Source organism: Pimephales promelas, chromosome 7, assembly GCF_988280905.1.
Source record: "Pimephales promelas chromosome 7, fPimPro1.hap1.1, whole genome shotgun sequence".
NCBI classification, from domain to species: Eukaryota; Metazoa; Chordata; class Actinopteri; order Cypriniformes; family Leuciscidae; genus Pimephales; species Pimephales promelas.
In genome coordinates this window covers 25,615,975-25,735,755 of record NC_142775.1, presented here as the reverse complement: position 1 = coordinate 25,735,755, position 119,781 = coordinate 25,615,975, and the positions used below count along the sequence as shown (strand labels likewise).

Genomic DNA, 119,781 nt, shown 5'->3' with positions numbered 1-119,781 from the left:
GACTGTAAAATTTTATGAAAGTATGTGGGGTAGCCCAGCCGGCTGCCTCGCAGATCTCCTGAAGAGGTACTCCCGAAAGAAGGGCCCTAGAGGAAGCCATGCCTCTAGTTGACTGTGCCCACAAGGTAAAAGGTGAAGGCAAACCGCGCACCTTGTAAGCCTCAGTAATAGCCTGGACGATCCAGTTGCTAATAGTTTGTTTGGTTGCCGGGAGCCCCCTCTTAGGTGACCCAGAACATACTAGTCCAATTGTTCCAACCTTCTCCAAGAAGAGGACCCCTCAAGGTACAAGCTCAAGCTCTGACTGGGCAGAGCAAGTGAAGCCTCTCCACTTCCGCCGACACATGAGGTGGAGGATGGAATGCCTGAGGGACTATAGAATGAGCCGTATTCGATGGAACTTTAGGCACGTAGCCCGGACTCGGGTGTAAAAAGGCCTTCACTCTGCCAGGGGCAAACTCCAAGCAAGCTGGCATTACTGCCAGGGCTTGGAAATCTCCCACCCTCTTAAGTGAGGTAATTGCTAAGCGAAAAGCCATTTTCAGTGTTAAGTCCTTAGGCGAAGCCGACTCTAAAGGTTCGAAGGGGGCACTCTACTTTTGGATAACCCCTCCAGAACTATTGCCAGGTCCTAGGCAGGAACCCTGGACCTGGCTGCCGGCCTCATCCTCCAAGTACCAAGGATAAACCGAATGACCAACTGGTGCCTCCCCAGAGGCCCATCACTTAACGGTGCGTGGAAAACCGCAATGGCAGCCACGTACACCCTAAGCGTGGACGGGGAGAGACCCTTAGAGAAACGATCTTGGAGAAATCCCAGAACTGAAGCCACCGGGCAGTTTACTGGATTTAACCCAAGTTCTCTACACCAAGTGACAAACACATTAGCTCTTGGAGCCCAAGAGCTAAGTATGGTTTTCTCAACAGGATGTCTGCCCCCTGATTCTGAACCCCCGGAATATACATTGCTCTGATAGAGAGTATTTTCCCTTGGGACCAAAGGATAATCTGATGCGTCAGTCTGCACAGAGGGCGCGATCTGATTCCCCCTTGTCGGTTCAGATAGGCTACCACTGACCGTACTAGGACGTGGTGACCTTTGATGTCTGGGAGGAAGCTCCTTAAAGCCCTGAACACAACCATCATCTCTAGGCAGTTTATATGCCAAGAAAGATGATGGTCCTGCCATAGACCCCTGGCAAACGGTCGTCCATGACCGCGCCCCAGCCAGTGAGGGAGGCGTCTGTCGAAACGGTTTCCCGGCGACATGACACTCCCAACACTGGCCCAAGGTTTCTTCCATATTCTCAGAGAACAAAGGCATCTGCGCGTTACTCTGATCATACGAAGCGGATTCCCTCGGGAGAAAACCCCTTGGTCTTTAACCACCACTGAAGGGGCCTCATGTGTAGCAGGCCCCAAAGGAATGATGTTGGATGTCACTGCCATGAGGCCCAGCATTCTTTGAAATTGCTTCACAGTGATGGCCTGGCCTAGCTTTACCCTGGATACCATCGTCAAAATTGACTCGATACGTGCGGGAGACATGCGTGCCTACATCGTAATCGAGTTCCATATGACTCCCAAAAATGTCGTACACTGGGATGGTTCTAGCACACTCCTCTTTGCATTGAGTCTCAACCCCAATTTCAGAATGTGGCCAAGGACGACATTTCGATGCCGAACTGCCATTTCCCGAGACTGAGCCAGAATGAGCCAGTCGTCGAGATAAATCAATATATGGATGTCTTGAAGTCTCAGTGGAGCAAGGGCTACATCCATAAATTTGGTGAATGTGCAGGGAGAGCGTGCTAGGCCGAACGGAAGAACCCGATATTGGTAAGCTTCGAAAGCGAACCTCAGGTATCTCCTGTGACATGGAAGGATGGAGTGAAAATAGGCGTCTTTTAGATCTATCGTGACAAATCAGTCCTCTGATCTGACTCACGATTACTGGAGTTAACCGTTCGAACCTGCACCTCCCTATTCAGAGATCGGTACAAAACCCCGAGATCTAGAATTGGCCTTAACCCCCAATCCTTCTTTGGAACTATAAAGTACCGGGTGTAAAACGCGGACCCCCTGTCTGAAGGAAGAACACGTTCTATGGCTTCCTTTAGCAGCAGAGTTTGAACTTCTTGTTCCATCACCTGAGCCTGCTCTGGGACCACTGTAGTCTGTACCACCCCAGAGAACTTGGGGGGCGGTGTGCAAACTGCAGTCTGTACCCTGATTCTATTATATGTAGGACCCATGCAGATATGTTGGGAAGATGATACCATGCCTCTACAAAATATACTAGGGGTACCAGCCTCTGGAGAGTGGCCTCTGGTTTTTTTTTTTTTTTTTCTGTTTTGTCTTTCGAGAGCATCTTTCTCGACTTCCTGAAGCGGAATACCGGCAGGCTGTAGTCGATATGGATGTTTTGACCATAAACGATGCTTCGTTATAATATTTTCGCTGGAAACCGATGTGGCCCGAAGCGTCGCTGACGGCGGGCAACATACATCGTTTCCTGTTTAAAAATATTCAGGCCCCATATAGATATATTGGAAGGTGTAGCCATTCTGCAAAATCTACTAAGGGAACCAGCCCCTTGAGACCGACCTCGGGTGTCTTTCGAGTCCCTGAAGCGGATGACCGGCAGGAAAAAGTCGAGAAAAATTTTGTGACCACAGTCGGGGTGAACGACACAGTGTGCGTTCGCTGGAAATCGATGTAGCCCGAAACGTTCAAAACGGCGGGACAACATATATATTTTATATATATATCTTATATATATTTATTTATTTACTATATATATATATATATATATATATATATATATATATATATATTATTTATTTATTCCTAAACCTGTCGACGATTGAAGTTACAGCGCCGGAGAACAGGCCAGTTTCCCTTATTGGAAAGGAGACTCGTAATTTTCACGAGAGAAAATTTGCCTCGACAAACGAGAGATCCGAGTCAAAGTTTCCGTATTGCAATGCAGACCTTAAATCTATGCGCTGCAGTCACAGAATCTTTATTGCAGAGTAGACTCGTAATCTACACGCTGCCTCGGCAAACGCAAGAATTTAGGACACTGGGTTTGGAAACACGGGACGAATGCGGTTCATCCCCCGATCTCATGATCTTTTAGTGGAGATCGGGGAAAAACGGCAAACTCCGGCGCTGAGGCTGTGACCCGTGCCGCAAGAAACGCAATTTATTTAAACTTGCGTTCCCTCCTCATTTTGTGGCCAGCTGAAGTTTAGTCTGGCCACGGCACGAGTCACAACCTCACCAGTTCCTCATATGCTTGGCCGTGAACTGGCGCGCCTAACTCACGGTCATCCGTATCGATACTGAGCACGTCTACTTCCTTGGAAGCAGAGAGCCTGAGTATCGGGACCTGATCGTGGTCAGAAGAAGCCGCGGCGCGGACTTCTGCGCCACTCACAGGGGCTACGGGATCATCAGACGATGAATGAGAAAGTGCCTCAGCAGTCTCATTCTCGTCTGCAAGATCCCGCTGTGAACCCCACGATCTCAATCGCCGCGCCGCCTCAACGGACACGGGACCAGAAACGCAGGGAACGCAAGCCTGACCGTGCTCATCAGAGCACGCCAGCCGGGAGCGCAGCACTCTAATAGGAAGTGCTTACAGTCTGCACAAGTCATGCTGCGCTCCCAAACAATTTACACACAAAGCATCATGTGCGTCCCCACCTGTGACATAACGAGGGCAGAGATGCACACATGTTTTTAAATTGTTCGCTGGCCATTTCCAGTTCAAACTGAGTGACAAACAACACCAAATAAGACAGACAGTTTCAACATAAAGCGCTTGCTGAAGAGCGAAAGCTAGTGTGTGTTGTGACAATGTCACTTTTATACTTCCGGGTATGCCGTCACATGTTACGTCACGACGCAACACCAATCAGGATTGGATTAGTTTCATTCATACTTCAGAGGCGCACGCTTAGGGAGCGTCCCCCCCAAAGTGTCGATTCTCGACGCAGTGTAGAGTTCCCTCGAAAGGGAACTGTTATCCACTCACAGCAGTGGCCATTTTTTTCCAAGTCTTCAATGCGAGACGCCCATTAAAAACCGAGCGTTTTTCAGCTAAGCTCAAAAATAGGGTAGAAAATAGCCTATTACTTTCATTTTGATGTTTTTGAATGCAAAATCCAAGCGAACGTCATAAGTTGACCTCTGACAACAATATAATAAAATGTAAAAAGCCCGTTCATGACCCCTTTAATTAAGGCTTTGACTGGCATTTGTTTTAAAAATGTAATTTCTCAAAGATAATTACATTTATATTTGTAAACTCAGGAGGCATTGTTTGGTGTTGATAAACAACATTCTTAGAGTAAGGATTCTCCGGAGAGGATGCGTGATGTCGGCATGATAGATTTCAGTGGATGGTAACCACACCATTCTTTCTGTCTCCTTCACTGTGGCGCAGAAGTACGTCATTTCAGTACAAGAGATCCATGGGGCAGAGTTGGATCCAGATCTAAGGGGTGGAGATGGTCAGACAAGAAGTGAGCATTATAGAGGAGATTGCAGAGATAATTTCTTTGAATGGCCCATTGTTTTTCCAGCACTGTGATAGTCCACCGATTTGAGCGAAATATGCTGCATAGTGCTCTGGCATACTGCTGCAATGCAACACAATAAGAATTCGACCGGTTCAAGATGGCGGCCATATTTCTCAATGCCCAACGGCCAAAAGGGCATCTAGTCTCTTTATGATATCTATGGTGTTGTGCCTGAACGTGGCCATTGAACAGTTCATGAACTTGTTCATATTTTGGGCGAACGTGAACCGAACATACTCTATTACTGCCTGCCTGATGAACGTTAAGTGAACTCGTTCATTCTGGTGTCTGTGAATGCACACTCTCTCTGGCGTTGTCCAAATATGTTATCCAAAAACGGCTGGACACAATTAAAGTTTTAAAACCTATTATAGAATAAACCTATTTATAAATCCTTTAAAAAGAGGCGATCTGAAATGTGTTGTTTTTGAAATCAAGTGACCAAAGTGCTCGTTGCCGCTGCGATCAGTGGCGCGGTAGGACCGCAAAGCTAATCCAGAAGTGCCTTTCACCCTGTTACGACTTAATGAACCACTGGAACAATTTTGGAAAGATTATTTTAAAGGTAAAAAAAAATCCCACTTTGTGTTGCTTTAAAGCCTGTATTGTCATTGTTTTTTTTTTTTTTTTTTTTTTTTTACAGCTAAGGGCTATAGCCTACGCTAATTGCCTGCACAGAATGATGGCATTATAATATAACAATGTAATATGTAAAGATAAAGTTTTCAGTGGCTTCATAAATTAATTAAAAACATTTAAAAAAAGCAAAGCACACCTTATGCACATTTTCTAGAACTGAACTTTGCTGTATTTTGTGTAATTAATTAAGAGAAAGTACACCGCCATCTGATTCCGACGAAAGTGACTTGAACGCACCTGCCGTCGTAAACACGACTTCCCACTTCATATGTACGAACTTCCCAGGAGGAGAGACTTGAACGCACAATTAGCTCATGGCATGCACACACGATGCTTATGATGCTGCACGTGCATGATGCCTGCTGTCACGGTAGGTAGGACGCCAGGTTTTGAGAAACAGAGTCACGACTCCAGACTGTCGAGGAGATGAGGACACGAATGAATTCATCTGTGGGTAGGTTCTTTCCTTTTGGTGGTTACCCTGGATTGTTGCTAATAAAACGGCAAATAGCGATTTAATCCTTGACACTGAATAAAACTACGGACATTGCGTCATTATTCATATGATTTCACCTTCTTAAGTTATTGCTTTTTTGCGTATTGTGTGGCATTGATTATTGCTAATATTTTAATAGTGGGCCATTTAAAAAAAAAAAAAAAAAACAAGCAGGATTTAAGATATAATGGGTAAATGTAGATGTATTTGTAAATAACAATAAGCGTTACATAGCCTATCAGTGGACATCACAACCTAATCAGCAGCCTTATTCTTTATGCACTAAAAAAAAATGTACCTTGTCATATATAGGCTATTAATAATTGCCTGCAGTTTGTATGGATACTTCCAAAAACAAGCACACCTGTTTTTTTTTTTAATGGGTTTAGATGTGGTGCTTTTGCCAGCACTGTCTCAGAAATGAGGTGTTTACAGTGCTGGGCAAAGGGGGATCCTGGGAGGTTGCTATTTTTAGCTCTTATTTCATCATTCCTCTGCACAGTGCAGTAAGATGCACACTGAATCTCAATGATTGAGGAGTGGAACAACAGCCCCCGCCCTCTTCTTTAGGTCCACATCTTTTAAATCAAAACACATTTTAAAAGGGCAAACGGATGTGGTGCCGTTTCGTTTTTCCATCTTGCTCTTATATTGTTGCTTTGCTCTGCAGATTTTAAGGCTGATACGTTGTGCGGTATTGTGTTCCTTAAACATGGAGCATTAGGACATTCTTCATGGGCATTCAGTGTTTGACAGAATGATGTCTCTTGATACTAAACACAATATATACAGGCACAGATCCATTCACAGTGTTTCTTCCAAGGTTGTCATAACAGCATGAGCCAGATTGGTATCTAACGCCATACGCCTGACCTTAAATATGACTTATGCCTTTAAAGTTTCCATCCATCCCATGTATAATCCATCAGACTTTTTAAATCACAACGGAAGATCCTTGATCTGTGTTGAATGAATGCACTCTTGCACGTCGTGGATGTGGTGTAGATTTGAAGATCTTAATTCAAAAGGAATACATACTGTTGCACAGAAAGTGTCTTCATTTTCCATTTCGATTATTTTGATTGTTATTTACACCCAAAATTTAAATTCATTATATACTCACCCTCATGTCATTGCACCCATCCCATCGTAAATATTATAATTAATATATATACATACATACATACATATATATATATATATATATATATATATATATATATATATATATATGATATAAATAATATGCAGTATATATAATAATATAAAGCTAGTAAAAAAAATAATATATTAGTTTTACAGTCTCTTTATGAACTTTTTGAAACATCTACGTTTCAGTTGAGTAGCTGACCATGGAGGGATAGAAAGCTCTTAGATTTCATCAAAAACATTTTCATTTGTGTTCCAAAAATGAACGAAAGTGTTTGGAGTGACATGAGGGTGAGTAATTAATGACAGAATTTTCAGAGATGGATGAATTTTGGATGAACTATCTATTTAAATTAAATATGAGGAATATATGAATATCAGCTTCCTCACTCAGAAAAAACATGTAGGTGTTGATTTTTTTTTCTTGTTTTTTGAACGTACCCTATAAATTGTTTTGCATTGTAGTGGAACATTTTCATATATTTTTAAAGATGTCTTTGGCAGTTCTGGCCATTGCATGATAAGAAGCATAACATTTCTTTTTTTTATAAGATTTAGTAAGCAATTCAGTATATGAGAATGAAAGGGAAATAACTTTATAATGTTTGACACTAATATCAACAAATTCAATTCCATCTGCTTGCACCCCTAAGTAAAGTGAAAGATGATTACTTTAAATTGCTGAACTGTTTTATTATTATAACGGATCATTTAAATGTTACAAAACACCTTGGTTGAAGCCTTTACATTTCAAACTATGTGCATACAATTTATAGCATAGGCGCCTATACATTATTAAGTTATTTAAAATGCTGCTGGGTACTATGCAGTCCATTTTTACAGTGATGTGCTAAAGGCAGAATGGAGTGGTTTGGGTACTTTTGGTATAAAGTATGAAATGTGTCAAAAGCACCAGTTAAGTCTTTTTTTATGTAACACAGTGAGCTACCGTACATATTTGATGATTTGATGTCAGGTAGACATGGGTCTAATTGTGTGGGCTGTCAACAGGCACCAAACCCATATGTGTTTGTGTTGTAGTAGGTCACACAACACTGTTGTAGAAGTGTCTTTGTGCAAGGAAAAACAACACAGAAGCAATGACCTTTTCTGTCTAGTGATAATGAGAGAGGAAACCTACCAATATAAAATACTGAACATTGTCAGCATTGGGCCATGACAGTTGAGAGAAAGCAATTGAGAGAAATAGAGAAATGTCATGGGGAGGTGCTAAATGTGTTAAAAGCATTTTTGGTTGTGTAAAATGACCTCAAGAAAATTATTCACTGAAGGAGAAATGAATTGCCAATTATGTGAAATAGTTACAATTTACATGCATTTTTATATAGAACATGCCTACATCAACTGTAAAATTTAGCAATATAAAAAAATGATTTATTTATTTGATGGAGCTAGCTGTTCATCAGTTAAATTGCAAATACAAGGACACTGCAATCACATCACTGCAAGTTTTATTGTGATACTTTTATGTCTTTCCTCTTTTCCATTGATGTTAAATAAAAGGCTGCAAAATGCAAACCCCTTGCCATCTGTCTGGAGATGAGGGCAGCAATTTATTTTGATATAGTTTCTCAGCCAACCAGGATAGGTGACACAAATGGAGCATCTTAATTAAAAACTGCTGAGACATTGGGGGAGGATGCCAGCATGGCAAGGTTTCCCCACACAAACACACTGCTTATGCTTCATCACTGCAAAGCAAATAAGGCCAACAGAATAACTCAGACAATGAGGGGATACAGAAACCAATCATAAGCAAGGTATATAGTAATTCAGATTAATTTTCTGGGCGCTTTCTGCCAACAAATGCCATAGAAATGCAAAATTTATTTTTTATCCAAATAGAATAGTTTATTTTTTACTCAAAAATGTGAGGGTTAGAGTTTCTGCATTGAGAAAATTCCCCCACAACACTAGACTAAGCAATAAACCTGCATTTACATTGTTATTATGTTTTTATTGATTCACTCACCAATGGAAAAAAAAAATACAAATGGTGAGTTGTAACTTCAGTCAAAATTTTTTCTATTTAACAACTGTACGTTTGAAACAAATACTGAAATGCAATGATACCCATCAATATTACATTATCATAATGGTGAAAACCAAAGTGCACATTGAGGTTGTGGTCATAAAGTGGTTTGGTCATGTGGAAAACAATACTAACAATACAACACTTTTCGAAGAATAATGCTGTAGACCAAAATACATGTCAGCTGACCGAGGGGACAATGTTATGCTTTTGTCCATTGAGATGTTTACTATCATTCTAGGTCTCTGTATTCTCTTGGAGGTTCCCATCGCTATGGTGACAGCAAGCTGCTGATGTCACTGCCAAGACATGTCATTGGGGTTATTGGCCTTCGTTCTGTCTCTTTTCCCTCTCCTTTCATTTACATTAAAACCTGAGCATTAGATCGGTAACAATTTTTAAATGAATTTGCTGCTTGGTAAAACATGTAAATATGAAACCATGAAAATATCTTGGATCTTTTGGATGGAGGTTGCCTTTTATTCTTCCTCTGACTGCTAATTATGTTTTCTGTAATGAGCCCTAGAGGCATGCTAATCACATTATCACCGTATTTACAGGGAGGAGAGGTGTCCAAGGTGTAGTTTTACACAGGGGCAGCTGGAATATATCTACAGAGAGGGGAAAGTGAAGGAAATGTTTTTAGGAAATGTTCTGATGATATATGCAGTTCATGCTTATTAGCTTACATGAACATTCATTTTTTTTTTATTATTACACATTTCTTTGGTCTTTTCCAGCCTTGGCTTCATATTAAGCCAGATGGTGTAGTAATAAATATCACTACTCAGCACAAGAGAAAATGTGGCTTGAGCTACATTGACCAATATGGTAGCTTAGCACACTCAGCTATGATCTTTTACTGTACAGATTGTTTCAGTGATCTTAATGTTGCATGTTAGGAATCAAGTTAAATAATTACTTTGTTACTTTTTTTACTCACCTGCTGTACTGGTCATCTTACTGAATGCAAGTTTCTCAAGCATGTGAGTGATGATGCCATCATTGGAAATATATTATATCTAAATTACCAACCTATTTAAGTAAGCCTTTGATACCCTGGTGTTGACGTTATGTTTCTCTGTGGTAGCAATAGAGAGATTTACAATACTGTCAAAGTAGCACAACTAAGAAAACATTGTAAGAAATGCTTAATCCAACCTTGGCTGGTTGGTTTTCTGGTCTTAGCTGGTCAGTTACTAGAGCGGTTTTGGCAACCTTTCAGCTGACCAGGATGGGAGAACCACCAGCTAAATCTGGCTGTGAGATGATTTCAAACCAGCTAAGTATAGCAAATGATCTAAAATGATATAAAATGAACATGTAAGAACATGTTGTTTTGGACACTGGACTCTAAAAAAAATTGCCTGATGATCACAGCCAACTGAACTTAATAATTCATTTACCTACTTTAAGACAATTGAAAGAAAAATATGATATTTCCATGGAAGCAGAAAGAGAAGATTATTAAACAATGATGCAGTTCATTAAAAATGCATGATACAAAAAGGACATAAAATGCAGGTCCACTCAACACAGCTTGTTTTTGTGAGAGAACAATTCAAAAGTTTCTCAATGGCAAAACATCAAAAAGCAGTATGGTTTGCCTCTCTCTTGTCCACATTTAGAATGTGACACAGTAATGTATCGCTACACCACAGGGGAAGTACCACCTCCGCTGCCCCTCCACAGGCACAAGGCAACCTGCTCTTTGAAAAGCTATTCCCAAATTGCATTCCTTGACTTGCAACTTCACTTAATTATTTTCACCCTCAGTAATAGCATATCTGTCATTGGTGGGTGTAATGATTAGGTGTCAGTGGTTTTTGTCCCACTGAAAACCCTGTTTTTTACACCCACCCTCACAAGCAGGCTGAGTCAGATCGCTCTTTGCCGCCTGCTGCCTCGAACCCCTTCATCTCTCCGTCTTCCCATCCATTGCTCGTTTACCCCAGATTATTCTCATGGCTGATGCTTAAAGGGGTGGTTGATTGCGATTTCACTTTTTTCATTTTAAATAGTGTGTAATGTTGCTGTTGGTGCATGAACAGTATCTGCAAAGTTGCAGCGCTGAAAGTTCAATCTAAGCAGAGATAAAAAGAGATCGTCTTTTAAAAATCACAAATTATATTGCCTACAAAAATGACTCGATTGGGACTACAACAGATTTTATACGTAACTAACCCATACATTTGCATCAACCCTCCCTCTGGAATATGTGAAAATATGCAAAATTAATTAAATTATATTTCTTAATAATGCTGCAATGATGATAACTTAATGTTTTTTTTTTGTTTTTTTTATCCAAAGGTTTTATTGCTCGATTATATAAAGCATTTATGTGTTTGATTGCAGTGGGAGCGGTTTGTGCCCATGTTGTCTTGTATCATAACATGTATATACATTAGGGCTGCCTGGCTTGGAATGTAGCTTCTAATTAATTTAAGACAATTGAGATTACTTTGTAATGTTTTATGTATTTTCTTTATATGTTTTTCAAAATTAAGTTGAGGATCTAAAACTAATCCTAAATATTTAAATTCTGTAACTGGATGAATTTCTTTATTTTGTAACTTAATATTAAATCTTCCTTTTATATCTATTTTTTTAATGGAAAAGCACATGGAAACTGTATACTTTATGACGTTTTTTTCGATATGATCAAGAGCGTAAACCAGTGCCAACGTTGTTTGTGTATATAGCCAGTCAGTTCGAAGCTATTTTGTGTAAGACAAACATGTATAAAGTTAAAAAAATACCATTCAGAAACGCTTTGTAAGAGCTGTGTGTGGTGAGATTCTGCTTGACTCTCTTCATCGCCGCTTTCTGGGTCTGATTCTGGCTCATACTGATACTGCAGTATCGACACCATTATTTATATTTGACAGGAACATATACAACTTTGCCCGTAAAGGTAACGGGCGTGAATTTTCCGGATAATGTGCACACAGTTTAGCCAATCACAACACACTGGCCCAAACTAACCAATCTGAGCCCATTGCCTGTTTCTGAGGGAGTGGTTTTATAGACTCAGGAAGTCAACCGGTCGTTCAAATGACAGAGGAGAAAGCAGCTTACAATAAAGGTGAAATTTTGTGAAAAATAAGACTTTTTTAAGAAGAAAAACAATGAGTACATGTTATATTCCACCCCATAAAGACAATCATGCAAAGAAAAAAAGCAGTAAACCACCCCGTAACATGATTTCCCCACTGTAGATTTTTTTTTTTCAGCTGTATGATCTCAATTAACACAAGTTCCATCAGACCTCTCATAAGTGTTAAAGAAAAAACATCCACATGGCACTCTTCTCAAAGTAAAATCAATTACTTGACGGGTCCATGTGATTGTGAGCAAACAGAGAAGCTGTGGCTTGAGGCAAGCAGTAAAATGACGCATCTGTTGAAAAGTAATAATGTGCTGGAGCTCATCGAGCCCTGTTTGTTTTATTGTGAAAGCAAACAGTGCTTATCACTGAAGGATGAACTCTCCAGTGTATTTATAGCAACCTAATAGATCCCTAGTGTGTAATCTTTTTAGGGTAAAATATTGATTTTTGAATCGGAATCAGGACCTTCATTCTGTGTTAGACTGCATAAATTGGGATTAAAACAATTGTCACGAAGGGTCAGAGACGTGCAGATCCATGTGCAGTATATATTTATTAAGAATAGTCAGACAGGCAGAAGTCAACGATCAGCATTCAATATAGAGCAGGCAATCCAGAGCATAAACAATACCAGGCAGAGGTCAGGACAGGCGGCAACAATCGTAATCCAGAAGAGACAGGCAAGGGTCGGGGCAGGCAGCAAACAGAGAATCAGAGTCCTAAAACAGTCACAGGTCAATACACGGGCAATCCAGAATATCAGTGTAGAAACGCTCAGAAATGTTGCCAGGGCAAAACAAGACTTCGCACTGATAGAGAGTCTGAGGGCTGTTTATATGGAGCGTTGAAATGAGGAACACCTGTGCCGGTAATCAGTACGGGGCTTATGGGAAATGGAGTTTGTGTGAAACCTAGTCTTATCTGGAGTGCCCTCTGGTGGATAAATAGGCCACTCCAGCTGGTAACCGTTACATAGCCCCCCCTTTAAGGAGCGGATTCCAGACGCTCCTTACAATGTCCAGGAGAGATGTGGAGGACCAGGCCCGTGGAGCGGAAGAGGACCTGGAGACTGTGGCGGAGCTGGCTGTGGAGGCGACCAGGTCGGAGCTGTGGGACCCTCGGGCGTCCACGGCGGTGAAGGTCCCTCAGGCGGCCACGGCGGTAAAGACCCCTCAGGCGGCCACGGCGGTGAAGACCCCTCAGGCGGCCACGGCGGTGAAGACCCCTCAGGCGGCCACGGCGGTGAAGACCCCTCAGGCGGCCACGGCGGTGAAGACCCCTCAGGCGGCCACGGCGGTGAAGACCCCTCAGGCGGCCACGGCGGTGAAGACCCCTCAGGCGGCCACGGCGGTGAAGACCCCTCAGGCGGCCACGGCGGTGAAGACCCCTCAGGCGACCACGGCGGTGAAGACCCCTCAGGCGACCACGGCGGTGAAGACCCCTCAGGCGGCCACGGCGGTGAAGACCCCTCAGGCGGCCACGGCGGTGAAGACCCCTCAGGCGACCACGGCGGTGAAGACCCCTCAGGCGACCACGGCGGTGAAGACCCCTCAGGCGACCACGGCGGTGAAGACCCCTCAGGCAGCCACGGCGGTGAAGACGCCTCAGGCGGCCACGGCGGTGAAGACCCCTCAGGCGACCACGGCGGTGAAGACCCCTCAGGCGACCATGGCGGTGAAGACCCCTCAGGCAGCCACGGCGGTGAAGACGCCTCAGGCGGCCACGGCGGTGAAGACCCCTCAGGCGGCCACGGCGGTGAAGACCCCTCGGCTACCCACGGCGGTGAGAACCCCTCGGGCGGCCACGGCGGAGCAGGACGAAATGAAGGCCATGTCTGTATCGCCTCCATGGCCCTCACAAGGTACCTACTGCCCCCCCCCAAAAAATACTTGGAGAAGTCCACAGGGAATTGAAGGGCACAGCTTGAACAGAGCTTGAAAGGCACAGGCAGAGCGAGGCGCAGAGGCGGGGCCGGCAGGGCGAGGCGCAGAGGCGGGGCCGGCAGGGCGAGGCGCAGAGGCGGGGCCGGCAGGGCGAGGCGCAGAGGCGGGGCCGGCAGGGCGAGGCGCAGAGGCGGGGCCGGCAGGGCGAGGCGCAGAGGCGGGACCGGCAGGGCGAGGCGCAGAGGCGGGGCCGGCAGGGCGAGGCGCAGAGGCGGGGCCGGCAGGGCGAGGAGTCCTGGTAAGCTCACCGAAGCCTGGCGAACTGAACGAGCCCTCCTTCTCCTCCTGCGGCGGCGTTTCACTTGAACTGAAGATTCAATCACCTGAACTGAAGACTCATGATGACTCACTTGAACTGGAGATTCATCACTCGCGAGGCTTGAGTGAAGTGCAGGCTCGGCAGGGCTGACAGTCTCGGACTGGACGGTCTCTGGCTGGACGGTCACTGGCTGGACGGTCACTGGCTGGACGGTCTCTGGCTGGACGGTCTCTGGCTGGACGGTCTCTGGCTGGACGGTCTCTGGGAACGCCCCCTCTGCCTTCTCCTCAAAGCCCACAGTAAATGATGATCCGCTCAACAGAAGAGCCAGGTCAATGTATTGCTCTAAAGTCCCGTGAGGATCATGCAAGGGCATGAACGAACTGAGCGGTTCAGATAGTCCTCCACGAAAAAAGATCATTAAGCATACCTCATCTAGGCAGGTCAGGTGAGCCAGCTCTAAAAAGTCAGCAACATAATTCTCAATGGAATGATCTCCTTGACGGAGACGCATAAGCTTGACTGCTGGATTCATGACGATGATGGCTGCTGGATCTTGTGTCGGCGAAGTCTTCTGTCACGAAGGGTCAGAGACGTGCAGATCCATGTGCAGTATATATTTATTAAGAATAGTCAGACAGGCAGAAGTCAACGATCAGCATTCAATATAGAGCAGGCAATCCAGAGCATAAACAATACCAGGCAGAGGTCAGGACAGGCGGCAACAATCGTAATCCAGAAGAGACAGGCAAGGGTCGGGGCAGGCAGCAAACAGAGAATCAGAGTCCTAAAACAGTCACAGGTCAATACACGGGCAATCCAGAATATCAGTGTAGAAACGCTCAGAAATGTTGCCAGGGCAAAACAAGACTTCGCACTGATAGAGAGTCTGAGGGCTGTTTATATGGAGCGTTGAAATGAGGAACACCTGTGCCGGTAATCAGTACGGGGCTTATGGGAAATGGAGTTTGTGTGAAACCTAGTCTTATCTGGAGTGCCCTCTGGTGGATAAATAGGCCACTCCAGCTGGTAACCGTTACAACAATAAGCAGTTTATAATGTACTATTCTGTTTTATTAAAATCCTATAGTCTCGCAGTTTTTAGGTAATTAAAGGGTTAGTTCACCCAAAAATGAACAAATAAACACATAGAGGTTTGGAACAACATGAGGGTGAGTAAATACAGACAGAATTTTCATTTTTGGATGAACTACCCTTTAAAGTTTGATTGCATATGTGTCAAATGTTGCATTCAGCAACATTAAGCATATGAGCCCCAGCTGCATTCATTTCTCATGTCTTTAAATTTTCAAATGCAATATCTGCTTTTTAAATCAAAATTTAATTATTTAAACCTAATGCTGAATTATTAAAAGCTGACACGTAAGCAAGACAGCTCGCTACGGTTACATTATGGTCGAAATTAAAATTTAAAGATAGAATACATTTTTTTGGTCATTTCTTCCCCATTATTTATTTATTTTGGCTTTAAGAAAATGTGAATCATCTTCATCTATCAACTTAGTGTTTTGTTTTTACTAATTTTGTCTGATCTTAAGCATAATTTCAACATTTGCCTCTATAAATATTTGTGTGATTTACTGTCATGTCAATGGCATTCAGTTCCTGGGTTAAAAGGAAACTGAGAGTTATTCCCTTACTTCTTGAAGGTAGGAAACTCCATGTGCATTTGCATGCTAGAGGTGGTAGCAAATGTACTGTGTGCATAGTAACGCTAATGTTAACCATTCATCAAGAGGCTTCCAAAGACATTGATTCTTAAGTCAGGGCAGATGTGCGTGATAGATTCCCTGTCAGTGCTGTGCTGGTGTTATTCCGGGCACCTGTTTATAATGAAGTACTCGGTCGGAATCCATATAATGTCACAACTGAAAACTGGATGGCCGTGCTTCTACTCACTCGTGTAAAGTTAGTGCCGTTGCTTACATCAAAGGAAATGCTGAAGTGAGAGCAGGAGGTCCCTGCAGAGGAAACCAGAGCTCTATTTCTTTGCAAATGTGTGCATGACTGTGGTAAAAAAAAAATGAGCAGAGGATTTAAACCTGTCTTTGTCAGTGTTACAAGTGCAGGAAGTTTCTGTCCTCACACTGTGGTTTGTGCAAAGAGTTATTGTTTTAAGCATTTAGTGAATTGTTTTTAAAATAGAACTAAATTCTGATTGGTTAAGCCACATATGTGGTTGACTATAGTGACTATAAACACACCTGTGCCTGCACAGTTTATATTCTTTGCTGCTTAGCAACCACACAATTAACTGTAACTTATAATAATAATAATAATATACTAGCCTAATAATATTATTATTAAAATTGAGTTTTTTCTATTGAATACCATTCACCCTTTACACAATAAAATCGCTATAATACATTCCAATGGCATACTGCCTTTGAATTTTCTTGAATTTAGATGGTTCCCTATACAAAATACAGTGACAATGTTTCAGGTATGACAGAAAATAATATTGGGTGCCTGTAAATTTTAGAGCTTATAAATGCATACTTTAATACCAATCTATAAGAATGACGAAAATCTGCTTTGCTACCATGCACAATGATACTATAATAATAAAGGTGGTGCACAATAGAAAGCCAGTCAGTTCTTTTAGTGATGTCCTGTGTGAGAAAAGGATAAGACACAGTAAATTGTTCACCTTGTGTGCGTATGTGTGACCTCAATGCATGTGTGGGTGGGTGTCAGTAGCATGCAGTATCAGGCTGCATGTGTGAAAATATATTGCACTTCTTCGTTTTTCCCAGAAATGAGCAAATCTCTCTAAGTAACCATGGGGTCCTCTTACCAGTGAATGTGTTTGATCATACATGTATGTGCCTTAGACTGCTTTATCACTTTTAAGCTATTACTGTTTTATCTGGACGTAAGTGCCTGTTGCTAATTCAAAAACAATTTATGATAATCTGTTTTTGCAACTTATTTCGAAAACATATTTTTTTGATCTTGGTTGGTGTGAGCCAAAAATAACAATTATAACGTTCTTGAATAAGTCTAATGTTTTTATGAAATGTAAGCTTGTCAGGTTTTTTGAAGTTGTTTTGTGCTGTGCTTCTTCATCACATCTTCTCCATCTCCTCTTCCTGTCCTGGTGTCTCTGGGGATGAGCCTGCCAGCCCAGTGATGTAGCTTTGGATCTCATTAAGGGGTAGAGATTTAATGGAGCCACATGGTTGTCTGTCACAGACTAGGATGTGCATTAATGCAGAACTGTTTGTCCACTGCACCCGTTGGTGGTGGTCATATATCTGGTGCTTTTCCCCACTCCCTTCATTTCCAACTCAAAGAGAGAAAAAAATGACAAGACAAGACAGCATTTTGGACATTCCTAATCTGTCTTTTTATTTCCCACATTGCGGAAATTTGGAATTACTATGTGCTGGAAAGGCCAGGGCCAAAAAAAAAAAAAAATAAATAAATAAATAAATAAATCGGGTTTTGTGATAAAGTACATTTTTTTAAAAAGCTTTTTGTAATTATTTAAAATGCATCTAATCCCTCTGATCAATGTTCTAGAAGCAATTTGAATCATCACCACAACTGAAGCAGCAAACTTTGCAAAACACAAGATTTAAGTCACTGCCAATACTTTTGGCCATGCATTGCTCTACTGCAGGCTGTCTGGTTCATGCATCGTTGCAAAGTAAATTAGGAAAAAATAAAGGCCCCTGGTGCTCTCACTCATGATGATAATGAGGTGAATGGTCCCAGTGGGCTTTGAGGTTAGGCACAAAGGACAGTGTTTCCGCTCACTGGGGAGATGGGACAGCTAAAGGGTTGAAAATAGCATGTGAATCCCATCCTCCAGGCTCTTTCTTGTTCTTTCGGACACTGTGTGAGGGTCTCTGTCCCTTTACCCTGCTGAGTTCCATATATAGAGACGTCCATATATAAAGTCTCTACAGCAGGGTCAAGCTGTCAGTTTCAACTCAGTGCTGGATACAAAAGTAAATGCCATTTTTTTGTCACAGCAAATATATATTAATATTATAGATATAACCTAATATAGATGGGTTGAGAATATTTAGAGCAAATGAGGTCTTTTTCATGTATAATCAAATGCATGTTGGTTCATAAAAGTTTTTGCTAATATCTTAAAACAAAGAATACAATAAGATAGGGACAGGAAGTGAAAGCATACGCTCTGCTGGCACAAGGCAACGCCTCCATTTCTAACAGAAAAAAGGAAAGTCCCATCAGAAAGAGAGACAGCACAAGAGAAAGACAGAGAGAAAGAACAGACATGTTACGCAGACCTCTAGAACTATATACATTTTCCTCTCACTGTTTCATTTCTCTTGCCTTTTCAAACATATTGTGTGTAGTCTGTTTCACCATGTAAATTCACCACACTTTGTGGGTTTTTATCTATGGTACTTCTGTGCTTTTGCACATTAGTAAGAAATACTGTTTGTAGATTGTAGATAATACTGTATGCATATTTCTTCTTCAACACTTTGAAAACAGACGTCTCCTCACGTTGACACTCCTACATATTTCCTGAACACTTATTTCTATATGCACAAGACGGCCAGCTTACCATTCTAAAATTATCCTGTTAAGGACAGCCGTATCTTTTAGATTTTTTTTTTTTTTTTTTTGTCTATGGAAAGAGTGTGATTTTTTTCTCCTTGTTCCTTCAACTGTAGTTGAGTATCTCAACAGGCTGGAGGCTTCGGGGTCAGCTGATTGAAAGCACTTACCTAAAAAGGGTTTTTTTTAGAGTAAATTCATGGGAAAATGCATGTCATACCTAGGTGAAAGTCAGGCCAGACAAAAACAGTCTGCTTCTGATCACAGGAGCAGGGGAGGAGCACTCCCGGGCTATATCTGTCCCTTTCTCTGCTTCTCAAATTAGGTGATGGAGCGATGGTGCTGCAGCTTAATTCCCTATTCGGTTGATAAGCACTGGCCTCATCCCATCGTCCTTTGAAGGACCATTATATCATCCTAATCATGTAACATTAAAGAAGATTCATTGAATTAACTAACTATTACTCCTACTTCTAAGAATGTGCATGTATATTTTTAGATGTGTTTTATATAAAATAAATATTTTCTGTCTGCTCGGATTTATGTGTGCTAAAAGCTTTGTTACTCTCTTACAGTTATTTATTCTTAACTTATTAGTTATTTATAATAGTTTTTTTATGGTTTTGTATAATTTGTTTTATGTTCTTAAAGCTCCCTTGAAATAATGTTCAACAAGCACTTTTGTCTTTTTCTGTTGACATATATTTACTTTTGAAACAGGAAGTTGTTGTCGACGGGATTTATCTGTAGTTATTATGTCAACAAACGGTTGACCCCTCTTTGGTTATTTTAGCACCATAAACCATGATTTGCTCTTCGCTAGTAGATTTGCAGATTGCATTAGTGGATTGGACATTGTACATGACCTCAAAGCCAACAGACATGACCACAAAACCTTCATGGGTTCTTTAATGATTTCTTTTTCAAATAGTCTGCAGTCATCCTCGATTTAAGTACGCATCATGAGTTGTTGAGTGCTGATCTCATTCTGTTTATGAATAATGGTTCTGAAATGTAGAAGGAACAGTATTGTGACCACCAGACTCATGACACCCACTTATAAGTCACAGTGGTAAATTTGAGTGATCTCAATTATTATAAACTTTAAGCTTGTGGCAGATATCAGCATGATGATGTTTTGTGTTTGTATTTGGCTATACAGAATGAGCAGAGTTGTATAGCATGTTATTTATTATAAAATAGAAAAGAGCAAAACTGGAGTCTGCCCAGTCATGTTTGGAAATAGAACTGTTCTTATTGGCTCCCCAGAGTCCAGTGGTACCCACCTTTTCAATAAAAGAGCAATTTCTTTCATCTCTGAGTCACGAGGGTACAGATGGCAGCGATCAGTTCGCCCGGCGCCTACCCAAATTCAGTTCTGTCTTGCGGGCAGGGATCAATCTCCTACTGGTCGAAAGACGTGATCGAGCTAGTCCCACCAGCCAGTATGGGGACAGGGTTCTACAGCCCCTACTTCATTATACCCAAGAAAGGTGGTGGGTTAGGACTGATCTTGGACCTGCGAACCTTGAATCGGGCCCTGCACAAGTTCCCATTCAAGATGATAACGCCAGATGTTTTATTCCCTGGCCGAGGGGATAGAGCTATAATCAGGCCTTAAAATTTAGAGCCAAGAACCTGACAAGTACATTTTGATTCACAGCTTTTAAAAAAAAAAAAAAAAAAAAACAGTTTACAGACCGACATTATTCAAATGTGCGCACACACAGCTCTTTTGCCTTTTGTCAAGAATGAGTCATTTAAATACATTTTTAACATAATTTATTCATGACTAACATAGGCTATAGACCACTTGGAAGTTGGAACAAAGAAATAAAATAAGTCCTCTGTAAAATCGTAACATCTCAGCACTCTAAATAGGCCTAGACATAGACATACACTCACCTAAAGAATTATTAAGAACATCATACTAATACTGTTTTTGACCGCCTTTTGCCTTCAGAACTGCCTTAATTCTACATGGCATTGATTCAACAAGGTGCTGAAAGCATTTTTTTTTTAAATTTGGCCCATTTTGATAGCATCTCGCAGTTGATGGAGATTTGTGGGATGCACATCCATGGCACGAAGCTCCCGTTCCACCACATCCATATGCTCTATTAGGTCGAGATCTGGTGACTGTGGGGGCAATTTTAGTACAGTGAACTCATCTACATCTGCTCCTCTACATCGAGAGGGGTCAGCTGAGGTGTCTCCGGCATCTGTTCCAGATGCCTCTTGGACACCTTCCCGGGAAGGTGTTCCGGGCACGTCCTACTGGAAGGAAACCCCAGGGAAGACCTAGGACACGGTGAAGGTACTATGTCTCCCGGCTGGCCTGGGAATGCCTCGGTGTCCACACGGAAGAGCTGGAGAAAGTGTCTAGTGACAGAGAAGTCTAGGCATCTCTGCCTAGACTGCTGCCCCCTCGACCCAGGCCCTGGATAAGTGGAAGAAGATTGATGGATAGGCTAAAGTTAACCCTCTGGTCTTCGACAAATGCGCCGGTGCGATTTGCTGTATTTTTCCATCCCTGCCTTTCTCTGTTCGTCCGCTTCATTGTGGGTGCACAGAACGCAAGCCTTAGGACCTCAGACCAGCTCTTATCTGTAACGAAATCAGCAGAGAGGGGAGGCTGTTTCCAAGTGAGGTTGGCCCACTGAAATTGTGGCTGCCTTCATCTTGGTGAAATTCCTGAGATGCACATGTCCACTTAGGTGGTGAGCTCCTCTCAAATGAGTGTGTGCTCTCGCCTAGGCATTGACAAAGAGTGGTTCGCTGACAGATATTCGTGAGTTGGGGACTGGGTGACACCTTAGTCGAACCGCTGCTTCCTGTGGGCTCCCTTCACATGAAGCCAGTTTCACTGTAAGCCCAGGTCATTGAGTCAGCTTGCTGTGCCATTCCCCTCCTATGGACTGGTTATATGCACAATTTTTGTTCCAGTTGAGTTCCCCTTTTTTGCCGAACCCTGTTGAGTTCCTCCATACCCTTCGGCAGGAACGTCTGAAGGCAGGCCTATCACTTGTATGCACTAATGGAACCTGTCTTAGGCTGGGTCCATATGCTGTGATCCCTAATGGCGATCCCATATGTGTATTCTTCCAAGGTACTGCTCCCTGCAGCGAACCCATGTCTTCCCTTGGCAGAGACATCACTGTCCGATTGATTGCTCCCCCTGTATTAGGCTGGAGCCACCCCAGTGAGATTCCATATGTCGTACTGTCCGGTCATCCACCCAGTTCATATATGTATTCTTCAGGTCGCATCCCTTCCGGCAGGATGTGGCTTCCGCAGCATCCCTTCCTTCCTTGTAGAGGGAACGCTTTCCCAGTGGTCCTGTAAGAACAGCGGGGACTTTCCTGGCCTAAGCTCTGTCCTTTCCCGCCTTAAATCCTGCCAATAAATAAATAAATAAATAAAAAAATGTGGGGGGATCTCAAGGCTTTTGTCTAGGCACTGGAAGGTGTCAGCTTCCTAAGGTGGAAGATAGTGGCTTGTTCAGTGGTTATCCCCATTCAGTGGACATCGACTGTGTCTGACGTTCTCGACTGAAAGGGAACGTCCTGGTTGCGTATACCTCGCTGGACACAGCTCTTTGTCTGTTACAGAGGCCAGAAGAAGAGAAAGGTTGTCTCCATGCAGAGGTTAGCCCACTGGATAGTGGATGCTAGTTTCCTAGGCATATTGCCCGTTCGGCTTGCGAGCACACTCAACTAGAAGTGTTGCTTCCTCCTGGGTGCTGACTCAAGGGTCTTTGCTGACAGATAAATGTAGAGCTGCCGGATTGGCAACACCTAACACATTTGGTAGATTCTATAATCTCAGTGTCCCCCAGTGGCCTGTAGCACGAAGGACCATTAGATGTTCAAGTCGCAATGCACAGCAGCTAGTGCAATTCGTGAGCTTAGAATTATAAGGTTCTATCTCCACTTTTGGTCGAAATTGAGTTTTTGACATAATCTGATCCATTGGGTGTTTATTAATGCCTGTGTGGTGTTATTTTTGTAAAAAAAAAAAAAAAGATTAATAGATAAAGCTATAATAGAAGATTATACTACATAACAGTTTTGCCAGCTGGGATGTAAAAACTTTGATGCTCAATATCTCAGAACTACCCTAAACGGAGATAGAACCTTATAATTCTAAGCTCACGAATTATCGTATGCCAATGTGCATTGGCTCGTTTAGTTGCACTCAAAGTAGATAGGCTCTCAAGTGAGATCCCCATTCATCAGAATTGCTTCTGATGTACATCTCCATTCCCTCCTTGGGGAACGAGAGTTACCCATACGTAACATAGATGATTTCTTTTATGTCCAAAAAGGCTTTATAGCAGAAATAATTTTAGGTTCTGTGGTGACACTTTACAGTAAGGGGCACTAACTGTGGTGGTTAGCGTTGTTCGCAAGGGGGAGGGCTGGTCCTATGAGAAGCACTTTGATATTGCACTGTTGATGAGAGAGTGTGTACAGAGTGAGAGTGAGAGAGCGAGAGAGAGACAGAACGACAGCAGAGCGCTCTGTAAACAGGCTGTCAGAGAAAGAAGTGCAGGGACATTTTCATCTGCTACAGCCAAAGGAGTGCATTGCATGCAACACTGAAGGATAATCACAAGAGGCAGAGAGAGAGAGAGAGAGAGAGAGAGAGAGAGAGGGAGAGAGAGAGAGAGAGAGAATGTTTAATTAATTCATAGAGGAGGGGAGGGACGTTTCTGCCGCTGACTGAGCTCAAAAAAGCATTTTGTTTTGAGCAGTCTGTGCTCTGAGCACCATCACATGAACAAGCAGAGGTATAGGGTAAGATTTGTCTTTCTTTCTCTCACGCACATCTGTTCTCTGCGCTCTCATGTGTTTTCTCTGTGCACGTACCGATAAATGCCGTCTGCCTAGGCAGTGACCCTTTTTTTCCTCCATGGTTTTTTTTTCTATGGTTCCGTCAGTCAGCAACGGAAGCCTGCAGATCAGAAACTGTCACACCAAAACATGCACATTTATCAAGGCTTCTTAACTTGTGAGTCTAAATTAATTGCTGTGCTTTCTGTGGATTTAGGTTTTTTTTTCTCAGTTGCACCATCTTCATCGTCTTGCAGGGGGGGATTTTAGGTGTTTCCTGTGCTTTGTTGAGTTCACGTGTAGGATGTTGCCTGCTTAGTGCTTTTGTTATTGTCTACATTGTCATAGTTTGTCTGCCATGTCAGAGCTGAGTGCTGATAGTGTTTATATTTCACATTCAGCTGAGAGATCAATAGAGTTGGATGATGGATAGATGGCTTGTGGATGGATTCTTTTGATATGGGGGGAAATTCAGCTCGACTATTTGACCGGGTTTGTTTGGCATCTTTCGTAATGCCCTGGGGTGGACCACAATCTCTGTTGTGAGGGAATGCAATCAATTTTGATGTGTGCGATGATTCATTCTCTTCACAAACCTGTGCTATCATGTGGTCGGGAGATGCTGGTAAATATCCAATCAGCTTGCTTAATTAAAGCTCATCATGTAATCACCAAAGGCACTGGGTTTTCATGTCTCAACAGGATCTCTGAAGCAGGAACAGCTTGAACGTTGTGTGCGTGTGTGTTTTCATGGGTAGAAGCTTTGAGCTTTTTCTCTATAGCTGCTTGAAGACGCGATTCATGTTTTCAGGTTTCAGAGAGGGCATGCCGAATGCTTTTGTGCATGTTTGCAATGTTTTACTCAGTAATTAGACATGCTCTCAGTCATTATAAAAAGAAACACTGAGTATATAAAGAAAGAGAAAATATTGCTCATGAGACTTTAACCAAGGTCAAAAGCAGCAGTCAGCCACAAAGTATCTTAATGTAGTCTACGATAAAGGAGAGCCTGAATAAACACTCTTACTGTTTTCTTTGGCTTGTCTCTCATCTTTACTATGCCGGTCTTGTGTAGATGAATATGTTTCTGTCTGGTAGAGAAGCACAGTGTTTTGTCCTGGTGTCCTTACTTGATGTATGTAGTATGTGTACACGTAATGGGAGACACACTGAGGGTCTGTGTTAGGGTCTGTGTCTGTTAGTGGGAAACTTTTTTAAATAACTATAATAAAGGAGTTAAGCATGTGGTTTTATTTTGAATAATTGTTGGCACGCATTACAAAGCAGTGGATTTCTGTACATTGGTGTCTTTCTTCTTCTTCCTATTTCCAAGTAGGTACTTCATGTTATTGTCATTTACTTTATTGTTCCTGCAACAACAACAACAACATCAATAATAGTAGTAGTAGTAATAATAATAATAATGAATGGGTGTTCGGCCTCCAACATTAAATTAAATTGATTTATACATCATATAAACTTTTGATAAAGAAAAAAAGTTTTTTGTAAAGAAACTGTTTATATAGATTTTCTGACGTGGTGCAATCTTTAAATGCATGCCCATTTACCATTGCTTTATTTCAACAGTGCATGGCAAATTCTCTTTCCTTGTACTGTTTCATCAGCCATTATATTGCTTTGGACCATTAAGGATACCATGTTAAATATCAGTTCTGTCACACACTTTACTAATGCATAAAATACAGCTGTAAGTAATTATATTTGCGAACATTGTAAAGAATTGCTTTGTGGGAACAAGCACTTAAAGCATTTTCAGAGTTATTTTTGATGTGAGAAAAGATAACTCTAAAAGGCATGTCATGTAAATGCATTAGAATCACAACAATGAAGTAAGCACAATTTTCACTTTTGAGTTGGGAGTTACTGTTAATGCTCCTGTCTGCTCTTTAGGCCTGGACATGCTACGCCGATTCTGCTTCTGTGAAATCAATAGGAAAAAAAAAAAAAAAAAATCTTTACCCAGACAGCAATGCCTAAACAGACCCAGAAGAAGATCCATGCCTAAATGCCCTCAGTGCATCTAACAATCAGACAATATTTCTACTTAAGCAGTGTGTTAGATACTTACCTTTTATTCTTTCTGATTTGTTCCACCGTTCCTTCTGCAGCTCTTCTGTGGCCTTAAATTATAAAAGGGGCTGGGCCGCTGGTTTGTGGACAGAGCATGAGTCCTGCTATATATAGATATTCATACTCATAGCTGAAAACGTTGAGTTGTAAGAGAAAATGTTATATCATGCCAATAAAAAATGTGTATGAATTTATTAGATAAAGTGTATATTTTAATTCTAAATAAAGTAAAAGGTCCCACTCTATATTAAGTGACTTTAAGTACTATGTACTTACATTGAAAAATAGGTACAATGTTCACTGAACAAATTTATGTATGCAACACTTTTGTTTTTGGCCCCATTTTTCATGAGCTGTTTTTTCAATTGTGTCAAATACAAATATTTAATTAAATTACTTTAATACTTAAATACTGTATAAATAATATTAAAATAATACTGAACTGATCACCAAGTTTTTCCACCATTTTCTTCAGCAGTCAGTCAAAGGTTAAATTTGGTGTTAAAATGAATTATTAAAAGTACAAATGCTGTATTTTCTCAATTAATGAGTTATTAGAAAGTAAATGTATAAGATTAAACATGAAAAAGGAAATTGCTGTTTAAATATTATAACATGGCATAAATAAGGAAAAATTATATTTCAAACAAAACTTTATGCATTACAAAAAAAAAAAAAAACTAAATATATTGAAAGTATGAGAAGCATTCCTGTGACAGAAGTTATTATTCCCTGATGGATCTGTAGGTTATATCTGATTATAAAATGGCTGTCAAGAGTGTGTCATTGACAACTATAATTGCTAATTTGATTGTTTCAAGCAAAAGTTGAGTAGTTTGCTGCAATAGTGTTTTTACATTTACATTTAGTCATTTAGCAGTATGTTGTTTCATAAAAACAACAAAAGATCATGTTGATAAATAAATTTCATGGCTTTTTTTAATTCAGTGTGCTACACACAACAACACCTAATTACACCTACGTTTCTCATGCACACATTGCGAATGTTGTAATCTATTAATATGTGTGGCGAAATATAAATTGCTTTTAAGTTCTTGAACATACATCAGTATAGTTGTGTAAGCACAAGTAACATCAGGTTGAAATATACAACCACATACTGCATATGCATAAACTCAAGTTGCAACTTGCTAATTTTTTGACCCTTCTTATTTCTTTCTAAGCACATCTGGGAATTTCATGTGAAAGGCCAGCAGTTCCTGTCATTGAAATGGCATTATCAGGTCCCTTCCAGCCTCATCCCTTGATAATGTGACATCTTTAGCTGCCACTCTCATCCACTGTCAGAGCTCGTTCTTCCGGCTGCACGCCAGACCACAGAGATCTGTTGAGTTATTCTGTTGAGAATATTACAAAAATATTACACCATACCTTATCAAAGTCAAGACTGTGACAAGCTGGGTGTGGGTTAGTGAAACGGACTGCACATGGTAGCACTGCTGTTGGCACTGAATGGACTGTGACTCCTGCGGCCCAGCCATGCTGTTTAAGAGCAGTCTGTGTTTATGGAAGCTGGGATTTTGATGATTCTGTGAAAAAGCATAAGGCATTTAAAGTGTCAAGCATGTGGACTGAGAGGCTTGTAGATCTGGATAATTTCACATGATAATGCAGTAGTACTTCACTTCGAGTTCCTTATTGTTGCATGCATTAAGCATCTCACTAAAATTCATTAATGTGAGATGTAAATTTGTCTTTGTTTATAGACATTGTATGATCCTCCTGTATTTTATGTATGTTTTGAGAGTTACTGCATGGCCAGCCCATTCTCACCCCAAGGCGTCACCTAACTGACGCCTTGGGAAGCATTTGACCACGCTTCAATATCTGACGCTTTAGGCGCCCTTTAGCGTCAGTTAGATGGCGCCCTAGGATCGTGTGTACCCTACCCCCACCCCACACCTAAACCTAACCGCGTCCTCTAACAGACGCTTTCCTTTAGCGTCAGTCAGGTGACGCCGTAGGATCGCGTCATGTAAGTGACGCTAAAGGGCGCCTAAAACGTCAAATATTGAAGCATGGTCAAAGGTGACGCCTTGGGGTGAGAATGTGTTGCAATGGCTTAGAGTTAATGTTTTAGAGGCATCTTTGCATGAAAGACACTTAAAACCTAATGAATGGAAACACAAAAGTTGAATGTATAACCAATTGAAGAGTTCAGATGCAAAAGCCTCTAAATGCCATTTGAAATTTTCCTCTTTAATGATGATTTTTAACAAACTTGTATATTTAAGTTCAGTAATTTCACTTAAATGGCAATGATAATTACCTATTAATTGTTATTTAGGTGAAATTACTGAACTTAAATATACAAGTTTGATAAAAATCATCATTAAAGAAGAAAATTTCAAATGGCATTTAGAGGCTTTTGCATCTGAACTCTTCAATTATAAATTATACAGAGATATTTACAGCAATGATTCAGATAGCTTAGTCTGCTGATGAGTAAGACTTTCATGAAATATCTATTTGGCAATGAATATAATATCAGCTCACTGTTTGATTTTTGTTAAAACATTTCATGTTCAGTGGGAGGAAGGTCATGACAGGACTTAAAGAAGGCGGATGCAAGTGGATTTTTATTGCTAATTACGTTAATAATAATTTCCTTTGGTACTTTACTGAATGGTCGAAATGATTGATAATGTTACTGGAAACTCTGTGTCTGGGGCAGAGTGGGAAGGGATGTTATAAACAGGGCAGGAAATAAGAGAAAGTTGCTCATACTATAGCGCTATCAAAGCTCAACCGACGATCGCTGAGATTTCGGTTTATCTTTCCGCTACTTTTTGATCCGTGAAGTTCTTTTCCATTGTGGGCTGTGCAGGAGTCCATCACATCTCTGTCATGCTGAAACTGTTATGTCAGTTGCACCCACATTACAAAGGCACAGTGTAAATAGTTTTCACCTTCCCCAGTACTACATAGTGAAACTATCTGTGGGCTATGTAGAAAGAGTTTAATAATGGATCTGAGAAAGGGTCAGGTAAAGAGGTACATGTTAAAGAATGGTCTCATAAATTCTACATGAAAAGGAGATGAATCATGGACCGAGCAAGTAGTTTGGAGAAAAGTGGGGGAGGAAGAGAGAGAAATGGAGAGAAAGATAATATAGATGTGAGGGAATGGTATAAATACTCCAGGGCTGGAGGATAATGGAGTGTCAGTTGGAGACAGAGAGGCAAATGAAATAGGGTACATGCATTGCTTCACTTTCTAGACATGAGCGAGCAGATGGAGAGAGAGAATAATGATGCTCATACTGTTTAATGGCACTAAGGCAAAATATCTCTGGATAAGATCTGTGTTCACTGTACAATCCTTTTGCTGGACAACATGCTCTGTCCCAGTCTAGACCCTGTTCCTGCTGCAGATCTAGAGGAAGTTAGAGAAAAAACACCTCCAGGGTTCAACAGTAAGGGTTCAGCGTGACAGAGATTTCAAACATATTGGTCGAACAGTGCATTTTACTACATCTTGTGTTCATTGGTCATGTTTATGCCCTGAAAACATAAAGATTTTACATTCTTTGATTTATTGTACACTGTAGATTTTTTTTTTAAGATTAATACTTTAATTCAGCAAGGGTTTATTAAATTGATCAACAGTAAAGACATTTATGTTACAAAGATTTGTATTTCAAATAAATGCTGTTCCTTTGAACTTTCTGTTCATCCAAAAATCTTGAAGAAAAACAAAGAAATGTTGCATGGTTTCCACAAAAATATTAACACAATGTTTTCAACGTGTATAATAAGACATGTTTCTTGAGCATTGAATCAAAAAATTAGAATGATTTCTGAAGGAGTAACAGCTGCTAAAAATTCATGACATCATAGCTTTCTGAAATACTGTTGTAGCAAGGGGCACGTGTTCATCGAGATCCACAACAGGAGAGAGGGAGACAGGAGATGAGCAGTACATAAGTAGGTCAAGTGCAAAATGACAAAACACAATATAAAGTCTAGGCCTAGTCCTCTGTCGTCCATTACTGTTGTCGCTCCTTCTTGTATGCGTCCAAAGCTCCTCTGTGAGAGATACGAGACCAATGCAGCATGCAGGAGGCGCTCATCGGTAAATGATGAAAATGATGTGTGATAGACTTGGAAGCATTGTATGAATTACAGTTATTACTGCAAAAAAAACATTTTCTGTTGTCTAATCAGTATTATAAATTATGAAACAAAACCTTTCCCTGATGCATCAATTATGCTGCTAAAATTAAAATGTATTACTTTTGTTGTAGGGCTAGTAACACAAGACTGATTGGACAAGCAGAAAAATAGTTGAGTTCAGATCAAAATATTTCGAATATGCCACAATATAAATAGAAATCAAACCACGGAGTTTAAAATGTAACTAGTGCAATAAAATGGAACAGGCTTAATTTTGGGGGCAGTTTTCACATTTTTTTTTTTTTTTTTGGGATAGTTGTTTAGTGTTGACTGGAATATTGGGCTGAGAAAGGGTGAATGGGTTCAGGACATGGAACTGGTTTCCCATGAACCACCAGCTCCTGTATGTGTCCCGAGCTCTAAGCACCACAGCTCTGACAAGCTCAGTAATATATGGTGTCTAAAGACAGGAGTCAATCTAGAGACCATTTCATATATGGATAGTGGAATCTTTTATTTTCCAAACTATTGATTTACACATAAGAATTTAGTTAGATGTATAAACCTTCATGTCATTAATGATTTGTTTTTAAACATCTACAGTAAGTTGTCCATCGTTTATTATATATATATTCATGTAGTGTACTGGACCTGGTCCAGTAAGATTTTTTATTGACATAAATGGAAAAATTTGAAATCAGTTTACCTTATGAAATGTGGGTGTTGTGTACTTCTCATTTTATTACATATTTTATGTTTACATGCATCCGATTTAACGAAATAAGAGAATGATGTTTCATTATGTTTTGCTTTCTTGTGGACTGGTACAAACACATCCCATAAAGCACTGATGTACACACACACACACACTGATACACACAAACCCATTACCGCTTTCATTTCATCTCCTTGCTGCAAACTTATGACGTCAGGTTGCCAGGCAACTGTCTGAGCAAACAGAATCCCTCTCTACGCAGAGGGGAGGCCCCATCCTGTTGATCAGCACGTGGCTCGAGCAGCCCATTAAACACACACACACACAAGCACACACTTTTGCACAATACAGCCATTAACTTTGTCTCTCGATCCTTCCTTTAATGTACACATTCCCTTAACCTATTAGTGAATTCTGCCCTTGACAGTAATATCTTATGGATAGCTTACATTGTTAGTAGGAGAAAAATATTATGAGTGCTGAGGGAAACCCTCACATGAAGAAGTGTTTTTCTAACCGTACGGAATGGAGAAAAGTGAAAGGTAGTTTGCATGGTGGGAGGATCAAAAATATTTTCCTTCTTCTGGTGATACTAGAATTAAATCCTTTACCACAAACCTTGTATCTTTATAGAAGACGTTTATGTGTTTATAGTGTCTGTCTTCTCTCGTTTATTTTATTTTTTCACCTTGACTCTACCTCTCGTTTCCCACCTTTTATCACTCAGTATGGCACGTCTCCTTTCATAAGGATGGAGCTGGTGGATTTGATTCTTACAGTGTTCTAGCAGCAGGAAATTATGGCACCTCGATAAAACTAAATTTTCAGCCTGTCTGTTTGAGACACCACAGTAACATGATCTCATTCTTTAAACAAGACCCCATGGTGCTTTAGTCTTTAGATAAATAGCAATTTTTGAACCGGGAAATCAACATCTGAAGTATTATTTCAGTGGTCATGAAAATTGGACCATATTACTTTTAGGACTGATAATTGCCATAGACCTTGCAATTCTATATTACAACAATATTTAGCTCATTCTTCTCATATGATATGTATTGCAATTTTTATTTAGTAGCAAGTATTTTGGAATTTTATAAAATTTGGCTTTTGATTGATGTCTGTTTAAGTCTTAAAATATTTAATAATTAAAAAAATATATTATAAAAGTTGGCTACTCTTTAAAATAATTTTAAGAAGTTAATAATAAATGATGTACTCATTTTTTATTATTATTATTATTATATTATAAACGAAATATCTTTAAATACAAACAGCAAAGAAACACATTATCAACAATAAAACAAATACAACCAAAGAGGACTTAAAATATCTGTGAAGGTAATGTGGATGATCAATACTGAATGAACATACTGTAACAGTGTAAAAAGACGGTTACTATTTTATTGTACTGTATTAATCATTTTATAAACATTTCACAAGCATTTAAAAATACATTTTTCATGGTAACAATTAAAAATCTCAAGAATCACATTTTGTAGTAAAATCGGAGCCTCTTCCCCTGAGCAGGATGTTTTAAATTCACTATGAACTCTCTCAAGCTTTGTGACATATAATATAAGTTCGGTTGTTTTAATCCTGACTTGCAGATTGTGAACAACCTTTGCTAAACTGTGAATTCAAATGTGGAAAAGTACTTACTTTAAGGGTGGGCAGAAATACAAGCCTCTCACTAAAGTACTTGGACTCAAACCAAACCTTTTTGTTGGCTGTGATGTTCTATGTTGTGCTAATTTGACACATATTTATAAAGTGGCTCAGTACAATTATGACAAGTTTCTATATTATTTATCCTAGACCGTGTTATTGATATCATGTTTGGCAAGCCGAAAGGAGAGTTTAATTCTGGGAATCAAATATAATGTGTGTAATCCACTTTTTTATTAAACCAAGTTAATACTTTTGGGCCTTTTCCCATAGGAATAGTTCAGTTCTATTTTGGTCTCTATGTGAAATGTTCCACAAGGGGAAAACAAATTCACTTTGAAGTCACAGATGGTAACAGAAATCACGTCCTTGGTTATGAATCAGTAAATCAGAATTATGGGGGGAAATGTATGATGTCTCATATGAATTCTCTTATTAATAGATATGTAAGGTGTTTATACGGTACACAGTCATGTCAGGGTTTGGATGAGTTATCACTGACTTATTTGTCTTTTTATTACCAGACAGGGTTGCATGATTGGATTGATCATTTAATTATATAGAGATAATCATCGATAATCAAACTTAATTTGAAGCAGTGTTTCAATTAGTATCCTGTTTCCTTAGTTCTGCGGATGTGTTTTTTATGCAGGAGTGGCATGTAACTTTATGGATCGTTATTTTTAAATTCAATAAACTGAACACAAAAAAACTTAAATGTAGTATTTTTTGTCTGAAACCGGACAGAAGTTAAAACAGCTCAGTAACGCATTTTAGTCTAGGTCTAGGCTATGCCTGGTCTGTTAAACCGGGGGTCAAGGCTTAAATACATGTGAGTAATTAGTTTGAACGGTAACGGGTGTGATATAACTAATTAAACTAACTACTCAGACTCCAAAACTGAACATACACGTTACAATCGTCACTGTCCTCAAGAATGTTCAATAATAGATGTCAATGTGGAGAGTTTAGTTGGGTTGGATGGATCATTTTGAGACTTTAGAGTAACTGGCAAGATTCCACACAGTGATAATCTCTGCTTTACTGTGTGTTTCCATACAGTTATACCAGCACCTACGCCAAAATCTTTATCTTTATCTACAACTGATTGCCATATTTTCGTTCTCAATCATCCACTTATAGTTTATCAGTTTTTGCTTCCTTTGTGCTTTTACAATGTTTTCCACAGAACTGAATTTACCTGAATTCATCGCAAATTCCTATTACAGTCATTTGCAATGAAGAAATTTTAGTTTTTTATTAATTTTAATGGTAAATAGCTGCAAACGGAGACGTGAAGTCGGACACTTTTCTGGTTCCCGTAGTTACCGCGGTGCTCACGTGGTGTTTGCATGCTTTACCATAGCTTAAGTGAAGTAAATGCAACATTTGGCAAATAAACAGATATTTCAGACACATTTTTATTCAAAAGGTTACTGCTTCATACAGCATCTGTTTGAACTAGAATAAAGTTCAAAATAAGCCTATATTTCAATGACGTGGAGTCAACCCAGACAGCAAACTGACATTGAATCAACGTGGAAACGACGTCTCTCATGACATTGAAACAACGTTGATTTTGCTCATCGAATTAACGTTGAACCAACGTCAGACGCGGTATTCTTCAAAGCTAAATGAAAATTGAAAATCGGTTTGCTTTCATAACGTTGAAACAACGCGTTGATTTCAAGTTGATTTTGAAAGAATGACGCGTCTGACGTTGGTTCAACGTTAATTCGATGAGCAAAACAATGTCAGATCAACGTTGTTTCGATGTCATATTTCCACGTTGATTCAATGTCAGTTTGCTATCTGGGAATGTTTTTTAATCAATTTTATTTTTGATAAACATGACACAATATAACATTGCGACTACATGAAAAGATTGTTTACCAGCCCATTCTCACCCCCAAGGCGTCACCTAACTGACGCCTTGGGAAGCATTTGACCATGCTTCAATATCTGACGCTTTAGGCGCCCTTTAGCGTCAGTTAGATGACGCCCTAGGATCGCGTGTACCCTACCCCTACCCCAGACCTAAACCTAACCGCGTCCTCTAACTGACGCTTTCCTTTAGCGTCAGTTAGATGACGCCATAGGATCGCGTCATGTAAGTGACGCTAAAGGGCGCCTAAAACGTCAAATATTGAAGCATGGTCAAAGGTGACGCCTTGGGGTGAGAATGCGTTGTGTTTACTGTTATAAAAAAAACTGATTTGTGAGCTTTAGTGGAACTAAATGTATGAGAATAAACACGAAACGCACGTGATCGTTGTCATGCGTTAAATTCGGCGAATCGTGGAACAGCTGTGACATCGTCAGAGCTTGTGCAGCCGCTCTTGAGAAACTGCGCTGGCTGAGTCCTCCGGCTACTCTCGAAACGCTCTTGCGGTACTTTGATGGCATATGTCACAGTCACGTGGAGTCAGCGCTGCATCAAGTCATAGAGTCAGAATTTGGCGTAAACAGAATGAGAACATGGATCCATCATGCCTTGTTACCACTGTGCAGGCTGCTGGTGGTGGTGTAATGGTGTGGGGGATGATTTTTTGGCACACTTTAGGCCCCTTAGTGCCAATTGGGCATCGTTTAAATGCCACATGACAACAATTAAACATAAAATATCTGTAGCCATTTGAAATGAGAGGGAACCACTGCATTTTTATCACAATCCAAACAAAAATACACACAGGTACCATGACCAGTTGTATTTGATTATAATTAGATTGTTTCATTTCTAGATTTAAAGCAAAAACAAAATGGTCTGACTTTAGTTTTGTGAAATTAAGCTACACTTGCACAAAACAAAAACAGCAGATGGACTAAATGAAAATGCAAATTCACTATATGACAGTAGGTGGCACTTATGGAACAGCAGAGGTTTTTTCGGTACCGCTGTACACAAAGCAGCGTAAGAGGAAAAGATAATGTCATTGAACTTTTTTGAAGAGAGTCAGTCTCCTCCCAGTTAGTTTGCTGTGCCTGGTACAGTATTAGATCTGTGTTGTTCACTTCTTTGCATCTTTGGCCTGTGTTAACGTCATGTTAATATTTCCATACAAATGACATTTTGAGAAATGGTTGCAATGCAGTTTGTGTGCAAGTCTGCAATAGAGATCGGCCAAAAATGAAACCGGTTGACTGACCATAAATCAGAACCAGGCGATTTTTGCTCCAGAACCAGACGAAAGTGGCCGGTTCCCATTTATGGTCGGTCAACCGGTGCTTCTCTATTGCAAACTCTATAACGTATTGTGGTAAATATTCTTCAGGGTGCATGACATCATGAAACACCTAATATTACTTAATTTTATGGTTAGACCATTGAGATATATATATATATATATATATATATATATATATATAAAAAACCTTAGCTTTAAGGTAATATATTTTTTTACACGTTGTGTAGGCTATTTTATACTTCTTGTCTTCGTCCTCCCTCGTGCTTAAACTCTTTTCTATGTACAACAAACATCACACATCGCTCTGTGCTTTTTAAACCAGTGGGAATGAACTTACTCCCTGGCATGCTGTAACTCATGGCAGCCCTATCAACTCCATTGATTTTTGTCTTTTTACTCTTGTCTCTTCTCATCATGGCAGTTTCTCATGCGCCGGCTCCTCTCACAGATTTTATGTCTATATCTTCCCTCCTTGTGAATGTGCTGGCAAAGTGCTGTTGATTTTTCGTTCTGCTTAAACTCTTCGGGAGTGTCAGAACAGGGAGGGAGACAAAGCTAGAGAGAAATAGAGACAGAAAGAGATTATTCAGCAGAGAGAGAGAGTGAGGGACATTGATTGGTGTGTCACTGAGCACAGAGGCAGGCCAAGCCCATGTGAGTCATTTGCTGAGTGGCCGTTTGAACTCAGAGCTATATGGAGGAGCAATGCTATGTTGTTTTAACTGGGTGTACTGGAGCGAAGACAATGTCCAACTGAAGGCAAAGACAGCATACTGCATGAGCTCTACACCTTGTCAAAAACAAAAGGAGATACATCCTTATTTTTAAGTAAATTTTATTGGTCAGAGGTTGTTTTTTGACATCCCACGAGGCTTACTGTTGTTCTCAATTGTGTTTCAAGCCTAAATCTTGTTTTATATGTTTGTTGTGAAATTTCTTGAATGGAAACAAGTGAGAGAATTATTGCAGATGCTATCTTTCAAATTCGTCTGAAACTGAAAGCAGGGGTCTTCAAGATTGACTAGCTCAAATTTAGCTAAAAGTTTGAAATCTATCTAATATGATATGTATTTCAAAAATATACAGTATATATATATATATATATATATATATATATATAAAGGCTGCTGATTTAACGTTAATTTAAAAAAATATATATACATTTAAATAATTGAATGCATTTAACACACCAGCATCACCCCTGAACTAGGTCATCATTCATATAGGCCTAGATGATTGGTGACGAACATGATACAACTCACTGCATGATGGTGCCTATAGAATGCAGTTAGAATATACCTCTAAAAATCAGGGACCCTCTATGAGTTTTTGTCTCATATTTATTAAGGGTGGGAATCTTTAGGCACCTCACAAATCACGATCAAAAATTGATTCCAAAACAATTCTTGATTACTTTTGTTTCTTATTAATTAATTAGTTTACCAACTTTAATTATTTTATTTAATTCGTTTTTATTTAGTTACATATATGTAATTATAAATACTTTTTAAAATAATTATAAATTAAAACATTTAATTAAATCAATTGTATGTTAAGAATTATATACAGTATATATGAAGAGTTCAGATGCAAAAGCCTCTAAATGCCATTTGAAATTTTCTTCTAAAATGATGATTTTTATCAAACTTGTATATTTAAGTTCAGTAATTTCACTTAAATGACAATTAATAGGTAATCTTCTTTGCCATTTAAGTGAAATTACTGAACTTAAATATACAAGCTTGATAAAAAATGATCATTTTAGAAGAAAATTTCAAATGGCACTTAGAGGCTTTTGCATCTGAACTCTTCATATATATACAGTATATATATATATATATATATATAAACTAATATAGCTTCGAAACATAAAAGCAAGTAGTAGATGGTTAAGAGTGAGGAGGAAGTGATCTGAGGTGTGCATTTATTTTATATGCTTTTAGTTTACATTTATACACCCTTGTGTCGATTAAAACCTGTATGACTTTCTTTCTTTTTTTTTTTCTTTTTTTTTTGTGGAACATAAAAAAAGAATATATTTTGAAGAATGTTGGTAACCAAACTGTTTTGGTCAATAAATATATCTAAATTCGCCTGGGTTTCACCATTCTGCCTTGCCGCAGCACGATTTTATTCGCGCTGCTAGGCAGTCTGGATACCATGAAACAAATGTTCCCCTGAAATAGGGAACCAATCAAAGAACGGGGAGGGAGCACAGGCGCATTTGACGTACAGGCGCATTTGATAGAGATTCATAGCACCCAATAAATCGACTCTGGGCATTCGTAAACCACACCTCAAATACGAGAAAATGAACATGTGGTTTCCAGACCACATTTCATTCTCAATGATACGTGGTCTGGCGTTAGCCAGGCTATATCTAAATAGCAATTCAAATGCAGCATCTGAAAAAAATCATGACCTTTGTAGCCTAAAAGTTTGTGTAATAAATTCTATGTTAAAATAAAATATTGAAAGAACTGAAAGGTTTAAAAATGGTTCTATGTCATTGTTGTGAAAACCATATAGGCTATATATTAATATATTTACATGTGATATGATATCAAATATATTGCATTATTGGCCAGAATGATGGATGAAGTGGATGAAGAACACTCTTGAGGAGACACATGTGAGACTTCTAGAGAAGCAAGACTTCAGCAAAAGTATTCATGTTCTCACCATTTCCTCTCGAGGATGAAACAATTGAGATATTATAGTCACACGGGCTCTGTTGTCATTGGTCTGTTTGCTAGAATCAGTAGTAAATATATTATAAATAATGCTTGACATGTCAATAACCTTAAGTCAGCTTAGAGATGTTATTAAATCTGTTTTTTCTCTCTGTCTTACTCTATAGATAACTCCGGTTGATAGGTCATCCGTTGCTCATCCCTGTGCACCCGTCATCTCACCACAGCAGAGCTACTCCTACGACTGGTGGCACGCCACGCGCCTCACCTTCACACTGCCCTCGTCCTTGCGCCCTCCCTTGTTTCGCCAATTCTCATCAGGGACGCAAATTCACCATCTGCTCGTAAAGGAAAACAATATGAACACGCCAGATCATACCATCTTTTTCTCATACCTCACCTGAGGACAATCAGCTTGGTTCCTTCAGCCTGCCGCAAGCGCTCTGATCAGCGAGATGGGAGACTGGGTGTGTCTGAGCCCAGCCGAATTCTCCCAGCTGCAGCAGTACAGTGAGTGTGAGTATCTGAGCACAAGAAGCCTCTCCTCTAAACTCTGGCAGGTTGATTGGAATTGATTTTGGGGCTGCTTTAGGTGGATAAGAATGGATGGGAAGTTTTATCTGTCCATTTAGTTGGTTCTTGGCCATGCTTTTCCATAACTGTACGACTTAGCTCCATTGTTTCGGCTGATGCTTTGCTCAATTTGTTATTTTGGAAGATGCTTACACATTCTGAGGCCGACCCACTAGACTTTTAGGAAGCAATGCTGGGAATGTAGGCTGTATTGACGTAACACATCAATTCGCTGCCAGTGCTCTCTGTGTCTGTATTGATTAACAACGTTTAATGCAGTTATTGATGCAGACCACTTTATAAGCTATACAAGCCTATGACATGTTAAAGTGATGGTCTTGCTTATCATTTCAGTTTTTTTTTTTTTTAATTTTGCAAGGGATCTGTGATATGACAGTTTTGAGGGAGTATTGAGTGGTTATATTGATTTGATTGAGGAAAAAAGTGAAATTGGATGCTAAAGCATGATCAGATATTAATTCATCGTGTTTCTATTATTGTAAGGGCTTTCGGTAAGTCTACCTCATCTTTTATTATAGGACTGGCTGTGCCAGCACATATCCATGTGTAATGAGGAGGACTAGGCTTCATCTGGTCAATAAGGACCTGTCTGTTTGTCATTCCCTCTAACAACTCCTTTCAACCTCAGGGGAAGCTTTACTTGCATTAGCGTTGATAATATTTTGAATGTTTTCTTTACAAAGTTAATTGTGTATATTGCGTAATTGGCAGCAGGTGGCTAGATCTCAAATGGCAAGAACAACATTAGAGTGCGAATACAAGAATGCAAACATATTTTATTATGCAAGTATATATAAATTTAGCTGGCAAGTTGGCTAATTGGGATTGGGAGTTCACCATTCAAGATTAAAGGGGTGGTTGATTGCGATTTCATTTTTTTTTTTTCATTATAAAGTGTGTAATGTTGCTGTTGGTGCACAAATAGTATCTGCAAAGTTGCAGTGCTGAAAGTTCAATGTAAGCGGAGATACCGTCTTTTAAAAATCAGGAAGTTTAATGCCTACAAAAACGACTCGATTGGGACCTACAACAAGTTTTATACATAACTAACCCATACATTTGCATCAACCCTCCCTCCGGAATATGCAAAAAAGGGCATAGCCATATTTCTACGGCTAATTGAAAGCGTGTAAAGTTCACACAGCTGTCAGGTCTTCTTTGTTCAGGCTTCCCACGGATGTTGTAGTTCGTAAATAATGAATGGATACTATTTATGTTTGATTATGTTCCTGAAAATGATATAGCTCTCTGTGCTGCGCATTTTACGGAAGACAGCTTCCAGAATCTCCATGAATTCAATGCAGGATTCAACAAGAAACTGTTACTAAAACATGAAGCAGTTCCAACTTTAAAACCAGATGCAGCAGTTGTGGCCAAGTGGCCATTATGGCCAAGTATACACGCTTAAAATAGCATTATGAACAACGCGCCACTGACTTTAGACCAGGTTTTTTCTGATAAGTGGCGCAATTGTTTTCTGGAACTGTAAAATAGCACCAGGGAATGTTTGCGCCGAAACACACCTCCTTTTTGCGCCGATTCGCCCAGGGATATTTATTTCCTAGTTTACCAACGTGCGTCTTTTGAGGGAAAAATCCCGCTTTGCGCGCGTGCAAAATAGGAATGACACATGCGTTTGTGTATAAAGTTATTTGCGCCGGGTGCAAGATAGAGCCCTAGGTGTTTTTATGGACATCATTCAAGCTCATTAATTATTTTATTATTTATTAATCTGTTTTTATCTTTATTAAAATGAAATATATATATAAAAACTAATAGATACTTTACAAATATAATACATAAAAACAAAACAATTCAAAGGAAGAATAATGAATTATTCTGTGTCTGTGTGGTCTATGGGCATGTTATTAAGTTATAATACAGGATATTTTAAGAGTTTATGGCAGGTCCAGAGCTCCCAAGAAGGTTGGAATATCACAAGCTTGTTTCTTGATAACTGGGCCCTTTGTCAGTTAAATTTTTAAAAAGAATTATGTACACCACAGTCGACTATTACCTCAGTTGATATGTTTGTTTTGTTTTCTAGTAAATAATTCTAATTCCTTTTTTATTTAGTTTTAATATAATTTACATTTTCTCAATTATAAAAAACATTATTTAGACAAGGTTAATAAAATTATATTCATAAAACAGCAAACTGTACTAAACCTCTAAACCCACTGTTGTCTGCATGGCCTGGGTAATACGAATTTCAAAGAGACCATGTGCCATTTTACCCTTAGAATTACCACAAAATTTCCAAAAGGAGCATCTATCTATGCTTTGTGAGGTTAATTGACTTGTAGGAGGCTGGTAATATATCTGAAATACTCATAAAGTCAGGAAATTCACATTTCTTTTGTTTGGGGTGAACCCCTGGTAACAGATTTGTTTAAAAACCCAGTGACGAACAGTGACGACAGATAATCAGTCAGAAGTGCTCTCAGCCTGGAGTCATATTTACGGTATAATGCCTTTAAAATTAGCACATGCATTATGTGGAGTATATTTTGGGATACTGGACACATTTCCATTAATAATTCAGTAGGTGTGAGATGAGGCATTAATCTTAAACTTTACATCTCACAAATGAATTACCTGGCCTGTCTGGCTGTAGCACAGATTTGAGCATTACCAGTAAAGAAAATTTAATATTACGATTGTAGTGACTGAAATGATCACTGTTATCGGTATTAAAACTGTATTGTTAAAATACGATAGAAATGTTCAAAACGTACTGATACAAACACTGAAATAAGTTCTATGTCAAAAACCAACAAACAAATAAAATGAACAGCACTATGGAATTTTTGTTTGCATAAACATTAAAATAACAACATTAAAGGGTTAGTTCACCCAAAAATAAAATTTCTGTCAGTATTTACTCACCCTCATATTGTTCCAACCCCGTAAGACATTCGTTCATCTTCGGAACACGACTTAAGATATTTTTGATGAAATCTGAGAGCTGGATCACTCCTCCATACTAGTCCATATAGGCTTCTTGAGGGATTGTAACTTGCCGGCCTCGAAAAGTTATTAAAGACATCATTAAAATAGTCTAAGTGACTACAGTGGCTCAATCTTAACTTTATCAAGGGACGAGAACACTTTTTGGTGCGCAAAAACAAACATAAATCATGACTTTATTTCAGCTATTCATCTCTTTGGGCCTCGAGTCAGTTAAACGTCACACGTTGGCCCACTATTGGCTGACGCTGGTCATGTATGTGGTGTGTGTGATGTACAACAACAGATCATACGCTGTTAAACTCGAGGCCCAGAGAGAAGGAAATGAACAGTTGAAATAAAGTCATTATTTATGTTTGTTTTTGCGTACAAAAAGTGTTCTCGTCGTTTGATAAACTTATGATTGAGCCACTGAAGTCACTTGGACTATTTTAACAATGTGTTTAATAACTTTTCGAGGCCGGCAAGTTTCAATCCCTCAAGAAGCCTATGGACTAGTATGGAGGAGTGATCCAGCTCTCAGATTTCATCAAAAATATCTTAATTCATGTTCCGAAGATGGGCCTTGGAACAACATGAGGGTAAGTAAATACTGACAGAATTTTCATTTTTGGTTGAACTATCCTTTTAAGAACGACAGCCAGATTTTAAATAGCTAGACAAAAAATGTTGCTTGGGTTAGGGTCAGGGTAAACAAAATGTTTAATTGAATTTTTGAATAAAAAGTTAAAAAATTACCTCACATTTTAGCCTTTAAACCGTTTTTAAGATGAGGGATGAAAAACGATAATATGTATTGTATCTGCTTCGTGAATAATCCTTCTGAGATTTTTACTTAAATATATATATATATATATATATATATATATATATATATATATATATATATATATATACTGTAAAAATAACACCTAAAAATAAAGTGTAACCATAAATTAATTCTCTGTCAGATGTTGGTGCTAATTGAACCGCAGGAATAGAGCCATTTCCCTGGTAAATGCTGTACAAAAAGCAGTGCTACACTTATAAACATAATTTATTAGGCATTATAAGTGAATTATTTATGAAACTTTGTTTACTGGTTCTGTCATAAACTCAGGCTGTCCTCAAGAGGAGACAGTGTGTATGAAGAGTTCAGATGCAAAAGCCTCTAAATGCCATTTGAAATTTTCTTCTTTAATGATGATTTTTATCAAACTTGTATATTTAAGTTCAGTAATTTCACTTAAATAACAATTAATAGGTAATTACCATTGCCATTTAAGTGAAATCACTGAACTTAAATATACAAGCTTGATAAAAATGATCATTTTAGAAGAAAATTGGCACTTAGAGGCTTTTGCATCTGAACTCTTCTTGCCACTGAGGCTCAGCTTGTAGGTGCTAAGGACTTTATTGTTTTGATTTAGTGGTGTTAATAATCAGTGGAATACATTTGTCATCTATGCAAAATGAGCTGCTAATTGAAACCCCAGTCACAGCAATAATATCCCCCTCCATTAAAACACCCAGACATACAGATCTGTTAGTAAGAGGATGTGTTCACTGCCCACAGAAGCCCCAAGCTGTTTGGAGTTTGGTGTCACTCAGTCTTTAAGTCAGTGATGAGTCTTGTATGTTAACAGTGTCAGAGTCAGTTTGTCACAGTCCAAAGACTAGAGATTTATTGGCCCTGTGTGTTAGACCTCTGACATCACACTTCATGTTCTGAATTATGATCTGAAACTATAACAGCTCGTAAACCTCTGATTGATAACGAAAGTGTGATGTCAATCTTTCCGACCACAGATATCACCAGACTGTTTTATTCTGAGTTGCACATCTTGAGGGAAGACTCATTTTGCTCAGATTAAGTAGTGGGTGCAGTTTTGTTTTCAGTCATATGGGTCTGTCACATTCCCTGCTGCCTGTTTTCCCCTTAACCACTGAGTCGCTATATACCGACTCATCAACTGATGATTTGAATATTGGAATTTATTTGTATCCATTTACACAGATAGTTCACCCAAAATAGTAATGTCATTATGTACTCACCATCATGTTGCTCCAAACCGGTATGTTATTGATTCCATGGAACATAGAAGTAGAAATCTTTCAACTCTTTTCTGTACAATAACAGTTTAGTGACTGCTGTCAACCTCCCCCCCCAAAAAAAAAATATATATATATATATATATATATATATATATTAGTAGTCTGTATTTCAAGATTTCATATGTTTAAGAAACGAAATCTTTTTTTTTTTTTTTTTTTTTTGGTGAACTGTCGCTGCAAGCCACATCAAATGGTGACTCCACCCACTGGCAATATTTACTCACTCACATATTTACTCACATTTGAAAACCCCTTGGGATAGAAGAGTATCCATCAGATGAGCACTCAAAAATCTAAAATCTGTGCTGAAGTAAGCTATCCGGGAACTTCTCGGATACTCTTTTATGAATACTGATGTTTCGAACGTACTGCTTCTTTCATGTACTGATTTCTCCTACTAAATAGTAGGAAAGTAGCCATATTAGAACGCGCTACGTCCAAATCTCACAAGAATTTGTATGTCACACCCAGATAATTCTCCCCTACTCTTTTATGATTCGAACATACTTTTGACACGCCTACTCTTTTTCCCATGCTATATAGTAGAGAAGTATTTTGTGTTTCGAACGCATTGTATACTATGTAACATGTCACGCTCTGTGTGAATGGTATTTACGACAGGAACATTAAATATAAGTAATCCACAGTGACTCTAGGGGTCGCTGTTTGACAAAAAAGGAATTCCTGCATAGTGTCCTTTTAAAGGTCCCGTTCTTCATGCTATTTTGAAGCTTTGATTGTGTTTACAGTGTGCAATACAACAGATCTGTTAGTAAGAGGATACGTGTTCATATTTCGGGTGTAAAAAAACACAGTATTTTCAAACAATTTACTTATCTGTATATGACTGTTTTCACTGTCCAAAAAAAACGACCCGATGACTTCCTTGCTGTATTAAGTCCCTCCTTCGGAAAAACGTAACGAGTTCTGATTGTGCCAGCGGCTACTGTGTTGTGATTCGACAGTAACTTATCGCACGTTGCCCGGAAAGGTCACGCCTCTAACCATAAATTGGAGATGCATGCGCATCTGAAGTGCTAAAAGACCACGCCCCCTTTATTGTGTATTCCTCTGGGCGGAGATTAGTTAAAATACTGTTCTAGTTACGTCATTAAAAAAAGAAGTAGAGGGATGTAGTCCAAACTGGCCGTTCGCTGTATGCTTTGAAAGGGGACTTCTGTCAAATAAAATATCTCGCTAGGCATTGAACTTTGAGCTTTATAATTTTACTGGTATTATTTATGCGCTAACAGCAACATTACACACTAACTAAAGTTTGAAAAATGGAATCGCGAAGAACGGGACCTTTAAACTTTCTGATTGGCGCTCTCGGTGACTTGCTGCTGAGAGCAGCCAGCTTCCATTGAAAATTAATGACTTCCGGTAACTTTGTTTGAAGCTCAACGTTTGAAGCTCAAGTCTGCGGCGGTGTGTACGTACAGTCAGAATCATTTCTTATTATTATCAATGTTGAATTTTTTTGTGCTGCTTAATATTTTGGTGGAAACAGTGAAAAATGTCAGAATTCATTGATAAATAGAAAGTTTACATGAACAGCATTAGAAATGAGAATCTTTTAAAACCATTATAAATGTATTTACTGTCACTTTTAATCAATTTAATGAATCCTTGCTGAATAAAAGTATCAATTTCTTAAAAAGAAAAAAAAAAATGTCCCAAAACCTTTAAACGGTGGTGCATCTAAATATTTCCATGCCAAGATGGGGTGTCTACACTTAAACAGTAGCCTATGTACAGATGTGCTCTATATCCAAATAATATTTTTTTCCTTTTAATCCTTTCTATTTTTCTCTTTCACAGATTCCTCCAAGAAGCTTAAAGATGTCCTTGAAGAGTTTCATGGAAATGGTGTCCTCTCCAAGTACAACCCTGAACAGGTATGTAAGGGGCCATGGGTCTCTCCTGGTTAAATGATCTGTTTAGAGGCAGCGGAGCCTCTAGCTGTGACTTGACAGAACACCAATACAATCAGACTCAGGGCTCAAGTCATTACAGGAAATGCTTAGTCATCCGCTCCCCGAAACCAAGTGGCCAGATATCACTTCCTATTAGAGAAGGTCCTCGCTGACATCATAAAGCACATGCATCACGTTGCTGTGACAACAAAGCCAGCGGGTAGCCGCATCTATAATTTGCTTTATGGAGTGTCACCATTATATTTCTCTCCTCTCCTTCGCACTGACGTAAAGATGCTGTTCGGGGTTTGGCGCCACAGGTTGTGACCCAGAGTCTTGGCTGAATCAATAGCACCGGTGGCAGTTAATGGGTCTGAAGCTGACGCCAGGTTGGCTGTGGTGTGAAATCGCATGCGTCGCATTGTTCATTAATTTAGTTGTGACCACCTATGGATCATAAAGCCTGAAAGTATAACAAAATGGAGGTGACATGCCATCAGTGCCTCTGTGCTGCCTGCTTACGATGACACGGTGCTGTATTTCACTCATGATACAGCCCTGATTGACTGTCTGACTACGGCTGGGCTTTCTATAATGAAGTTTAATTAGGGTGACTCTATAACCTTTGGCAAATGACGAGTGTCTGTAAAAATGGGCACTGGTGAAAGGTTAAATAAACAGTTCTTTCTTTCTTATGTGATTTGTTAGTTGAGTCAGCCTCTCTGTTTTGCACGTTTGAAAGTCAGACAGGAAGTTCCTCTTGACTGGTTACGCTGCTTTTCACCTCCAAAAGAAACAAACGCATTTGCTATTACTGAGACAAAGACTCATTTGTGTTCAGTTACTTTAACCTTCCTGTTTTTGGTGTGCATCTGCCCAACGTTTGCAACCCCTCAAGCGTAGCCCCCCTTTGCACGCAAGTTCCTCTCTTCCACCTAGTTCCTTCTCTCCTGTTCAATCTGTTTTTGCTTTACTGGTTTTTTGCCTTTTACAAAGTTTCATTTCAGCAACTGGAGGAATCTAATTAATTTAAGTTTGTTCATTCCTTTATTGGTATGATTAGCGGAGAATTCTCTTGCACTATGGGTTTCACAACTACTTATTTTTGCTAGTCGACTAGTATTGCATAACAGTCGACGACTAGTTGACCAGTCGTTACATTATTTATTCGTCAAATTGACGTATTAATGCACTGAGCATTGCGAAAGAAGACACAGAGGAAGGAGTTCTGGTGAATCATTGGAAATGTATTTTTGAAATTCAGAAATAACATAATTAAAATAACATAAACTCATCAGTTATTCTTTTCAGCAACATGTGTTTATAAAAAAAACCACCAGAATTCATTTAAAACATTCTTGTAATTAAAACATTCTTGTTATGAGCCGTGCCACACCACACGCATCAACGAACTTTGCAGATAGCCTTAGACAATATCATTGTCAACATCACAACTCTGAGTTCCCTTTCGAGGGTACTCAAACTGCATCGATGACGGCACTATGGCCCTTCAGCATAGCGTGTCTTAATTTATGAATGAAACCGAATCCAGTCCTGTTGCCGTTGCATGATGATGTACTGTAGCATGTGACGGCAATAGCGGATGTGTACAAAAGCATGCCGGCATACAGAAATGTCAGCTATGTAGCAAGCGCTCTGTGTCTGTTACTATACATTTTCTCATCATGGCAAGTGAGCAATTTAAAAAGTGTGTGTTCCCATGCCCTCGCTATATTATGGCTGGGGACATACACGAGATGTGTGTGTCTTGTTTGGGAATGCAGTACGCCCAGGCAGCTCTCGAGGGGGCTACTTGTGGCCACTGTGAGTCTATTTCCATAAGAGAGCTGCGTTGTTTTCCGAGGACGGCCAGATGCGCGCTCCCAGCGGTTCAGGTCCCGCATGATCGTAGGGCTCGCAAAGAGAACTTTCGGAGGGGATCGGTACTGCCGAGGCACTTTTCCAATCCTCATCTAAAAACTCAAATTCCCCTATCCTCCATTCGGGAGCAACCGAATAAAAATCTAAACTGTGCCAAGAAAACATCCCCCACACCATTACACCACCACCACCAGCCTGCACAGTGGTAACAAGGTATGATGGATCCATGTTCTCATTCTGTTTAAACACAAAATTCTGACTCTACCATCTGAATGTCTCAACAGAAATCAGACCAGGCAACATTTGTCCAGTCTTCAACTGTCCAATTTTGGTGAGCTCCTGCAAATTGTAGCCTCTTTTTCCTATTTGTAGTGGAGATGAGTGGTAGCCGGTGGGGTCTTCTACTGTTGTAGTCCATCCGCCTCAAGGTTGTGCGTGTTGTGGCTTCACAAATGCTTTGTTGCATCACTCGGTTGTAACGAGTGGTTATTTCAGTCAAAGTTGCTCTTCAATCAGCTTGAATCAGTCGGCCCATTCTCCTCTGATCTCTTGCATCAACAAGGCATTTTCGCCTATAGGACTGCCGCATACTGGATGTGTTTCTTTTTTCACACCATTCTTTGTAAACCCTATAAATGGTTTTGCGTGAAAATCCCAGTAACTGAGCAGATTGTGTAATACTCAGACTGGCCGGTCTGGCACCAATAACCATGCCACGCTCAAAAAATCCTTAAATCACCTTTCTTTCCCATTCTGACATTCAGTTTGGTGTTCAGGAGATTTTCTTGACCAGGACCACACCCCTAAATTAATTGAAGCAACTTCCATGTGATTGGTTGATTAGATAAATACATTAATGAGAAATTGAACTGGTGTTCCTAATAATCCTTTAGGTGAGTGTATATATATATTTAAGGATGGCCTTAGGGCTACATTTTTAGCCAAAGTGATTTAAACATGGTAAACTGTTTAGACATTAGAGTCAGTAGTTGTTGTAGTTTTTTTTTTTTTTTTTTTTGTTCCAAGCTTTGCTAGCTTTTATTTCAGTTGACAAAAATGTTTGGATTTAGTTTTCATTACGAGTAATAAAGCTTTCCCCTTTTTAGTTTTTCCCCATTTTGTTACTATGATCAAATTACCACCTTAATGAAGTAAGTCAAGATTATGCAAATAAACTTGCAGAACAGCATTAAGTATGGTGCTAATGCCATAGAGCATTAAAGATGGAATATGTGAATTTATTCGACATCAGAGCACCAGAGGATAAGACTGGTAACACCATTCTTTGATCGCTTCCCTCTGCACGAACAACCACTGCAGTGTATATAACCCTTCTCTCCCTCTACCCTCTCCATATATCTCTGACTGCCACACAGAAGCAAGATGTTCTCAACCAAGTAAGATGTTACTTTCTGGGTTTGCATGTTCTGTGGTTCGATGTGTCTACAGACTGCATGTCCTGGCCCATCCCTGTCTAACAAGAAAGTCAAGCTTGGGTCATAATGTCTACTGAAGGTCAAAGTTCATGCCCAGTGCTTTTCAGTGTAAGCCATGTGTCTTCATGGTGTCTTCATTAGCAAAATGTATGTTTTTACTGTACTTCAATGTGTCAGTGATCTCCCTCTGTATTTTTGTTGCTGTGCCTCATAAAGAAATGCTTAAGCGTGTCATTCATGCCCAGAAACAGGAACATTCTGTCTGCGGAGAAAAAAAAAAAAGGAGCAGGAAGCTGAATATCCATGGCTTTATTTAATCTCACAGGTTTCCCATCTTCTCATTTCTCATCAACTCTCCACTTGTCTCCTGTAGCCCATCGACTATGAGGGTTTCCAGCTATTCATGACGACCTACCTGGAGAATGACATCCCTGAGGAACTGTGCAAACACCTCTTCACTTCCTTTAAGAGCAAGAATGGCGGAGGCAGCTCCCCTGACACCTCTCGATCTGGAGCAGGCATGCTGGGTAAATAATCTCTTATAATGTCTTTATTCTATCAATAACACACTGTAGAAGTCTGAATGTCATATTCATATTTATGGTTTTAATAGGTTCTGAAATATAAGTCTCTGTTTCCCTGAGGTTATTTTAGGAACTGTGATTGAACAACTGTATTGAAACTCTATTACCCACTGATTCAGTACATGTATAATTGGGACCACATTGGAAACCTGGAAAAAAGCTAATTATTTTTCTACATTTTGAAAAATGTAGAACCTTATGTCAAAATAAGGAATGTTTATGATTTTGCACTATTTCTAGGTCACTAATTAAACTTCTGCTCAAGCAATGCTTTCATTAAAGCAAAAGCGGGGGTATTGTGTCTGAATACCTCTACTATCACTATTGATCCGAGTGGATTAAGGCAAATATCAGCTGACTGTATGAATAGTTTGACAACAAACAGTGCCATCTAGAGCCATGATTTCTCTGGACTGGCAAAGACAGAACAATCAATGATTTCATTTGGTCCCTTTGCCCTTCATGCAACTCAGTCAACAAATATTAAAGGTAGTAGTAAAGAGTAGTTTTTTACTTAAACTTAAAAAAAATCACCTAACTTAATTTTAACTTTACAGAAGGATAACTGAGCATTCTCAATCCACTCCACTGGTTCAAAGCCCCATAACTCAGATCCATAATGGGTGCAACCATGTGGTCGAATACAGCGCTTGGTTACAGCTAATTTTATAATTACGAACAAACCTTAATAAAGAGAGCATTGCCTTCTTTCCTTGGTTTGCTAAGTGTTGTCGAGTTTTCCCACCATGACAATTTTGGTGTAAACCATATCCAGACATTTATAAGCGTTAACCACTTCAATCTGTTCACCAGCAAAATGCCATTTTTCATTCTAATTTAAAAGCCCCTTCTTCTAAAAACCATAACCTTAGTTTTACCAAAGTTCTTTTAGGCAAGTCATGCCACTTGGCCACCATCTTGGCAACGCCTCCGGGCAGCTATTTCGGATTAACAAGACCAGGCTCCTATCTAAATGAATGGGCAGAGACTCAGAACTGCACTTTCACTGGTCACCGAGGCATAAAAACTGATTGTATAGAAACAGTAATAAAATATGATCAAATTCACTAAAAAAAGTTTGATGACTTTGCCCCAAAATAAGGTTTAAAATGCCTTTTTCCTCACAGGTTATACTTTTACTGCACATGCGCAAGGGTTCTCTCACTCTCTGTTGTGCGCTGCTCTTGCTCGCTCACAAAAAAAGCGCGCCAAAAAACGGACGATCTGACGGTTTTAGAAGATTAACGACCCAAAACTAAAAAAAACAGACCCGGCTTCTATTTGAGACCGGCTTTTATTTACCCAAACCTGCAGCCACACCAGGCGTGTAAAAGATACAGGCGTCTATTTGGGACTCAGCTATTATTTGAAGTTTTATGTTAAATCTCCTTAATCTCTGACCCAGTCTTTTTCCTCGTCTAATTTTCTGTCGCTTTACATACATCATCTGGTATCACTGAGCTACGTACAGGCGCATTTGATAGACATTTGTAGCACACAATAACACGGCCCTGGGCATTCGTAAACCACGCCTCAAATGCGAGAAAATGAACATATGGTTTCCAGACCACGTTTCATTCTCAATGATATGTGGTCTGGCGTTAGCTATGTACTCACATTAATTGAATGAGACCCTATTTCATTATCCTTTTATTTTGTATTAACTTGATTCCTTTGTCATTTCAGATTATAAACTTAATTTTCCTCTCTTTTTTTTTTCATGTACCACTTTTTTTTCTTGTAGGTATGAATGGAAAGAGTATTTTGAGTGCAATGAGCCGACATTCACCAGAGAACTCTGTAGGGATGACTCCAGGCTCAGGGGCCACCACGTCTCCCTGCTCGTCCCGCTCCTCCTCACAGCGATCAGGCACAGGGGGCCACACACCCAGAGGCCCCCACCGGTCACCTAGCATGCACCCCAGACCCCCAGCGGGCAGCAGCAGCAGCAATGCTTTGGCTCTCTCCAAGACCTCAAATTCCCCGCGCCTTTCCCCAGGTCAGAGTCTTGTACAAGTGAACAACCTTGATCTTTGCCACACTTTTTTACACATAGGGAATTGCTTATGAAGCTATATAGCCTGATCAGAATCATGTTTTGTTGACAGATATTCGTCAAAACTTGCACTACTTGTAAAACAAGATGCTCGCGCACACATATTTTGGTGTGATATCTGGTGTCATTACTAATAGACATGTAATTGGCATCCTTCCAGAGCGTAATCAATCTGAGAATCGTACATCTCTTCAGAGGAGTCCTTCACCACAAAATGGCTCTCCATCGCCCCAAGTGGTCTTCCTTAAAGACATTGTGTGCTACTTGTCTCTGCTGGAGAGGGGGACACCAGAGGACAAGCTTGAGTGTAAGTTAGAGTGGAATTATTCAAACATGGTTTTCCTATAAGCATTTTTTTTTTTTTTTTTTTTGGGGGGGAATTTTTTAGGATTCATTTTAAGACAATAGCATTTTCAAACGCTTATTTGCTCGTATATATTCAAAATATTAATAGTTGATGTTAGGAGCATTTTCATGTTAAAGCTTTCATGTTCAAGTTAAAGCAAAAAGTTTTTCTTTGATATGGTAGTTTATCAGATGATTTTTAGATCATTTCAACTCATTGATTCTGTTAATCTCCTTATTTACATTTACAAGTAATTCCTAATTTTCCTAAAGAATATTTTAAGTAATTTTGCAAATTGCTTCCATTAAAACAATCATGCCAAACCACAGAAATCATAATATTAGTCACAAACATGAAAAAGTAACCTCACTCTTGGCAGCTGTCAATAATTTATTTTATTTTATCACAATACATGCAGCAAGGTATATGGATCTTTGAAATGTTAAAGCACAGTTAATTTCATTTCAGTGACTGTAGCCTTTGTGTCGGCATAATTGACCATGCTTACCATACATCAGTCAAGTAAAACAATTATTATTACAATTATATCAAGATGTTTTAATATATCTTTTTATGCTCACCAAGACTGCAGTTATTTTATTAAAAATGCAATAATATTATGACATTTTTAAATAATTAAAATAAATAAATATATATATATATATATATATATATATTTTGTGGAAAAGAATTCAGGATTCTTTAATAAATAGAAATTTCAAAAGATTAGAATTTATTTGATATATAGAAATATTTTTGTAACATTATAAATGCATTTACTGTCAGTTTTCAAGTTAAAGTGTCCTTGGTGAATAAAATTATTAATTTCTTTAAATAAAATCCTTCTATAGTAGCTATAATTTACTTTTACATGTACAGTAGATACCTTTTTCAGTTCTGCGTTTTAATGTAGACTTCTGGCCTAAACATAGTTAGAGTGAGAGGAGGAGACTTCTAGAATTCCTCACTCTCACTTTCATTCCGTAAAGACTTATCCCCACTCCTGTCCTTGTTTGCCATGTTTAGACAAGCTTTCTTTAGCATAGGAAGTTATTTCTACCCAAAGCTAATCCTCACTAGCTGCCTCAGTCTGTCCATAGATAATCTGGGCTCCAGGTGCTAGGATGGGGTCTGTACTTGACAAATGTTTTTCACACTACGAAAAGATTCAGTCTCTTATCTTTCTCATCTCTCACCCTAAAGTCATGTTCAGGCTGTACGACACAGATGGCAATGGCCTACTGGACAGTTCGGTAAGTCCTAAATCTCTGTTAAAATGTGTAATGGTGAAGTGTCCAGATTTTTTACTTGGTTAGATGTTGTTGACAAAGAGTTAATAATTCAGTACACATAAAATTGTGGGATTAATAAAGTTAATAGTTTCCGTGTGTGATGTCATTGTGTTGGGTTGATAGTCATTTGTTTTGGATTGTGTGTGTTATATTATTATTATCCTCTCATTGATTCTATTTCATTCATCTTTGCACTATCAGACCTTGGTGACTCATATATTATTGATCTTTTTGTTTGAAACTTTGAACTGATATTTAGAGGAAGCTGTAAATAACAGGATGTGTAAAAAGTGAATTTGAAACTTTATGCTTTATTGTCTATGATGTGTAAAGCAATTATCTGTCAATTTAGGAGCTTGACCGTATAATAAATCAGATGGTCCATGTAGCCGAGTACCTGGAATGGGACTCTACAGAACTACGGCCGGTATGAATCAATTTAAACTTTAGCACCATGGCCCTCCCAACATGCATAGTTAAATCCATATCTCATTGTCCCTTTTTAATGTCTAAAATTTTAGATTCTTAAGGAGATGATGGAGGAGATTGACTATGACCGGGATGGAACGGTCACACTAGAGGAGTGGATCAGAGGAGGAATGACCACCATACCACTTCTGGTACTGCTAGGAATGGAGACGGTAAGGAAAAAAAGTAATTGCGAGTTATAAAAAGTAAACAACACATAAAAATGTAGTTTCTCAATTCCTGTTTTTCTTTCGCATATGTTCAGAATGTACAGGAAGATGGGCAGCACGTATGGAGACTAAAGCATTTCAACAAGCCAGCATACTGTAATTACTGCCACACAATGTTGTTAGGAGTACGAAAACAGGGCCTTTGCTGCGCAAGTGAGTATGTTGGTCCATCATTCTGTCTGCCTATATGTCTGTCTGTCTGTCTGTCTGTCCGTCTGAATATCTGTCTGGATGTTTTTATGTCTGTCTGTCTGTCTGTCTGCCTATCTGTCTGTCTGTCTGTCTGTCTGTCTGCCTATCTGTCTGTCTGTCTATCTGTCTGTATGTCTATGTATCTGCCTATATATCTGCCTATCTATCTATCTATCTATCTATCTATCTATCTATCTATCTATCTATCTGTCTGTCTGTCTGTCTGTCTGTCTGTCTGTCTGTCTGTCTGTCTGTCTGTCTGTCTGTCTGTCTGTCTGTCTGTCTGTCTGTCTGTCTGTCTGTCTGTCTGTCTGTCTGTCTGTCTGTCTGTCTGACTGTCTGTCTGTCTGTCTGTCTGTCTGTCTGTCTGTCTGTCTGTCTGTCTGTCTGTCTGTCTGTATGTATGTATGTATGTATGTATGTCTATATATCTGCCCGTCTATCTGCCCGTCTATCTGTCTGTCTGTCTATCTATCTATCTGTCTGCCTATATGTCTGTATGTCTATGTATCTGCCCATCTATCTGTCTGTCTTTCTGTCTGTCTGCCTATCTGTCTGCCTATCTGTCTGCCTATCTATCTATCTATCTATCTATCTATCTATCTATCTATCTATCTATCTATCTATCTATCTATCTATCTATCTATCTATCTATCTATCTATCTATCTATCTATCTATCTATCTATCTATCTATCTATCTATCTATCTATCTATCTGTCTGTCTGTCTGTCTATCTGTCTGTATATCTTTTTGTTTTGTCTATCTGTATTCATTGAAATTTGATGTGTCTAACCTGAAGGTGTGCAGTTTTTCGTTTGAAATGTTTCCCCGCAGTCTCTCACTCTCCATCCCTGACAGTCCTGTCTTTTGTTTGGCAGTATGCAAGTACACAGTCCATGAGCGCTGTGTGTCCAAAGACATTGCTCCTTGCATTAGCACCTACGCCAAGTCCCGCAGACACACCAATGTGAGTGCATAAACAGCAGCATACGCTCACAAATGAACACATTTACACATCTGTTTATCCTCTTTTGAAGAATAGGGACAGAAACAATAAATTCATGAGTAAATTTAAAAATAAAAAGTAAACTTTTTTTTTCCTAATCAGCTGGGGAAAAAAAAAGTACTAATCAGCTGTCTCACGAACGTAACCAGCACATTTATCCCCACATAGCAAAGCCATAACACAGTGAGGGAGAAGAACTAAGTTACATGAAACAATCCAACTACATATTTCACACCACTGACAAGGGAAAAGTCACTAATCACGGTGTCTATGGCTAGCTTCCAATGGGGTGCCCGCGGTTATGTATATGTAGATATAAATGTCTCATTCTAAGGTAATAAAAATATTACAGTTTATTAAGTTAGTTCGTTATACACCACTGAAAACATAGTTATGGATGGCATATTGCATTTCTTTTAATAGATACTCAAAATTTGTACACATTGCACCTTTAAGTACAGAGCTCATGGTTTAACAAAAACACAGTGTTCTATTATTGAACATTTGTGTTATGATTATTTTATCCACTGACCGCAGTCCAGTTCAGTTTCACCCAAGGCAACTTCCCAGACCCTTAACTCTTGGTTAAATCTCAAAGTAATGTTCTGTAGACATGTCAAGAAGGTTATGAGAACATCCTGTGTCTAACGACTTTTTTTAGTACTCAGAATTAGAAGGGAAAAAGACAGATCATGCAACGCTGTTTTAATAGTCTCTGACACCTCTTTAAAATTTAAGCTTCCCATTCAGTTATTACATACAGTACGCTCAAAATGTTGTCATTATATTATGATTTTCAGAATGTGTTATTTGACGTGTTAAGTGATGTGGAGTTTAATTTTAGCATATAAGACAATAAAATTGCATTGAACAGTTCAAGATAATACTTTTAGTGCTCTTTAGATGGGCTGTTTCAATATTTCACAAATAATGACTTTCTCTTTTATGTCTCTTTTCAATGTATCTCTAGGCTATGCAGCATGTTTGGATTGAGGGCAATTCCCCAACAAAATGTGACAAATGTCACCGCAGTATCAAGTGCTATCAAGGTCTAACAGGCCTTCACTGTGTTTGGTGTCAAATCACTGTGAGTATAAATGCACATACTGTGTCCAACAAGAGAAACTCTGATGTTTTAGTGACATTTCTTGCAAGCATACTTTATTTATTTATTTAATAAAGTCACATAATTAGAATCTATCAATATAATTATTTATAGTTTTTCATGTATGATTCTGCAATTTATTTTTCTGCTGCAAGAGACCTTGAGCAAACACAGAAAAAAAAAGATTAATTTGTGGTTCTGTCTATTTTATAAAAGCCATTTTTATGAAATACTTATTCACACCACTTGGTGGTGTTCTTCACTAAGTTTTCACAGCATTTGGTGGATGTGGCTGATTTGTTTTAAAATAGCCTTTGTAATGAGGATAAGTGTCAGCACTTAACACTCATCTTTTTCACTCTATAATGATTTTTATTATCACATTATATAGTCCTGCACCATGCACTTTCCTGTCAGTTTCAACTCTAAAACTGTAATTAATTTAATATCAAGTACAGATCATGCTGTCTCCTTTGCTCCTAACATTTAATGTCTTCTTACTTGATTAAATTAGTGGGAACAAAAAAATCTAGACCATTCCAGTCTGTTGATGTGTCCTTCTCCACCACTCCTCATCTATATTTGCATTGTGTATTGTTTTCCAGCTCCATAACAAGTGTGCGTCCAATGTGAAGCCTGAGTGTGATGGTGGACCGTTAAAAGATCACACACTCCTGCCCTCGTACATTTGCCCTGTTGTTCTGGTGAGCTGTTTTTTTTTTTTTTTTCACTGCACATGATATGCTAAAATGCAAGAAGCACGGGACAAATGTTTTTATGGGTAGGTCGGAGTCCTCGTCAAAATCTTCATGGGCCTCTTTCCCACTGGAAACAACGAGTTGTCTATAGTATAGAGAATATAAAAACAGTTCCTGCATGCTGCTGTAGTTTGCAAATGTTTTGATCCTACTGACTGAGAATTTACAGTAAGAAAAACTATTTATTTTTAAAGTTAATGGTATTTAAGATAAAATTATTCCAATAAACCCTTATATATTAGTTGCGTTAGTTATATCATATAATTTCTCATTAGCAAGTATGACACAATAATCAAGGAAATCTTTTTTTTTATGTACACTATCATTCAAACATGGTGTCAGTAAGATTGTTTTAATGTTTTTGAAAGAAGTCTATTATGCTCACCGCGGGTGCATTTATTTGATCAAAAATACAATAAAAACAGTAATATTATGAAATATCATTACAATTTAAAATATCTTAAATATCTATTTATTTATTTATTTATTTATTTTTTACTGTGATGGCAAAGCTGAATTTTCAATATTCTTACTCCAGTATTCAGGTGTTTAAGTTTAGTTCAGGATTCTTATTTAAAATAAAAGTTATAAAAAAACACCATTTAATTGAAATAGAAACCTTTCACGACATTATATGTCTTTACTGCCACTTTTGATTAATTGAATGCATCCTTGATGAATAAAGTAATTTGTTTAAAAAAATGTTTGAGGGGTAATGTGTAATATATTTTATATGTAAAACATATAGAAAAAGCCCTGCTGCACATAGAAAGATCTTGAGACTAGTCATGGACGTTAGAGACTTGTGAACAAGTCTGATCTAACAACCTTGTAGAACGACCTGTAGAAATGTTAGAACATCAGTTCTTTCTAAAATTAAAGAGAAATAAAATAAAGGGAGACGGATTCTTAAATTACATTTGTCTTTCTCTCCATCTCTCTTTGTTGACGTTGACTGTAATGCCTCTGTATCTGTAGGACCGTCAATGTGCTGTCAAAAGAGGTGAAGGAGAATCATCCCCCAGTACCAGCCCTGAGGACACTGGCCAGTGTTTCAAGTTCACCGGGGACGGCCAGGCACTGCAGGTGAGCCGGCATCAGACACACTCTGTGACTTAAAATCTGTGCTGTACATGTTGTGTGCGCGTCTGTGTGTTTGTGACCTTTTTTCCTCCTTTCTGGCTTTAAGATCACACCTCTGCCTGGAACACACCCCCTTCTTGTGCTGGTTAATCCTAAGAGTGGTGGTCGGCAGGGTGAGAGGTAAACATCTTAGAAACTCAAACTGTTGCATCATCATATTTCATATTCTCTACAGCAGTACAAGGTTGGAGAACGGCTTGCCTAACTATTTAAAGTCAGTCAAATCTGCATAGGCATGTTCAACAAAAGTCCCTTTTTCTTGCTTGCTGGCAGTGTCCTAAATACCATCAAAGCTTGCAGGAGACAGTAATGCTGTTTAAGGAGGAAGAATGTGGGTGTTGTTTCAGCTCTCACCACCCACTCAACGTCCTCCGGGAGACCAGTTTTGGGATTTTGTGCTGGCATCACCATAGCAACAGTTTTAAATACCATTAATTGGCCGATTATCCTCCATTATTAAACATGTGCTCAAACAAAGACGTGGTAACTGCCCTGGACCCAAAAAAGAAAGACCATTTTGGTGGTTCTTTGATGCAAACAAAAGAAACAGAGTGGTCACCATTGAATCATACTGTACTGAGTGTATTTTTCCACCATTTTCACCCCTAGCTGCGTATTGAACGCTCATTGGTTGGGTTTGACATTTGTCTGCACTCTTTTGTTCTTTGCATATGGGAACAAATGAAGTCTTCAGTGTTGATAAGTGCTCAAATTATCACTCCACATAAAAGCTTAGCTTGTGACGCACCTCAAAATAACAGCTCTTCGTATTTCTCTCTCTCTCTCTCTCTCTCTCTCTCTCTACCTCAGTGTCTTTGCATACTAAAAGGAAAGAGTAGCTAACACAGTTAGAAGTGAAGGACATTGCAGAGTCCTCAATAATCATTTTATTACTTCAAGGTTATTGAGGAGCACTGCTGCAACAGTGTGCAATCTGTGTTTATGTGCTTCTGTCTTTCTTGACTCCAGTGATTCCCAGGATTGTGTAGATTTTTTTTTTTTCCAGAGGGTCTGGATATACGATGAGTGGAAGGAGAATTTGACATAAAGGTCATTTATGTCCAATTACAATCAGATTGTTATTAGGATCCATGTAATAATTAATGTTCTATTTATTAAAACAAAGTATAAATGACAGGTTATTCAGACCTTTTGTGTGAATCTCACATCAATGATTGTTTGAAAAGAAGAAGAGTCGAACATTGTCATTCTCTCATGAACTCTCATGAATGTGCCAAAGAGCGCTAGTCTGGATGTCAAGATTTTCTATACATAATAACTTGTATGATATTTTGTAGTGTTTTTTGTGCTTTTGGAGCTTGTCATCACTTGTTACTCAATGATTTTGAACAGAGTGACAGGCTATTCTTCAAAAATTCAACTTTAGTGTTTGATAAAAGAAAGAAAGTCATTTGAGTTTGGAAAGACATTGGAATGGTTGTTAAATTATGACAATTTTTTAGGGTGAATTGCCCCTTTAAGCCTTTTATCATAATGGAAAGTTTAGAGTGATTATATGTTTAAAAATGTCATTCCTCTATGTGTCTTTTAATGCTTTTCTGTGCGCGTTTGTCTTTATCAGGGTGCTGCGGAAATTCCAGTATCTGCTTAACCCCAGACAGGTGTACAGTCTTGAACAAGGAGGACCCATGGCAGGGTAAGACAACTAAAAGCCACCATCAAATTTCAATGGAGATTTGTGGGAATGAAAACATTTTTTGAGTCATGACAGAATTGCTCAAAAACTGTTTGACATTCTCCCTGTTGTTTTGTTCTGGCATGGCTCCCTCTCGCTCCTATCCGTCTGCTTCTACTAACCTGCAATAAAGCGAGCCAACCTGCAATCAACTAGTCTGAGAGAGGAACCACTCACAAAGCGAAGCTGACTTTGAGAGACCTACAAGACATTTACTATGACTCAAGCAGCCCCCTGCTGTGTAAATATATTCATTTAAGTGGTAAATGCACTTCTAATCCTGTCAGTCACACAGAGGCTTCCAAAAATATATATATTGTACTAAATCCTCTTCGCCCAAACACCCCACCTGATTCGGACCAGCTCAGGGTCGTCCAAAACAGTTTTCAATTGTAGCACAGCAGTGGAATCTAAATTCTAACATTTTGGCACATTCTCCATGCCATGTCTGATCTTAGCTAAATGATAAGATTGTTTACGAAGAAACATTTTAGCACTCAGAGGTTAAGTATATTGGTTTAACCTCAAATTTCCTAGGAAAATAAATGCTAACGCGACCATTGTAAGAATACAGAGCAGTATTATTTTAGTATTGTTTATATGCGATCATGGTATTTTTTGTATTTATATAGTATTTTAGTAAACGATATTTTGAAATAGCTTTTATTTTTAAAGGAAAAGTTCGGTATTTTACAATTAAAGCCCTGTTTTAAGATCGTTTCTGATGAAATAGAATGGTTAAGATTGTTTTTTAGACAGATGCTGCTGTCCCGGGAATTTTCGGATTCTGTGGTAGCACCCCCACACCTCTACAATGGTAGCATACGTGCACAGGAACAATCCTTCATAAAAGGCATTAAACTTTAGTTTACAAAGACGTGAAACTCACCGAGTGCTCTGGGGTGTTCATTGATATGTTCACACAAAAATCGCTGTGCTACCACAGAAACTGAAAATTCTCGGGACAGCAGCATCTGTCTAAAAACAATCTTAACCCTTCTATTTCATCAGAAACGATCTTAAAACAAGGCTTTATTTGTAAAATACCGAACTTGTCCTTTAAAATTTTGTTAGTTTTATTTTTGTATATTTCTATATAGTTTTCATTTATTTTTATTTCAGATTTAATGATTTTAGTACTTGAATTTACACAGTTGCCAAGGCAGCATTTCTAGTTTCTGTTCTGTTAAAAAGTTTTTTTTTTTATCTAATATTTATTTTATTTCAGCCTTATTTAAATTATTTACCGAAAATAGTTTTATTGTTAGTTAACAATAACAACACTGATATAGAGGAATATATTTAATGCACATAGCATAGTTTCGATCATTTGTGCATGAAATAACTTGACAAGAAATCATTTTGGCATCTTACTCTAGCCTAAGATGGTTTCTGATCTGTTAGCTGGTTTTATAGAGGTTTTTGGCTAGGTTTAGTCAAGCTTTTAGGTGGGTGACCAGCTTGGCTGGACTGCAAGAGCAGCATAAACTAAGACATGAGTTAAGTCAAGACATGCAAACCAGCTTAGGCTTAAAGGATGTTTGTATTCATGTTGAAATTTCAAAACCTGCAAATTTGCTGTCTAGAAGAAAAATGTAGATATTGAGGAGGTTTAGTCTTTGTTTTCTCTGACTTTACACATGTACACTTACTTTAAACCCACTCAAAGCACACAAGGACTGTACATTCTGTTCAGCACCCAGTGAGCGAGAGAGAGAGAGAGAGAGAGAGAGAGAGAGAGAGAGAGAGAGAGAGAGACTTTTTTTGACTTTTAGACACTCTTTAATTTACAAGAATAAACTAAACAAAACAAAAATTATCCAATAAATAAAAAAACAAAACAAAAATCACCAATTAAAAACCAAATTCCCTGATTCACTTATAGTCACCAGAACTGCTCCAACACCCCATCTCCATTCAAAATAAGATATATTATTGGTGTTACGATAATAGGTATTCAATGATCACTCTTGACTTCACCAAAGACTTAAAAAGAGACACCATGCTTACATCCTCTCCAGCATTTTTGCACTGATGCGTCTTAAAAATTGCTAGTTTAGCTTGTCCTATTAAAAAAATTGGCAAGTGTACACTGTTGTTGCCAAGACTTCCTGTATCGGCAACCCAATATAAATAGACTATTGGTAAACGAAAAACCCAATTTTGCAATGATTTCACCCAACAGTTCAAACAATGAACAAAGTCTAAGACACTCACAAAACATATGAAAAACAGTGTCAATTGCATTGCAAAAAGGACATATCGGTAAAACAGTCTCATTAAGCTTTGAAACAAAAGAATTTGAGGCAATAATACAATGCAATACCCTCCACTGAAGGTCTCCACATCTCTTGGAGATAGGAGGTTTGTACAATAATCTCCAAGATTGATATACCTCATCAGGAATAGAAAGCACAGTCCTCCATTTAGTGTCCAGTCTTTGTTTCAATTGCCCAAGATGTACAGACTTCACACATATATGATATAAAAAAAAATTCTCAATACCAAAAAAAGCCAAATCCCCATAACCTTTCAATAAGTTTGTTAAGTTTGTATCATAAACTGATTCCCAATCTTTAAGAACCACCTTAAATTCAGGAAATGTCTGAGGAGTAAAACCATTCAGAAAAACATTATTTATAAAAGAAGTCAACATTGGAGGAAAAGAGGTCTTAAGTTTCCTAACAAATCCCTCCACAATTCTAACCGAAGTTAGCCCAACTTGATTAGCAATTTCCAGTTCAGTTCGCATCTGACCTTTTATTAGATCAATCAAGTCCATTACTTTTGTGATGCCAGCATTCAAAAATTTGTTGATTAAAGATGATGACATATTAAATGGCACTTCAAAAAGAGGACTAAAAAAAAGAGGTTCTGCAATACCATAATGCTTATCCTCTTCTCTTAACAGTGTAAAACAATCCCATGATTTAAAAACAGATCCAAAGAGAGAGAGAGAGAGAGAGAGAGAGAGTGTGTTTACAGAACAAAAGCAATGGTCATTCCACTAGAAAGCAGGCTAACCTTCCATCCTAGATCTCCCTCCCACCACGAAATGTTCTGTAGTCACAACTGGAGCGGTACACACCATGACACCATTCAGAGAGAAAAAGAGAGAAGTGGATTGAAGATTGTATGACATTGATGATTTCACTCATGGAGAACCATATGATCATATATCAAATTCTCTTTCTTAAGCACTTAGCTAATTCCTAAGCATATATTTCAAGGGTTGGCAGCCTTTTTTGATGTGATGACTGCCATTGTTCATAATAACAGCTCCTCTTTAATACAAAAAAGAGAATTAGCAACCAAACATTTATATTATATTTGAATAGTAAGAAACATATCCCTTATTTGTATTTCATTTAGATTAATGCCCTTTATTTTAAAATAAATCTACACATTTGTCTATACTGCTCTTACATTTCTACCTTTTACCTTCACCTTCATGTCGTTCCAAACCTCTATGACTTTTTGTCTTCTGTGGAACACAAAATAAGTTATTTTGACAAATGTTTCCATACGATGGAACTCCATGGTCAATTGTGTTGCTCTGGACATACGTAAGTGTCTGCAAAATGAATAAATTGAAATATATAAAATGTATCATCGGTAAAGCTTCACTATTACACTCTAGATTGATTATTTTGTTTCATATTCAGAAAAAAAACACCTTTGAATTGGCTATATTCTTCACTGATCTTCCTTTTGCTCAGTTTTGCTCATCTTTCTTTTGCTCTCTTGCTCATTTCATTGTGAAATATCTAAACTGATGATTGACACACAGGGGTCTGAATGGATATCAAAATATGGAGAGATGAAAAAAGATGAGTGTGCTCTTTTGATAGCTGTCTGTGCTGAAGAGGCCACTCTTATAGACGCACAACTTGCTAAAGTGTCTTGTCTTTTGCCATGTCATTGGATAAGGAATTGTTTACGCAACCCCCATCTCTACAACAGCAACGTTGCCATTTTAAACTGACTGGCACTGGTACATTACAAATTTATCTGGAGCAGATCTCATTTAGTCAGGCTGAAACATGATTCCAGCTGAAGCCAGTCCAGAACCACAGCCATGTTTCACTTGTGTTATTTGCCCAATGAACTTCAGTGGACATCCATGTTGTGGACGATGTTGTTGTCGACATAGTTTGAGCATTTCTATCATGGCACAGAACCGCTTTGTCTGCATTGTCATTGTAAATGTAGTGGCACATTTACTCGGCTGTTTCGCTCTCGTACTGCATACATAAAACATGCTGCATTGTCAGAGCCCATCAAAAGAGGTTACACAGTATTAATATTTCAGATAGTTGTGTGACTGCTCTGCTGGTGTATTACGCTTAGGTCTATAGCAGATCCCACATGTACCTGTTTGCAGGATATGTCCTGGACTCACCCTTGTGCTGCAGTACATGCTTCTGACCAGCAGAGAGTGGTGTCTTCTTCAGCCTCTGTCCTACACTTGTCTCTGAATGTTCAGTGAAGAGATGGAGGTCAAGTGTTTACAGATAAAATAAGTAAAAGCATTCCGACGACTTTCCAAAAGAGGGAAAAAAATATTGGGATTGATTAGGCTACAGCAGTCAGAAGAGAGAATTATGTCAAATTTGCAGTTGAATTAGAAACACCCTCGCAGCAGTGTTAATTACTTTCTTTTTCCATTTACTGCCATGGTAATATAACACAAAGTATGGCATTATAAATTCTAATTGAAGAGTTCAGATGCAAAAGCCTCTAAATGCCATTTGAAATTTTCTTCTTTAATGATGATTTTTATCAAACTTGTATATTTAAGTTCAGTAATTTCACTTAAATAACAATTAATAGGTAATTATCATTGCCATTTAAGTGAAATCACTGAACTTAAATATACAAGCTTGATAAAAATCATCATTAAAGAAGAAAATTTCAAATGGCATGAAAATATGAAAAATGTTACTATATTTGCAATATTGGTAACAAACATAGTCAAATATGCAAACATAGTCATAGTGAAAAAGGGGCCATGATGATTTCTGAAGGATCTTGTGACTCTGAAGACAAATTCTGGTTTTCCACTACAGAAATAAATTGTATTTAAAAATAGTATACATTGTTAGTTTATTTTTTTTTTTTTTAAATGGTAACACTTTAGTTTGGGGTCCTATTCTCACTATTAACTAGTTATTTATCAGCATAATATTGGCTTTTTTTAGCACTTAGTGTATGCCGAGGTGATGACGTCACTTTGTAGGACAACTCGGAAGTTAGCGGCGGATGGGTTCCCTTGTTCGAAAAGAAATGCATTTTCCCCATAGACTTTTGGAAAATCTCAAAAAATAAGATCTGTGTTCAACAAAGAGTTGTGACCCTGACCCTTACACGTTTTGTCTATCAAGATAATCTTTACAAGTTAATCCACAATTTTGAAGCCCATATAACGTTTTTAAAAAACACAAGCAGACACAATAAAGTTTAAAAAACCACAAGCAGGTTATAACTGTGTGTTCTATGTCATTGATCAAAATGTGAAAATATTTAGAGGATTTTTTCACCTCAGACCTTATTTCAGGCGATATATCAAAAACCCATTCAAAAATCCAATAGACTTTAGAGCGAGGGAACCGGGAGTGCTAAAATGCTTACTCACTTCCACGTTTTGGCCTACAGAGTGATGTCGTAACTTCGGCACTCTATAAAGCACATATTAATGCCTTATTCTGCATGACCATATTATACATACCTTAATACTAAACAGTTACTACTTATACTATTAATAAGCAGTGGTCACGGTTAATAGTTAATTATTGAGAATTGGACCCTAATCTAATGTGGGACCAAAACATGTAATGTTTTATATATTTCATTTTGCTGTTTGTCTTCTGTTTCTGATAAATTGAATTTAATTTATTTGTCAATCGTGAGAAATTGTGAAGCTTTATTCATTCAGTGATTTCTCACAGCTTAAGGCCACTTCACAAACAAATAAAGAGTGAGCAAATTTAGGATCAAATGAAAGACTGGCTTTACAGTCAAAAAAAGGTAGTTTAGTTGAGATTAAAAGCAAGAGATGTTTTGCAGCCTCCATGGGTTTGAGTTCCAGAAATTTGCTCCCATGACACGGAATGGGAAAAACATACATCTTTAATAACATCCTTCAGATCAAACATTTTGCATTGAACAGTAAACTATGAATAGCCACTGGGGAATGCTGATCATTCTCATTGTGTTTATGTCCCCCAGTCTCAACTTTTTTCGAGACGTGCCTGATTTCCGTGTGCTGGCCTGTGGAGGCGATGGATCAGTGGGGTGGATTTTGGACTGCATTGGTGAGTACGCATCATCATCAATGCTTTCCAGAGCTGTAATAATTAACACGGTTACATGGACTTAATAGATCATCTGACTAATGTAGCAGTAACACTCTACATGTATACGCAGTACAAATTGCAACAGTAGGCTCGCTTTGGGACTTAACACCGACAGCATTTCAGCTGCTCTGTAGTAAAAATAAAGATAAGTGTTTGATGATATGACCAAAGAAAAGCTTTCATTTGAGGTACAGAATTTGTATTATCTTGCAGTTTGGATATAAAAAACACAATTTGAGGGGTACTTCACCACCGGCTTTAAATAAACCGTGGCTGCCTATACAGTAGAAAGGTGATTTTTTTTTTTTAATCGGTACTAGAGAAAGCAGAGAAAAAAAGGCTGTTACTGTATCGTTCCTTTTGCCAAATAGGTTCAACACCCATAATGCACTAAGCATGTTGTCGACCAAGGCCAGTCCCGCCAGTCTGTTAGGTATACACTTGACCAAATACCGCCTTGTTTTAGTGGGAAATACTTCTTAGCAAACTTTTGGTCGTAATGGTGTCGACTTGTATTGTTCCCATGTGCAAGAATTCAAAGTGAAGTTAAATTTCCAGTGAAGTATTCATCGCAGTGGCTAAATGGCGCAAAGAATCGTAAACACAGAGAGAACACCGCAAAAGAAAACCTGAAAAAAAGTCCATGTTTGCAGTCAACATTTCAAACTGCATTACCATGAACACGCTCGAAAAATTTTTGCTGACAAATAAAAGTGAATTTCTCAGTCAATACAAAGTAGGTTGTCACACTTTAATTGATGAACTTTACACTGTATTTAAACTGACCCAAATATCACCATTGTCTTTTTGGAGCTGCTTTGGAGCAGCAGTATTTGACATATATTTGATGAAGTTTGCATCATTGATTCTGTTATTTCTTTGTTTATTATTGTTTTGAAGCAATCTGTATTGTATAAAGTGCTTTATAAATAAAGGTGACTTGATTGCACTTTAAATTTGCTGCTATATTGCATCTGCATTTCCCCTAGGAAATCAATAAAGCATGTCAACCAATTCAGCTACAAACATTTGAACATTGGGACGTCCTTCCATGCCGTACTTGACACAAGACTGGCTCTTATTTAAGGCACATACTGTATAATCATGACCTTTAACCATCAGAAAGATCATAATGCCAAATCATTGTTTCTAGGAAAGAGCATTGACTCATCTGTGACCTCTTTTATATGAGTGAATACAGGATAACAGTGGAGATATAATGGCCTGTCTTTCCCCCTCCTAACAGCCATATTGATGTTAATGGATGAGAGCTGGAGAGGAACCTTGTGTGGGCAGTGGTAGATATCGCCGCTAAGTGCTGATTTAGAATCAGTTTGGTCTCCAAACCTTTGGCTTGAAATTGCAATTGGCTGATGGTTCTGAAACCTGAACTCAGATCAGAAGCGATGTGCTCTTCATCGCTTTAGAGAATCTTTAGGCTGGTAAATTGAGGCTGACAGGGACACACGTGGGAGATTGTCCTTATAACTGAAGCAATGATTTAGGAGCAGCTTTTGAATGAGAGCTGCTCTGCCATTAGTCCTTGCTTGTTGTTCACCCACACGACTTTGACTGGTATTATAAAATGTCTGCTGCTAACGATTACTCAGAGAACCCCTGCGGTTAGGCAGTACATCACGCCATACGGACCAGCACCAAAAACAACGTCCCCGCGGTCCCTTTGCACAAACCAATGAGCCACACAGGGACCATCAGCGTGAGGACAGAAAGATACAGTTTATCATTCACTCTCTTCTGTGGATAGCACACCCTGTTCAAATCTAATGTCTGAATTATTGTTAGGATATTACATGGGAATGATGCACATGGTGTGAATGAAGAAGACATTTTCCAGTGCTATATACTTAACTTCAATGTTTGAGCATGGTCTTTATCTAGGCCTTGTTACTAGAGCTCTGGAATATAATTGTTTTTAAGATGCATTGCAATGCTGATGTGAACCAATTCTGCATCGATGCATAAAAACAATATATATATATATATATATATATATGTATTTTTTTTTAACCCTTTGATGCGCAAGCTATGGATACCCCTTCTAATGCGCAACATGGGTCTAAAAAGACCCGTATTCATTTCCTATGGTATTTCAGTGATGGCTGAGTGTTTTCTTTGCTAATCTTTAAAATATATGTATTTTATCATTTGTTATTCCTGGTTTTCATTAAATATCTTGTTTTTGATTTCCACAAATCATTGGGTTTATGTTTCCTTTCTTACTTTATAAACAAACACAGTTTTTGTATTTCTACATCAATTTTACATACATGGGTCTAAAAAGACCCGTATTCATTTCCTATGTTATTTAATGCATGGCTGGACTTTTCTTTTCTTTTTATCTTTTGAGATCAATTTATTTAAGCATTTAATATTCCATTATCTATAAATTTCATGATTTATAAATATTAAAAAAATATTTTTTTCAATTACCAAAAAATTTTTTTTTTTCATTTTTTTTCTGTTTTGTGTTACTATATCAAATGTACTTATCAAACATAATAAAACAAAAGAATAAAGACAACTTTTTGTTAAATTAATCATCTTAGAAGTAATTTAGACAACACATTTAACACTTGAAATGTTTATTTGCCACTTTGTCTCGCATAGCATTCACATGTCACAGATAACTGATAACTGATAACACTGAAATTGAACTGTGGTGTAGTGTAACTGTATTGAATTGTGGTGAATGTGATCAAAGAAAAGAAAAGAAAACAGAAAAAATAAAATCACACTGGTACAGCGGCATCTCAAATTGCCATCTTAGTGCTTACATGCCTCACAAATGACAACTACATGTTTGTGCTCCTTGCACACAGGCCTGGTGCTCTGGGAACACCAGCTGCTGAATTGTCTGTCTTTAACAGAGCTGGGCATCATTTCAATCATAGAATGATTTCAGTATAAGAATCATTTCAGCATATGAATGATTATGAACTGTTAGGCCTACTAAATGTAAATAAGCTTTAAAAAACTATCTTTTTTTTAGTGTATAGTTAACATTAGCTAGCTAGAATATGTCAACAGCTAGCTAGCTAATAGTATTGGACATGTTTCTCCTCACAAGTAATTTCTCACTAGGTTTACAAGGTCAAGGTAACCATAGCCTAATATTGAGATATTATGTTGTAATCTTTTACAATATATATAAAAAATGTCTGTGGTTAAAATAAAATAAGATTAATAATAATTTTTGACCCATGTATGTAAAATTGATGTAGAAATAAATAAATAAAAAACCTAACATAATGATTTGTGGAAATTAAAAACAAGATATTTAATGAATACCTGGAATAAGAAATGATTAAAAAACATATTTTAAATTAAAGATTCAGCAAAGAAACACTCAGACATCACTGAAATAACATAGCAAATGAATATGGGTAATTTTAGACCCATGTATGTAAAATTGATGTAGAAATACAAAAACTGTGTTTGTTTATAAAGTAAGAAAGGAAACATAAACATAATGAGTTGTGTAAATCAAAAACAAGATATTTAATGAATACCTGGAATAAGAAATGATAAAAAAACATATATTTTAAAGATTCAGCAAAGAAACACTCAGCCATCACTGAAATACCATAGGAAATGAATACGGGTCTTTTTAGACCCATGTATGTAAAATTGATGTAGAAATACAAAAACTGTGTTTGTTTATAAAGTAAGAAAGGAAACATAAACCCAATGATTTGTGGAAATCAAAAACAAGATATTTAATGAATACCTGGAATAACAAATGATAAAATACATATATTTTAAAGATTCAGCAAAGAAAACACTCAGCCATCACTGAAATACCATAGGAAATGAATACGGGTCTTTTTAGACCCATGTTGCGCATTAGAGGGGTTGCTATACAAAAACTATTTTTATTCAAAAAGTAAGAAAGGAAAAATAAAAATAAGGATTTGTGATGATCAAAAACAAGTTAATTGAGGAATACCTGGAATACTGAATGATGAAATTAATTTCTTGCAAAGATATAGAAAATGAAAACTGAGTCGGGTCTATTTAGACCCATGTTGTGCATCAAAGGGTTAAATAAGCCTATACATATAAATGTGCTGTTTTATTGTAAAGTAGGCTACTCATATATAAATTAAGCACTTGCATCTGATGTTTCATTTTTTATGAACAGGACATGCATGAGTGTGAAAATAAAGTGCAGGGCGTGATTGATGTAAAACAGTTCTGAAAATAATTTAATGCGGTACTCCCGCTGGCTGACACACACCTGAAACGAGTGCACAGAAAGCCGCCTGCAATACCGAATTTAGTTCTCTTTAGTGGCATATAATATAGTAATTATTATTAAAGGTGCCATGTGTAAGAATTGAGGTAAAAATACCACAAAAAAAAAATTTCCAACATGCATCAAAAGAATGAGAAGAAATAAAGGCGATGATCTCTCTCTCTGATCGTTATGCGCCCTGTCAAGCACAGCAGTCATTCTGTTCTACATCACTCACCGATCAAAATAGGCTTTGGCGGGACAAAATTTTGCTCAGGCGGCCACCAAAAAGCGGACGATATGACGGTTTTAGAAGATTATCAACCTGAAACTAAAAAACAGACCCGGCCTCTATTTGGGACTCGGCTATTATTTGAAGTTTTACAGTATGAACATATTCACTGGTAAAGGTGAAGGGGAGTAGCTTGAAGATGTCGAATTTAAAAATCACTTGACATCAACCAACATTCCTCAGGAGTTGGCTCGGCTTCGACTATGGCTCTAGGGCATAGACTGTAAGAAATAGGGTTGTTCGTTGTGAAGACTATGCCGTTTCTCGTTTGTTTCTCTAGAGTAGACCAACTCACTTTCTGGCGGTATAGCTACTAACCCCATCTGGTCTGGAATGTGAATTGATTTTTTTGACACAAGGCACCTTTAAAGAAAGAATTGAAGGAAAAGATTAATTGTGATGCCTCTGGAATTGTTTTATAATCAAATTGTTACCCTCTGAATCGTAATTGAATTGTGAGGCAAGTGAAGATTCACACCTCTACTTGTTAGATATTGTCTAAAAAAGAGTGTCATTTTTAAAGCCTGTTTAATAACAACATATAGTTCCATATTATGGAATGCCAAAGCTGACTTAATTAAAAATAAATGAGTATTTTGGTAACGGCCATTCCACTTCGCGCCGTGACCGCATAATTTTTCCGGTAATTCAACGGCCTGTCATCAATTATTCCTTACTTATACTGTTAAAAAAAAAATCTATTTTAAATAAATGCAGATTTCTATCCATCTGAGAATCCTGATTTTTTTTTTTTTACTGAATTTTGATCAAATAAATGCAGCCTTGATGAGCAAAAGACACAAAAACATACATTTTGAGTGGTAGTGTACACATACTTGCAAATCCATTAAATATAATTGATGTACTAGTTAAAAATGCAGCAGCAGCTTTAATGGTTCTCTTTGTTTCTTAACAGATAAGGCCAATTTTGCTCGACATCCTCCTGTTGCGATCCTGCCGCTAGGGACTGGGAATGACCTCGCTCGCTGCCTGCGCTGGGGTGGAGGTGAGGACAAAACAAGAGACTGTCCACCAGCAGTTGGAGGGAATTACTTAGTGCCTTTGAAATAAAACTTTGAAATAAAAAAGGGCTTTCCTTCACAGAACCACTCGAGTTGAGATTAGGCTTTGAATTCTTTGAATCTAAATGCAATCCTGTATAAACCCTTCAAAAGGATTTTAAAACTTTTAAACATTTCCACATTCAAACCTGAACAGAAGGTCAGACTGTAATAATCAAACTTCATCCTAGTTCATTGAATGCTCCAGTCACATGAAAGAGAAAGCAGGATTTGTTGAGACCACACTTGCTTTCAGGATTTTCATTCTGTGATTTTGATCACACAGATGACCGCGACAAGCACTTGCCCAGTTAGTTAAGCCAGTGTAGTGTACACTTAAAGGGATAGTTCAACCAAAGATCAAAATTATGTCATCATTTATCAGCACAAAATAAGAACTTTGAAATAATGTGCTGACACCACAAAAAAAAGTATGTTGAATCTGTACTTCTAACAGACCAGTGTGTTAGTGAGATTGACTTATCAGATCACAGCTCATTCAGGCCAGTTTTGTCAACCTTATTGATTTATTAAAAAGATCCAACCTAAAAGAACCATTTGTTTACTAATCGAACATCATTACTTAATGATCTCACGAGAAGACGGTTGTCAACATTATCAGTGAATACAGACTCATATTGCTCTGTTCATCCCATTAAGCTGTCTTATGGTTTCTGAAAATTTGACTTGTTTTATATTGCTTTTTTTTCCAAGGATATATTGTAATTTTCGTTTAAGGTTTTTAAATTTAGTTTCATTTTATTTCAGTTTCAGTTACCGAAAAACATTTATCATTTTAATTTTAGTTAACAATTACACTTTTAAGAATTTTTTAAAAATACTGTCATTTTTAACAATAGATAAATAAACTGTGCTTTGAGTATGCAGTATATAGACTTTCCAATCACACATTCACGTGTGATTGCATATGTGTGTACTTGTTTCGATATTTGGGTTTATATTCAGTAGGTTATGATGTAATGATATGCATCAGTGAGCCTGCGTCTGCTTGTAAGACAGGTGTGGATGGCCGTGTAGAGCCTGCTGAATTAATTGGCCTCGTATCAGTGTTTCCTGTGTGTGCATGTGTCTGGTTTGTTTCAGCGGATAAGGTTTTGCATGAATGTATTCTTAAATTAATTTGACTGGTATACTGTTTTTGTCTCTCCATGTGAGTTGATTGACTTTGAAAGATGTATCACCTGTAGTCAGTGAAGAGGTGCCATGTGAGCGCATGTTTGTCTGCATGTCTGGTCCAGAAAGGCAGAGTGAGCACCTGGGTGTCCTCACACGTTATATTTTACTCCTTAGGTTGCCAGTCGGGAGTCAATATCCCCACATGTCTCACAGCATGATGCCCTCATTAAGAGATGGCACCTCTATGATCATGATGTAACAAGAAGCATCTGTATCTTTCCCATTACAATTGTGAAGTAATTGCAGTTCATTCACCTCAGGTATCCTCTCGAAAGGATCCCTTCATGTCAGTTAGAACATTTTTTTTTCTGTGCTTGGCAACCCTTCTGAGGTCATAGTGTTCAACCCTTTGTTGATATAATAGATCTTTTTTAAATAAATATTTATTTACTCATCCTCATGTTGTTCTAATTTCTCAACAAAATTAGAATGTATTAGTTGCTCTTTTTGCATGCAATTACAATGATTGGACCTTCAAAATGGACCTAAAGCACCATAAATGGATAATAAAAGTCGTCTATACGACTCCAAGTCATACGATCAGTTTGTTTGTGAAATGGACTCAATTTAAAGGGAGGGTTTACACAAAAAGAAAATTCAGTCATCTTTTACACGTTTTTTCTAAACCTGTATAAATTTCTTTCTTCTGCTAAACACAAAAGAAGATGCTATGGGTAATCCAACATTTGATGGGCTTCATTGACTTCCATAGTATGGAGAAAAAAAAATACTGTGGAAGTCAAAGGGGCCCATTAACTGTTTGGATAATGACTTCTGGTCTGTCAGAGATAGAGAGATAGAGACAGCTTTATACTTTCACAACATTGTGCTACTTTGGCAAGTTTAATCATTTGATCTTGCTGTGTTGAGTTTTTTAATTAAGCTATGCTAACCTTGGAATTGCGATAATGCAAGTTTTTCATTGTCATGAGAACAAAAGTTGAATTGTGCTTGTTTTATTATTCTTTTCTATGCATGGACTCTTGCACATTCTTGTTCATAGATAAAAAAGGAGCTTTTGTACATATCTTCATGTCACGATTTTTTTTGTTTCAAACGGAGATCGCGATTCTGAATGACAACTAAACAAAATTACGTAATTTACTAGAGGTTCTGACAAAATGATAATTGCTGGAGTCAATTTAAAAATATTTTATTCATTTAAATATCTGTGTTAAATGAATGATTCAATGACTCACTCACAGATTTCACTTGTTTCATAACTGGATGAATTGTGGTTTTAAACAAATCTCTTGAATGAGTGATTCAATGACAAAAACATTTTTTCAAAAACAATCATTTGTCAGTGGCGTAACAATATAGAATGATTTGCCATTACTTTTAAAAGGTGATTTAGTCTATTTTGATCTAGACATCAGTGTTCATAGCCGAACTATAAACTTTGATCCCAGTTCTTTTGTGATAATATGAATATTTGTAACATGGAAATAATGATATTGTGTGGCTAAAGACTGTTTGCAAAGCAGTTTAATACCTGTACATGACAACTGCTGGATCAGCGGCAGCTCAAACACCAACTCCAATGATCTGGTGTGATTTCGCCAAAGGTTTAGTAGACATAGGAGAATCATTGTCATTTAGCAATAATCGAGATCATGATCTTTTAATGATTAATCGTCCAGCTTTAGTGTGGCTAATTCAAGTCTTTGTAATTAACCCTTTGTGTTATGTAGGTTCACACAGTGTCTGTGTTGTGATTGACAGGCTATGAAGGAGGCAGTCTGGTTAAGTTCCTCAGGGATATTGAGCACAGCACCGAGTTGATGCTTGACCGCTGGAACATCGACATTGTCCCTGATGATAAGGAGGAGAAGGGAGATCCTGTACCCAACAGCATAGTGAACAACTACTTTTCCATCGGAGTGGTGAGAATTTACTACAGTTTTTTCACAAAGAGACTCAACATTATAGTATCAGAACTCCTGAAAGTGCTGTTATATCAGATGTTTTACAGAAACCTCCTCCTGTCTTTCTGACCACACTCATTCATCAGTCAAAATCTCTTACTCCCTATTATGAGTGTGTATTTTTTACCAAGGCCTGAGGCTAAAAGTCGTTTGTGAGTAATTTAATGTTGATTTCTCATGTAGCATTAGAATGGATTATCGTTGTCAGAGGAACGACAACACGCTCAAACTTTGCTGATGTGATTTACTGCGTCTGAAGCAGTTTCATGCCTGTGACTCGTGTATCATTGGACAGAATTCTCCTTCTCACACACAGTTGCTTAGCAACCATATTCTGTTCAAATGTTACATCCCATGTTGTTGCTCTCATCAAGCATTTATTAACAGAGCAGTTACATGTCTTTCACAAACTACTTATGCAATCTTTTTCTACTTCTTTTTATAAACCAGATTATATAACAAATGAATAAGTGAAAAAACAATCAATTTCAAGTGGTTTTGCCAGGTGGATAGATGGTCACTCTATGTTACTGTACATACTTAGAAAAAAAATAAAAATATGAAGAGTTTAGATGCAAAAGCCTCTAAATGCCATTTGAAATTTTCTTCTTTAATGATGATTTTTTATCAAACTTGTATATTTAAGTTCAGTAATTTCACTTAAATAACAATTAATAGGTAATTATCATTGCCATTTAAGTGAAATCACTGAACTTAAATACAAGCTTGATAAAAATCATCATTAAAGAAGAAAATTTCAAATGGCATTTAGAGGCTTTTGCATCTGAACTCTTCATATATTCAGAACCTTCCACAAATATACAGTGAGAGGAATAATTTTCTGAGATGAAAACAAAATGAATGAATGAATGCCAAGGAGGTTTTATACAGATAAGGATGAATTTCTGTTCTTTCGCTGGCACAGTCCCTAGGACCAGGTGGGTCTCCGTGAGCCTGTCTTCCTCCACTTGTTTAGCTAATGATGTATTTCTGTCCTGTTTTTAGAACCTGTCGCTATAAATAGTAAGTCTGCTTTCATTTCTGAAAAATGTCCAATATTCTATTATTATCAGCTGAATCCCAGGTGTGTTGGATGATTGCTGTTATATCTCGCTGAAATGTGCCAAGTAGTCAGGCCACATTTAGAATGGGCAGAAATAGTGACGCGACCTGAAACGGGCCACCTGACCTGCTTGAAATGGGTGTGAAGAGTGGCAGGAGGTACATGCGAGCTTTATGCAAGGTGGCATGAAAACAAGTACGAAGGAATGCGCCACTTCAGGGCTATTATGTAACTCAGCTTAGTGTCCCACTGTCTCCCATACAGACTGTGTGCTCATCAGCCAACAACATGAACCACATAGGAGTTATTGTAGTAGAAGCCTTGAGGTATGTTGAAGTGTGTATATGATAAATGTAGATAAAATGTACATGTGATAAATGTAATAGAAAATCATTAATGACATATTATATAATGCTTAACAAACCAGTACTTGTAGTAATTTCCAATATATAAATAGTACTGTGCAAAAGTAGTAGGCATGTTAGCATTTTCACAGTTATTTACATCTTTGCTGTAGTGTGTCAGTAGGAAATATCAGCTTAAATTTCTGGTGTTAAAGGGCACCTATTATCCCCCTTTTTACAAGATGTAATATTGGTCTCGGGTGTCAATAATGACTGCTGCAGATTTTTTAGGCTGCTGTCACTTTAAGAGCTAATGCACGAATCAAATAAACTGTTATACATACGCTCTTTCTCAGTTTTTACCTTCACTTAAGATGCAAGCGACTGTGTTTACGAGGATATTTACCAAAACGACATAATTGTGTGTTTTTGACCGTTTAGGCATGTATCTGAAGCCTACATTATTCTTTCCTTATGCGTGTCAGTCCCGTCTCGCACTGGAGGGTGCCTTGGGAACAGTATCTCTTTTGTGACTTAATATGCTTTTAATAACACTGCTTAATACCAAACACGTCCCAAAGTTTAGCAACATTTAGACTGCATTTTACAACAGTTTGAGTTGGCTGATTTGTATGTGAAGTTTGGGCTTTTAGGGAGCAATGAAAGCGCACCGCTGTGAAGGGAAGGAATGCGGGAGTGGCACAATAATCGTTTACGCCGATTATCTTGTTTTCATAATTGTTGGAAGCCAAAATCGATTAGAATTAATGCACAGCCCTAGTGTCAGACCATCTGATGAGACGGTGTGGTGGTTTGAAGAGGCTGGTAACATGATGGAGTGCTGACTATGAATGGACAATGGCCTATACTGTGAACCCTGAGTCTTGTGATGGGGGTGGACTGACTGTGCCATGTTGGTCCTTGTGTGGCTTGGCACGGAAGTTAGTTTTCACAAGACATCAATAAAATATAAAAAAAACAGACTCATGAGTTAGACTTTTTCTTTTAAACTGTAGTGTGTCATATTTGGATTTTGAAATAATGAGACATGTATGAGTAAGCCAGTAAGTTCACTAATGAATGTTTATCAAAATTTGCTGACCCTCATGTCGTTCCAAACCTGCACGACTTTCTTCTATCGAACATTAAAAATATAATTTGAGAAATGTGTCAAAGTTTTGTGTTCATACAATAAAAGGAAGTGGAGTCAAATGTTGTTTGAAACACAATATTTCAAAATGTCCTTTGTGTTCTGCAGATGAAAGAAAGTCATTCGGGTTTGAAATATTTAGAGGGTGACTCAATTATGACAGAATGTTAATTTTTTTATTGAAATATCACTTTAATATTTCTAAAAAGCATCCCAACATCTAAACATTGCTCTTCTGCTTTAAGTTATTTCTGATATGAAAGTAAAGTCTGTTACTGTATTATGATAACTGACCTTTCATGAAAGAATGATAGCTTTACGGTACCCAATAATGTGAGCTTTGGTGGTTCCAGTTAATTACATTTTCGTTCATTCGTTACATTAATTATATAGCGCTTTTCTGGGTACTCAAAGTGTTTTACATAGAAGGGAGTGGGGGGGAATCTCCTCAACCCATCTCTTAACCCATACCTCAATCCATTTCAGTTTGAGGCACAGGTCTGAGGATGCAGGCAGTATTTTAGGAGACCGTTTGTGTCTGAAAGTGAAATCACGATACTGTGGTGTTTGGTGCAGTGTGGCATGGCACGAGCAGAGGGACAGGGTGCTGGGAGTCCAGGAGGACAGGGCAGATGGCTCCGCATTGGGCGCCACTGACACCTGAGTAAAGCAGTGCAGTGACTCATGCCCTGATGTAATCATTAGTAAGGCTGCTTCAGCCTTCAATGTTTTCCAGTCACTTTCCATGAAGGTTGTGTCGACTGTAGACACTTGGGTGTCCATCCATGGTGTTTGTGGTTTTCAGGCCGTTATCACCATGATTATGTATTTCATCATTTGTGACAGAGCTCATTTTCTTTTTAGCTAAACTAATAGGCTAATAATAATAATAATAATGTGGGGGGAAAAACAAATGTTAAAAGGATAGTTCACCCATAAATGAAAAATCTATCATTTTTATTGCACAATGCACATTTCTTAATATTAAGCCTAAAATGTGTTTTAATATCACTATAGTAAGGATAGTATGATATCTGTATAATATCAGTCTTTAAATGCAAAATATTTAAAGTGTACCCAAAGTAAGCATGCAATAGTTCCACTTTAGCTCAGTCAAATATATTTAAGTATATCTTTAGTTGAACTTCAGCACTATTTCCGGATAACTAAAGTGCATTAAGTACAGAATTAGTTGTATTCTGTATATCAATTAGTATATCAATTTAGGGTACCAGAAGTATAATTATAGGGTATTTATATAAATTAAACATATTTAAATGCATTTACGAAGTATAAAATAATTGTATTTCAAATACATTTTGTTCTTTTTATTTTTCACTAGGGAGTACTTTTCTCACGCGAACATACGGTTTGTATCAGAAAACACTGATTCATCCACTTGGGTCGTTTGGATTAACATCGTGTTTGCTTTGTTTGTTTTTTTTTTAAGGGTCAACTTTGAGGGACCTATCTACTTGAAACTTAGTGTGGCACAGGACAGGATTTTAATTGCTGAGTCCGGATGTCAAAGGGAAGATACTGATATGTGTGCGGAAAGTGCGAGAAGGAAATCACATTTGGGATTTGTCGAATTATCAAACAATAAAAGTTGCTCAAATGTGTTTTGTTTTTAAGAATTTTATTAATGTTATTAGTCTATTGTGCAAAAGGACTTAGGATAGTCATCAGGGAAAGGTTTGGGATTGTGTGTGTACTTGTGTCATTAGCCAATTCCATTGAATGGTCACATGCAATTGCAGCTCAGGTCATTCGCCCAAAAACTTTCTTTGAACAAAAATACTTCAGAAGGACCCTGCACTAGTTTAGCAACTACTATTGAGACGAATATAAATGCTTTCAGGTATGATAGTCTTCTTTCCATGAACCTTCGCCCCAACTAGCACAAACTGATAGAGGAGGGTAGTGCTTTACATCCGTGTGAATCTGATTTCTGAGACATCTTAGAATGGCATTGCAATCCTGCTGTGTGATCCAATTCACCCTGGAAAGAATCCTCAGGAGGAATTAAGGACAGCAAACACACCATGTCAGCAGCCATTAAGGACGTCTCTCCATGTATCTCCAGGCCTGAGAGTTGAAATCGAATCGCCTCTCTTGACATCAACAACTTATCTGTGTGAGCCTGTCCCCCTCCCCATGGTTGGGGTGCTTGGAAAACTGTCCCGCTGCCATCATTTCACTTTTGTGGTATCATGCACACCTTCGTCTCTAATGACTTCAGTCAGTTCTGCACTTGGACAGAAGTACGGGTTATAATGCTTAGTTTATAAAACATAAAAAATGATTCAAATTATTATTCATGTGAGTAAATACGCACCAGTTTAACAACAAGACAGAGCGATGTAGCTGTTGTGGAAAAAAGTAATAAAGCATGTTAGCAATCGTCCTCCACTCCGCAACGTTTAAAGTAAATGGCCAGCCCAACTTAGGAATGTATGATAATTCCGATTGGAATTATGATAATAACACGTGAAGGCAGCATAATATGGTGGCTAAGGGAGTGATGGCAGATTTGAAGTTTGTTTCTCTCTTCTGCCCAATGTTAATCAATATCAATGTTTTTTGTTTGTTTTTTGTATGTTTTTTTCGAAGTTTTCACTTTTTTTTTTTTTAGAAGTTTACCTAAATGTGGCGACTACTGCTTCTAAGAAATGTGAAGAGGGTCCAGTCTGTCCTAGTGTAATATATCTGTGATTTGGCTGTAAAGAGCTTACGCTGGTTTAATAGGTAGCTAAACAAACAACCTTTTAAGAGATATTCAATCGTTCAACCTTATCTATGTGATAAGAGTGTTTATTTTAGAGCCTGTCAGTCTGTGTGTGTATGCATGTGCATGTGTGTGTATTTGTGTCTATAGTACTGGCATGGACTGAAGGTCAGGGGAAGTATCAGTGACAGGAAGTGTTTGGGTGCCAGAATCAGACCAGGTTACCACCATAATGAATGGCCGTGCTGAGTGACACCTGGCCAGTCTTATAGTTAGAAGGAAAACAGCGCCCACCTCTCCATTCACCTCACACATGCACACATTCAGAGCTTTCAGACAGTATTCACATAGTTCACTCACGCCCTTATGTGGACTTTCACACGAATGCACCTCCAGTCTCACGATAAGTCCCATATGCACCTGCTCCCACCGTGCTGACAGGAGCACAGATGGGCACTGACTCAGTATAGTGCTACATTAACCCAGTGCGGACGCACCAATCACTGTGACCTGAATATCACCTCGCTTAATACCCTTCACCTCTTCACCCCATCGATAGTTGCCCTCCCTGGAGGACAATGTCTTTTTTTGGACTGAATTCATTATTGAACTTTGTCCACAAATAAGTAGAAGTCGTCTAACTGTATATGATACAAACCCTGAGGTGATATACAATCTTCACCTTGTTCAGATAGTGGAGGGGGAATGCCAAGAACAGTTAAGCCCGCAGTTTCATTCCATCGGGACTGGGTATGTCTTAGTGGAGGACATGTGTCCTCCCAATCATAGCATAACACCTCAGAGGGGTGGGCATCTAAAACTTTTGAAAAAATACCATATAACTGGGATACTGTTAAGCTTATCAAAAGCCACGTTTCCACCGCAGGAACTTTCCCCAGGAACTAGGAACTTTGGGGTGGTACTCGGTGTGTTTACACCGCAGGAACCAGGGTCTAAATGAAGTTCCGGGTAAATGAAGTTCCCCCCCAGAAGGTCCCTGCTGGCGAGGTAGTACTTTTTCAGAGTTTGCGAACTTTCGGGGTGGGACTTGTGCGCTGAACATGCTGATTGCTTCTTACCACTTGTTCTTTCTTCCCGGCAGCGCGCGTTCGTCCCATCCATCTCGTGGTCAATGTCCGCTGATAACAAACGTCTACTTTTAAATCTAGCATTACGAGCTTTCTGAATACGCTTTGGATGCTCGTCTCTTTTCTGCCTTTTTGTTAATTACCTCGTTAGTAAACAAATCGCACACAAAAGCAGCACCGCTTGAATATCCTCCATACAAAACTCAAAACAAACGAACAGACTGGGAGGAGCAGTTGCACGCAGTTCAACATCAATCTTCCCGCCCCGGACCGGTACTTCGGTCCGCGGTGTAAACGCAGTAAGTAAGCGGTCTGGAGCAAAAAAAGTTCCTGGGACAAATAGTTCCAAAAGCTTCCATTTATATCTGTGCATTCCCAAACCTTGGGATTCCCAATGCCTTTTATTAGATCCATGTAGGTCTGAACTATTGAAGCTTGAAGAAACCCATTTTTGGAGTAAGGAGGTAACTCTGATATCAAAACAAAACATGGCCTACATTTTTAAGAGCCTCGTGACTCTTGTGTGCTATCATAAGGACATGAAAAGGAATTAATGAGTTGGTTAAAATGCATAGCTAGAACAAACGTCATTGGACGAGAGCAGTGCTTTTTGAGGACAAATTCCTGTTTTTCATTAGTTACGTTGCTCTTTAAAGCGAGGTGTCGTGCAGTGCCCGTTTCTTGTCTTGGCATTCACTGCAGTGATTGATGTACAGTGCGTTCTGTTCTCTTCTAATTTCACACATGCCAGTTTGTGGAACACCTGGACTTTGTGAGCATCGAAAAATGTCACATAGACATAGTCTATTCTTTGATATTTTGACTGACTTCAGTGACAACATGTGTGCACCGTGAACAGCAGGAGTCCCTTCTGTAGAACGCAATGCATCATAGCAGTGGTTTGGATATGTGCGGGATACCAGTCCGCCGCCCCTCCATGCAGCCTCCCCTACCCCCCTCCCCCCCCCCTCCTCCCCTTCCTGTACCCTCTCCCCTCTCCCATGTGAGTGCCGCAGCACCTGCAAGCACGGGCAGGAAGCCAGCACAGGTGCTAACGTAGCATCGTCTGCTCGCGGCTTGATCGGTGTGCCAGCAGCTATCAAACCCTGAGAATCTCACCCTTGCACACTTCCTCCCTGTCTGAGTTTGTGACACGGTGAGCACTGCAGTGTGCCGAGATCCATCGTTATATTACACAGCGAAACTCCGAGACAGGTGTTACGTGTGTGTGTGTGTGTGAATGTGTTCAGGCTCGGGCCTAGTGAAGGATGTGGTGGCTTTGAGCTCCCGTCTTTTACATGTGTGTGTGTAAATATAGAAATAATCAGTTACGGTTGCAGACCTGATTCATCAATTAGCTCTTCTGTTTGCACACTGTTGCTTTGATTTTAATCAAGGCTGATTCAATGACGGTGGATTCCGCTCTGGTTTGGTGCTGCAAGAGCAAACAACATTTTAACTCGCTGTTTGATCCCTTATGCCTCTCAGCTACCATTAGGTCCTCACAGGCAGAACCTTCACATCCTTCAAGTTGACAGGATGATGGTATTTAAGTAGCTGATGGGGTCATTGTTTGTTAAAAAAATTATTTAGAATATTTTGTATGGCATTGTTTTTAATTAATTAGTGTTTGCTAAGGCAATGTTTTTTTATATATATATATATATATTAGTTGATGATGACACTTTTGTATTATTATAGTATTTATTTTCTTGGCAGATTCGTTTAAAACCACAGCAATTTCATAAAAGTGTACATAATATGTGGGTCACATGCAGTGCCTGAAAACAATAATTAAATTATCCTTATTAGTTCATACCCTGATATTTAAAATATTTATTATTGTAATTAATCAAATAAATAAGATCATTGATTTAAAATGACATGTTGGCCCTATGCTATTTTCAAGATAAGATGATTTATTAATGACTACTCCTACTTATTTGAGGACGTTAAATAACCCTCAAGTATTCATCCAGGAATATGTCTAGAAAATCAACAATTGTGAATAATGAAGTGCACTTTACCGGTGTAAAAGATTGGTTGTTACTTGTCTTAGCACAATTGTTCATTTTCTGGACTTAAGTGTCCTATTCTTTTAATCCTTCCCCTCCCCCTATCATCTTCTGGCATTCCTGGAAAGTCTCTTTCCTGCTGATACCATCTCTTATGCATCCAGCTTCGCTGTATTTATTTATTTATTTTTTTCATCAGGCACTGTAGAGCTGTGGCCTCATTTCCAGAACTGTGTACTTTGTCCAGCAGGCCTATCTGCACAATCATCTTCCCCTCAGGCCACAGCAACAGAAATGACAAGCAGATCCCTCCCCCAAAGCACATGAGCTCATGATGTGAAACAGGGGCCTGTTAATACCCGAGAAGCTAGGCATGGCTAAAATAGCACCAGAGAGAAAATCACCTGTCTAGCACCAATTTGAAATCATCAGTTTATAAACTCAATGAGCCATTAGGTTTCACTTTAACACTCAATTACATTCCCCTGGTTTCACAAACAAGGCATAAGCTAGTCCCAGACTAAAATACATGTTTGAGCTGTTTTAACTGAAAGCAACTTGCCCTGACATATCTTAAAATATGTCATTGTCATTGTTTTGTCTTTTTCTAAGGCACGTTTATACCTTATAACGTTTATAAATGCTACTTATAAAATAAAAGCTATTATAAATGCCCTAATTGAACTATTGCCTAATACTGGCTTAATCTAAGTCATGTATGTGAAACCGGGCCATCATGTTCTAATGATGGCTATTTTGACATAATAAAAAAAAAAATGACATTCAAAATAATTAGAAGCAAAGGATCAAAATAATAAGAAACAAATCAGCATTTTAGAATGATTTCTGAAGGATCATTTGACAATGAAGACTCATAAAATGGCGAGTAATGATGCTCATAAAAATTCTGCTTTGCCATCAGAAATACATAAAACAATCTCACAGATTCCAATCAGTGGTGTATATTCACTTGAATCATTAGCCTTCACAATTATTCTTAATATGATCATTATAATCAACAATTTGAGATAAACAAAGCACTGCAGTAATATAATTGAGGCCATTTGATTCAAGTGCAATTCCACTGGAGTGCAAGGTAATAAAATGGTATATATATATATATATATATACTGTATATATATATACAGAAATTTAAGGAGCATTTCAGCATGTGTATTCCCTGTGAGGGTGATCTTACAAACAATATCTTAATCAAATCAAATGTATATTATTGTTATTTCTTGTGTATGGTGTTGTTTATTTTTAGAGGATGTCCTTTTAATTCTAGCAATTAGTTGGAGGGTTTTTTTTTTCTGATTTAATTTTTATGAAGTTGCCATTTCATAGTATAGAGGGTTAAATATTGATCAGTGTTAGCAGGGATGGTTGTGCCACATCATCTGGGTCATGTCTGAACAGCTTTATGGCTATGCTGTATGGCCTAGGGCGGCTGTTTCCTCTCAGTCCTGATTTTGAACACTTGATTTAGGATGGGCGCTCCATCGGCCATCCGACAGCACTGTCAGTAGCTCATTAGCCTGAGACTTAAAACAGTTTTATGTGTTTAGCAAAAAGAGGCAGTCAACCTGTGATTCCTGTTTTCTGTGTCCCCTTTCAGGACGCATCCATAGCGCATCGCTTCCACTTAATGAGAGAAAAACATCCAGAGAAGTTTAACAGCAGGTAAGAGAACATGGATGTTTGTATATGAGCATGTGGAGAAAATGCTAATGAGAATTTCAATAAAAACTGCAGATGAATGACGCAAGTGACAAGAAAGGAGAAAAAATAAGTGCGAGGTTACATCTGAGAGGGAACTAAAACCTTTAATGAGTTTTTGTCCAAATCAGCCATGACAGACAATGAACAACAGACATTCTGCTGAGTCATGCAGCATAGCTCCGCCCACTCTGAAAAATCATTGGACCAATGAGTTTATTCTCTATATACGTTATGGTTCACTTCCACTCTTTTTGTATTTTAACATCTTTGACTTTGGTCTAAACCCATCTATTTACACTTTTCTCTATCAAACTATTTTCAATTTTCAAATGGAAGTTTTATTATTTGACCCTCAAAAAGAGACTTCCTTTTTAGCATTAAAAATACCTGATGAATCACCCATTTGGTGTTATTCGCCTCTTCAATCTGCTTGTGTCGTGCAGATCTAGCACAATGTCGGCTGCTTGACTGTTCCGATTGCTTTGCTAACTCAAGTAGTGTCCGTTTGAATGTAGTTTCTTAATTAAATGTTATGCAACGCATCTGCATCAGCGGTGTAAACCGGTAATGTGCTTTAGAGTATCCATTTATAGTGTTAGGGTCAGCGCAGTCTCACCCCAAAAAGTCATATAACTGACGTTTTGGGACGTCTTTTGACCATACGTCAATATTCGCCTTTTTAGGGCCCCCTTAAACGTCGGTAGATGAGGTTATGGGATCCTAACTCTACCCCAGACCTAAACCTAACCCTAAACCTAACCCGTCACCTAACTGACGTTAAAGGTAAAGCGTCAGTTGTATGACGGCCCGGGATCGCCATTTACCGACGTTTAAGGGGGCCCTAAAAAGGCGAATATTGACGTATGGTCAAAAGACGTCCCAAAACGTCAGTTATATGACTTTTTGGGATGAGAATGTGTTGTTAGGGTAGAAAAACTGTACAGATCTAATTTGAACCCTCTACGTTTATCTCCACTAAATTGTGTCAATTTAAGTAAGGAGGAGAGAGAAATGGTTGAGATGAGCAGGTAGAATGGGTCATGATGACTTTAGTGAGGCAATTCAGCATGAGAAAGGACAGTTAGTGAAATCATCATTGCTCTGAGATATTTGTAGTGTACAATAAGCCTTCCAGCAATAAAAGGATGACTGCTAAAACTGACTGTAGTACAGCACTTTGGGTCGGCTCTAACAGCTCCATAAAACGTGTTTTATCTTAAGAAAATGTCCCCTAGAGCTTCTGGTGCACTTTACAGTAGCCATCCCCAGCTCCCTTTGATGTGGAACTCTTTCAAGTCCGTTGTACTGTTCTCTATTGAGAAATGTTGTAAAAAGCTTGTGTAGCTCTTGGCCAAGAGAGAAAAGAATGAGGCTTCTTGTTTAGGGTCAGTGGTCTAGTTTGGTAAGACTCCAGGCATTTTAGATTGCCATTCATTTTCTCACCAAAGCAACTCAATAATGCAGCACAAATATTGAGATTTATGCAACTGTTATTGGTTGCATAATCTGATGTGATTGGACAAACAATGTTCCAATAGGGATGATATTTAATATTAAGTAATAGGATTTTATGTATATTGAATTGGATCAAAAATGACAGTAAAGACATTTATAATATTACAAAAGATTTCGATTTCAAATAAATGCTATTCTTTTTACACTTAAAAATAAATATATTTCAAGTTTTCCACAAAAATATTAAACAGCGCAACTGTTTTCTGGGAGAATGGTTCCTGTATTCAGAGCTTTGCTGTAAAACTCTGGATGCTGGGGTTTACGTAAAGATGGATGACACCCACTATACTCAGTTTACTGTATTTGAGTTAGAACCTGTCATGGCAGCACTGCTTTTTAATGACTTTTTTAAAATAAGTCCCTAATGACTCATACGCGATCTGAATTATGGGACCTGCCTGGCTGAATTAACTAGTTAATGTTTCCGTTGTTCATAATTAATACACCTAGATTTCCACAGCACATTAAAAATGGTGCAATGTAATGCGAAATTTCCCGTGGTTCCTCCACAATGGTGGGTTTCTAGTCTCCTTCATTGCAAACTTTATTCAAATGTGGCTCTTTTGCAGTTGACGGACAGAGAGCCCAAAATAAGAATAATGGAATTATATCCTCAGCCTATTTAAATCATTCAGTGTTTAATCCCAGAGTGAGTCACCCAGAAACATAATATATAAACACTGCCAAACCAAATGCTTCATCTGCTTTTCTTTGTTTTGCAGATTTAGAATAGCTAGCCAGTGCATCTGCCAATCTATGGCTTTCTAATGAGGGCTGTGCTCAGTGTTTTTTTAGGTTTTGAGAATGCGCTCACTAGATGGTACATGAATCATGGTTGCCATGGAGTTGCATGATTTATCCTCCATGAACATTTTCATGTGGCATGTTTCTGTCCACCTGTTATACTTCACTCCTGGAAACAGAGAGCAGAGCATCCAGTTTAAAATGTTCAAATTCCTTTCAAATGTGTTTATATATAAGTGCATGTGTTAACATCCACCAGCATTCCCACCGTGGCTTGGGATATGCAGGGGGGAATATGTGTGACTTCTCTCACCTCGGTGCTCAGTGTTCTGTGTCAGTAGTCGGTCTACATGGAACCCGCAGCCCAGGTGTTAATGACCAGAATGCACAATGGACCCGAGCCTCTGTGTCCGCTCCTCCCAACGGGGCAGCCAGAGGAAGTTTTGGATTAAGAGGTGTCAAATTACCCCATAGAAAAGAAAAAAAGCCTTCTAAGATGCCTTTGTCTTTTTGATTAAAATAACAATGATGGCTCTGTGGACAGTCAGTTTCTAAAGAAAACAATGGCAAGAAGATGAGAGGTAGGGTTGAACACAGAGTGGGGGCAATGGGGGGGATCTTGTTTCTCCTAATATCATGGTGGATTACATTCCCACACTTTATTTCTTTTGTTTCGTAATGTTTTCTTTCGAACACCAATTTCAAAGTATTCTATTGGCATAAAATACTGTTTAGGATGCAATGGGCTACCACTACAAAACTACAGCTCTAAAAAAAAAGATTCCTGTAATGGTGATAAAAATAGAAAAACTAGAATAAATGAAAAACATTCAACATTAATAAGACTAAAGAACATTAAGAATATAGTAAATTGGTATTAGCCACGACTGTCAACAGATAACACTGCATAAGATAAAAAAATAAATAATCTGAAATCCATTTGAGGCTATCTCATATCTCATATTATTTTATTGTAGTAGCAATAATTGTCTTTTTTTTCCACAGATAATATCCCTAGATAATGTTATTATATATTCCAAAGCCTTGTCAGCTCCAGCCATTAAAGCACAACTGTAGTTATAATAGTAAAATTTGCAAGAGAAACAGCTCAGTTGAATTATTAATGTCGATGAAGGGTTGACCTTTTCTGAATGAATACTTTACAATAACTTTGTATGTGGCAGTCAGTGAGGGGTGGGGGTTGCATTAAAATGCATTTATTTGTACCTCAAAGAGCCATTTATTGATTATCAGCATGCATGTGGCCTACAGGGAAGTCAGTTAGGCTACTGTATTTTGACATTGATCTGTGAAAAGCATTGGGCTTTCACCATGTGCTGCGGGTCATGATGTCCCTTTTTACTCTGCAGCATGTTCTTTGCACCATAAAAATCAAATATGGCCTTAAACATGCCATTAACAGCTGTGCTCTGAAAGATATTTGTCTGCTATGGCTCCATGGCTCCTCATAATGTATGTCCTGCAGTAAAACATAAGTGTTTCTTTCTTATTTTTTATGATTGTTTATTGCAGATACATTACAAGTTCAGACAAAATAGTAAATCTGTTGTGTGTTGTGTTGACAGTCACTTTTGCAGGTAGCTGAAATACACTTTTTGCTGAAAAGCCCTGTAAAAATGTTTTGTCATTTTCTGTCAGCTTTCAAATATCAGGGTCTTTATAACAGAGGTTTTGATCATTTGTCATTGGTTGAAAGATGCACATACATCTTAAAAAAGGGAGAAATTAAGATATTATTGAATGGATAAAAAGAAGACTTATTTCATGAAATTATCAACTTTATCTTCCCAGTTAAATTTGTTGATTAAGGTAATAAATGTCATGAGATGAAACTGTACTGTTACAACACCTCCTCCGATCATGTGACCGATAGAGGAAAAGGCCAAATATGGTCCTGACCCAAGCTGCCGTCTGTCTGCTCAGCATGTGAGCATGTGTTTCATAACCCCTAAGAAGGTGTCTAGGTTATGTCTATGTGAGTAAGGATGTTTGTGTACTGTGTGTGTATGCGGTGGCTAATTCATTGTGTATTTTAGTGCAAGGACCGTATGCGTGCGTGGGTGTGCATGTGCGCAAATCCCTCCGCGTGCACATATGTGTGTGTGCCGGGGGTCAGCAGAAACCCAGCATGGCTGTGTTCTGGAACCTGTTGTTCCCTGCTGCTCCATGCCCGTGGTAGGGAGGGATAAATATATGCTTCCCTTCCTCACTGCCTCTGGCTGCTGCCAATAGAGCAGCCCAACAGAACGTACCCCCTGCCCCAAGCCCCCCCCCCCCCCCCCCACACACACACACACACACACACACACACACACACACTTGCTGTGGAGCAGGTCACAGACAGACTGTGACAGAGCATGAGCTACCTGGAATCAGACTGTAGTCATAAAGCTAGCTGAAGATGTGCTGAACTAACTGCTGTGAAATGTTAATTTGACCCCACCTAAAGATGCCACAACATTATCATTATTATTATATCATTTATTTAGTTTTTTAGTCATTATTTTTTAGAATTTGTATTATTATTCATTTTATTTTATAAAACCTTTTACAACATTGTTTACAAAGTAATTTTCAGAAGCAATTAGTCAGATCAACAAATTAACTACAGCCTACATAGTATGACTGGAATTCAAAAATGAATATCTAAAAATGATTTGTTGTTGTTATCATTATTTATTATTATTATATTTTGCGCTGTAGTGTCTTTATTAGTTATTAATATAATATTAAGAATTATTATTATTATTTTATTTGTATAAAACCTTTTACAACATTTTCTGAAAAGATTTGTCAGATCAAGAATTAGAATAAGAGATTAATAACACATTTTAACGTTGAAATAATAATTTTAAATTATTATTAGTTATATTATTAACCGTTTGATATATTGAAATATAACAGTTTTATAATATAATATATACATTGTTATTAATGTTGTTGCAAGTGTTTTTTTTTTTTAAGTGCTTTTCAGAGACAATAGAACTAATGAAAGACACAACTGTGTTCAGAGTGCTCTGATGGAAAGCAGCCACATTGATCGATCTGACATGATGCTCAGCCTTGCCAGATTACAGTGGGGATGTTCACACTGCTGCCTTTCTTCTCTTGTTCCCATCACAAGAGGTTCATCACATCTTATCTTTAACCCCCAACTGCCCTCCTCCCTCTACAGCACCCCCGTCCTTAAAATCACTCCCATTTGAGCTGTCAGTCAAAGGCTGTATCAGAGTCCCGATCAGCAGGATAAGAACTGAGCTGCGTTGTGACTGATTGCCACAGTGATACAGGGGCAGCGAGCTCACGGGTCAAAAAGTCATCAGTCTCTGAAGGGATTATGGGAGATGCTTATCTTAGTTCGATGACCAGCAGGATGTGTGATTGCGTTTGAAGAATGTATTGGTTAAATTCAAAGGTTCGCTGACCCTTAAAGTGTTAGTTCACCCAAAAATGAAAATTAAGTCATTAATTACTCACCCCCATGCTGTAACCCCGTAATACCTTCGTTCATCTTCGGAACACAAATCAAGATATTTTTGATTAAATTTGAAAGCTGGGTCACTACCACATAGGCACCCTAAGGGATAGAAACTTGACGGCCCAGAAACTCATTGAAGAAAATGATTAAATATTCCATGTGACTACAGTTGCTCAACTATAACACCGTGTCCTAACTACACGCGATGCCATGACACGTGATAGTTTTTGTCGTAACCAGATGCGTCGGCGACACGTGAAGTTTCTAATTTAGAAACGGTTCCTATTTCTGCGACATCGCGTCTGACAGATCCGCCCACACAGAGATCTCATTGGATGGAAGTTCTGAGTGTCATGAATATTAAATCATCAAACATGGACGACGAGGAACTGATTGTCGAAGTTCAAAGGCATTAGGTCACTGTGCCACAGATAATTTACCTCACATTTTGAAAGCATATAATAGCGTTCAATATTAATTCTATGCAAACATACAACTGTAATTCATAACAAAATTAGTCAATGAGTATATTTTGTTAATGTTTTGATTTTTAATAATGTTATTTCTTGATTTGATTATTTCCTTACCCATTTACAATGCAAGTGCAGGCCAGCAGTGCGCTTTCACAGAGAGACTCCGCCCACATGCTGTTCTTAATGGCTGTGATTTTTGATTTACGTGTCGCGTCTAGTGTGGACAGACACACTTGCTGTCACTGGAATTTTATCGCGTCGCATGTAGTTAGGCACGGTGTAAGTTTATCAAGCAACGAGAATACTTTTTGTGCAAAAACAAAACAACAAAAATAACGGCTTTAGGCCTGAGACGAGAGTTCAAAAGATTTCCACGACGCATGCCCGAGAACTGAACAAGAAGGAGTAGAGTTAGATCACAGTTCTCGCGCATGCGTCGTGGAAATCTCTTGAACTCTCGTCTCAGGCCAACAAGGATGAAAAGGAATAGTCGAATAAAGTAGTTATTTTTGTTTGTTTTTCCGCACAGAAAGTATTCTCTTGAGTAATTAATGACTTAATTTTCATTTTTGGGTACGTGAACTAACCCTTTAACATCTACATCTCTATGTGCTGATCCAGATTTCAAGCACAATTCTAGTCTAGAGCATTTTAGCATCAAATTTTAGTCAGCCTCTTGATCCAATTTGAATGCTTACTTTTCTTCGACGGCCTAGCCAGCACAGAAAACACTCAACTTAAAATGAGTCTGCATGAAGCCTTTAATCACTACAGCTTTGTCCAGGCCTTTGCAGAGCTCAGAAGATAATTTATAACTTTTTTTTTCACATCAAAATTCAACTGGAGGTGGTGTGGAAAGAGAAACCCATGGCTGATTGTTTTTTTTTTTTCTTTCTTTTTTAGAGGTTCTCCGATGGAAGTTAGCTAATTGGGTTAGGCAGCTTGGCCCTGTTGAGAACACAGTGCGGGTTTAATTGTGAGCTCAAATCTGCTCGTAATCCCTTAATTTGACAGAATGGAGGTAGCAAATTGCTGGAGTTTAACTGAGGGAAAGGACAACAGAATGAAGTTTTAAAGGAACAGTAGCGACATACCGACCTAACAGTACTTTACTTTTCAGTAGCGTGACAGTGGCTCATCTGTTTTCAAAACAGAGCAGCTTTTCCAGTACCAAGCATATTTTTTTTCAAACAAGTAGCAGAATATCACAACAAAATTCTACATTGCTATTTTTGTCACATTGTATTGCATTACATATTGTATTTCAGTGAAGCAAACTGAGGTAATAATCAAACACTCACACTCCCCTAAAATGTCTGTTATTGGCATAACACCTTAGCCTGACGTTGTCATACTCAGATTCTAGTCAGAATGTGAGTCTGAGACTGCTCCATTGGGCGATGATTATGGGGTATGTTTCAACCGAACCAGGAAAGAAAATACTTCTGCACTCCGTTGGATAGATCTCCAACCAATCAGAGCAACAGAGTAAGTGATGTATGTTCCTCATTTATCTTTCTGACCAACAAATGCCTTGATCTCGGGTCTCTGTTCCTCTTTTAAAATGAATGCGTTGTAGATATATTCCATAACCGACATGATGGCAGAATCTTTACATGATGTTTCATAAACAAAGTTCGGGAGGAGCACGTTCAAATAATCATTCAAATCAACTTGTGATCAAACAATACCATAATGTTACCCTATCAGCATATTCACTCTGTCAACTCACCTAACACGACATCCCTCCACCACCCCGAATCCTCACGCTTCGTTTGTTCTTTCACAGCTAGGAATAGAGGGGGAGTAGCCTACTCTGGGTTCGGGGCGAATACCGAGCCCGGAGCCCTCTCTTCGGACTTTGGTGACGTGGATGATGTTGATTATCTGTCCATTATCGTATAAAGCCCGCCCTGGCAATTTGATTGGCCTGACCATTTCTGGATTGAGCGTAATTACTCCTCAATGGATCGAGTCCAGACTTCCCAACCAAAAAAAATGTTGTGGGTAGGGTTCGGTCTGACATCCAGGCTAATAACCCCTGAGAGGTCTGATTCAAAGAAAAGAAAAGAAAAGAAAAGAAAAGAAAAGAAAAGAAAAGAAAAGAAAAGAAAAGAAAAGAAAAGAAAAGAAAAGAAAAGAAATGAAAATGTACTGCTACTGTTCATCATCATTTTTTTTTCTCAGTAATATATATTATTATTATATATTATTATTTACATTTAGGAATTTAACACACTTTTCTAAACAAAGTGTCTTCAAGATATACATTTGAGCAATTCATGAATTCCCTGGGAATCGAACACAGGATATACATGATTAAATATTACATGTAATAAGTTATATAAGTGATAAATAAATGTCATATTTTGGTTAAATAATTGTTCAAATTTGCATTTTAGTGCTGTCAAAAGTGTTTTTGTGCTCTGAGGAAAAATCAACATTGCTTCCCCAACACTTTTTTATGTATTGAAAACCTGAGGAAAAAATACATTATGTCTTGTTTTATACCAGGTCATTGATGACAGACTTGTACTGTCTGAATTTCTTTTCACAGTGCATTTGCATAATTTGACATCAAACATGAAGCATCAAAGCATTTTCCTCAAGCTTAATTTGTTAAACATAAAAAAAAACATGAATTTGAGAGACCCAAAGGCGTGTAGCAATCATTAGCTTGTGTCAGCCATCACTTGTTCTTCTGGTTCTGGTTCCTGTACCGATTACGTGCTTTATATAGTTGATACTGATGTTTGCTCTCTCTCCATCCCCTGTGGGCCTGGAGAAGCCCCCATTGCATTTTGTCTATTATGCAAACAATAGTGTTGTCATTATCAGCAGAACACCCCTTTGCAGGGCCTTGTCACTGGTTGTCACCATTTGATGAGTGTAAATTGTCCTGTTTCATAATAACCAAAGTGAAAATGCAACATCCACAGCAGAGAGAGAGAGAGAGAGAGAGAGAGAGAGAGAGAGAGAGAGAGAGAGAGAGAGAATTGATAGGGTCCCTGTGTTGCAAATCTGTTTTTAGTTTGTTTTGTTTTTTAAATCTCATATACTATACACTGAGCTGAAGCATAAATTCTTCATTTTAGATTTGTCATATCCTTCTGTGATATATTGGCACTGTCTGTTGTCCTCAGCTGGCTCCTCTGAGTGTCCCAGGAAGGCGTTAATGTCAGATTGTGCTCAGGTTGCCGATGGCGGCTCTGGTTTCTTTATGGAAGCTAAGGCCAAGTTCACTGTCGCTCATGTCCTCTCACACCTGTCTGCCTAAGCTTTCCTTGTAGAATATCAATATTTCAGAAGGACAGGGGAAGGGCAGAGGGTGACAAAATGAACTGGCCCAAAGGCTCCCTGGTCCTAACCAAAACCTCAACTTGTCCTCAAGAATGAGCAAAGATTGTAATTGGTAAGATTGGACAGACTGGATCGTGTTAAAGCACATTTTTTTCATTATGTTTAATTAAATATTTGTGACAGAGTTAGGCCAAGTTCACTACCGTTCAATAGTTGTTTTAATAATTAGGTCTTTTTTTGTAAAAAAAAAAAAAGTAATATTTTGAAATATTATTACAATTTTGAATAAATGTTTTCTATTTAGAAATGATTTACAATGTGATTTTTTCTTGTGATGGCAACGCTGAATTTTCAGCATCATTACTCTAGTCTTCAGTTTGATGATCCTTCAGAAATCAGAATTAGCAAGAAAAAAAACAGTTGTGCTGCTTAATATTCTTGTGTAAACTGTGATACCTTTTTACTCTATTCTTTGATGAATAAAAAGTTCAAAAGAACAGCATTTTTTTTAAATAGAGACCTTTTGTAACATGATAAATGTCTTTACTGACACTTTTGATCAATTGAACGTGTCCTTGCTGAATTAAAAAAAAATTATTTACTGACCTCAAACTTTTGAACACTATAGTGTAGATTTAAATTAAATGTAGATTTACCGTCAAAGAGTGTTGTATGCTTTCCTTGATTAATTAAATTGTAAAAATGTGATGCTTTAAATAATAATTCCGCTACTAAACTAAACAAGAATTTGGTCAATTCATGTTATGTGTGGTTGCAAATGAAGTACATTTTTGATCAGTTAGATCAGAGAGCGGTTGTCTTTTATCCGTTGACAGCCCAAGGCTCTGTTCATCCCATAATATTTATTTTCACGCCGGCATTAACATTGGGGTGTGTAAACGCAAACTTGTTTGTTGTTCCAATGATAGAACAGCTGCACATTGAGTCATCATTTCTGTCTTATTATGACTGAGTTTGTGATGTTGAGTTCTAAATCATGTTGTGCACTATTACTAATTTGTCAGAATCTTTTATTCTTTAAAACCTCCAAGAAACGCTGCCTGTAAGTGCTTAAAAGCTTCTGTCACCTCTCTACTGCAATCTTGCCACATTCCTCTCTTGAAAAAGCTTCCAGATCACTGATAATCTTTCATATTACCAACTGCTTTCTTCAAATTCCAAAAAATATTTTCAATGAAACTTAAATGTGAAGACTGTACAGGCTACTCAATAATGGCGCTTTTCCATTACCAGTACCAGCTCGGCTCGGCTCGACTCAGCTCGCTTTTCGCTCCGTTTTCCATTGCAGACCGACACAAATAGTACCCGGTCGTCATAGCTCCTTTCATTCCTCGTTGCCCCGTCAAGCACTCGCTGGATTCTCTCTTCGGCATCCAAACAAAGCAAAGTCTGCACCTCCTCGTTTGACCACGGCGTATTCTTCCGAGTTGCCATAATAATATAGTAAGTTTAGTAACTGTCTCTGGCCAAACTATTTAAACATGGCGGGGTTATTCTGGATACTCCATCTGGCGTGTGTAATGATAACGCAGTGAAGGGTGACAATTCTCTCTGACCAATCAGCAGTTGGCATTGTTTTCACGTGACATTTTAGTGTCGCCTTAGCTCGCTCAGAACCTCACCGGAGGTGGTACAAAAAAAAGTACCCGAAAGCAGGTACAGGTACAACTTTTACACAGTGGAAAACCAAACAAAGCCGAGCCGAGTCGAGTCGAGCTGGTACTGTGTAGTGGAAAAGTGCCATAACATTCTACGACTGATCCCTGAACCAAGCTTCAGTAGATTTAGATGTATACTTTGAGACGGCTGTCCTGCAGGAAAGTCAAGCTTCAGTCTCTGCACTGAAGGCATCATCATCTTTGCCAAAATTGCTTGATACTTCAAAGAATTCATGATGTCCTTCATATAGTCAAGCTTTCCACTTCCTGCAACAGCAAAGCACCCCATAACAAGACTGGACCACCTCCATGTTTGGCCATGTAGATGATGTTCTTCTGCTCGGAAGCTTTGCCTATTTTGCACCAGACACACACTGCTGATCCATGGGTCCAAAAAGTTCTAGTTTGGTCTCAGCACTCTATAAAATATTTTTCCAGAACTCCATAGGTCTATCCAAATGAATTTTAGCATCAAGTGAGCCTTTTGTGTTTTTCTTGTTCAAGAGTGACATTCAGCAAGATGTCCCAACATGAAGGTCATGCTTGTCTAGTGTTCTTCTCAAATGTTTTTTCCTTCTTTTCTTTAGGTCATCTCCAAGTCTTTGGCTGTAAATAAAAGATAAAAATTCAGTTGGTCTGATCAAAAATTGTATTCCCCTTAATGATATTGTCCTTTTTTCTTCAACCCCCTTAAATGTTTTCTGGTACAACACATTTTAAACATATGAATAAGGTTGCCAGCTGTGTCTCTACTTTAGTGTTTTGGAAATCTTCTTGTAGCCATAGACTTTTGTTCTATAGCTTTTGTGAGAGCTCTTTTGACTTGACCATTTTTACTATGCAACTTTAGCACATGCATGGGCTAAATGTATGGATGTGTAACAGCACAAGCTTATTCGGATTTTGTTATAAAGTTTACAAAGGCTCAATACACTCTTATATGTAGCATAGGGTTCATATGTGTAGCACACATATATGTAGCATAGGGTTCTTTACTCAACTCCAAAGGATATTTAATGCTAAAAAAGGTTCTTTAATGAGAAGAAAGAACCCTTTTGGCACAAAGGTTCTTTAAAGGCTATTATTCGTTCAAATATTTCATTATTCTGCAACATTTTGTAGTATGTAATTAAATTGATGTTTATTAAACTGTTGTAGTAACAATCATGCTGATTTTGGAGGATAAAAACTGAAATGGCACTCTTTGTCTAATATTGATTAATTACATTTTTTAACCCACATATCTTGAATTTTGTGATCATTCACATGCATTGCATTTTAGGGGTTCCAAATATGTAGCGCTTTAGAACCTTTAAAAGTTCTATATAGAACCTTTCCTTCTAAGAGGCTCAATAACATAATTTTGTACCATAGCATACAAATAAGTGACTTAAAACAGCAGCGTTGAATAGGGGTTGAATAATTATGATATAAAATAACTTAAAAGCATTACTTTATATATTGACATTATTACATTTAATTTGCCACTAAACTGTTAAAATAAAAAAAAAATAAAACTATCTTTTGAAAAGCTAACTTTTGTAAATTATTACAGTCTCCGGGGGGTTGAATAATTTGGATTGCAGCTGTAGATTATTGATTTATCAGAACCATAAAAGATGGTTACCTATTTATGCATAATGGAATTATTATTCATGAATATTCATTATTTTTATATTCAATATCCCCACCAGTTTAATACAGTGTGATTCAATGTTCAGGCGTCCCTGTGTACAGAATACTCCACAGAGTATAAAACTGTTGTTTAAATTCTTTGTTAAACTTTTAACTATTGTTGGTCTCTCTAACTATTCTCTCTCTCTCTCTCTCTCTCTCTCTCTCTCTCTCTCTCTCTCTCTCTCTCTCTCTCTCTCTCTCTCTCTCTCTCTCTCTCTCTCTCTCTCTCTCTCTCTCTCTCTCTCTCTCTCTCTCTCTCTCTCTCTCTCTCTCTCTCTCTCTCTCTCTCTCTCTCTTCAGGATGAAAAACAAGTTGTGGTACTTTGAATTTGGCACCACAGAGACCATCTCAGCCACTTGTAAAAAGCTGAACGAAACCATTGAGGTGGAGGTGAGTCCAGGACATTTATCCCATCAATAGTGCCCTGTTTTACTTAAAAGTTGTAATTATATACAGCCACATTCACAGTCTTTTAACTGTGTATCGGGTCAGTGTGTCCACTGAACACTTCCTTCAACAAACTGAGATTCATTAATGCAGCTGGCTACAGTATCTACAGTAAACCTCAGCCAGCTCTTATGCATGGCAGTGTTGAGGGAACATGTCAGAACGTCTGTCTGAAAGCAAACAGTGGCAGATGATCTCTGTTGACATCATGTGAAAGTTGCACACTGGTCAGTTTATGCCTTTGGTTAGATGTACATAATGAAAAATGCAATTGTTTTTTGATAGTTTGATTTGAGCTAAATGATTATTGTGCCATTTATTACTGATTTGAACAAGATTCTTTTTTCTTTTTTTTTCATTCTGGTGCATAAAAGCTGTACTTGAATGTTTACTACCTACATTAACAAAACTGCCAGGGGGCATTGTCAACATGGCCGCCAAGTGAACTGACTTGCCTTAAAGGGACTTTGATTCCGACCGAAGAGGCTGATGTTTCACAACTGTTATGCAATTAGAAGAGTTATGAAAACATCAGCAGTTAAGGAATTTGCATTAGAAAAAAAGCTGTTTCTTTCTTTCTTCCACTCTTGTGTGGGTTCTCAAGCAGATCAAGGCATCTCATTATGTCATAAACGTGTCAGCATTCGTCTTTTGAAGTTTGTGTACTTTTCCACTGCACTGACGCCCTTGGTTTGATTCGGGGTGGTCTCTGACATCATAAAATACTGTACAACATTTCTATTTTTGGATCGCCGGCAGGCATTTTCACATTTCTCTTGTCTGGAATGCGATTGTTATTGATGGACCCATCAAAATAGTTAAAAACATGGATAGTTTTTCATGCCTCAAGTGCTTTTATCATTCATTCATATACAGTATTTATCATTATCAAAAGTGTCACTAAAGAGATTTATAATGTTACAAAAGATTTCTATTTCAAACAAATGCTGTTCTTTTGAACTTTCTATTCATCAAAGAATCCTAATTTTTTTTCCATTGTTTGCACAAGATATTAAGCTGCACAGCTGTTTTCAGCATTGATAATAATAAGAAATGTTTCTTAAGCCCCAAATCAGCTTATTAGAATGATATCTGAAGGATCATGTGACACTGACGACTGAAAACTCAGCTTTGCCATCACAGGAATGAATTACATATTAATATATATTAAATTATAGTTATATTTAAAGCATAAGAGGCTTATTGTATCTATTTTTTTCTTTAGTCAAGAAATGTTCAACATTTTTTGTTTTCTCTGTTTCTCTCCCAGTGTGATGGCATCATCTTGGATCTCAGCAGCACGGCTCTGGAGGGTATCGCTGTGCTCAATATTCCCAGCATGCACGGGGGCTCCAACCTGTGGGGCGAGTCCAAGAAAAGACGGAATTACAACCGCATGAGTAAGAAAGTGCCAGAGAGAATGACTGGCAGCACTGTCACCGATGCCAAGGAGCTCAAGTTTTGTGTTCAAGGTGAGTCAGGTTTAGGACATAAACCGCCGAATTAGATCTGGGTTTCTCCTGAAATGTTCTTACAATCAAATCTCTATATATAGCAGGGAAATGATCACAGCATCATTTTTAAATTCAGCTGTTGCTACTGGCTGTTTGATTGTAGTGCATTTATGTGCAGATAACGAAAATTTACAGAAACCTCTGATTTCTTGTCACTTGTTACTACTGGCCATCTTCAGTAGATCAGCACACCATGTGGAGCTGTTTCATGCAGCTCTGACTCACAGCTGCCGTGGAGCTTTTAACCAATCGCTAATGAGCGGGAGCCTCTCCGGCTGCTCGTTACGCTGATGTTCAGTCTCACTGTGTTTTGGGACTTCCTGCTTTCATTTGCCAGAGTGTGAAGCACTATTAGCAGTGTTAATCATCATTTAGGGATAGCGCTATCTGTGTCAGCGCCTCACTGAGAATGTAGTCACAGTTTTTCCAGATCTCACAGAGGCTGGTGTCATCGTCCTACTAAATGTCCTTCAGGGAGTGTAAGTCACCACAAACCCCTTGCCTGGCGTCTCAGTCAGCTGTCTCAGTCAAGATGGGAGCTTGGATGTGACTGTGCCTCCCAAGGACAGAGCAACAGCAGCTGTTTCAGGTGGCAGTGAATCAGCCTTCAGCATCATGCATGTGTTTTGTCAAAGGGAAATTAAAATTCTTTCAATTTGAAACAATTTGAGGTACTCATATTCAAGGGGTATCAAGACTAACTTGACAGTACATCTCTGGCTCTAAACTGCATTCAGTTTTAATCCAGCATACAAAAATCTGTGTTTTTAATTAAAATGGTGTTATAAGAAAATCTAGCTCTTTTAGACTGGTTGTCCTTGTATTGGTTGAGAGACTTTGTGGAGAGACTCTGTTTCTTTAAAGGTTGAAAACCCCTGAGCTAATGCGCTTTTGCGCAAACAATTTTCAAATGCTGATTTGCTGCTTAAGAAACTGCTTAGCTTTTTTTCAGGATACTTTGACACATAGACAGTTCAACAGTACAGAATTTATTTGAAATAGAACTGTAATAGAACTTTTGTAACATTATAAATGTCTTTACCGTCACTTTTGATCAATTTAATGTCCTTGATGAGTCTTACAAAAATGATTGATCCCAAACTTTTGAACGGTAGTGTAAATGCGACTTTACATTTTGTATATTTTGTTTAAATTTTGACTTTATTTGACTATTCCAGATAATTGCAACCTCTTAATTCCCCTTAGTTGTCGTTATGACTCTATATCTCCCAATTATGACTTGTTAAACTAAATCTCACAATTACTTCATTTTTTTATTTTACTATGTGGCGGTAACGGGCGTCAATATTTAGGTGAAAACATTGCGATTTTGACACTATTTTCAACACTATTTAATATACATCCTTCAGCTTCATCCAATGGGATTGTTTGTGCACAAAAGTGAGCATGCTTACAAACAAATGTTATATGCATGACAGCGCATAACAGAGCCCATATATGGGTTTCTAGTCAACATGAGCATTGAGTGGGAAGTAAGACCTTTGAGATGTTTTTGTTTTGTTTGCTTTTCTTTTCTTTTCTTTTTTTTAGCTGACGTCAGTAAGTGACGGCTGTGACCTTCGAGAGCAGCATCTTGATTTTGAAATTTCTTCTGATGTATTTAGGCACCTCTGTCATTTTCGATGACCTGTGTGTTCATCACCTGTTCCTTCTCTCTCTCTCTCTGGTCGGTTTCAGTTCTCTTCATATTTACAACTCTTTTTGTGTGTGTGCTTTTCTGTACTCCACTGACTGACTCACATGAATCCATGTTACCATGGAGACCTCCAGGCCCTCCTGAACTGAGGAACAGCATATAGGGCCTGAAAGAGAATGAGAGAGAGAGATAAAGAGTGGGCTGCTGTGAGCAGTGTGACTCATATCAGTAATCTTTAACTGGCCTTCAGGCACAAATACTCAAGCACTGCATACAGCACATACAGTAGAGGTCTTTAGCCACATCCTATATAAAGTAACTGGGTCTCTCTGTCGGTTAGTTAGATAGTCTAATCATTTGCATGAAGCAATTAGTGCTACGGGGTTTCTGAGAAATCAACAGTCATGTAGGTGATGCAGACTCACTCCACATATTTAGATGGCACAGGTTACATGACTTGCTGTTTACAGCTGTAAGATCATGACCTCATATCCACCTCTATGGAGTATATTTTGTGGTTTACATGAATAGAAAATTCCTCTTCTTCGCTCTACGCAACAATTTGCACATGACTCAGGTCCTAAGGGATGTCTACATTTGACTGTTGTAATAGTAGGAGTGTTATTATAGACCTGTGGCACTAAGGGCCATATTTTAGCGATCTGAAACGCAAGTATCAAGCACGAATCACAAGTAACTTTGAGGGCGGGTCTTGGGCGCTATTGCTATTTTACCGGCGGGATAAATGACTCTTGCGCCTGACGCAAGTTTAAAAGGGGTTGGTCTGAAGTAGCCTCATTATTCATAGGTGTGGTTTGGGCGTAACATGAAATAAACCAATCAGAGCGTCATCCAACATACCCTTTAAGTGCAGGTGCACGGCGGGTTGTTCTTATAAGAGCGCACGCCAGGAGCGTTCACAGCCGATAAGACTGACGTTCTTGTCAGGGCAGTGAAAGACAGAGAAGTGATGTTGTATAGGCATGGGAGAAGCCTCATGCGTCGGTTAAACATTGTATACATATGTTTCTTGCCACTATTGGGCAAACAGGTCTGATCCTTCAGTACTACAATTAGCCTTACAAAATTACCCAATTTTGTAATTGGGTTTTTTCATCTTCATGGGAACCACAATGATTTCCCTCATGTGTAAATAGTTTTCCTTGTTATAATGTATGATTTGCAAAAAATAAAAACTGGGACATCTGTGTTGATGAGAGAATCAAAGTGTATGCGCGTTGTGCACCTGCTACATTATGGCCAAGCATGCGCGCTTAAAATAGCATTATGAACATGAATCATTCTCCAGTCTTCAGTATGAATCATTCCTCCAGTCTTCAGTGTCACCTGATCCTTCAGAAATCATTTCTAATATGATGATTTAGTGCTCAAGAATCATTTATTGATATTATCATTGTTGAAAATGGTTGTGCAGCTTACTAGAATTTTCAACAGAACAGTATAAATGATATTTACTGTCACTGTCGATAATTTAATGCATCCTTGGTGAATTATTTTATAAGTATTATTATTTTTTTTATCTAACTGAACTTTCACATAGTAGCCTATGTCTTGGAAGGATGGCTCATTGGAGAGTTGTAGATTAGCATACTGTATGAGTATGATTATAGTGAGTTAAACATAAGTATAACATGAAATGAGCTTGCAAAGGTTGACTTTTTTTCATGTTTACATATTTCAGGAATATCTGAAATAATGCAGCAGTATTTGTGTTGTAGCTTCTCCACATCTCTTATCTCAAATCGGCTCTTCCTTTATCCTCTCTTTATTTCAGGGTCACAATGGGGCATTTTGTCCTTTCACCTGCTTCCCACACCCTTTAACTTTCCTCTTTCTTTCTCTTTATGGCTCGTACACAAATCGCTCCACCCTTCCCACTGCGATCTTGCTGCACACTGCCTCATGTTGCTGGCTATTTCAGGGCACTGGTGCCATTCATTGTTACATCCCACAAACAAAAACACACACTTACACACACTCTGAACCTCATAAACACAGAGTGAATTATTTCTGTTGTATTTCCTCACTCCCGTCGCACATGACAGGAATAGAAGCAAAACTCTCCACCCATACAGCATTGTGGGAACACGGTGACTCAGTGGACGAAAAGGACGCTTTCCACTGTGGCTCAGCGTCCTCAATCGGCGGCCAAAAAAGCCAATCGACTGCTTCGCTCTCGCTTTAGCAAGAGTGATGGACGTCTGAAGAGTGGCTCTCACCCCTCAGGGGTTCAAAATCATTGAAGATGTTTCTGGCCCAAGGGGCCCTTTCCCATGATCTGCGTCATGAGAGCAGTGATTGTTGGCCTGCTTTGTGAGAGAAGCTTTGTTTGTGAATGGCATGGGAACAGAGGTTGGGAGACTGGCGAGCTCTTTTGCATGCAGAACGCCAGTGAACGGAGCGTGTGCAAACAGAGCGCATCCGTACAGTGAGTGTGTGATGATGAAGAGAGCCTGAGCCGTGTGACAGACTTATCAGTAGGGCTCTCATTGAACAACACCCACCCGGACCCGGTATTTGAGTCATGAAAAGTCATGAAATGCTAAACAATGTAAAGATTAACACCTATCGTTCATTTGAGCTGAACTTTAAGGTGTAAACTTTAAGGTGTAAAGATTAACACCTATCGTTCATTTATCGTTCGAGTGAGGTCGTACGAATTGTTACGAATTAGCCACCTCGTAAAATTCGTATGAATTCCCGTGAGATCGGGTTGTTGTGCTGTTAAGGGCATTTTTCACATAATTCATTTAAGAACAATATAATTCATTTTTATCACAGGGATAAAATGAAAGACCTGTTGTAGATTATTTACTATCTTACTCATGAGTTTGCCTTTTTTAATATCGTAAATTCTGTTACTTTACACTGGTAAATCTAAAAGGGTAGTTCACCCAAAAAAAAAATTATTATCCTAGATGTATATGACTTTCTTCTTTCAGCCAAACGCAGAGTTATATTTTTAAAAAAAATCAAGCTTTATAATGGGAGTCAACAGTAACTGAGATTTTGAAGGCCAAAAAAGCACATCCATCCATCATAAAAGTAATCCATACGGCTCCACGAGGGTAATAAAGTCCTTCTGAAGCGAAGTAATGTGTTTTTTTATTTTTTTTATTATTTTTTTTTTTTAAAGAATATCCATATTATAACTTTATAAACTAGAATCGGCTATCGGACATGAGTTGAGTTCCGGTGGAAGAGTGTCTTCTGACCAGACATATGACGTATTGACGATCCACGCTGAGGATAGAGCAAAACAAAACACTGGTCACAGATTACAATCTAAAACAAGAATTTTTAAATAGAAATATCGGAGGAGCTTGAGTTTGTTGCCTAGGCCTATTTGTTTGAACCGCGAGAGGCATCTACTCTCACCTAAGCTTATGCTACTGCAACACCCTACATCATATAATGCGCTGGAACAAGACTCTCTCATGAACTCGCAGACAAACGTTAGCGGAAGCTAGTGATTAAAGTTATAAATAGGGATGTTTTTCTTTCGCAAATGCATTGCTTCGCTTCAAACTGCCTTTATTAACCCGCTTTTTTAATAAGAAAGTCATACACACTTAGGATAGCTTGAGGGTGAGTAAATTGTGGATGCTCTGACCCTTTAACAATATTTGCCCATCTATTAACCCTTTTTAAGTAACAAGCCCGTCTTTATATCTTTTTTTAAAATAACATGAACATAGCAGTATTATTCTTAAGTACTAATATTATTCATAACAATGTTTTGCGAATACAGTCCCAAAGATGCCTTAGTAAAAAAAAAGTATGCTAGAAAAGTGTACATAAAGAGATCTGGAATATAGAGCATCCTCAGCACAGAGTAAACGAGCTTGATTAAAAAGTAAGCTTGTAAAGAGTGAAATATATCTCAGATATGAAGTTTACCAGAGAATGGCATGCTAGAAAAGAGTATATAAGAACAGCTTTGCGATTGAAGATCTCAGAGATGCTAGAGAAGGGTACAAAAGGAAATCTCAGGGGAAAGTATGCAGTTAAGAGTACAAGATAATCTTGGGAATTAAGTATGTTAGAAAGAAGTATATAGAAAAGCTTTGGAATATATTGTAGTATGTTAGCGAAGAGTTGTTGTAACACGGGCTGATACTGTGGACAGTGGATTGCTCTCTGTAAACACTGAGATGTGGCTCTCATGCTTTGCCCATGTGCCAAGAGACTGGCCACCCCCGCACCTCTACCACAGCTCCTTCTGACCATCTGCCTTCTCTTCGACTTGCCCAAGACACCAAAGGGACAGCACAGGCCAGAGGGAACCAGAACGCAATAAATAATTGCTCTCCTCGCCCATGTGGCATCCCACAGGCCCCTCAGTTTTCTGTCTTTTGGTGGGTCCTGATGCTCCTTTATAAACCGGTTTCATGGCTCTTTCTGCTGTAGGTTTAATTCCCTTCATCATATAGAGTTTTATTAATGGAAAGTGTCACAAAGCAGCTTCTAGGGAGTAGGGTCTCTACTTCGGTCAGCAAGCGCAAGGTGACCGTGGACAGGAACAACTCAGAGTTAGATGAATAGTTGTCATTATGATCACATGCAGGTTCACTTTTTGTTGCTTTCTAAAATGCGAGCAAGTTTCTTAATGCCAGTGTTGAAGAGTATGCTGACCTCAGGAGTGTTCAGCGAATGATTTCAGCTGAAGGGGCTTCCACTGAAGTAAATGGAAGTAATCAACTAAAGTTAGTCCTTTTCTTCAGAGTGGATCATGCAATTTGTTTTTAGATCACTGTCGTTTGTTCTATACTTCCTACACGACCCTGCTTAGCCAGGACTTGATATCCTCCACACAATGCATTCTGACACGGTTACATAAGAAGGCGTTTGTGAGCTATTCTTAGCGCTGCCTCACTGTGATGCGCTGCCTGGAATAAGAAAGCCCAGACCTGACAGAGCGGGAAACATTCGTGTCGTGAGGAAAATAAGGCTCCCGTCAATTTTTTCCCCTCCCTCTCTTTATTATTATTTTATTGCTGCTTTTGGGGCAACGTACAAGAGGCTGTGTGTTTGATAATAATACGTTTGCTCCACAAAACAAAACGCTGACAGTAAATACACAGTTGGATATAGCATACAGCATATGTGAATATATATTATTACTCATCTTTTTACAGTGATTTACAGAATTTTCATTACTGGTTGATATTCTGTCTGGGAAAAAAAAAGTATTTATTTGGATATTGAATTGTTTATGCTCGTTATATTTAGATTAATCTAATATGCTCAAGTTAATCTTTAAAAAAAAACACTAAGCGTTTTTACAGAGACTAGCATTTTTCCAATTGTTTTCAGCGGGAGTGCCAAATTTTCAAAACGGCAATGAGTGACTGTCTATTTCACATTTTTACTGGTCGCCGTGAGTTAAAGACAGGGCGGACAGAGTACACAGCTTTATGACTTGAGTAAAAGTACAGAAACACCTTGCTAAATTTTACTCAAGTAAAAGTAAAAGTACTTCAGTCAGATGTCCACTTATTATGTAAAAGTACTGTAGTACTTGTTTTTAAAAGTACTTGAGTATCAAGAGTACAAGAGTCAATTTTGTAAATATTGCATTACTACTGCCACAGTGCTTACATTTATGTACAGAAACCTCCTACGTGGACTTATGAAAAATGTTAATACCTTGGAGAATGTGAAAGGAATTGAAAGTAAAATCAAGTCATTTTCATCTTTTATGTTGCTTTATTTAACATTTAAGAAAATGTCTGAAAATTTAGAAAATTTAAATAGTCTGGCAAAGGTGGGGCCACGGGTTGGCACATTCACGGGATGGACTGGCTGCGTCTTCATTCATTGTTTTGTCCATGGTTTAGTCTCTTATCTAAATCTGACCATGGAGTTGACTTTGGCGGAAAGCTGAATGTGATTGCTGATAGGCTGTCCCAATCAGTGGCGCCTGCACAATTCAATCACTTTTTTCTTTTTTCCATTTATTTTCTTAGAAGTATTAACGGGTACTCACGGTTATGGATAGAAATGTAGTGGAGTAAAGAGTACAATATTTCCCTCTCAAATGATACTCGAGTAAAGTACAGATCCCTCAAAATTGTACTTAAGTTATGTACTCAATTAAATGTACTGTAAATGCTCTGGTTGAAGAATGTTCAATTTTGGGTAAATCGCAGCGCTCATCACTGTCATTTTTTACCCAGCTGTCCCATCACAGTGGAAGAGGGGTGGGAACACATCAACCAACCACACTCTGCTTGTATTACGTCAACAGATGACAACAACAAGCATAGTACCGGAACAAACTAATTTAAAACAAGAGCCAGAGCAAATAGTTTATATTGTGTCAATATTTTTATATAGAAACCGCACAGAAACAAACTATCTGTGAAATGAGAAACACTTCAGTGGATATTCCGTATCATAGCAAGCAAAGCGTCTCAATTGAGAAAAAAAAAACGCTGAAGCGCCCACAGCTAGGCATTTTCAGTGCCTAGCTTCTTCGGCTGGCTAAATACGCTTTGGTGACACACAGCCTAATCATTTAAACACACTTAAATGCATTTTTTTAGCAAGTCTCAAAATGAACATCCATTGTTCATACTGTTAATCATAACGTTGTGTAATGCTAAGATTAATTTGTTGCATTTAAAACAACTGACCTATTTTTTTGGCAATTTTTTTGTTTCTACTGTTTTATTTGTTTATTTTTTTTTACATTTATTTAGACAAAATAGAACAGAAAATAATGGATATTTATACCGGCTTATCCGTATCAGGCAGAATTTTAATATCACTTCATCCCAAGTTAGCATATTCCAATTATCCAAAAATGTTGGCAAATTAGCATTCTCCGAGTTCTGCAGACGCATATAAATGTGTGTGAGGGTGAATATTGTTGCAGTTTTTGGTGTTAGAGAGCCGTTTGTCACTCACGTCATTTCATATTGTGAGTGCGGAAGTCCTAATCTGCCCTCTTTACCTCCTCTTTTTCTTTTTCTAGCTCTCAATCCTATTATTCTTTCTGGTAAAACTCCTGAGATGTATAGAGCTCACAAAGCATCAAGATCTTTGACATGCTTGTCAAATAATAGCATTGTGGATGTGGATAAAGGATAGCAGGCACAGATTTTTGTTCACCTCTCAGCAAACCTCTCCTGTGTGACCTTTCAGAGGAGGAGAGTCACAACATCCCCCAGCAATGCTGCACAGTCAGGCAGGTTCAGACCTCTCCACTTCTCATCAATCAATAAACACTTTATAAACACTGGCAGGCAGCTTTTTCTCTTCAGCCAGGTCATGACTCAACAAAAGAGATTCACAGGTCATACCACATGCTGAAAAGTATTGCACGGCAGTATTCAGAGCCTTGGGAAACAAAAGCCATTTAAAGAAAAATATAAAATCATTGATAAAATTGGGAGAATTAACTATGAGTCAAATTCTCCTAAGGGGTAATAATGGGATGACCGTTTTATTTTTCACTATTATTTACTACAGGATCTGAATTTTCATTTGTTTAAAAAAAAACATTTTGTGATAAGAGACAATAAAAACAGCTTCAAAATGCTGTCTGTCTGTCAGAGAAGATACATAACGCACGTGAATAAATTTGTTCTTCACTCGCTGAAATTGAATTGTAACGATCAAGGAACTGAGTGAAACTGAAAAACTTCACCTGGTTAGTGAACATCGTTCAACATGGTGTTTTTTGACAGACATTCTTTTGTGCACAAACTATGCATTCTGTTTCTGATAATCCTGATTTGAATATTTTCAATAATTTTCTTTTCTTTGCTGATCTTTTTTTATAATTTTGGCAATATGAACTATTAAACAAGTGATTAAAGAAGGAAGTAGTCCAATTTGACTCTCATATGCTGATGTGATTTACAGTATATTTATTATAAACTTGAAAGGTGGTTTTTATAAAATGGAATTTGATCTATATCTTTTTAAAAGATTAAGGCAATATCATTAAGGAAGTTATAATTAAATGTTGTTTAATTAAAAAAAAAGATAATACATTTTACATGATTTATTAAATTGAATTACCTCTCAGCAGATTTTGACTCATGTGTTGTCCTCTGCTCAATGAAATGTAGTGAAGTTTCTCACAGAAGTCCTTGTTGAGTGAGTAGGCGTATGGTTCAGTTCCTGGAGTGTACTAAGCACAGTTTAGAAGTTGGCCATGTTCACCGAGGACAAGTTTTGTGATATGTGCCGTGAAATTTGCTCTGTGAAATATTTAAACTTGACAATGACTCACTAACTTGCTCCCTAAACGTGAATGCAATATTCACAGCTCCTGAATTTATTATCTTACCTGTATCAGTAACACCGAAATCAGGGACAGATTTTTCCCATTTCAACGTGTAGTTTGTACTGGTTTCAAGAGACCTGACCTTTTATAATGTGTTTCAAATGTCTGGGTTAATACTGGATTTTACTGTTAACAGACAGCAGGATTTTTTTTTTTTTCTGAAACAAAATTTACTTACTGCATAACTATCGATTGCAGTTACAACGATAATAGCATATGAAGAGTTCAGATGCAAAAGCCTCTAAGTGCCATTTGAAATTTTCTTCTAGAATGATCATTTTTATCAAGCTTGTATATTTAAGTTCAGTGATTTCACTTAAATGGCAATGATAATTACCTATCAATTGTTATTTAAGTGAAATTAATGAACTTAAATATACAAGTTTGATAAAAATCATCATTAAAGAAGAAAATTTTCTAATGGCATTTAGAGGCTTTTGCCTCTGAACTCTTCATATTCATTCATTAACATTAACCAATAGAAAAGCTGTAAAAAAATAGTTGCTTATTTGTATTTATCTATATACGAACTATACTATACTAATATATAATGATAATATGTTTAACCTTGTAAAGTTTTGCCAAAATAAAATTTGTGTTCTTAATACTTTGACCTTTCATTGTAACCAAAAGTCAAACACTGTTCGTTTTGGATGGTATTTCTGTCTGGTCAGCATTGGGTGTGATGTTCTCTGGAGCTCAAACTTGCATCATTGTTCTTGCGCAAGTCCCTATCTAGGACACGAATAAGCCAGGCGGCAGTTTCCTGCCGGGTTGCAAAAGTGTCAGTGTTCTGTCAGGTGACATTGTAAAATTATTAACAATGTTTACAGTGTGTTAAACAGCATACAGTCTCATCTAAACACACCATCACTCCCTGTCTGGACTCTGCAGATGTGCTTTTAAGTACGTCACACATTAGAGAGCTTTGAATATATATGAGAGTATTTGGAATAATTGGCTTGAACTTATGATGAATTCTGGGTTGTGTGGATGTTATGCACTGATACATCGAACAGCTAGCTAGAGCTTTCACTGATTAGCCACGAATGTGGGTCAGATTTTGGAATGGATGGAGTGTGAAAGAGAAGAGAATCTAAAAGAGAAATAAACAATTAAAAATCTATCGGTCTGTTCCTCTCCTTCTAAACAGATCTGAGTGATCAGCTTCTGGAGGTGGTGGGTTTGGAAGGAGCCATCGAGATGGGTCAGATATACACGGGTCTCAAGAGCGCTGGGCGGCGCCTTGCACAGTGTTCCAGTGTCACCATCAGGTCAGTAGTTCATGCCCGTCCCCATACACATTGACTAAGAGTTCAGTATTTGTCCAACTCATAGACAAACACTCTGACTTCTCGTGTCCATGACTCTGAAACGTCTCTCTATTCCCCCTCCCCCTCAGCAGGATGTCCTATCTTGGCCAGTGTGGCTATTAAATCAGACCTTTGACCCACTGTCACTCGCTTTGCCAACAGCTCTAACATTCTGGACTGCTCGTACTGATGAATAATGATGTTTGTAGCATGTCTAAACACACACACTGCTCAGTCCTGACGTATGCTAATGAACCAATGGAGACTCATCACATCTGAGGTGCTAGTTCACAAGTTTGTGTTGCCCGGCTTGCTACGCTCCATTAAACACTCATAATGAGCTTAACAGTTAGTGCTGAACTGAAGCGAGGTGGTTATTCACAATTTTTCACTGCTGTTTCCTCACCTGTATACAGTCTGCCTACGACCTAATACTTTCCGTAATCTGCATTAACAGGGCATTCATCATTGTCATTCTCCCATGCTGTGTTGCTTTAACTCATAGTGGCCCTGCTGAAAAGACTAAACTAACTTTTTGTAACTGTGTGTATATGGAGATGGAGGTGCTGAACTGTGTGAGTGTGTTAGTTTAGAGAGTAAGGGGCCTGGCTGGGAATGGGGCTGTGGGAACAAAGAGCGCAGTGTTTAGAGCCGTCCAGGAAAAGTGTTGTATAGGAGCCTCGTGCCCGCGGTCTGCCTGGTCAATGACCTGACCTGTAACAGCTCTGTCTTTCATTCTCTGTTCTTGACTCTATGTCCGCAGGACGTCCCGGCTTCTGCCCATGCAGATCGATGGAGAACCGTGGATGCAGCCTCCATGCACGGTCAGCTCCTTTTGATCATTTTGCTTTCATTTACAGTTTTATTTGAATGTCTGAAACACACTCTTTCATGACCCATAACAGACAGTCTGACACACTATTAGGAATTTCTGTGGAAATCCAATTATTCTTAATCCAGAATTTCCATTATGAAATCCAGTCATTTTGATAGGAATCCAAACAATCGGGGCAAAAGATTTCCCCAAAGATTTTTCAACAATGAGTTTTAAAACGAGTCACGCAGATTCGCCACGTTGACCAACAGAAATCTACTTGGTTTGAAAGTGACTTCTCTGTTACTTGTCTAGTTAATACTGGGAAGGACAAGATACCAGTTTTGTTCTCTAGTTTAAATATGCAAACGATACATCAACAATCGCACAATTTTAACCCGAATGTACATGACTGTTAAACTGAAAGTACTCCAGACTCAGGATTGGGTGTAGATGTTAGGTTTTAGATCAACTTAATGACCTGAAATGTGACATCAAATGGTAAAGGCCCCGACATACCTCAAGCACAATCGAAAAACGAACTGATATGACGTAATTTTGAACAAAATTATGCCGAAACGAAGTTCGTTTGGAGTTTGTTTTGGTAGATCGAAACGGCTTGCCAAAGCAAACTTCCCGGGAAAAATTTTCTCCAGGTGCTAAAGGAAGCCTTAAAAAGGTGTGCATGGAGGCTCCTCCTCCTTTCATGTGAAAATCTTTTCTGGTTTATTTGGCCTGTGCAGTCGGTCAAGGTCAGACGTCCGTCAGTGAAAACATGAACACAGTGGAAAGCTGCTTTATAGTAGAAAATGCTGTACTTCTAGAGTTGTACTCTAGTGTATAAAGCGATATATAAATAAAGTGAATTTGCTGGAGTGCCGTAGAGCTCATTCAAACATGACCACATTGCTATAATCAGAAGCTTTTGTAATATTTTATTAAAATGCTTGCCGTTTTCTCAGTATTGTTGTGTGTGCATTTTATTGTGAGGAAAGCATGCAGCACATATTTACATATTCATCGAACCATTGAATATGTTTACATATTCATCGAACCGCAGTGTGGGTGGCTTCAGATGTCCGATAACAGTATATCGCTGCTCACGTATTTTTAACTTTGTTTTACCTCTAAACGAAGAACGAAAAAGAACTTTGCCATGAGTATATCGGGGCCTTAAGAGTATTACTTTTTTTTTCCACGCACCTGGTTGGTTTTTGAAGTTGCACCAGAATAACTACAATAAACACGTTTAAAAAAAATAACATTCTGAAAGAGACCACAGTATCTGTCTGTTCTTAAATTTCACAATGTGAAGTCAGATACACCCAAAGCTCAATGATATGTCAATTCAGACTCAGAGTAGAACCTTTTCTCCATCTCAGAAAACTGCCTCCTCCGATCTGTTGCAGCTTTGTACATTCAGCCGTCCCAGCGAGCAGACTGTTAATTAAAACACTGTCATGTCACACCCTGCCATTGACTGATTATGTCATTAAAAGAGGGGAATAAACATGTAGCTTTCCATCTGCACATAGCGCCAACACAATGTCCTCCGCTATATATACATTTCTGTCAGCTCAAGCGCTATAAAAAGTGTGCCGCTGTGCTTTTAGTCCTCTCTAATTTGCCCAACTGTGCAGAGGGGAATATGGGATGTTATTTCAGTTTCAAGGTCAGCTCTCACGTTCTCAAATTTGTGCCTGTTAATTTGGACATGTGTGATTTCTGTCAGCTCATTTGCTGAATGTGAATGAGACAACTGCTTAAAACTGTGAGTGATTAACATCCAGAAGGAATTAGCCAACTGTTCAGATTTGGTTGTTTTCGGAGAGTAATCTTTCCTTCTTTCCTGCAGATACGGATCACGCATAAGAACCAGGTGCCTATGCTGCTGGGACCGCCACAGAAAACTCCCTTCTTCTTCTTCAAGAAGCGCAACAGAAGTCGGGACTAAATGTGAGACTCCAAAAATCAGCCACTCTTCTGCAATCATACAAACACACTTAAGCATCTCCACCTTACCAGCCTCTTCTTTGTCTTTGGCTAGTGGGGCCCAAAGAGAAGAGACTTTTCAAACACCTGTGTGGAACAAATCAATACAAATAAAACACTGCAATGGGCCTCTAATAGACTCCATCTCTCAACACAGCCTGGCTGAACCAGTTAAACGGACCTCCTCTGAATGTCATGACCACTTCCTGTGTCTTATCATCCAGAATGTCTTATCACAGACTCGTGACCTGTAAGCTATGACTCAAATTCCAACCAAATTCCCCCTACCAGTAGGCCACTGCCTCGGGATCACACTGTGTGCCCTCTCCCTCCTCTTGAGACGGCTCATCAGAAGATACTGCCAATTTCCAAGAGAAAGAGAGAGAGAGAGAGGCAGGACCAGAGGAGCAAGAGACTCACTCAGTAAATGGACAAGAAGTGTGCTCAAGTGAAAAGAGAAGGAGAGCGAGACACCCTGGCACAATAATGTTCTTCACATGACAGTTGGTGGTACACATACAGTATGGACGTCACTGGGCCCTGGCTTAGCCTAACAGGACCAGGGAACAAACTTTCCTCCTAAAGGAGCTTACTGAATTATACATCAGTGCATGCAAAGCACTCATTCCAGTGCCTCTCTAAGGCTCTACAACATGCCACCACTAAAGAGATGAAACGGCAAACTCATCCATTATGAAGATGTGTATGGGGGTCTGCTGATAGGGATAGGTTAGACTGGCCTGAAAGAGATGTAGCATTTCAGCTTCTGTAGTTTGACCCGGGCATTTTTGGTGTTCGCCCTTAGGCCGCAAAACTGACCAGTGCAAGTTGTTACAGTAAGCTGGATGTTTATTTAATCCTATACTCCCCTCTAAAACAACAGCGCTAGTGCTCAGTGTTCAGAATGGACCTATAGTCTTTTAAAAAAGAAAACCCTTAGAAAAGAGAATGCGTACTAAAACTGTTTTACCAATTATCATTTATTAGCAAAGTGGCAAATTTGTGCAATAATTTTATTATATTTTTAAGCCAAATCAAAAATATTGTGCCATTAAATTTAGGGGAAGATTCCATTGGATTTTCATTGAAATACCCTGCTGACAAAAAAAAACAGTCTATGCTGGTTTGCATGTCTGTTGTCTGGATTTAGAGGGGTTTGGGGCATTTTAGTCAGGCTGGGAGACAAGCAGGTTACCCAGCAAGACCAAATGAAGAACAACTTACAACAACACAAACATTTGGCATGAACATTTTTGCATTTGTTTTGTTTGAATAGACCTGAAAAATGGCAGACCAGGAGAATGAAAATGCAACTTCACTCTCTGACAGTAGGTGGCGTTTACAGAACAGAAGAACGTCTGTAGTTTTATGTAACAGTAGTGGCTCAGCATGTGACCTATAGCACAAATCTTATTGTTTGGTTTCTTCCTAGTGCTATGGCTTAGAACACTCTTTATCTGTTGCATTAATGGCATGTAATTGTTTATATCGGTCTGAACAGCTGCAATAACAGTCATTCATTCAATTGAAATGTTTATACGACTCGTTACGTTGTTTATACGTTTATATTTTCTCACCAAACATTTGTCTTGCCGTGAACTAAGACCAGCAAACCAATTTAGGCTCTTTCATGCCAGTTTTGTCAGCAAGGTATGATTTGAATTCAATTATTTACAATTGGAAATAATAGGAAAAATAATAATGGTAATGCTTTATGACTTTAAGGGTCAATTCATTAACATTAGTTAATGGATTAGATATCAAGAACTACAGCATTTATTAATCTAGTTTAACCCTAATTTATACTGCTGTTCATTGTTAATTCATGTATATTCAGAATATATTCAATAATATTGATTTTCACAGCCTAAATGTTCAAAAATCTATGAATATATGTATAAAATAGCGTTGACCAGGATTATTAAATGCTGTGAAAGTTATTAATTGTTTGTTTATGATCGCAAACACATTAACTAATGTTAAGAATTTGAATCAAAGGAGGTGTTACAAAAATAAGAATTGAAAGAAAATGTTCTTTGTATTTCTGAGAAAGTCTCCGCTGTAGCTTACAGCATCTACCTTAAGAGACGGGCTGAAATCAATTGAGCGCTGGTACAGTACGAACACTGAATCCTTTGGTCCTCGTCTGTCACAACAAGCTACTGCAGTGGGGTTTGATTTACTGCTGCATGGACAGAGCCTAAATTTAACTTTCCTATTTCAGGGAGTGAAACACTATTCCTAATTGCAGCATGAAAACATGAGCTCACAATTTCAGGTCGTCAGTTAAACGGGCGTGATAGCGATCCAGATGAATGAAAAGAATGTTACAGTCACTTCAAGATCCAAAAAGTGAGCTTTTTCATCTTTTAGCCCTTCTGAGAAGGCCTGTGAAGAGTATTTAACCTAAAGATGCCCACTATGTATCAGTATTTGTATAATCCAAGAGCCTTGTTTGCATATATTATGAATGTGCTTAAAGGTATAACTTAATATAGTATCAGAGCAGTGATGCCTAATGGGTCACATGATTGACTGTAGCCATCAGGCAGATGTGCCTGATATAGATCAACATACAGTGATCATCAGATGCTTTCGCAGTGTGCTGGAGGGTCTAAAGGTCTGTGTTGGAACTGTATATATGTTTCACCAATACAGAACTGGGGTCAGAGTGATTTAAAGTTCAGGTGTGGGCTTTGGAAACTGAGCTCTTACCAGGGTTAGCAGATTAATGTTCCCTTTAAAGAACACTGAACCGCAGAAGCTACGCCAGTGTCCTAAAAAACAAAAAAGAATAATAATCTCTCCATATGACCACAGAACTGACGTCCACCTCCAGACGATGGCTTTATCATAGAAGTGAATGTTGGATTAGGCTAATAGAGCCCCATTGTTTCTGTGGTCATTGGACAGATGGTTTATTCAGTGTGACAGCCTGGTGTTTAAAGAACGGCGGTTTGGTTACGAGTGCATGTTTACAACGACTTTTCATTTTACAGTTTTGAATTATTTGAAACAGTCATGTATATATAGATATTGTTTATATTTTCTCTAAAGTTTAGCCACCGCATGCCTGCTGAAACAAAGAAGACAAAGACGTCTGCTTGAAGAGAGACCACGCTGATTGTTGCTACCTTATTAGTTTCATATTATTATATTTTAGACCCTATCCAAGCCCCTTGTATCTATCCACTGTACTTTCCCTTGATCCGTTAGTAGCATGTTCATTGTACAAATACCTCTGTGGCAGTTCTTTGTTCTGTTTTGTATTTTGTAGAGGTTTGGCTCCAATATATGCTGATCACTGAGCAACTCATGAATGTCACCTGGAAATGCCATTTCTAAATCGTACCTAGGTCCCCTTCTGTCCCATTTCTGTGAATAACTGATAGCCTTAACTCACTGATACGAATAGCATTTTGCTTGGAGCAAAGTATTTTGCAATACAAGTCACTGAAAAATCAACCAAATGAAGAAAAAAAAAAGAGAGGTCAACATCTGTTTTGCTGTGTTGCAATAATTCATTTTTGTTAGTGTCATCACACTGGCCTATACTAGCTCTTTTATAGAAGGAAGGTGATGGAGCGATGTCCTGCACATCACAAAGGAGCTTCATGACCTCACATACGTCTTCATTTGTGGACTGACTGACATTTATCTATTATTTTTAGCCGTCCTAAAACTGTGATTGCTCAATCTGCCCATCACTGTCTCTACTCTCAAAACAATAATCCATTTTTATCTGTCAAAACCGTGCTGCCTCTTGCAGGGTTGTGCTCTATTCAGAATTGAATTGAGAATGCCTTTTTAATTCTAATTAAATGCAAGATGCAGAATTGCATATCGAATGTGAATGTAAGAAAGCAGAATTATGAACCAACGTTCATATAATTGTCATTTTTGAACAAAAAATCTTTATTTTCAAAGTTTTGCAAAGATGTCTTGAAGTTTAAGGGGTTAGACAGAGACATTGATTGTTTGTTTGTTTGTTTGTTTGTTTGTTTGTTTGTTTGTTTGTTTGATTGATTGATTGATTGACCTGTGTTGAATTTCTTTCAATTACAATACATTAAATTACTCTTACTGTCATTCCAATTAAAATTTGTGAGGGACATGGGCAATTCTATTTAAATTTCTCCCCATGATTTGAAAAGGTGCAGATTCTTCAATTCTTAGTTTTGACCAACCCTGGACCCTTGAAATTTTTAAGGAAGGTGAACCACAATCCGAGACTTAAATATGATCTTTTAAGCATCATTGCGTTGCCCTCTAACAATGAGAACCAAACAGATGCTCTCTCTTTCACTGCTCATCTTACCAGTCTCGTAGAGACAGTATGGCTTATCTCAGTGTTAGTGCTCTATTGTTAGCTGGGACAGTTGAACAGTATTGAGAGACACTGATGCAGTAGAGCCCATATCAACTCTGAATGTGTTGTTCTACATATGTGTCTTATTCCTGCCTTAGGGTTAATGTGGTTTGTAGCAATTCCCATCTGTGTGGTAGGCAACAGAGTTCAAGAACAGGAGTCCTGCAGGGTGAGAGGGGGTTGCAGGGTGAATCTTGCCCTTGACAGACCCACTTAGACTCTGTTACTCTGTTTCTTGTAAGCTTTTGGCATCCATGTTAATGGACAAAAGAGTTTTATTGAATAAACAGAGAGACTGAAGCTGTGTCTGGTGTCGGTCTTTGGGTGGCTCAATTGGGATTCTGTCTCATATTCAGCAAAGGCGCAGACACAATCCTCTACTTAATGTGATTGAATTTCAGTTCACACAATAAATTACAGAGTTCTGTGCGATATGAGGTTCTTGGGAGAAATACTGTGAGCCTTTAGTGCTGTGCTTAAAGGGACACTTCACCCATTTGTATTAAGCTTTGTATCTTTAGAAACCCAGTCATATTTTTGAATGGTCATGGTGTATTCCCTTATTTTCCCCTGAGATGGGAGAAATAAGGATTTAAGTGTTTTACTTCCTGCTTATTATGACGTAAAAATACGATAGTTCATTACAAAACAACTTACATTGTAGCTTTAATGGAAACAAGTAAACTTTACAGTAAAACTTTACAGTAAAATAAGACAGTTATTAATTTTTTTTTTTTTGCTGTAGGAAATATCAATTTACATGTTTAAACATTTCTTTTGCTATTAATAGTAATAATCGAGTGATATTTTTTTATGCACAAGGAGTCTGACAAAAAGCCGGTGTGATCCACACAGAGATCTGATCTCACCATCATCGAGTTTGTCTGTGATTACATGAAGAAACAGAAAAAAACTGAGACAGACTAAACCTAGAACAACTGTGGCAACATTACCAAGACTTTTCACAGCATCTAACTACACTAACCATCACAGCCCTTGCAGTGCCATTTACAGTATCTGATGGATGCCCTGTGAGGCTGTATATGACTGTTTGTTTTTGTAAGGCAGCCCTATGGCCTCTGTGCTTGTAAATACAGCCCTGTTAGAAGTAAAATGCAGATGCCACAACAAGAAGCTGTGAGCTGGGACGAAGCCTACACTTCTTTGATGTGCGGAGATAATGAGGCAGGAATTATCTCTCCATGAACTATTAATAGTCATCAAGTCCCATCATGTCTCTCTTTGGGAGAGCACCAGTAGCCTAAGGCTGCGTTATCCTTCATTCCACTTTATTAACTGCATGTGTCGAGCAGATTATACAGAGTGCATTCCTTTATTCAGGACTCGCCCATCATATTACATGGGTTACATACAAGA

The 119,781-nt window shown here is 38.4% G+C and overlaps 1 protein-coding gene and 1 long non-coding RNA gene across 6 annotated transcripts; one reads left to right on the top strand and one right to left on the bottom strand.

Moving 5' to 3' along the window:
• Positions 1-5,529: 5,529 nt before the first annotated feature.
• Positions 5,530-118,704, top strand: dgkg (diacylglycerol kinase, gamma). 4 transcript variants are annotated; one of them, XM_089133267.1, is made up of 27 exons: positions 20,509-23,599; positions 38,291-38,639; positions 45,603-45,679; positions 48,955-48,975; positions 49,388-49,541; positions 51,343-51,597; positions 51,815-51,961; positions 53,204-53,253; positions 53,645-53,719; positions 53,814-53,933; positions 54,026-54,143; positions 55,062-55,150; positions 56,160-56,276; positions 56,900-56,998; positions 58,031-58,138; positions 58,242-58,315; positions 59,778-59,852; positions 66,120-66,205; positions 71,711-71,800; positions 74,778-74,938; positions 84,987-85,051; positions 98,278-98,368; positions 99,696-99,897; positions 111,070-111,190; positions 111,993-112,053; positions 113,899-113,999; positions 114,091-118,704. In XM_089133267.1, exons 2-26 carry the CDS (start codon positions 38,579-38,581, stop codon positions 113,995-113,997), a joined length of 2,616 nt encoding a protein of 871 aa, XP_088989393.1. In that variant the 5' UTR covers positions 20,509-23,599; positions 38,291-38,578; the 3' UTR covers positions 113,998-113,999; positions 114,091-118,704. The 4 variants fall into 4 exon arrangements, with proteins under 4 accessions (XP_088989392.1, XP_088989393.1, XP_088989391.1 ...); XM_089133266.1 differs by lacking the exon at positions 20,509-23,599 and adding an exon at positions 5,530-5,682 and having other exon boundaries at positions 113,899-118,704; XM_089133265.1 differs by having other exon boundaries at positions 113,899-118,704.
• LOC148978352 (uncharacterized) lies at positions 96,697-109,796 on the bottom strand. Of its 2 annotated transcripts, none has more exons than XR_016169295.1 (3): positions 109,649-109,796; positions 101,701-101,762; positions 96,697-96,906 (listed from the first exon to the last, which is right to left on the bottom strand). It is a non-coding gene; the product is annotated as an uncharacterized LOC148978352 (long non-coding RNA). The 2 variants fall into 2 exon arrangements; XR_016169294.1 differs by lacking the exon at positions 96,697-96,906 and adding an exon at positions 99,212-99,782.
• Positions 118,705-119,781: the final 1,077 nt, after the last annotated feature.

What these genes read in the sequence shown, in the direction of transcription:
- dgkg (XM_089133266.1), top strand. Translation starts at nt 38,579, where the DNA reads ATGGGAGACTGGGTGTGTCTGAGCCCAGCCGAATTCTCCCAGCTGCAG. An exon ending in GTGTTTGGTGTCAAATCACT is followed by an intron (nt 56,277 to 56,899) that starts GTGAGTATAAAT and finishes ATTGTTTTCCAG; the next exon opens with CTCCATAACAAGTGTGCGTC. An exon ending in TGTTCCAGTGTCACCATCAG is followed by an intron (nt 111,191 to 111,992) that starts GTCAGTAGTTCA and finishes CTATGTCCGCAG; the next exon opens with GACGTCCCGGCTTCTGCCCA.